Source organism: Eubalaena glacialis, chromosome 1 (genome assembly GCF_028564815.1).
Source record: "Eubalaena glacialis isolate mEubGla1 chromosome 1, mEubGla1.1.hap2.+ XY, whole genome shotgun sequence".
NCBI lineage: Eukaryota > Metazoa > Chordata > Mammalia > Artiodactyla > Balaenidae > Eubalaena > Eubalaena glacialis.
This window is the reverse complement of record NC_083716.1, coordinates 89,668,924-89,785,919: the sequence shown is the minus strand read 5'-3', so window position 1 is coordinate 89,785,919 and position 116,996 is coordinate 89,668,924. Positions and strand designations below refer to the sequence as shown.

Here is a 116,996-nt window from a genome sequence, read left to right as displayed (position 1 = left end):
TTGTTCCCCTTTTATGGTGGTAGGTGGGAGTGGGCGGGAGAGATGCTGGCAGGGGCGGGGCGGGACAGGTCGCTGTGCTAATTCAGGATGCAGTCTCCGTCCAAATAATAGCTTGCTTTTAACAGTGATCCTCTCTGCGAACCCTTAACATCGCCCCAGGACTCCCCTAGCAGCGAGAGGCGAGCCCTCATTCGCCGAGCGGGCCCCTCCTCGCTCCGCCTTCCCTCCGCCCCACCACTACTCTCGGCCCTGGAAATTACAACTCCTCGGCGCGCGGCGCCGGGAGGAGGCGGCGGCGGCGGCGGCACGGGGACCGGAGGGCATTCCCGAGCCAGCCGGGCGCTCGCCCTCCGCCCGCGGGCTGCCGCGTCGCGCGGCCAAGGTCAGAGGCGCCGCAGGAACAGCAGCGGCGAATCGGAGCAGCGGGGCCGTCCTGGCCGCGGAAAGAAGGCCCCAGGGCGCGTTCGGCCCGCGTCGGCAGCAGCCGGAGAGGGAGGCGAGAGAAGGTCTCCGGGCCGGCGGGGCCCCCCGAGGTAGTCGCGGGCGCAGAGGCCTGGCAGGTGAAGGCCCCCGGGTCCCCGAGAGCGGAGCTCGGGCTTCCGCTTCGGCTGCCAGGCGCTGTCCGCCGCCTCGTGGTGCTGAACCCAGCCCCACGGCCAAGAGGCCTGCTCGCCCGCCTTCTCACCTACAGATCGCCCGGACTGCGGGTGGCCACCGGCCAGGGCAAAAGGGGCCCCTGGGCAGCTGCCCACTGCAACCGAGGGGCTGAAAGAGGAGAGCCATCGAACCTCAGCCCGGCAGCCGGTCCTGATGTGGAGAGGAGACGCGCGCAGCAGCCGGCGGCGGCGCTGGTGCTGATTCATCCCCTAAAGCATCTCGCAGGCCACCGCGAGGGCAGCCGACCGGCTCCGGACTCTGGCCGCCGGTTGAAGCCGCTGGTGCAGGAGCCTCGCGGGCAGGAGGTGAGGACCCGCCCTCCTTCCTCTTGCCCCCAGTCGTCTGTGGGCGGTGGCCCCGGGACAGAGAGAGGGGCGTGCCCCCGGCTTGGGAAGCAGTCATGCCCGTGTGATGCGCCCGCCTCCCCTCTCACTGGCGCTAAGCACGCTTGTTCGCCTCTGCCCGTCTCCGGGGCTTGGGCCGTTCCACCCTCCGCCCCGAGCCGCTCTCTCCGCCGGCGCAGCGATGGAGGAGGAGCTGAAGTGCCCCGTGTGCGGCTCGCTGTTTCGGGAGCCCATCATCTTGCCGTGCTCCCACAACGTCTGCCTGCCTTGCGCACGTACCATCGCGGTGCAGACCCCGGACGGTGAGCAGCACCTGCCCCCGCCGCTCCTGCACTCCCGGGGCTCAGCGCTGCCCGCAGGCGCCGCCGCCGCCGCGCCCCCTCCGGACCACGAGGCGCCGGCTGGCCCGGCCTGCGGCGGCGGCGGGAGCGCAGCCGGCGGCGACCACGCGGACAAGCTGAGCTTGTACAGTGAGACAGACAGCGGTTACGGCTCGTACACCCCGAGCCTCAAGTCCCCCAACGGGGTTCGCGTGCTGCCCATGGTGCCCGCGCCGCCCGGCTCCTCGGCCGCCGCCGCCCGGGGCGCCGCCTGCTCCTCGCTGTCCTCGGCCTCCTCAAGCTCCATCACGTGCCCGCAGTGCCACCGCAGCGCCTCCCTGGACCACCGCGGCCTGCGCGGCTTCCGGCGCAACCGACTGCTCGAGGCCATCGTGCAGCGGTATCAGCAGGGCCGCGGGGCCGTGCAGGGGGCGTCCGCAGCCGCTGCCGTGGCCGTCTGCCAGTTGTGCGACCGCACCCCGCCCGAGCCGGCCGTCACGCTCTGCGAGCAGTGCGACGTGCTCTACTGCGCTGCCTGCCAGCTCAAGTGCCATCCATCCCGGGGACCCTTCGCCAAGCACCGCCTGGTGCCGCCGCCGCCGCCGCAGCCGCCGCGCGCGCCCGCCGAGGCCGCCTCTGCGTCTCCAGGCGCCGCCCAGGGCGCCCCCAGCGCAGGCGGAAGCTGCAAGAGCCCGGGTGCGACCGGCGCCGGAGCGGCGGGGGGCGGCGCGGCCCGCAAGTACCCTACGTGCCCTGACCACGAAATGGAGAACTACAGCATGTACTGCGTGAGCTGCCGAGCCCCGGTGTGCTATCTGTGCCTGGAGGAGGGCCGGCACGGCAAGCACGAGGTGAAGCCGCTGGGGGCCATGTGGAAACAGCACAAGGTGAGCGCCCGCTGGGCAGGCGTGGGGCGCGGACGCAAAGAAAAGGGCGCTCCCCTTCGTTAAATAAGCTCCAAGTACTATGAGCTGAGCGTTGGAGGTGGGAAGGGCATGGAAGGATGACACCCTAGGTCCCCTCCCGCCCGAGGCTTTATGATTCCACGCAAAAGTCGTCTAGAATGCAGAAGCAGGACTCCTTCACTCCCAAAATTGACTAAGAAATTACCTTGAGGGCCCCTCTGGATTTATGACACTTAGGGCCCCCTTCCTCCCTCTAAAAAGTTCATTTTTTTTTTCTTTTCTTTTTTCTTTTTTTTTAAGTACAAGTGTTACCACCTGCTTGCAGGAAAATGTCTGATGCCACATGTGCTTGGTTAATCTTCTCTGAAGGCAGGAAGGAGTCTATCCCAACCCTCAGTGAAGGGATACACTATCTCCCTTAGAGCAGAATTCCCATCAGCTTCTAGAGCAGAAAGTTTCCTACTCTCTCAGCTAGTCTCCGGCACTTTCTAACCCCAGAATGCCTCTCAGCTTAAAGGGAAGATGTAATTCTTCATGCGCCTTATTTGAGACTTCAGGCGTGTGCCCTGTTAAGAAGGGAACATCATTCCCCCTGAGAGACCTTCCCTTACTGGGACTCGGGGTGGCAGGAGTGTGGAGTAAGCACTTAGTAAGGCAGCCAGGCGCACTCATCTGCAGGCTGCTGCGGGCCATCTTTCCAGGGACTTGCCTGGAGGTGCCACCTCCCAAGTGGGAAGGAACAGCCGCTACAGGCGACTTGCACACACTCGTGGTTGCCAGTGTATCCTCATAGCTGACCCAGAAGGAGAGAAGCCTTCAAAATCAGGTCAGGCCCTCGATCAGACCCCAAGACAAGAGTGGGGTCAGCTTTTCTAACATTCACCTTGATTTCCTAATCAAAGGCCAGGCCGTGCAACTGGACTCACTGCCGAGGTCAGTGATCCGGGTCCCTTGTTCAAGGACTCCAGCTGCAAATTTGGACGCTTATCATTCAGTATCCTCTTTCCAGTAAACTCTTACCCCACAAAGAGGCAGGAGATCTCCAAAGAACCCAACAGGAAGTATGTATTCTGACTGAGGAGGAGAGACACCGGAAAATAAGGCAACTTGCCTTGGTCCTCTCATATCATCCAACTGGAAATGGACAAAAAGGGGAGCATAGATGGGAGGAGAAGAAGGGACCAACCATTCATACTATAGATTTATTACATACAGTTACTATATAATTTCTGCTACAACATGCCTGTTGTTACTGTAACTCAACATTTTCAAACAAAAAAATTAGGAAAGAACAAATGAGGAACACTTCAGAAATCCACCGTGCAGAGGGAAATTTGCATAGTAGTTCAGAAAAGGGCGATCTGGAGTCAAATCCCTAATTCTAGAGCAGTGGTTCTCATTTGGGAACAATTTCACTCCCCCTCCAGGACATTGCCAATGTCTGGAGACAACTTTGGTTATCCCACTTAGGAGTTGCTACTGGCATCTAGGGGTAGAGGCCAAGGAGGCTGCTAAACAGCCTACAGGGCACAGAAAACCTCCTGCAAAACAATAACCCAGAAAAATATCAACAGTGCCTCTGAGAGAAACCCTATTGTAAGTTACACAGACCTGGATCCAAATCTCAGCATTTGTAATTTACTTGCTGTAAGCATTGAGGCACAATTTTAAGCCCACTGAATAATATCTAACTCAGATAATTGTTGTAGGGAGTAAGTATAATGCTGTATGTTTAGCCTCTAGCACAGTACCCAACTCACAGTAACCAATATATATTATTTATCATTATTATTATTATAGTCCTAATACTTAACACCACCAAACTTGCAGAAAGCTATAGGGCAGCAGCAAAGAGTACTTATTTGACCTCAGGGACTTGGTAACCTGGAGAACACAGGAGCTGGTAGTGTTTATGTTGAGTCCTAAAATAGCTTGGAGCTAAATGAGAATGTCTGCTGAGTGAGTTAACATTCATATGACATTTTGTTGCATATTGCTTTAGGGTAATTGTAGCTGCCTTGCTTATTTCATCATTCAAGTGAAGAGAGTCATTTTACAAATAAAGAACTCTTTTGCAAAGAGGCTGTGATCAATTACCAAGACAAGGTTCACGTTCAGATTTTCGGAGCTGGTAAATTTTCACAGCCTAGAAGGCTAGAACTAATTCTGGGTGTTGCCACCCAAACTTTTAGACTTAGTGAAGAGTGGAAACCAAAACGAGTTGAGATGAGTTAGCAGTCTTAAAAGAGATTAAGCCTCTTACCTGGAAAAGTGAGTTGGATAATGACCAAATGGTTTCAGGAACCAAGATCATGCAGGGAAAACATTGGTCATCCTTGATTTGGTGTCCACAGCAGTTTTATAACATTTCTATCTGAGGAAATATGGAAAGAATATGTGATATTTGCTCAGTAGAGTGGGACAGTTATCTGTGGGAATCACAGCTATGCAGAATCTAAATGTCTCAATTTAATGCCACGTCTTCAGGGAACTAAGACATCCTCCTAGGTCCAGAAGGAATTCTCTGAGATACTTTTGTGAAAAGCTGTTTTCAAGAATGAGAAGAAGTTCTGCTGTTCTCTTTCAGCAGGTGCTGTTTTTCTACAGAAAGGGAAATCATTCAGTGCTTCTTATGAGCATCTCAACTAGGGGCTGGAGATCAAAAGATAACAGAGGGAGCCTTGATAGATCCTTTGGTCTTGCTTTGTGGGCAGGCGTCTAGACCACCATTGTGAGCTGTGAAGGTGACTACTTTTGAAAGATAAACTAGAGCACTCAATTTCACACTCCCACCAGGGCAGTTTAAGTTCTTTAGTAAAACTTAAAAGTCTCTGGATTTTATTGTTGTTGTCATCGTCGTCGTCTAAAACTCCCAGGAGCCGTGACAAAGGTTGGTACACTACCAGAACGAGAATCAGGACAGAAATATTTCCCTAACATCCCTGTGACTGGAGAAGCCTTAAACAAAGCTTTAATTCCTCTCTAGAGTGACTGGAGCTTGCCATCTAATTAGGGATTCTTAGGGAGAGAGACATGTAAGTGACACTGAAATCTACTTTGAAACAAGATTGATTATCACTTTTCAAAAGAAGTGTAAAGGCACTGCTATATTTAAAATGGGTACCCAACAAGGACCTACTGTACAGCACAGGGAAGTCTGTTTAATGTTATGTGGCAGCCTGGATGGGAGGGGAGTTTGGGGGAGAATGGATACATGTATATGTATGGCTGAGTTCCTTTGCTGTGCACCTGAAACTATCACAACATTATTAATTAGCTATACTCCAATATAAAATAAAAAGTTAAAAAAAAAAAACAGTGTAAACACTTTAGGTCTTGGCCAAACACATTTTTAGATGATTCTCCTGGAAGAGGATTAATAGTTTCAAAGAACTTCTGATGTGAAGAAACTATACGTTGTGAAAGATAGGACAGGGAAGGGAAGCTTTCCATGAGTGCTTTTGTCTTTTTGCCTATTGATTGTGACATTCCAATTTTCCTGAAACCAGAAGGAGAGGGTCACTGTGGGATGTACCTCTTCCTAGTGTGACATGTCACAGAATGTCAGCAACCACTGTAATTCCTGCTGGGTGCAGGACTCTGAATTTAAAATGGTTAAAAGTTGATTCTTGAACTGAGGAAGGGACCGCTGAATAAGCCCTTTTTCAGAAGTCTTTTGAGAACCATGGACAATAGAATAGAATCAAAACAAAAATCTCATTGTACCCCAGGATTACTGTTCCCAGTGAGTCAGCACTTCACAAGAGCAAAGGAGATAGTGAGGTCTGGAAATCACAGGAAAGCCAGGACTTCAGGTTACTCCCATGCCCCAAGGATCTGCCAAAGGACACTTGGCTTCTCAGCAGCCTGGTCCTACCTTATTTTATCAAAGAGATAAAGAAAGGCTTTTAGCCTTTAAAGCCTCAGAGGAAAGGCTTCCTGCATTAAAAGAGATAACACATAAATGCCCAAAGCAGAGCATGTAATCATAACTGTATACGATCGTAAGTATATTTATTTGAATATTTGTAGTACATTATAACACAGGGAATAGATGCTCTTTGTGAAGAATTAGAATTACAGAGGTAAAGATGTAGAAATTAAATATCATCCCCAAATTCCAGTTTGCAGAGAAAAAACATTTCTAACATTTCGGAGTTTTTTCTTCTAGAATTCTATTGTATATTTATTTTGTAACTGTCTTTCTTTTTTTCCTTTAATAATACAGGACAAATATCTTTCCTGTCAATTAATGAACATCATTTTGGATGGCTGCATGCCATGCCATTGTAAGGATGTATTATTTTACTTGATCCACACCCTGATGCTGGACTTCATCTAGGTGTTTTCAGTCTTTTGCTGTTAGGAACATTTTTCAAGTTAAATCCATGCCTTTATTCTTCATAATCTCCTCAGGTTAAGTTTCTAAATATGGAGTTGCTATATCAAAGGAGAACTGTCTTTCTGACAGTCTGATTAACGTTGCCAAATTGCCTCCCAAAACGTTTATGCCTATTTTTTCTCCCAAGAGCAAAATTATATAAAAAATTAAAAATTCATGTAAACAGGGACCATTGGGGAAAACAATAAGGTAGGTTGCCTTGTTTCTAGTAATAACTGTTTACTACTTTCATTACATTATTGTTAGAACTATTTTTAAAAAGAGGATCACAAGTATCTAGATTTTTAACTACCAGTTAGTGATCTGTCTTCCCTCAAAAATTGGTTTAATAGGCGTAACTAGTGCCTAAATAGCCCCTTTTGGATTTTAAGGTCCCTGAAAAGACCAAGCTTTCAGGGCCCATCTAAGGCACTTTTTAAAAAATTTTTTTATGTCTTTATTTTTATTTTTGGCTGCGTTGGATCTTCATTGCTGCACACAGGCTGTCTCTAGTTGCGTCGAGCAGGGGTGCGTGGGCTTCTCATTGCGGTGGCTTCTCTTGTTGCGGAGCACGGGCTCTAGGAGCACAGGCTCAGTAGTTGTGGCACGCGGGCTTAGTTGCTCCTCGGCATGTGGGATCTTCCCAGACCAGGGCTTGAACCCGTGTCCCCTGCATTGGCGGGCGGATTCGTCATCACTGCGCCACCAGGAAAGGCCCTAAGGCACTTTTGAGTGGGGTTTGAACAGGGAAAAAGAGGGTTAGGTAGAGAGAAATGTTTGGCAAAAATCTTCTGGAAGGTCTGAAGTCTCCATCTCTGTGGCTAATCGCTGCAAGCCGAGAGTTGCTAAACAAATCCATCAGGCCCCTCAGAGCATGCGGCATGGAAATATGCACAATCTGAGTGGAAGCCTGGATTTTTTTGAGATGTTGAATCCTTCACCAACTCTGAAGCTCTGGGAAATGAAGTGCATAGGCTGACTTCTGTTCCGTCTGCCCCAGACTGACTGAGAACCAATTGCAAATCTGCTTAGACCCCTAGAAACATGAGCTGACTCCAATAAGTAGAGGCTGCCGCGTCTTCTGAAACCACCCTCTGTGTTAACATCACCACTGTCTTTAAAGCCACCGGGGCTGTAGCCTGCCTTGTGCTTGGATTTAATTCCAAGGAGCTCAGTAATTCAGGAACAACTATTAGAAAGAACCCCTATGTTACGAGCTTTGAAGTACATGCTTTCCTTATCATCCCACACATCTGGAAAACAAAAAGTGGGTTTGACAGAAGGCAAGAACTCATAACTGGAATTGCTTTTCTCTTCTCTTTGAAGATTATTTAGGGAGTATCAGGGTTCAGAATTGAGGAGGACCTTAGAGAATGTGAAAGGACAACCCCATGTTACTACTGAAGAATGTGTTTCCTAGTGTACGCTCTGGTGGTCACTCCACGGCTAAGGTGTTCTATTTTTAGCCTGCAGTGGGAGGTCCTTTATCTGGGTCGAGATTCTTGGTGGATGGGACCTTACTTGTGGATGTCAATGAAATGGACTGTTCTAGAGGAGAGGGATCTCTCAATCTCTGAGACTACTTAGAGGAGTCAACAAGCTGGCACACCGCCTGTTTCTGTAAATAAAGTTTTACTGGAACACAGCCGTCCTCCTTTGTTTACATTTTGCCCATGGCTGCTTTTGGCCATGGTTGCTTTCAGTAGAGTTGAGTAGTTGTGACCAGAGATCGGCAGCCTGCAAAGCCGAAAATATTTACTCTCTGGTTCTTTACAGGGAAAAAAATAAAAATAAAAGTGCCGACTTCTAGACTAGGACCTCGTGACTCAAAGTGTGGTCTGAAGAACAACAGTGGCAGTGCCGGAAGCTCGCCGCAAATGCGGACCCTTGAGACCCGCCACAGTCCTACCGACTCACGATTTGAATTTAGCAAGATCCCTAGTTGATTCAGATGGACGTTAAAGTTTGAGAAACCTTGATGGGAATGATTTGGGGGCTCCAGGGCGCTGGGCCCAACAGTGTAACTGTGCAAGTCATCTACAGCAGTGTGAAGTGGACTCTAGGGGGTCCCGGAGGTTTGAACCAGAGTCTTAATTACTCCGGGAATCTTCGGGTTCACCAAATTCTGGGTGCTGGGAGGCAATATGGTGCTCAAAGACCGCCTGACCCAGAGATGGGCAGGAACCTCTGAGGGGTGGTGGTGCTGTCTGAGCCCTCCTGGGCCAGAGCGTAGGTGACTCATGAGAAGGGAATTCTGGACAGGTGCTCTTTGCTGCTTCCCGGGGTTTGAACAGAAACGTATATACTGCTGTTTGTATCTCTGGGTTTCCTCTGGGTTTGTGTCTTCGTCGTTCTATAAAGAAGCAAAGCGGGTGCTCTGTCCACTCTTTAGGCAGTTTTAAAGGTCCTGGCCCGAGGGTGGAGGAGATTGCAACTCTCAGAGCCATGAGACCTAAAGGAGCAGGAGAGAATCCAGGCAGATTTTGCGGGGCTCTCATGAATTCACCCCTCCCTGCTTGGCACTTCCCCTTCCTAGAGTAGCCTGTTTCCTAACAGAGATCATAAATCCCAGCATCCTCCTTTTGCAGGTGAGGAACGTGAGGCCGAGGGGCTTGCTACAGTTGCACCGCAATTTGTGAAATGATTCCGTAAAAACGTGATCGATTCTTCCCTTGTACATTTTGATTAACTATAAAAATAACAGAATGCTCTGTGTATCTGAACAAAAACAGGTGCCTACAGCATTCCCTAAAGAGTAATTAGGAATGAAAAAAATATAGGGTTAGCGTACACCTAGTCTAGAAAGTGGGGACAGAGAGTGGGGCCACAACCCCTCCCTTATTCAACTGAGATGGGCAGCAGAAAAGGAAGATAAAAGGGTGGGGAGGACACAATTCATCTTGTTTGGAGCAAATAGGATAAAAGAACTTGAGTGCTGGAGGGAATCTAAAAGATCAAATAGCTCTGTCTCTTCATTTTTCATGTGGCTGCAGAGGGAAGAAGTGGTTTGCAGGGAAGAGTAGGCAAGGATCCACAAGGGACAGAAACATGTGAGGGAATTGGAAGGGGTCTAAATGACAGATGTAACAGACTGGAATCTGGACCCCTCCAGCAGGAGGGTCTGGGCCTTGGTCACATGTCGTCTGAAAAGTCTATCCAGACTGCGCATAGTTTTAAAAAAATAGGTCAAGGTTGTGTTAGGAAATTTTGGCAAATATTTGTACTTATCCAATCTCCCAGTTCTTCTTTATCGTTTGATTCTGGGTGATATCTATAAAACCAAGAAACCAATAAAATATGAATAATCATAAATGACAGTCCTCTTTAAAGCAGAAAATTGTGGCTTACATCAGTCCATAAATAATGTGTTACCAAAATGTCTGGCTACCTATCAGCTGAGCTGTGTACCCACATGACTAAAAGTCAGCTCTAGCACTCACTGAGGATAACTTAAAAACTGATGATGCCTCTTGACCTGTAAGTCGTTTCCCTGAGCTTGTGCCGCTAATGAGTATTTATTTTTCAATCGACCTAATTCCTTATTCAGTCAACACTTAAATTTTCAATGCCGGTATCCTACCAGGCACCATTGTAAGCACCAAGGCCATGGAAGGGCCTTTTCCCTCAAAGAACAGAGATCTAGTCACAGGAGAGAGAAAATCAACACATGCATAAACAAGTAAATAAATTGGAGAATTTCTGATAGTAATAAGTACTACGATGGAAGTAAAATAATGTGATAAAAAGCATTTGGGCAGACTTCTTCAGGGGGAAGGTTGGAAAAGCAAGACTTGAAGATTGGCTGAGAAGTAACCAGCCCAGCACAGTTCTGAAGGCAGCTCGCTTCACAGGGAGAGCAAGAACCGAGAACGAGAGTTGGGGGACACCCACTGTGTTTGAAGGACAGAAACGTGCCTTTGGAGGACAATGAAAAAGGTGGATAAGGTACAGGAGCAGAGACACAGGCAGGGTCCAGAGGACGCAGGGCCTGGCAGGCCACAGGGAACAGATGGGATTTTATGGTAAATGCAAAGAGAGGTGACTAGAGGACTTTAAGCTGGGGAGCGATGTTTATTTTCTTAAATATATATATTTTTAAAATTTATTTATTTGGTTGCACTGGGTCTTAGTTGTGGCACGTGGGCTCCTTAGTTGTGGCACGCAAACTCTTCGTTGCAGCACGCATGTGGGATCTAGTTCCCTGACCAGGGATCGAACCTGGGCCCCCAGCATTGGGAGCGCGGAGTCTTAACCACTGTGCCACCAGGGAAGTCCCCTATTTTTTAAAAGATCTTTTTGACTGCAGTAGGAAAATGTGTGGTAGGAGGACAAGAGTAGGGGAAGGAAGACCACTTCCTAGGCTATGAGAGTCACTTGGGCTATAAATATGGGGACTTGAACTAGGAGGGAAGCAGCAGAAATGGAGAGAAGTGTATGCATTCACATGCTGCTTGGGGTTCTCTGAGCTTCTTGGACTCGTGGTCTGATGTCTTTTATTATTTTTGGAAATTTTTCGTCTATTATCTCTTCCGATGATTCTTTTGCTCGGCCCTCTCTCTCTCATACTTCTGGGATTCCAATTACACGTATGTTACATTGTTTGATATTGTTCCACAGTTCTTGGATGCTCTGTTCTTTTTCCTGTAGTCATTCTTTTTGCCTCTGTTACAGTTTCATTCATTTCTATTGACCTCTCTTTAAGTTCACTGATTCTTTCCTAGGCTGTGTCAAGTCAACAGATTAGTCCCCTTCCATCTTCTCAGTTGTCCTGCCCCTTCCCCAGCAATAGGAAGCCTTGAATGGTCTGGACCCATGAGTGTTTCCTGCATCTTCTCCAGGAAGATTGGGTTTTTTCTTTTCCCTATCTCCAGCCACGTGGGGTCTTCACTTTGCTCGGGGTGATGGGGGGGAGGGACAGGATTTGCTGCTTGCCCCCAGTGGCTTAAGGTTTTTGTTCTGGAGGGGATAAGGGTCCTGGTAGGGCTTTGTACTTTCCTGTGGTGACTGTCACATCTCTCCTTCAAGCCAGCTCTGGGGTGCAAATGTTTCCCTTTTTTAATCTAATAGACACTTTAGATTGTGCCAATGGTCAGGTTTCACTTTTCTCTTTGGCCGCTAAAATGCTTAGAGCCAAATATTTTGTGTGTACACAATGGATGTAATTATGTTACAAATTTTGAGCCTCATTTCTGACTCCATTTTATGCTCCCACCCTTGTTTTTCTTTCTTTTAATTTATGCAATCTTGAATTCTATAGACCCTTGCAAGCTGCCTTAAATCCCTTTTGAACTAACTAGGTTAATAAATAAATGAGTCGCCTGCTTGAATAAAACCACAGGGAACAAGAAACTTCTGGAAAACCTCATTAAAATAGTCCCCTACTGGGACTTCCATGTTGGTCCAGTGGGTAAGACTCTGCACTCCCAATGCAGGGGGCCAATCCCTGGTTGAGGAACTACATCCCACATGCATGCCGCAACTAAGAGTCCGCATGCTTCAACGAAAATCCTGAGTGCCGCAACTAAGACCCGGCGCAGCCAAAATAAATAAACAAATATTAAAAAAAAAAAAAAAAAAGATAGTCCCCTACTTCTGAGCAGTGCCCAGTCACTGTTACAAAAGCTAAATACTGTTTGAAATGTTCAGATCAAGAAACAGGGACTTTCCTAGTCACTGGGACACATGACTGCTCCCTTCTCCCTTTTAGTCCCTTATAATAAAGAAACTCCAAAATGACTGTGCCTGGTCTTGACAGCAGGATCATGTGTCCTGGTTCACATCTTTCATGTGAATATCACCACATAACTCAGTTTGTTTTGAGGGTATGATTATCACTTCTCAAACCAGCTTCCTGTACACGTATTTGCCGCTTATCACTGATGAATATTTGTCCTCCACACAGCCCGGCAGGGTTCCACCCCTGTAGCTTGTTGGGAATATGAAGATGTTCAGAAGGGAAGTCAGGGCACATTAAGGCCAGAAGACCCTGCTGAGGGGTGTCAGGAACCACAAGAGCTTTGAGATTTTTGCCTGTGTGCAAGCTAACACATGCTCTTGCCACAGTTCATGGATGTGGGCAGGAGACGTGAGACTCCTGGGTCAGAGTTGGAGGGAAGTTTTATCACTCACAGCAGCAGCAGCAGTCAGAGAATCAGCACGTCTGTGCCATTTCCCCGAGCCCAGTTCCCCCAGGGTGATGGGAAGAGAGCCAGATGACACCCACACACACAGTAGGTTGCATTACGGAAGAGGAACCTGAGCTCAGGGGAGCTGAATCTTTTGTAAAATGCAGTAAGCACCGAGCTCTTTGCTCCAGAGGGAGACAGCAAGTCCAGTTTCCAAGGTCGTTTATGCAGACATCCTTGGAAAGATAGCCAGAACAGAGAGCAATCAGTGCCTCACTGACAACACTTGTAAAAACCCAAGAGAGCAAAGTTATCTCCCAACAGGAAGATTAAATCAAAATGCAGGTAGTTCCTCAAGTGATTTCTGCTTGTATACATTATGGGTAACTTCTCCAAGCTCCTCTGCTTCTCCGAACTCCTTGCTTCGGTTGGGGTACACAGACCTCGGGGTTTTTCTGGATGGCGTGATGGTGATGGTGGTGAGGAAGGTGGTGGAATGTCTGTGGTGTGGGCCACAGGAAGTATGAGGACAGCTAAGGTGGCTTTCATTCCTGAGTCCATTTGTGTCTCCTCTAGCACGTGGAAGACAAACAGCATCTCATGACTCTGTATGATGCAACTGAAACATTCCACTGGACAAGCATGCCTTGGGCACCTACTGTAACCCACAGGCTGTGCCAAGGGCTGTGGATACACTTGAAACAGGCTGCAGGGAGCTCACAGACGACTGGAGGAGAGGATGATTTTACTCCAACCTAATGTTTGTACAGACAATATAAAAAAGTGGAGTAAGTGCCATATTTGTCATGTGAATAAACTGATGAGGGACGAGAGAGGAGAAGGCAGTTAATTCCGCCTGGAGATTTGGAAGGGGAAGGGGAAAGGGTAGTGAGCGGGCGATTAAGGAGAAGATAGTGTTTGAGCTGGGGTCGTGAATGATGGGTAGGAGTTTTATTAGTTGGGAAAGAAAGGAGAGACTTAAAGGTACAGCATTGTGTGAGATGTTAAAAAAGATATTGAAAATCGAGTTCCTACTTTCAAACAGCTTATTATCTGCTGGTCGAGCACCAGGGATGAACGTATATTCACACGAAGCAGAGGGACCTTGAGAACTGTGACACCACTTCTGATAAAAGTGAGGGAACTTGAATTACCCATCCTTTAGCATCTGAGACTCACAGAAAACATTCGGGATCTGGAGAGAGTGGTGAGAGAACGGTGGGAGAAATGGATTCCAGAAACCACCTTTAAAGGGACAGCTAGCTTGAGAGCCTAAGAAAGATTAAACGTTGGCTTCATTTAAATTTCAGTGAAGAACAGGGATAGCCTGGCTATAATCCTTTTGGAGGTTCTTGTAAATTTGCATTCTTTTCCCAGGTTGTTATATTTATCCTGTTTGCCAGTAAAACCTGGCAGCAAAACCCTTTTGAACATCTCGATTTGCTTTGCTAAGTTAAGAGGAGAAGGGGGTCAAAAAAGAAGTGAGGAAACTGTATGGGAAAAGAAGGAGCAAGGCAGCGGCGGAAGGAACTTGGGAAAAGGTTGATAAAGAAGGCGATTTTGCACTGGTCATTAGCTCTAGCCTTTTAGATGGGCAGGAGGACCTGTCTCTCCATTTCCTCACAAGAAATAAAGAACAGTACCAGAGAGCAGATAACTGGGGCTAAACCCTAAGTGTAAATGGGCGCAGAGCAGAGCCAGATCGATGGCAGACTGCAGGGAAGGCTGCACAGAGGGCATTGGAGCTGAGTTGGGTTTCAAAGTGCTGGTAGGATTTGGAGAGGTGAAAGGAAGGAGGTATCCAAACAAAAAGGAGAGTGTCCTTTTTTGTAATTTGACCATGGATAGAAAACTCTGAGACAAGTCCTCATCAGACATGATTGTCACAAAAACCATCCTATTATGGTTGCCAGTGACTGGGGTTGGCCTGATCCCAATGAAGAGGCAGTTTGGGTTACGGGTGATAAAAAACATCACGTGGCTTTGCCCCGTGAATGGCCTTTGTACAAGGACAAAGTCAGGATTCCGGTCCGGGGGCTTTGTGCGCCTACCATCCTATCCCAGGCTGGTTTGCTACCACTGGAACATGATCTGAATGACTCTTTTTTTTTTTTTTTTTTTTTTTTTTTTGGCAAATACCTCTTTGAGATCCTGCTTTCAGTTTATTTATTTATTTTTTTTTTAATAAACTTATTTTATTTATTTATTTTTGGCCTCATTGGGTCTTCGTTGCTGCGCGCAGGCTTTTCTCTAGTTGCGGTGAGCGGGGGCTACTCTTCATTGCAGTGCGCAGGCTTCTCATTGCAGTGACTTCTCTTGTTGCAGAGCATGGACTCTAGGCGTGCAGGCTTCAGTAGTTGTGGCTCACAGGCTTAGTTGCTCCGTGACATGTGGGATCCTCCCGGACCAGGGCTCCAAGCCATGTCCCCTCAATTGGCAGGCGGATTCTTAACCACTGCGCCACGAAGGAAGCCTTTGTACTCCCAGTACCCAGCGGAGCAGCTGGCACCCAGTAAGCCACAAGAAGCATCCATTTAATAAGTGAATGGTGACAACACCAAAATGTATTCTAATATCAACACCGTAAATGACTATTCCAGTGGGGTCCCTTTTAGCTTCATGGAACAGAGTGATTCATGCAGGAGGGGGCACTCCAGGGAACAGTGTGGAAAATGAGGGCAGGAGGAATTATGCATTTTTCTGGGCCCCTTATTGAAGAGAGCCATTCACACTCATTAGCATGGTGCACCCCTCCCCCATTAGATGAGCTAATGGTTTTGGAAACAATCGGCTGATCTCGTGGGAAGACAGAAGCCAGCTGGAAATATTGGTGGGATTTTTCCCAGATGTTAGCTGTTACATCTTGTCCAGAGAATAGATTGAGTCTCAGTTTACTAGACTGCCATTCCCGAACTCTTTAGTGCTCCAGAGGTAGCAGAATGCACCAAATAAGAAAGTTCGCTTCAGAGACAACTCTCCTAAAACTCTACCACTTGCCAGGGAATGAGATCATACATTTTAAGAACTCATGACAGGGGACTTCCCTGGTGGCACAGTGGTTAAGACTCCGTGCTCCCAACGCAGGGGGCCCGGGTTCGATCCCTGGTCAGGGAACTAGATTCCACATGTATGCCGCAGCTAAGAGTTTGCGCGACTAAGGAGCCCGCGAGCTGCAGCTAAGGAGCCCACCTGCCACAACTAAGACCCAGCGCAACCAAATAAATAAACAAAAAGAACTCATGGCAGCGCACACCACATAGTAAGTGCTCGGTGAAAGAAAGCCAGAATCATAATCAGCCCCACCATCGTGATTATTGTTAGTGTCAAGGCCAAGCACGGTGGGGAAGAAGAGGCGACTGTCTCAGGGTCTGAGGTTGTTCCCAGGAGCCCTCTTGTGGGAGGGCTGAGACGCAGCCATCACCCTAATGACGCAGTTGTCCCCTTGGTGGGGCCTCTTCACCACACCACGTGAACAGGTGCTAGAGAGATCTATCCTAGGACTGCCCGCTCCAACCTTCTGGTCATCACTGACTGATATCACGGGAAGGATTTGGATTGAAATCAAAAGCTCTGGGTTCAGTTTGGAGCTATGTCTTGAGATAGGTCTCTTAATGTCTCTCAGCCTCAGTTTCCACACTTGAAATGTATGAGGACGAAGCGAGATGAAGTAAAGGTACGCATGGTAGCTGCAGGGCACTCAGTTTATTGTAACCCCCAACTTCTTTCCTGAAGGTACAAGCAGCTTGGCCGTGTCCCCTCTTCTCTAAAGAACCCAAAGCCCATTTTATGGTGTAGAGAAAGACTATGTGTAATATGATTCCATTTAGTGAATATATATGAAAGAACACGTGTTAGAATAGCAATAAAAACTGTGCATAGTGTACTAGTTTCCTGGGGCTGCTGTAACAAATTATCACAAACTGGGTGGCTTAAAACAACCAAAATTTATTGTCTCACAGCTCTGGAGGCTGGAAGTTAGAGATCAAGGTGTCACAGGGCCGTGCTCCCTCTGAAGGCTCTGGGAAGCCATTGATCCAGGCCTCTCTCCTGGCTTCAGGCGGTGCCTTGGCTTGTGGCTACATACCTCCAGTCTTCCCCCTGTGTGTGTGTCTGTGTCCAAATTTCCCTTTTTCTAAAAACATCAGTCATACTGGATGAGGGACCACTCTACCCCACTATGACCTCATCTTAGCTAACGACACCTGCAGTGACCCTATAAGTCACATTCGGAGGCACTGAGGATCAGGACAGTGAAAGACAATTGCAAGTTACCAACCAGGCAGAGGAAGCCGGTTTGTCTCCTTGTACCCTGTGAAAATGTTTGGCTGGATTGAATTTGAATTGTTTTCGAGCAGAGACTAGGCACACTAAGGTGAGTGGGAGTTCAGATTCCGGTCGTGGGTCGGGGAGAATGAAGGTTTTGAGGTGGGAGAGGGGCTGTAGTGTTGAGTGGGCAGCGAGGGCCCTGGAGACTCTGGGTGGAGAGCAGGAGAGGGGTTGGATGAGAGAGGAGGCTCTCAAAGGGAGCCTTGTCATCCTTGCGACTTTTCCCTGAGCCCTCATGAAGATGACCACAATCAATTATGTTGAAAATATTAGCCATCCAGGGTTGTAATAAGAAACGATATTTTTGCATCAAGACATTGTTCTGAAGTTCAAATGTCCTGAATCAGAGGGCATTTGGGGAAAGAGCATGTGACTGTTTTCAGTTGTAAAATTGCTTAGCTGCCCAGGGTAGAAATTTCAAATGAGATCTTAGTAACGTATGAATTTTTTTAATGAAAGTAACTTTATTGTTTTTTCTAATTATAAAAGAATAATATGCATTATTTTTAAACATTCAGACAATACAGAGGAGATGCAAAGAAAAATGTGAAAAATCACCTATACTCTTACAATTCTTACATGTGTGATACACACACACATTTATTTAATTACCTTAATAACGATCATATATATGCCACATATATATATTATATAAGTTTTTAATAAATGAGCTCTTCTTACATGTGCTTTTGGTATAATGTTTTTCTTTGCATTGAACAATCTATTATGGAGATTGTTCTACATCAATATAGAAACACGTTGCCATTTTAATGGATGCTGGGTATTCATTTATGTGGATAAAGCATCACTGATTTAATCATTATTCCTGAACATTTAAGATCATATACAAATTTTTACTATCTTTAATAATGCGATGACCGCTCTTGTACATACATCTTTGGATGCTTATCCTATTATTCCCTTTAGGATAAAGTCCTATACAAATATTAAAACATTTTAGGGATTTATTTCTTACCTCTCCCTGAAATATGAAGCCAGGGTCTTGTCTTTAAGAAGCAATTCTTGGGACTTCCCTGGTGGTCCAGTGGCTAGGACTCCACGCTCCCAATGCAGGGGCCTGGGTTCGATCCCTGGTCAGGGAACTAGATCCCACATGCTGCAACTAAGAGTTTGCAAGTCGCAACTAAGAGTTCACATGCCGCAACTGAAGATCCCAAGTGCTGCAACTAAAGACCCAGCACAGCCAAATAAATAAATAAATAAATAAGAAGCAATTCTCAACTGCTCCATGTCTCCCCGGGTGCCATGTTCCTCTCCTGCCCCTCTCGCAAACACTCTCCTGCCAAACCTATCGCACTGGCGTCAGCAGCAGGATGGAGAGAGAAGGCAATGGTAGAAGGAGGGGTTGGGTGACCCAGGGGAAGGAAGAAAAAAGTCACATGTTTTAATGTGTTATTTGATTTGAATTGTCACAACTAAGTAGGTAGTATAATCCCCAGCATGTAGATTCTAATAAGAGAGTAAGAACTCGCCCAAGAGCACATGGCTAGTAAAGGAAAGCCAAAGTGTGCCTGACTCCAGAGACCGTTTTGCTAGATTTAATTATTTGTTCAAAATATTTTCTGCTCTCCTTGTGGGAGAGCTGTACTTCTTTCTCCATTGATATAAGGCTGGGCTGTGTAACTTGCTCAGGCAAATGAATGATAGAGGAAGTGATGTGTGCTACCTCCCAGGAGAAGCTTTAACAGCCAAGGTGTGTTTCTGCCATAGCTCCTTTTCCTCTGCTATGAGGCTAGGATGTCTCAAATATGGGATATGCTCCTTTAGCTTGGATCCTGAAACAAAGAGGGCATGTGACCTGCAATGGGCATCCAGTGTGAGCAAGAAGTAAACCTTTGTTGTTGGAAGCTTCTGAGTTGGTGGGGGATGTTTGTTACTGCAGCTTACCAAGCTGAGGCTGTCTAATACAACCACACTCTTTCCATTTCACTGTCTTGTGTCTCTTGCCTGAGCCATGCCCTGGTTATTGGTCAAAATATTTCTATCTTTTCCTTTGGTTGCAGAAGAATGAGGAAACAGTTGTTTTTTTTTTTAATTTATTTATCTTTGGCTGCTTTAGGTCTTCGTTGCTGCACGCGGGCTTTTGCTAGTTGCAGCAAGAGGGGGCTACTCTTTGTTGTGGTGCATGGGCTTCTCATTGTGGTGGCTTCTCTTGTTGCGGAGCCACGAGAGAAGGAGAGGAGGCTGCAAAGGCTTCTGGGGATGCCAACATAGGGAGATTTCTGCAGACAGAGACAAGCAGAGGGAGCTGTGGGTCCCATGGAGCAGCCTTCTCCTTGTAAATATCCAGGAGAAAGCAACACCTAGAGAACAGCGATTTATAAGAAATAAAAGACCAGTGTGTCTTCTCTTTTTACAACCAGACCAACACTGCTGGCCTTGCTTTATACAACTTCCAGGAACCAAATCAATAGCTTTTGCATTTTTGGCCTCTTCCTGGAGATTAAGGCAGATTGTCCCAGCCCTGATAGAAGATGGAGGCCAGGGCTGTGAGCTGAAGGAAGTAGCCCATCTGGAGGCAGGGAGAGGAGTGTCTTCCTGGGGACTGGGTAGGGGACGGGCATGGGGTGCGGTGCTTGTGGGCTGTGTTGTGGAGCCAAAGAATACTGGTTGGGAAGGACACCAAGTTCCTTTAGAGGATGCTGAAGGTCTCTGGGTCTTTTGGTCCATGGAGCAGACTTTTGGGAGGAATGTCTCAGAAGGCTCCTGGAGCAGCCGTGCCTGACAGACAGAGGAGGACTAGCCCTCACCATAAGCACACGGGCTTCAGTAGTTGCAGCATGTGGGCTCAGTAGTTGTGGCTCACTGGCTTGGTTTCTCTGCGGCATGTGGGATCTTCCCAGACCAGGGATCGAACCCGTGTCCCCTGCATTGGCAGGCGATTCTTAACCACTGCGCCACCAGGGAAGTCCTGAAACACTTTTTTAAATTTAGCAGTGTTCTCTACTAGATCCATACCTAGATTTCTTTCATACCTGATTTTTTTTTTTTTTAATTTGGGCTTTTTCCATGATCCCTCAACCATAGAGAGACAGGCGTTCCCTGTCACACATACAGCTCCTGGAATCGGGCATGCTGTCTGGAGGTGACTAAAGGATGCCTTTTTGATTACTTGGGTCTTCTCTGAACTTCTTGTCTTTACTCTGAACCTTTTTCTGGATAGTTTCATTTTGCTTAAAATCCATGTGTTCTCTTTTGAGAGAAACATAAATCTACCACTTCCTGAGCAAGTTTGAAAGTGACAGTGTGAGACACGTAGTGTACCTCGCAAGCTTGTTTTCCTCCTAATATCTCTACGTGGTTAGTGACAAATGAGGGCTATATAATCCTTTTTGATAGTAAGTTACCCCCAAAGTGTAAGAAGTGAAATTCCATGACCAGTCTAACGTTACATTGCATGTCAGATGCAAAGCAGAAATGGAACTCTGGTCCTTGCTTCTGTTCCTTGGTTCATTTTATAAACTTCTCCGCCATATTGTCCAATAAAAAAATAACTAATTAATGCATCTGTTCAGCAAATACTTATTGACTATACACCGATAGCTCATACAGAGATGAAGCAGACCAGGGTACCCATCCTGTAAGACCACACAACTGAGCAGAAGAAAGGGTAAATGCATGATGACAGTACGCTATAATGAGGTGTGGGGTGGCACGGGGACCCAGAAAAGGAGCATCTCCACCAGCCTTGAGGGGGTGGCAGGGAGGGGAAGCAGCATGAGGGAGGGATGTCTGAGCTGAGTTTCGAATGATGACTTGTGGGTGCTGGCAAAGCAAGGGGGAGACCACATCAGGCAGGTGAACAGAGATGCAAGGGTGTCGCGGGATGGAGCTGCCTGGCAGGTCGTGCTGAGGTGGCTTGTGTCTTGAAGGTGGTACAGGCTGCTGCCCTTGCCTGTTCATTCCAACAGGAACTGACAAGCCCACGCCCTGGGGGGGGACATGGAATTTCCAATTATTCTGGGTCTGGTTCCCGCACATGTGAGCTCTTGAGGGTCATTTGTAAATTTATTTATTTATTTATTTATTTATTTATTTATTTATTTATTTATTTTTGGCTGCGTTAGGTCTTCATTGCTGCGCGCGGGCTTCTCGTTGACGGGCTCTAGGAGCGCAGGCTCAGTAGTTGTGGCACAAGGGCTTAGTTGCTCCGCGGTATGTGGGGTCTTCCCAGACCAGGGCTCGAACCCGTGTCCCCTGCATTGGTAGGCAGATTCTTAACCATTGTGCCACCAGGGAAGTCCCTCTTGAGGGTCATTTGGCACTAACTGACCCTCTTATCAGAATGGGATGCAACCGTGTGCCCACGGGTACATGCAGTGATGTAGCCAGTTCCCCTCATGCCTGCCTCATTTTTGACCTCAGCGTTAAGTCCTAACCAAGGAAGTTTGGTTGGTGGCTCTGAAAGATCAATACTGGCAGCTTAAAGGTCCTTGTTGACAAGCTGAACTGTTCCCCCTGCACACCTGGGGCAGGAGCTCACCGAGAACTCCTAAGTTGTCAGCATTTTGGGGAATCGGAGTCTGAAGCTGAGCTGTGGCCAGGGAGGAGGAGAGGCCTCTTGCCATCAACCGTCTCCAGAGGGACTGAGCTTATGCAGCTGCAGCATGAATCACTAATTACAGCATAGATATCTTTGTGTTTGCTTAGCCTCCTAGCCAGTTAGAGCAAAAGAAACCAACTCTGGTTCACTTGAATTGAAGAAAATTTACTGGAAAAATAAAATGCTTGTTTCTAAGCATTTACAGAATACGAGGGAGCTTTGAGAGCCATGTTCAAAATTACACCAGGGATCACATACAGCCCTGCATGTTTGCTAGCCTCTGTTCTTAGCACCTCACATGTAGCAACTCACTTAATCCCACGATAACACCACAAGGTACCTCCTGCAGGAAGAGATTAAACAATTCACCCAAGGACACAGAGGATGTGAGTCGGGATCCAAACCTGGCATTCTGGTTCCAAAGGCTTTCTCGAGCCCTAAGAAGCAGGAGCTACAAGAATGGTCTACTCCCAGGAGTCTGGTCAGGGACCTATAGAACAAATGCCTGTATTTCTGCGTTTCTTTGCCCCTTTCTCAGTTTTGAGTTCCAAGGAGCTGGCATACTCCCAGCTAGAGCAGGGCATGTGCCTGCCCCTTGTTGGGTGACGACAGTGGTATTGGGGCCATGACCCCAGTCCTACCAGATGGTACCTAGAGGGAAAGAGGCAATTTCTCAAAGCCAAACAAAAGTACCATTAGGAAAGTTAATGGATGGCCAACAGCAGGGAAGCAGCGGTGGCTGCGATGGTCTGGAGAAGCCCCCTCTGGGATCTCATTATGCTCAGAACCCCCGTCACTAGAGTGCCAGCTCCTGAACCCAGGGCTCTCCACGCAGGCTCTCTCTTAAACCTTGCAATAGCCCTTGGGGTGCATAGCACTGCCCCCATTTCACAGCGAGGACACAAAGGCTCACAAAGAAACTTGGTCACATAGAATCAGGGTTTGAGTTCAGCCCTTGACTCTACAATCCAGTCCGCACACGGCAAGGCTTCCAGGCACGTGGCTAGCAGGTCCAGGAGCTTAGTCCACTCTCCGGCCTGCTTAGTGCGAGGCTGAACTGAGCTTCTGGGGAGCTTTGCCCCCGTCACCGCCTCCCGTCCGCCAAAGCCTGAGTGGCTGGCTCGGGGGTGGGAACGGGGGATGTCAAACCAGCCACCGTGTAGTCGCACCTCATCCACTCCTGGCCCTCTTCCCCCATTGTCAGGATTCACAACTCTGTGATCTCAAACCTTCATCCCCTGGACTACCCTGCATCCCTGGACCACCCTGCATCCCACCCACCACTTTGGAGGGACCGAGGGAGGAAAGTCAGAGGGTATCCAGCTCTATTTTTACTCAAGTGAAGTGGGGAAGGAGTGGTGCTCAGGAGATCCCACCAGGGCGGGGCCCCCAGGGAGAAGCCCCGGGAAGAGGCCCCGGGCCCAGCAGGATGGGCCGGACGGGCCAGGCGGTGAGGCGGGGTCGCCACAGGCGCCAGGCGTCGGAGCCCCCAGAAGTCAAGCTAGACGCCTCCAGCTGCACCCCGGGACCCCGCCCGAGGGAGCCAAGACTCACCGCTGCTTCTCTGCTGCCCCAGAGCACACGGCACTAAACTCAGTCAATTCACAAGCCACGCGAGCGAGCCAGCGAGCGCCTGTTGTGTGCAGGCCCCGCGCTGGGCACACAGATGAATTCACGTGTCACTGGAGGAGCCTCGCTCCAGTGAGGGCCAGTGGACAAGTAACTAGATACCAGACAGACGGTGACAAGGACTAAAATTGGGGGTAAGCAAGAGGCCAAGGGGGAGCAGAGGAGAGGAGGATCCCACAGTCCCATGGAGTCCAGGAAGACTTCACGGAAGAGGAGACGTGCACCTGGCCTTGGGCAGGCTGATCCAGGGCTCCAGGTGGGCATTGTGAGGGCAAGTGATGGCTGGGACAAGGCTCACAATGCAGGGGAGGAAGCGAGGGGAGCGGATCTGCCAGAAGGCGGGGTCTGGGTTCAAAAGCCCCAGGGAGGGCGGAGGTGCTGACCCCCCCGGCACACCACTGGGCCTCCTCAGCTGTAGGTGGCCAACAGGTGTCTGTTGACGAATCACCCAGTGACTGGGTGAAGGTCTTGACGGCCAGGCTGAAGGGTTCCCACCTTGTTTAGCAAGAGCCACAGGAGAGGAGACCTTGAGCCCCAAGGGCCAGGAGGAGAGAGATTCCAGCAAAGACAGAATTTCTTACTGAAGGAGGAGTGCATTTCCAGGCAGGACAGAACAGATCAGGGTCTATCCTGGTTTATGATTTAAGCAGGACAGCTGGGAACCTCCCACTTTAAACCTTTTTGTATTAGTGTGTGATATGAGTGTATCAAGGCACAGTTGCCCCGCTGTATCCGAGGATTCAACCAACTGTGGATCAAAATTAGTGAGGAAAAAAATTCCAGAAAGTTCCAAAAAGCAAAATTTGAATTAGCCACATGTTGGCAACTCTTTTCATAGCATTTACATGGTATTAGGTATTTTAAGTAATCTAGAGATGATTTAAAGTATGTGAAAGGATGTGTGTGGGTTACATGCAAATACTACACCGTTTTACGAGGGACAGTTCTGGAGGCCAAGTCTGAGATCAAGGTGTCACAGGGCCCTGAAGTCTCTAGGGAAGGATCTATTCCAGGCCTCTCTCCCAGCCTCTGGCAGTTCCTTGGTTTGTGGTAGCATAACTCCAATCTCCACGTGGCGTTTTCCCTCTGTGTACATCTGTCTCTGTGTCCACATATCCCCTTTTTATAAGCACACCAGCCACATTGGATTAGGACCCACCCTAATGACCAAATTTTAACTTGCATACCTCTGTAAAGACACTGTCTCCAAATAAGGTCACATTCTGAGGTCCTAAGAGTTGGGACTCTGACACGTCTTTTGAGGCGGCCATAATTCAACCCATGACACGTCCCCTTGAGGCTGCCCAGGGTGCAGCCTTGAGTTGGGAAGGGCTGGATGATGGAGAGGTAGCGCTCTGGCCGCTTTGCTTCTCTCCTCCTGCCAGAGGCCTGTACCTACACACGCCCATGACGTCCACATCTGCGGAATCAGCAAGGCCAGTTGGGCTGCTCATCTTAACGGGCATATGAGTCTTAAACAGAAGATAAACCTAAGAGAGGAAAGCTCAGAAGCTCCCCGGGCAAGTGACAAGGCCAGGAGGTCACCACTGTGTTAGCTGTTGGTGTCCCAGGGGCTGGGTCCTTGGGACCCCTTGGCAGGAGGGAGCATTTGAGAAGATGCAGGGAGAATATCTGCCTCCATCGATTCAGACTTCCCCAGTGGGGAGGGGGACTGATCATGGGAGGGCGCGGTGGCCGCCTGCTTGGGTGGAAAGTGAGTGGTCGCAGTGCTCAGGCCTCTCAGGAGGGTTCTTCAAAGGTAGTTTCTCTGCTTATCCAGGAGCCCCTGACTTTTGATTTTCTTAAACGAGTTCTCCACATCACTCTTTTATTCCTGCTGTTCTGTCAAAGGATTAGGACATTTTCGGGATTATCATCAGCCACGAATTTAAAAAACCAACACCTATTAGTGAGTGGAGGAGGAAAAGGGGAGAGGAAATGCCCCGTGGCCCCATTTCACAGCCTCCTCCTCTGTGCTGAGTGAGTGTGCCAGACACTCGGTGAAAATTCGGCTGTCCTTCACCGTGTGCCCCAGAAGCGCGGGAGCAGGGCGGCTAGCTCTCCTGGCAGGCTGATGCACAGAGGCTCCTAATTGCTCCCCCTGGAGCCCTGGGAAGGCAGTTAGGCTGAGGGACAGGGAACCTAGCTTTAGGGACAGCAGAGTGAATCGCTGGGCGTACCCTCTGCAGATAAAAGCAAACCCTCCTTTTATTCTCCCCCAGAGTGTAGCTGCTTACATGTTCCCCCGACCTCTCCATTCTTGCATTACACAGCCTCCCAGTGTAATAGTGTCATACTGTGATTTATAATAAAATATATATTTGGTCTTCATCTCGGTTCCTGGCACAGAGCTCCTAAACCTCTAGGAATTTCCTAAGTGATGAGAGGGATAAAATATCTTTTATAATGAGGTGATTGTTGGAAAGCCTCAGGTAACCTAAGGATGGACTCGTTGCCAGGGGAACGGCCGTGTGAGTAGGGGGCTGGAGCTTTCAGTCCCCCACTCACCCCTCCTCCCAACCTCTGGGGAGGAGAGACGGGCTGGCAGCTCAATCAATCACTGATGACCAACGACTTAATCAATCATGCCTATGGAACGAAGCCTCCATAAAGCCCCGAGAGGATGGGGTCCTGAGAGGCTCCGGGCTGGGAACACGCGGAGGTGTGGGGAGAGGGCAGGGAAGCTCTGTGCCCTTCCCCAGACCTTGCCCCCTGCATCTCCCCCACCTGGTTGCTCCTAGTTACATCCTTTTATAATAAACTGGTGATCTAGTAAGTAAAGTGTTTCTGAGTTCTGGCAAAGTCATCAAACCCAAGGAGGAGGTGTGGGAACATCCTACCTCTGGGCACTCGGCAAGAAGCACAGGTGACAACCTGGAGTTGCGATTGGCTGAAGGGGAGACAGACCTGTGGGCTGAGCCCTTAACCTGCGGGATCTGACGCTCTTTCCAGGTAGAAAGTGTCCGAACTGAGTTGAATTGTAGGACAGCCAGCTGGCCCTGGAGAATTGCCTAGTGCGGGGGAAAAGAACCCACACGTTGAAACTGGCGTCAGACTCACAAAGAGAAACGTCTTTTTGAGCTCTGTGTCCTGTGACTGTTCACATAAACCCCTCCCACCCCTCGACTGCATCAGGACTCGCCCTCTGGGTCCTGCCTGCCCCAGCTGGCTGCCTCCGCGCAGGGCTGCAGTGGGAGTGCTGACGGCACCTCCTCTTTGCGGGCAGGGGCGGGAGGCTACCCCTCACTGCGGTACCACCACCTCACCCAGGCTGAACAGGGCCTTGCTTTGACACTTCAGAAGTTGCTCTGGTTCCCTAGGCAGCTGCACATTTGAAACTTTAATGGAGGGGAGATGGAGAAAGTCACTCGACAGACAGGCAGCCCCACCTGAATGGGAAGAATGTGAGGGACAGTAAAGATGCCGCCAGGAGAGGACGGGCTGTCCCTCCCCATCAGCCCGCCTACGGAGGGTTTGGCTGGAAATCAGGGTTTCTCCTTCCTCTGTCTTGGTTGAGTATCTGAAAGGCAGCCCAGTGCTAGGAGCAATGGCTTTGGGTTCAGAGAAACCTTGGTCGGAGCCTTGGCTCCATCCACCAGCTTCTAGCTGTGTGACCTTGAGCCTCGGTGCCCTCTTCTGTAAAATGACGAAAATGCTAGCACCCCCCTGACAGGTTGTGAGAAACCAACAAAATTAGACACGTAGTTTAGTGTCAGCATTTAGTGAATGCCATCTGCCATCATCACCGTAGCTATTGACCGGGGTCATCAGCGTCAGAGAGCTGTACCAGGGCAAGAGAGGGGAGGCCACCATGCCAGGTTGCAGCCGGGTCCAGGCAGCCTGCGTTTTACCCTGTGGCACAAGAAGCACCCTGTTTTGGCCTTAGGGGAGGGTCTTTGTGGGGTAGGTGTTAGTTCTATGGGTGGGTCCTATCCTGACACCTGTCCCACATCCTCAGTAAGGAGTTGAGGATGCAGGTGGAGACAGACCTTCAATGGGGCATGGTTTCTGGTCCCTACCGTGTGCCTGGCACCTGGCCCGAGCTGGGAACACGGCACTGCGTACGCCCAATACGACTTCATCCAGCGCACAGGCCTCTGAAGTAGCAGACATTGAACAGTTCATCCGTCACCTGTGAAATGAGACAAGAAAAGATCAATTCAGTTGCCAGGTATGGCAGGCTGAATAAAGGCTCCCAAGGATGTGCATGTCCCAACCTCCAGAATTTGTGACCATGTCACCTTACGTGGCAAAATGGACTTTGCAGGTGTGATTATATTAAGGATCTTGAGGTGAGGAGCTTATCCTTAATTGCTCAGCTGGTTTAAGGGCATCACAAGGGCCCTTGTGCGAGGGAGGCAGGAAGGCCATAGTCGTAGGAGATACGAGGACAGAAGTGAGAGGCTGAGTGATGCAAGGAAGGGGCCACGAGCCAAGGGATGTAGGTAACCTCTAGAAGATGGAAAAGACAAGAAAAGGGGTCTCTCGGGGCTTCCCTGGTGGTCCTGTGTGTAAGACTCCACACTTCCAATGCAGGGGGCCTGGGTTCAATCCCTGGTCGGGGAACTAGGATCCCGCATGCAAGCCACAACTGGGAAGCCCACCTGCGGCAACAAAGATCCCACGTGCCGCAACTAAGACCAAGTGGAGCCAAAATAAATAAATATTTTTAAAATAAATAAATAAATAAAGCCAAGGGCATGTTTTTTTTAAAGAAAAGGGGTCCCTCTTTAGAGCCTCCAGAAGGAAGCAGGCCTGCTGACAGCTTGATTTTGGCCTGTAAGACTCACTTTGGATTTCTGGCCTCCAGGACTATAAAAGAATAAACCAGTGTTGCTTTAGGCCACTAAGTTTATGGTAATTCTTGATAGCAGCAACAAGAAGCTAATATACCATGAGAACCCGCAATGCGGAGGGCTGAATGAGTGTGGGGAGTCAAGGGAAGGTAGCCCCTCTCGGAGTATCAGTCCCGTGGGGGGAGTCTCAGGGGCCGTGGAGTCTTCATAGACAACACGTCTCAGTGCTGGCAGTCATGGTAGCGGCCTCCATATGGAGGTTCTGGGGGTTGGAGGTGGCTTCAGTGCACAGAACAGAGCACTGCCTTAGCATCTGGAGACCCCCATTCAAACCCCACCTCTCCTTACTGGCTCAGTGGCCAGAGACACAGGGGGCCAGTGGGACAGGAGCTGTTTTGCCTCAGGGCACTCCCCCCAAATCCGGGTCACAGCCACTGAAGAGAGAGGCTGCTTGCATCACCCCTGGATCCTCGTTCTCCTGCCAGAAACCCTTTCTGCTTCTGGGGGGCCCTCAGCCTGGGACCCACAGTCTACCATGGAAGGGGCCTGCCACCCAGCAAATACTCATCTGATCGCTCTCTAGGTAGACTTCTACCCGAGGCCCACCCTGCTCCGCTGGAGCCCTAGCATCAGTGCTTCACACCCTGTGTGACACATCCTTTACAACCTGGACCCTTGGATGGGGGCAGACTGGGAAGGGGGATCCTGTAGGGCTGGGGTCTCATGCACCCTGTATGGGTCCTCCCCTCACCCCCTCCATGTGCCCGTCTCACCCACCTTCTCCTGTCCCCAGGTGTGGTCCCTGTGGGTGGGATAGTACTCTCTCATGCAGTCTCCAGCTTTGTCACTGCATCTGCTTCCGTAGTAAGGGCACCCAAGGCCCCCTGCCGTGTCGCTGAACCTCACTTTAGGCTGACCACCAGGGCAGTCATATGTATCTTGGTGGCTAGCCTCTTGGCGAAGGGCTTTTCCAGCGCTTCAGCGGGGCTTTTGCAGCCGTTGGCAAGTGGATCAGGAAAGGGGAAGCAGGCCTAGGTGGAGGAACCCTCTGGTCTTCCAGCAGAGGCAGGGGGAGGGAGGGCGTCGGAGGTTCTGTCGAGTAGGACTAAACCGGGGCAGGATCCGTGCCAGCGGTTAACTAGAAACAGTTAATACCCAGAAGTCGTGAAAAGAGTTTTGATCCGCAGGGTAGGGTTGGACTGCCAGTGCCCAGGACCAGATGGGGCTTCATGCCCTAGAAATGGCGGGTCCAGAGTGGCCACATGGCCGTTTTAATTAAGCCCAGCGTGTAAGAGGATTGAGACATGACTAGCTCGGGGCAGCTAGTCAGACAAAATCTAGAACAGAATCCATCCACTGACTGGATCTCTGCGGAGCACATTCTAGGTGTGAGGCCCGTGCTGCCTGCACGGAAGTGCACAGGACAGGCTTGCAGGGCGACCGACAGGACAGGGGAGCGGACGCATTTCCCCTGGGCTGCCCGTCTCAAGGAGAGTGAGACACACCCTGGAAGGAGTGCCAAGGGCACGTTCCATTTGGGGAGGCGAGCAAAGCATCAAGAGGAGGTGGCATTTGGCAGCCATGTCTAGATCCTTGGTGCCTAACTTCTGCACTTCTACTGGGTAATCCTGATGTCAGAGAACAAAGACCAAGTTTAAAAGGAGGCAACTTGGGACTTCCCTGGTGGCGCAGTGGTTAAGAATCTGCCTGCCAACGCAGGGGACACGGGTTCGAGCCCTGGTCCGGGAAGATCCCACATGCCGCGGAGCAACTAAGCCTGTGCGCCACAACTACTGAGCCTGCGCTCTAGAGCCCACGAGCCACAACTACTGAGCCCACGTGACACAACTACTGAAGCCCACATGCCTAGAGCCCGTGCTCCACAACAAGAGAAGCCACCGCAGTGAAGAGTCCACTCACCAAAACGAAGAGTAGCCCCCGCTTGCCGCAACTAGAGAAAGCCTGCACACAGCAACGAAGACCCAACGCAGCCACAAATTAATTAATTAATTAATTTTTAAAGATAAATAAAAGGAGACAACTTAGGGGCTTCTCCACAGAGTCTGTGGCAAACATGAGAATTATCTCTGAAAGTTCCTAGTTGGGTAATTTAGATAATTCATGTCTTAGTCTGTTTGGGCTGCTATAAGCAAATCCCATAAAACAACAGAGATTTATTTCTCACAGTTCTGAAAGCTGGACATCCCAGATCCAGCTGCCGGCCAACTTAGTTCCTGGTGAGGCTCTCTTCGGGCCTTGCGGACAGCCACCTTCTCACTGTGTCCTCATGGGGCCTTTCCTCAGTGCAGTGGGAGGAGAGAGGGAAAGAGCTCTCCCATGTCTTTTCTTTAAGGGCACTGATCCCATCATGGGGGCTCCACCTACGTGACCTAATTGCCTCCCAAAGGTCCCATCTCCTAATACCATCATACTGCAGGTTAAGGCTTCAACATACGGATTTTGGGAGGACACATTCAGTCCGTAACAACCCATATATGATAGACCCAGACTGAACAATTAAGAGGATTTCGGGAAAGCTTGGGCTATATTTCTAAGCATAATAGTAAGAACTCGTATGAGGTAGGGGTTGTTATTCCCACCTTACAGGGGAGGACCCTATAGAACAAAGAGATGAAGAATCTTCCCAAGATGCACAGCTAATGAATGACAGGGCCAAGATTTGACTGTACCGGCCCAGAGCTCTCTTGCTTAATGCAGTATGAGGCCCTATAACACCATCCAGAATGGGAGGGAAAAGGCAGAAAGCTACCCCATGTACCTAGAAGCTGCTCTTTTGGGATGCAGGCAAAGATGTGATGCTAGGCCAGGAAGCAGGTGGTTTGGCCCACTTGGAAATACATTTTTAAGCTGTCTGTCTAAACTTAGAGACTCTGCAGCAATGTAGTTCTAACCTTAGAGGAATAAAAAGGCATAAAATACAATGTTTGATTCAAGTTAAAATCCATTCAATCATTTAAAAAAATTTATCTTCTGTCTGGATATTTCCTTTCTTTCCAAGAGGATAGTATAACCAACATCCACAGAGACAGAACAATCCATTCTCATTTCTCAGATGGCAGGCTCTTCTCTCAGACCAGAAAGACACAATTTTCAGTGTCCCCTGCTGGCCCCTAGGTAGTCCCTGTGGAAAAGAGCATATTTCAAAAAACTGAAGCCAAATACAATATGCTGTGAACCCATAACACGTTGCCAATAAGTGAACCACTTGTCCCTTGAGAAATGGTTTCCACCTTCGCCGCTCAAACCCTGACTCCTTTGCCACTAGAATAACCAGGTCCAGTTTCCACAGTGCTGTCACCTGGGCAAGGAGAGGTGTCTCGTGGCCACATCACACAGGAAGGAACTGGGGTCAAGAAAGGTTCAAGTGTGTGCTTGTCGGGACATCCCTCGACGGCGACCGGACCTCACATGGGTGTCCGGGCTCTTCCCGGCGACCAGCAGACCGGGCACAGGTCTTTGTGCAGGCGAGCACCCTGCTGGGTCGGGGCCGGACGGCGTCAAGAGAAAGCAGAGGGCAAGATCAAGGGCAAGTCTGGTGGGCCCGGAGCCGTGTCTACTGAGCTGTGAGATCATTCCCCTTTCAGCTGGGCGTTTGCCTAAGGTCCCTGGAGGCCTTCAAAGATCACTGTGTTCTGGGCTCCTTGCCAAGGTCCTGGGTCTACTTGCCAAGCAGGAAGCAGGTCCACAGGCCCTGGGGTGGGACGGGCCGCGGGGAGGCCGGGGCTGGCGGGGACAGAGCCCCGCTGGCTCCAGTTCCCCGGGTGGAGGGAAGGGGACTCTCACTAATGCAGCCTCTTGCCAGAAAAGGTGGTCGCCGTGGTGATGGATCTACAGGGACCCGTCTTAGCTTAGCATCCGCTTCTAGTGGAGCAATTGCTTTGCTTTATATTCAGCCAGTGAGCAGTTTTTGAGCCCCTGCTTTGTGCCAGTGCCTGGCTAGAAAGGCAAAGACAAAAAAACAAAGTCCCCGCCATGAAGGATTGTATAGGTTCCTGGGAATCGGTCCCTCGTTGGGGAGGGAAGGGGTGCAGCCTCAGTGGGCCCTCTGCTCTGGGTGACTGTCGTGGGGAGGGAGGTGCCACTCTTTTCTGGGCGCTGATGACGGGCCCGAGTGATGCTGACCTCTCCGGCTCCTCCTGAGCATGGTTATCAGGGACAGGCTGAGCTTCCCAAGGACCTGGACCCCTCTAAGGATGGGTGCAAAGATCTGTGCTACCCAGGGACTTCCCTGGTGGTCCAGTGGTTAAGAATCTGCCTCCCGGTGCAGGGGACGGGGGTTCGATCCCTGGTCGGGGAACTAAGATCCCACGTGCCGCGGGGCAACTGAGCCCACGCACCGCAACTAAGACCCAACGCGGCCAAATAAATAAATAAATATTAAAAATTAAAATTAAAAAAAGATCTGTGCTGCCCAGAACAGCAGCCGCTGGCCAAACGTGGTGGCTGAAAATTTTAAATAAAATTTAAATCCAGTCCCTCAGTTACATTAGCCACCTTTCAAGTGCTCAGAGCCACCCATGCTGGTGGCAGCTGTATTAGAGCAGACACAGAATACTCTGCTGTTCCTGTAAGGTCTACTGGATATTCTTCCTGCGTGGATAATTGCAACAGAAAGTGGTCCACGCCGGGTGCCTGTGGAGGGAGGGGCCTATACCAGCTGAGCTGGGGGGCATGGGGAAGCCAGTGGAAGAAGGAAGAGCTTCTCCGGAAGCCACCTCTCTGCTGAGCCACACCTGAGGCTCCCAGCCGTCTCCCAGCAGGACAGAGCCCAGACCTCACCTTGACCTCACCTTGAACATTGGTGACCCTGGTCTGAGGCCCCTCCCTTCTCCCTGTGTCTCCTCCTCCACTCCGTGGCTATGTTTGTACCATCCAGTGGATTGCAAACTGCATCGGAACCCCCTGGAGAGCTTGTTAAAAGACAGATTCCTGGGCTTCACCCCCAGTTTCTGATCAGTAAGACTGGGGTGAGGCCAGAGAATTTGTGTTTCTAACAAATTCCTGGACGATGCTGATGCTGTCAGTCTAAGAACCACACTTTGAAAACCATGGATATGGTCCAAAGAATCACATTCATTGATGCATTCATTCAACAAATATTTCTTTCATGCTGCCATGGGCATGGTGCCCTTTCTGCATGTGAGCAACCAGGCAAGGTCCCTGTTCTGGGGAGCCTGCATTTTCGGGAGGAGAGATAGACAGGAAACAAACCTGTGTTGGGTGGTGGTGAACGTTATGAAGAAGAATAAAGCAGGGCAAAGGAAGATGCCTCACTGACAGATCATATCTGAGCAGAGACCTAATGGAATATTACTCAGCCATAAAAAGGAATGAAATGGGGTCATTTGTAGAGATGTCGATGGACCTAGAGTCTGTCATAGAGTGAGGTAAGTCAGAAAGAGAAAAACAAATATTGTAAATTAACGCATATATGTGGAATCTAGAAAAAACGGTACAGATGAACCTATTTGCAGGGCAGGAATAGAGATGCAGACGTAGCGAACAGATGTGTGGACACAGCAGGGGAAGGGGAGGGTGGGACGAATTGGGAGATTAGGTTTGACATAAATACACTACCATGTGTAAAATAGCTAGCTAGTGGGAAGCTGCTGTATAGCACGGGAAGCTCAGATAGGTGCTCTGTGATGACCTAGATGGGTGGGATGTGGGGTGCGAGGGAGGGAGGTCCCTGAGCGGGGGGATATATGTACACATATAGCTGATTCACTTCATTGTACGGCAGAAACAACATTGTAAAGCTATTATACTCCAATTAAAAAAAAAAAAAAAAGAAAGTGGAGAGCAGGTATGACCCAGCCTTTCTGGCCCCGTTTTTGCTCTGCCCTCAGCTTTTTACTTTGAAACACGAGAGTCATGTTAAAACTCAAGGGCACCAGTCTATTCAATAGCAAGATTTTGAAGACAAATTCGACGGTGTGTGTATGTGTTTCATTCAAAAGAAGCCTGAGGCTAAAAGCCATAGATTTGATCCCAGCCTGCAGCTCTGCCTTTGGGTCCCAGCAACTGGGCAGGGTGAGGAATCCCTAGTGCCAAGGAGGAGGCCACCATCATCTCCTTCCACATGATGCCTTGGGACCCCCGGTCCATATGGCTCAGGCTCACTTCCAGGTCCCTTTCCCGCCCATCCCGCTCAGGCCAAAAGGCGCCTGTGCAGGGGTGGGGTGGGCAGAGCGTGGCCTGGCACCTGGGATTCCCTCGCACAAGTGTCTGAGTGTCCTACTGATGGAGGGGTACAACTGCTACAGCGGGGAGGGGGCCAGACCCGGCCAAGGCTCTACTTGCCTTCTTGTCCTGGGTCCTGTCAGCCTGAACCAGTTAGCTGAATGCTCCTTACTTCTACCCAGCTTTGGGGTCCAGACGGAAGAGTGTTGGTCAACCAACACTTTATCAACCATTGCTGGAAAAATAAGCACATGCAATAGAGTCTGGGAGTCAACAGCGGTCCCTTCATAAGTGAGGACGGTTCCTGGGTTCCACCCTCTTATAAACACAAGCCTTTATGATGAAGTGCAGACCAAGTGCCTTTAACACCTAATTTTCCTTTTCAACCTTGATATCTTTTAGGCCCAACTGTCTCAGGCCTTAAATGGAGTTTCCGATAAGGCAAAAGAAGCCAAGGAGTTTCTAGTTCAGCTGAAGACCATTCTACAGCAGATCCAGGTGAGCATAGCTCCCGCTGGGAGGGGAGTCCCTGCGGGAGGTACACGAAGCTTAGCAGAGGAAAGGAAAGGCCCCGTGGCAGGCACTTTTCAGTGCTGAACATGAGAAGGCCTAATTGTCCCACTGCACTGCCTCAGGTGTTGCGGACACCACCCACTCAATCCACTGACAACCCTGTGACATCTGATAGGAAAGGGATTTTGCATGAACTCAGAGAGAATCCTAGAAAGAGAGCTGGGTGGAAATAATGCAGCACTCTGCGTGGCCACGTAGCCCTAGGCGGTATCTGTATACGGTGCTTTTGTACCAACACATCAAAATATAAAATCATCATTTACTAAACAAATGTATTTACTGAGCACCCATGCTGTGTCACATACAAGCCCGACGCAGATCAATAAGGCACAGCCTCTGTCCCCAGGAGCTCTGTCTGTCGGGGAGAGAGCGTATAAATACATGCACGCGTGGAGGAACTTTCACACAGATCACGAACCGTAGAGCATTCCGGTGTCTGGATGTGAAAGAGGACTGAGGGCACTGAATTCTTAACCAGCCAATAAAAACCATCCTTCCTAATAAGTGAAAGCACAGAATTCAGCCGCCAGGCATTTCCTGTCCTGGTTCTGATGTTTTCAGGGACACCGGAGGTATCCGTTTGATGGGGCTGCTGTAACAAGGTACCATCGACTGAGTGGCTTCCACAACAGTAACTTATTTTCTCATAGTTCTGGAGGCTGGAAGTCCAAGATCAAGGTGTTGGCAGAGGTGGTTTCTCCTGAGGTCTCTCTCCTTGGCCTACAGATGGCCATCTTCTCCCTGTGTCCTCACACCGTCCTCCCTCTGTGTGTGTCCGTGTCCTGATCTCCTCTCGTAAGGACACCAGTCAGACTGGATCAGGGCCCAGCCTGATGACCTCATTTAACTGACTTCTTTCAAGGCCCTGTCTCCAAACACAGTCCCATTCTGAGGTCATGGGGGTAGGACTTCAAATAGGAACTTGGGGCAGGGGTGGGAGGGCTGAACACCATCGGCCCATGACACGAGGTCTGAATCCAGGCTGACCTGAGTGACGTTGAAAGATTTTTTTTTTTTAGAACTGAGAGAGACAGATCCTACAGCAAGAACCGTGGGTTTTGTTTGTTTTACTGTTTTCTGATTAGAGAAAGCAAAAGTATGTTACAGAAATTTTGAAAAGTAAAGAATAACAGAAAGAAGTAAGAAAAGTTCACCAATATCTCAGCCCCTGAGGTGACCCCCTCACCCCTTTGACATGTTGTTCCACTACTTTACACACACATGCACATACAGTGTGCGATTACGCTGCACACACTTGCAGCTGCTCTTCTTCTTCTCAGGTCTCTCTCATGAGCTTTTCCCATGACATTGAAAACCCTCACAAACCCACATGGTTTGGATGACTCTGAATATTCACTCCGTCCTATAGATGTGCTGAGACTCACATGTGCACTGTTTCCAGTCTAATAACGGGACAGCTCACGCCGGGGGGGGCTTGCTGGTGGGCCCCTGTGTGTCTGGTGCTGGCCGTGTTTCCGAGCGTCTTCTCGCTAAAGCTCTCTGCGTCCCGCAGGAGAACGGCCTGGACTACGAGGCCTGCCTGGTGGCCCAGTGCGACGCGCTGGTGGACGCGCTAACCCGGCAGAAGGCCAAGCTGCTCACCAAGGTTACCAAAGAGAGGGAACACAAGCTGAAGGTGCGTCCCCGGCGGCCGACGGCCTCGGTCCCATCGCAGCCTCCGAGCCGAGCCTGGGGGAGCACGCAGCGTGGGCCCTGGGTCGGTGTTAGTTGAGTGAGTGAACGAACGAATGAACGAACGAACGAATGAATGAACGAATGAATGAACGAACGAACGAATGAACGAATGAATGAACAAACGAATGAATGAATGAATGAACGAACGAACGAACGAATGAACGAACGAATGAATGAACGAACGAATGAATGAATGAACGAACGAACGAATGAACGAACGAATGAATGAACGAACGAACAAATGAACGAACGAATGAATGAACAAATGAATGAACGAACGAACGAATGAACGAATGAATGAATGAGAGAACGAATGAACGAACAAATGAATGAACGAATGAACAAACGAATGAATGAACAAATGAATGAACGAATGAACGAATGAATGAACGAACGAACGAATGAATGAACAAATGAATGAATGAACGAACAAATGAACGAACGAATGAACGAACGAACGAATGAATGAACGAACGAAAAAATGAACGAACGAACGAACGAATGAATGAACGAACGAACGAATGAATGAATGGGGAGAAGAAGGGCTGAGCAAGTTGGCCCGGGACCTACTTACACTCGTGTTACTTTCCCTGAAGCAATCAGCACCCCTGCTCCCCCTCCAAAGCTGGAGGGAGATGCCTGAATCCTGCTGTTTTCAGTCAGAAGGCCACCCTCTCCCATCTTCTCCCGGCCCCTGTTTTCTGTCGAAGGGACACTGCCTGTTCTCATCTTGCAGAGCAGAGGTGGCCACGGCGGGTGGCAAGGCTCCGGCTCTCCCCCTTCTTCAGGCTTTCTGATGTCTGGTGCTCGCAGTGGTCAGCAGGAACACCGCGACCAGTGGCCACCGCGGGAGGGGGAGGCTTCCCCTCACTCGGCACTGGGTCCCCGGGCCAGGCAGGTGCCCCGTAAACACCCTGCCTTGACAGAAACTACTCACCTCATTGTCTGGGCTCGATCTATTGTACAGACATTTCCCAGCTGAATCAGAAAATGTTACTTTCAAGGAAAGAAGGAGTGAGTGTTGGGGATGATCCATGGTTTACACGCCAAGCCCCTTGAGTTTCCACCCAACGAGTGAGACTGGGGCACGGACCGGTCACTAGGAGGGTTTCAGAGGGTGCACGTTCTCTGCTTTTCTATCCAGAGTTCAGGAAGTTTGCCCTGTTGGGTGTGGCGATCCTGCTTGTTGGGAAGTGGGTCCATTTACCGCCCCCGTAACGAGGGCGCGTGTAGCTCAGGAACAGACCAGCAGCAGGGGAGGGTGCAAGGCAGCCGGGACCAATGCCGCTTGCCGCTGCAACCGGCTGCTCTTCCTCGATGAGACGGTTACTAGGGATACTTCTCGTGGCAGATGGTTTGGGACCAGATCAACCACTGCACGCTGAAGCTGCGCCAGTCCACTGGGCTGATGGAGTACTGCCTGGAGGTGATCAAGGAGAACGACCCCTCCGGGTTTCTGCAGGTGAGCGGGCTGGGCATCGTTCCTCCCAATCCACTGCCATGCCCCAGACTAGCTGAGGTTCTAGGAAGGTCCCTCCCAGCGGCTTGGAGTTGAGCAGAATCTCCTGTGCTCAGCAATTCCAGAAGACCTAGGTTCTCATCTTGGCTCTGCGTCTCACTAGCTGTGACCCTGGCTCTGTGTCATCCTTAAATGAGGAGATCAAACATCATAATCTCTAGGGCTGAAATGCCGTGCTTTCGTGCCTCGACTTGAAACCCCAATTCAACATATTCCCCACAGATGAGAAAAGACAGTCTTTGCCAATCAAGCTGGAAAGATGGCACAGGGAGAAGTGAGTCAGCAGAATCCACATGACCCGTTCCCTCAGGGTGCAGAGTCCTGCAGGTCTGGACACATGACCGCTGCCTGCCAAGCCAGTGCAGCCTTGCTGGGCATCCTTCCAGCAGCCAGTCTGACTTGGGGTCACGAGCACCTCTTGGGATCATGTCTGTGATTCGGACGGAAGCTCTGTCCTCCGTCTCTGGGGAACATGATGAATCTCCTGGATCGGTCTCCAGGAAGGGTGCATGGGGTCATGGCTCTACCGGGACACGTGCCAATGTCTGAATGAGCAGGGCTTTCCAGCAGAGGAGAACAGAGCTGTGGGTTTGATGCAGTGAGAGTTTGGAGCAGAAACTGCAGGACACCGTGGAGGAAACACAGTGGGAGGGAGGGAGCTTCACGCTCCTGCGGATGAAGGAGATGCTTTCAGACCCTGGGACAAGCCACCAGTATGTTTCACTTTGCAAAGTGCTAGATCTAGCAAAAGAGGTAGAATGAAGACTGTTTTTGTATATTTTAAAAGTACTGGACTTCCCTAGTGGTCCAGTGGTTAGGACTCTGCGCTTCCACTGCAGGGGGCGTGATTTTGATCCCTGGTCGGGGAAGATCCCGCATGACGCGCAGTGCGGCCAAAATAAATAAATAAAATTTAAAAAAATTTTTTAAAAAGTATCATTTGCTTCACAAAAGGGTTTAGCCTAAAACAGCAAGTGCTTCTTTACCTTTAACATGACTAAGCTGTTAAAAGATGATCTCGATGAATGGATAAAGAAGATGTGGCACATATATACAATGGAATATTACTCAGCCATAAAAAGAAACAAAATGGAGTTATTTGTAGTGAGGTGGATGGAGTTAGAGTCTGTCATACAGAGTGAAGTAAGTCAGAAAGAGAAAAACAAATACAGTATGCTAACACATATATATGGAATCTAAGGGGGAAAAAAAAGGTCATGAAGAACCTAGTGGCAAGACGGGAATAAAGACACAGACCTACTAGAGAATGGACTTGAGGATATGGGGAAGGGGAAGGGTAAGATGTGACAAAGTGAGAGAGTGGCATGGACATATATACACTACCAAACGTAAAATAGATAGCTAGTGGGAAGCAGCCGCATAGCACAGGGAGATCAGCTCGGTGGTTTGTGACCACCTAGAGGGGTGGGATAGGGAGGGTGGGAGGGAGGGAGACACAAGAGGGAAGAGATATGGGAACATATGTATATGTATAACTGATTCACTTTGTTATAAAGCAAAAACTAACACACCATTGTAAAGCAATTATACTCCAATAAATATGTTAAAAAAAAAAAAAAAGATGATCTCTGCCAGGGCTTGAGTGGGTGTGCTTAGCCACCGCAGCCCCCTGAGCCCACAAAGTCCCTGCCCCTTCCTTACCCCCTGCTACGTTATTTTCCCTTTGCACGTGGAAACCCTAAACTCTGTGCTTCCTTTAAGATCTCAGATGCCCTGATCAAGCGTGTCCAGGTGTCTCAAGAGCAGTGGGTCAAAGGTGCCCTGGAGCCCAAGGTGTCTGCAGAGTTTGAACTGACCTTGGACAGCGAGCCCCTGCTGCAGGCCATCCACCAGCTGGACTTCATCCAGATGAAATGTAGGGGTGAGCCGTGGTTAGCCCAGTTCAGTTGATGCTTCTTCTGGAAGAGGCATCCACTCTGCGGCGCAGCTTAGTGCCATCAGAAGACTTGTGACACTGGTGTGACACAGAGTGGGAGGGAGGGACTCCTGAGTCACAGACCTGGGTTCAGTTCCCAGCTCAGCCACCCTCGAGCTGGGTGACCTCTGTGGGTAGCACCCAGCCTGAGCCAGACTTTTCCCATTTGTGAAAGAGGATCATTTGTTCATTCAGAGACACCTATCGAGTGTCTACCACGTGCCGGGCACCATCCTAGGTGCTCAGGACACAGCCCTGAGCAAGTCTACAGACTCCCTCACTAGACTGAGCTGATATTTAGAGAAGGAAATAGATAACACATCGATAATACAATACAACAGAGAGTATAATGTAAACTGATAGTGGCAGGTGGGACAAACAAGGTGCCTTTTGAGAAGGGGGCATTAGTAGACATGGGTGGTGGGAGAGGTATTTTGAGGTGAGGAGGAAAGAGATGTAATGTAAAGGAAGAACATTCCAGAAGGCCGAGGGGTGGTGAGTGCAAAGGCCCCGAGGCAGGTATAAGTGTTCTGTGTTCCAAGAAGAGCGAGAAGGTCAGAGGTGAGAGCAGATGGGAGAAGGTGGTGGATCGTAGCGGTGAGTTCAGAGACCCACGGGGGACACGAGCTAAGGGTTAAGTAAAGTTTGCATAACTTTCCCCAGGTTACAAAATTAGCAAGTGACGTCACCCTGCCTCTCCAGAGACATTAAGGGTACGTTCAGGAGAGGGAATGAAGCTCTTTGGTTTTTTTAGACCAATATATCCAAGGGCTGAGTGCCACACCTACAGAATCTGTGAACTCAGGAAAATCCTTACTTGCAAAATACGTGACCATTTTTAAACCAGAGACACCCAGTCTCTTGTGCATCTCTGTGCTTTCTCCCATACTCAGTTTTCACCTCCCAATCTCACCTTAATGGAACTTATGATACACTTGACTCAAATCCCTAATTGCACGGACTGACTGCCCGATACTGTAAGATCGCCTCTCCTTCCGGGATCTAGTTCCCTGGGCCTTTAAAATGCTTCCAGACAAAGGTTTCAGTGGGTCTTTGCATTTTGCCCTTCCCCGCCCCGAGAGCACCTTCCGGGCCCCGGGTGCGAGCTGCTTGCTGCCCTGTGCAGAGGGTCCGCAGAGGCCGGGCTGCAAGTCCTCCCCAGCTGTTCATGGGGCCGAGTCAAAACCAGTGATTCTCAGTGGGCAGGTGGGCAGGGGGCAGCTCTTCCTCAGGGCTCCGGACCCAGAGGGGTGGAGGCCCCTGCCAGGCCTCTCCCCGCCCCAGATCCCAGGACCCCCGTCCAGGGCTGAGAAGCACACCGAGCTGTGCACGCGAGCAGCCCGGAGTGACGCAGGGTGGCCACCTTTCCCCCTGGGGTGCGGCCGGGTCCACGCGGCCACCCTGTGCCCTGCAGGAGTCTGTGCACTAAAGCTGACCTGCCCCCGCCACAGTGCCACCCGTGCCCCTGCTGCAGCTGGAGAAGTGCTGCACCCGGAACAACAGCGTCACGCTGGCCTGGAGGACGCCGCCCTTCACCCACAGCACCGTGGACGGCTACATCCTGGAGCTGGACGACGGAGACGGGGGCCAGTTCCGGGTGAGGCCCCGCTGCTTGCCAGGGGGGAACTCGCGCTGTCCCAGACTCTGCTCCAGCCCGGGGGGCTGCCCTTAGCTCTGATGCCACCAGCGAGGGCATCGGCCCCCAGGACACAGAGCCAGTGGGCCTGGGCTCACGGGACGTGGGGCTTCTCTACCGAGGGCTGGGTCTGGGCAGGCAGAGGCGGCGGCCACAGAAAGTTCTGGATGGTTTTTCTGTGAAGACTGACACAGGTCAGAGGCTGAGGTAGAGCTCCATAAAGGTGTCCCCCGCAGTACCCACTTCCCAGTCAGCCCAGCAGCGCAGTGGTATCTGGTCAGCACCCTCCCACCCAGCACCCCGAAGCCACTCCCCACCCCCTCGAGGTTCCTTCACACCTGCCTTGCCCGGTTCAGTGATTAGTTCACCTGGCAAGGTGCCCCTCGTGGGAAGACACCTGAGAAATATTTGTTGGGTTGGGGTGACTGTCTACATTCGTGTCCCCAGTGATGTAGTCTGTGCGGACAGTAAATATCCTTAGTGAGTCACAAGTGCATCTTCTAGTCTGGGCCTGTGGTAGCAAACCTGGGCGGCTCCCCACCCCAAGCCAGCCCCCTAACACACCTCTACCGTGAGGCGTCACACAGTGAAGTTCAGGCTCCCGTCCAGCTGTTGTGTTGACAGGAACACCAGGGAGCACAAACTGTGGGTCTGCTGAGAGCGCCACCTTTCTGTCCCCGAGAGACCAAATAAAGACTCGTTCTAACAAACACCGCAGTCATAACAACTCTCATACTTCTTCTCCTGGGAAGTGGCACCCATTCAACGTCTCTTGCCAACGGTCAATATTCTCTTTCTTTCCCTCAACTGGATTGGTACCTATGTCTTTTCTTTGTTTCAAGAATTTCGGAGTTGGGGAAATCACTGCAGTACTCCCTTGGGAATAATTGAGTCCCTGGGGATATGGGCTCTTTAGTGAGAAGCTGAGGTCGCTTTGGCCAGGAATAGCGGGTCATACACCGGGTCCAGAACCTCAGCCGTTCTGGTCGTGCAAATGAGCTAGGAACTGACAGAGCTCCCTGACTAACCAGAAACCAGGAGGAGAGCTTATGGTTTTGAAATGGGAAGAAAGAGGCGACTTTGAGATATTAAAAGAAGCAGCCAGTACTTCCCTGGTGGCGCAGTGGTTAAGAATCCGCCTGCCAATGCAGGGGACACGGGTTCGAGCCCTGATCCTGGAAGATCCCACATGCTGTGGAGCAACTAAGCCCTCTAGAGCCCACGAGCCACAGCTACTGAAGCCCGCACGCCTAGAGCCCGTGCTCCGCAACAAGAGAAGCCACCGCAATGAGAAGCCCGCGCACCGCAACGAAGAGTAGCCCCCGCGCGCAGCAGCGAAGACCCAACGCAGCCAAAAATAAATATAAAATAAATAAATCTTTAAAAAATAAAAATAAAAGAAGCAGCCACAGGGCTCAACTGAAGATGGCTTCTCCCCTTTGAAGCATGACCACTAACAAAAGCTCCACCCAAGGGCTGGAATTTATGAGAAACCATGTGTTCTAGTGGGAAAAGTGTGGACGCTGAATGCAGACAGACCTGGATTTGAACGCTGGCTTCTAAATGGATTAACTGTGATCTTGGGCAAGTTGCCTACCTTCTCTGAGTATCCTTGTGAATAAAATAACGAAAATAATAGCAATGTCCCAGGGTTGTATGAGGATTAAGATGTCTTATACAGGGACTTTCCTGGCGGTCCAGTGGGTAAGACTCCGTGCTCCCAGTGCAGGGGTCCCGGGTTCAATCCCTAGATCCTGCACGCATGCCGCAACTAAGAAGTCCGCAGGTCGCAACGAAGATCCTGCATGCCGCAACTAAGACCCTGGTGCAGCCAAAATAATAATAACATAAATAAATAAACATTTTTTTTTAAAGATGCCTTATACAATGCCTGGCACACAGCTATTATTATCAAGAACTTGGAAAAACAGATGAAGAGAAACACCCCTGATTAATCAAGCAGGAAAGATGTTTTAGACAAACTAAGCTGAATGTAATGACATAGGTGAGGTGTAAGGCTATGCATTTGGGGGAAGCTAATAGGACAGAGTAAGTTTGAAGTAAACAGGAAACAAAGTAAATGTTCTAGAAAAGGATCTTTGGGGTCCGATGCAGAAATGTCCCACCCTCTGGGGAGGGCAGGAAAAAAGCAGCTCCAGGAGTCCCAAGGAGTAGGAAGATGCCAGCCTCAGCGGCGGGAGAAGCGGGGAAGGAGGTGGAACGCCCATCTTACTCCAGAAATGGCCAAATCAACTTGAACCACCTGCGCCTGGCCACGCCCTTCCTCCATCTGCTTTTTCCCATCATGTGTGATGACCCTTCCCTTTCAAATATCTTTTGTTTTGTTTATTTAGATGCTTAGCCCATGTTTTTTCTAACTTAATTTCCCACTGGAAACCAATAATCTCCTCTTGCTCCAACAGAGAAGGAAGTGGGGTTTTCTGCAGCCCCACTCCTGGGCTCCGGAGTCCTGTCCGTCCGGCCTCTCCTCTGCGGAGGCAGGACGGTCTCGGGCAGCATCCTGGCTACTGCACCTCATACCTTCACAGGAGAGGGCCCATCAGCCAATAGGAACGGTTTGTGTCCAACTTGGACATGGCCTGAGACTCGGCCACCACGTGTCCAAAATCTCCTTATTAATAACTCCGTTGGGATGCTAGCACTCTTGACGTCACCGTGTGGCTAAGAGAAATTTTCCACATAACAGAGGCGCCTGACCAGCCATCTGGGTCTCTTCCAGGAGGTATACGTCGGCAAGGAGACCCTGTGCACCATCGACGGCCTTCACTTCAACAGCACCTACAATGCCAGGGTCAAGGCTTTCAACTCCTCTGGCGTCGGGCCCTACAGTAAGACCGTCGTCCTGCAGACGTCCGACGGTGAGCCCTGGGGTGTCTCGGGGGAAACAGATTCAGGCCCAACCCACATTTCATCCCACAGACGGGCAGACAGACAAGGGAAATCTGTGAGCTGCTCCTGAGGGAGCGTGAGGGAGTGGAGGAAAGAGGTGAGTCTGTGTCTTCCAGCCCCGCCCCTGCTCCGCTTACCTGGCTCCATGCCTCACCTCCCTGCCCCCCCAGCCACGAAGGAAAGAGACACTCCTTCACCCCATTTGCTGGAGCTGGGAAGGGAGGCTAGGAGTTGAGAGGCACAGGGAGGCTAAACTCCCACTTCTGAGGGGCCGAGAGCGGGTAGGACGGTCCCAGAGAAGAGAAGGCACGTGGCTGCCAGGGAGGAACCTACCCTTCAAATACCCAGCGCGAGGGCTCAGATCTGAGGCGTGCCCACCGCGTCATCCTTTCAGGTTTCAGGCCACAAGAGCATGTCGACATTCCGCGGGATTTTGATCATCTGAGTCCTTAGCGTCAAGGGATGATGTAGGGGTCCCAGGACGGTGCCAGCCCTGTGTTCAGTGTCACTGTTTATCCCAGCACATCCTCTGACTGCCCTGAGGAACACGTGACAGCCTGGGCTGTCCCCCAGGGACGGGAGCAGATGATGCTTTTCACCCCGGGATGGGCTCACCAGCTGGGTGCCCACAGGGGCCCTCGCCTGCCAGGGGGCTGTGAAGCGGAGCCTGGAGCTCTGGGCCTTTGGTGAGCTCACTTCACCTCTCTGCGTCGCAAATCCCCCTCCCACGAGGTGGGGTCTGGATATCTACTCCCCCTCACTCTTAACAGTGCCCGAAGCGTGCAGAAGGGGCTTAGAAACCAAGATTCCACGAAAGCATGTAGACTGGGGGCCTGAATGTCTGTGTTCCTTGGCGAGGTTGGGTTCATGGGATTGGGATCTTGGATGAACACAGAGGAGGGAACGTGAGTGTGAGTGTGTGTGTGTGTGTGTGTGTGAATCGCACAGGGAAGGACATTCGACACCGGGTGCCCGCTTCCTGAGAGATGCCGGTGAGTCTGTGTCTCCGAGCCCAGGTCACAGGCTGCCACTCACCCTGCCCCTCTTGCCCCTTCCTTTCCAGTGGCCTGGTTCACGTTTGACCCCAACTCTGGGCACCGGGACATCATTTTATCCAACGACAACCAGACGGCCACCTGCAGCAGCTACGATGACCGGGTGGTGCTGGGCACGGCGGCCTTCTCCAAGGGCGTGCACTACTGGGAACTGCACGTGGACCGCTACGACAACCACCCGGACCCCGCCTTCGGGGTGGCCCGGGCCAGCGTGGTAAAGGACACGATGCTGGGCAAGGACGACAAGGCCTGGGCCATGTACGTGGACAGCAAGCGCAGCTGGTTCATGCACTGCAGCTCCCACACCAACAGGTGCGCGAGCCCCCGGCCTCCCTGTCGCGGGGCTTAGGGCTGAGGGAGGATCTCCCACACCAACAGGTGCGCGAGCCCCCGGCCTCCCCGTCGCGGCGCTTAGGGCTGAGGGAGGAGCTCCCACACCAACAGGTGCGCGAGCCCCCAGCCTCCCCGACGCGGGGCTGAGGGAGGAGCTCCCACACCAACAGGTGCACGAGCCCCCGCCTCCCCGACGCGGGGCTTAGGGCTGAGGGTCCTCCTGCTGTTCCCACGTGCCGGGGTCGGGGATGGCGGGCAGTGTCTTCGGCCACTTTGGCGTCCAGCTTCCAGGGAGAAGCGAGCGCTGACCCGCAGCGCAGAGGCGGGGAATTGGACAGAGTCTAGAGCAAAGCAGAGCCAGCAGGTGTGCAGGCCGCCCCTCGGCTCTGGTTCTCCTCCGGCCTCGGCTCCTCTTTCCTCCACACCCGTCAGCCCAGCAGGGCTGTGAATCAGCCTGGCGGGAGGTGCGGCACCCTTGGGGCACTCCTTGCTGGTGGCTCTGTCCCGGGCACCCCCAGCACTGCCTCACCCTGAGCCCGGCCCTGGCAGTGGCGTCCCCAGGCTGGACACGGGAAACTCCCATGCTGGGGGGACGGGCCCTCTGGGGCTGCCCCGGCCAAGGAACCCACAAGTGGAAGGTTGTGAGCCTCGGAGCTGCCTCCTTGCTGTGGGGTTTCCTTCCCAGTCTGCTGAGGGCCTTCTCCCCAGCGGGGAGAGGCGAAGGGCCCCGAGAGGCCGACCTCCCTGCACGCCAGCGCTGGGCAAGGTCAGCTCTGGGGGCTCTGGGGGCTCTTGGTGCTCTGGGCCCACCTGCAGCTCCTGCAAAGGCCCCAGGGGTCCTGGTCTGCGGCAGGGACTTGCCTGAGGATCCTCGGCGGGGGGGGGGGGGGCGGGGGGGGGATGGAGGCCGATCGGACCCCTCCCATCTGCCTTTTCACTGGCAGTGACCGTCTCTCCAGAGGCAGCTCTGCGCGGGCGCTGCGGGCTGCCTGCTCACAGACCGCGCAGGGGCCGAGGCCAGGCCCACCAGCTCCGTCTCTACTTGCTTAGGCCACGCAGGCGCCCAGATACACTGGGACGGGCGTAACAAGAGGGGGCAGGTGCGGAGCTTTCTTCGTGCCCCATGCTGTGGGAAGCCCCTGGCTCCTACGATTCCATCTGGGCCCCGGGAAAGTGCGACTGTGATCGCCATTTTGCAGATTATGAGATTGGGGCTTAAGGTTGATGCCCAAGTCACAGGGCTCATTAGAGGCGGTGTCAGGGTTTAACTCAGGATGCCGGCTCCCGTTCCGGGGGGCAGGGGCGGGGCGGAGCGGGCGGGGGGGGTGGGCCGGGGGACCCCGGGGGAGGCTGCCGCTTGGGCGGGACTCACGCCGGCGCCTCAGGCGGGTCATTACCGCCACCTGGTGGTCAGCATCTGAACAGCACCAACAGGCCCGCTGCCAGTTCCCTTCCCCACCGACGGGCTCCTGCCCTGGGCCCCGGCTCACCCTCCGGGAAACCTGCCCTCTGAAAACACCCAGCGGGCGCTCCTCGCCGTTTCCCGTGCTCCCAGCCCACCATCAGCCGCCAGCTGGCCAGCTCATTCCCGGTCAGGAAAGGACAAGGATGGTTTGGTGATCCGAGCAGAGCAGCCAGTGTCAAGGCCGGCCGACCTCAGCCCCAGCCACGGGAGGGGACGGTCCGACGGCCGCCTGGTGCTGCCCGCTTAAGGACCGGCCCCGCCCGGTGGAGGCGAATCCCAGCCACCACGAAACGGAGCCTCGCAGCAGGTGCCAGGAGCGTCACGACGCACGCCCTGTGCCCCGCCGCGGGTCACCGTGGGGTGGCCAGCGCCCTGCCCCGCCGCGGGCGCTGTGTTTTTAGGCGGGGGTATCCCCAGCACCCTTTCAGCGATCCTCCCGTCCTCACCTACGTGCCGGGCTCCTCTTCCCAGGACGGAAGGCGGCGTGTGCAAGGGGGCCACCGTGGGCGTGCTGCTGGACCTGAACGAGCACACCCTGACCTTCTTCATCAACGGGCAGCAGCAGGGCCCTACGGCCTTCAGCCACGTGGACGGGGTCTTCATGCCGGCCCTCAGCCTCAACCGCAACGTGCAGGTACCGCGCACCCTCCAGGCCGGGGCCCGTCTGCCGCCCCCGGCCCCGGCCCCGCTGCCCGTGGGCCTCCAAAGTGCGCCGGGCAAAGGGGGCTCTAAAGAAGCCGCCCGCGGTGCCGCCCAGGCAGGGAGCTTACCTACCGGCCCACCTGGGCATCCCCTGGAGACGCCCCTCTCTGGCATGATGTTTTCTTGCTTGTCCGCTTGAAACGAGCAGAGGCTCTAGGTGGGGGTTTCGGGGCGGGGTGTGAAGGGGGCGGGTGACAAGCAGGGTGGAGAGGGCCAGGGAGGGAGGAGGAGGAAGGCAAGTCCTCCTTCCATGTTCTGGGAGAGAGGAAGGTCGGTGCCCCTGCCTGGCATGGCCCCGATGGCCCGGGGTGTGCTGGGCTTCCACGTGGCTTTCCCCCGAGAGGAGAGACCGAACTGAGGCGAGACCTCTCCTAAGGGTTCCCTCTCACCCTCCCTGCCCCTCTGGCTCCTGCGTGAAGCAGGCAGCCCCTCAGGGCCGGGACCAGTCCTGGGGGCTGGGGGGGAGTACCGCCGGCCCAGGAGGCCCGACACACACAGAGGCAAAATGGGAGCCCGGTGAGGGTGTGAGGGAAGCTTGGAGGGCAGCGTGGGGCAGGGTGCCAGCCTTTGCTTCTGGCACGCTGCTCCTCCCCCCGGGAGGTATGTGGGGTGGGGGGCAGAGGCCTGCTTCATGGTGCCCACTGACCCTGAATACTGTCACTTATTGATTGATTTGTACGTCCAGTCCTTGCAAAAGGGCTTTGAGGCAGCCTGAAATATGGGCTGCTCTTCCACAGGGTTAATAGAACAGATGTAGGAAAGGAAAGAGGGCCATGGAAAGAAAGCAGAAACGAGTATAAGCCCGGAGCCCCAGTCCCCCGACTGTAAAAGAGCGTCAGCCTCGCCGGGGCTCCTGGCAGCTGGGGCGGTGTGAGGAAAGAGGCAAAGACCAGCCCCTCGGGGCAGACTCCTGGGCCGGATGTTAGTGAGGCCGAGCACGATAAACAGCAGACTCCACAGCACGGAGAAGGCGGGCTGCTGCCCGTGGGCATCCCGGAGCAGAGGGCGGCGCAGCTGCTGAGCTCTCGGCGCTCAGGGTTCACGGGCGGCAGCTCCTGCCCTCGCTCACCGCACCTTCTTTTCCAGGTCACCCTGCACACGGGATTGGAAGTGCCAACCAACCTGGGGCGGCCAAAGCTGTCGGGCAACTAGCCTCCCATGCCCTGCTCTGCACGGCTGTCCCTCACTGCACTCACATAACCCCGAGGGCAGCTCAGCCACAACTTGGGTGCAACCCAGCAGCCACTGAGCATCTTAGAGACCCACTTTCTTTGGGGGACGGAGAATGATCTGCAGGCTGTGCTCACTGCGGCCCCTGTCGGTGGTGAACACGGGTGTGTGTTTCCCCTCATTCCACCCGCCGTCGCAAATACGAAGAGGGACCTTTCTCAAGGGAGCAAGGAAGCGTTCGGGGTTTCATTTTGTTTCCTGCCTTCCGATGTCAAAGCTTGTCTTTAGGGAGGCAAGAGGAGAGCAGGCTCTGAGACGTGAATCCTGAGAGCAGGCGGCAAGGGGACGCTCGGGAATCTCGTGGCCTCAGTGTCAAGTCTTTGCTGGACCCCGCTCCTTCAGAGAACCAAGGGTGCAGGTTCCCATCTTTGCCAGGAAACGTTGTTATCCTTTAGCTTTTCGGTTCTGGAGCCTTCAGTACGTTATGCCACTTGCAGACCTAATCCAGGATGGATAGAGAGGGATGTTAATCATTCATCATGATCTTTGCCGCTCTCGTTGAACTGTTGAGAACTTTTTAAAATAGTTTCCTTAGGTCCTTCATTAATCCACCAACCTCTCTCTCTCTGTCTCTGTCTCTCTCTTACACACACACACACACACACACACACACCAGTCTGCTACAATTCATTCACTCAGTTCTTAAACACAAAAGAAAACACTGGAATCTGAATCACTATGTGATGAGTCTCCACGTGGTGATGGCTTTTTTCGGGAGCTGACTCCCCATGAAGTCAGCTGCAAACCTGAGTTACTCTTCCGAGCTCGGAGGCTCTCAGACTCACGAGCGTATGAGATGGGAGACCCTGGGGAAGTCTCTTATACTCAGTCCACCTTCACTTTGAGACCATCTACTGTCAACGTGAAAGCATCATGAGAGCAAGAAGTGGCCCCGATGGCAGGGGAGGCTCTGCCCTGACGGGGCAGGCAGGACTCTGCAGAAGGCAGGAATCAGATGACAACATCATGTTCCTGGTCTCCCTGCTTGCCCGCTAGCCTGGGTGTGCAGAGCCCACGTGGCCAGGGCGGGGCTCTGGGGTGAGCCCTCCCCTGCCTGCTGGGAACACTAACCTTCTGCCTTGAGTCCGCTTCTCAGAAAGAGCCCGCCGCAGGGTCTGAGCCCGGAGCGGCCGCCATCCTGGCCCCGGAGCCCCTCCCCCTCCTCCCCTGTCTCTTCTTCCTTGTCCTCCACCGCCTCCATCTCCAACTGGTAGTACGCCTTTCTCTCTCCTTTTTAAAAGAATATATTTTATCAAGCATTATTTTTGAGGTCGAGGGGTAACTTGTCTATTTGCTGGATTGGATTTTTGTAAAACTTAGCCCGGAAACCGGCACCAACTGTGTTTACTCAGTTCTACCTGCTTGTTTAGACACTGCACTTGCTTTCCGAGTCAGCCCGGCCAGTGCTGTGCAAATCCTACCCTCTATTCAGCAGATCCGACAATCCTACCTCAAGCCCCCGCTCCCAGACGGAAGGCTGCCTGTCCGGCCGTGCCCGCAGGGGTAGCCTGCGAGGCCAGCCGCCCCGCGTCTGCAGGAGCCGCCTGGTGCTGTGTTCAAGCCCCGGCCGCCCAGGTCCTGGCAACCACCTGCTCGGTGCAGTCGAGGTCTTGCCCCGTCCTCCTCGTCCGGCGGGTGGTTCCCAGGGCACCCCGAGGTGCTCCGCATCCCGACCCGAAGCCCCGGCCAGAGCCCAGCAGGTGATGCGCACGGCCCGGCACCCCGGCTGCCAGGTCCCCATCCGCCCAGCCGCCTGTCCCGTCTCCGCTGCCACTGCCCTTCCGTCTCACTCCTGGGCCACGGCCCCGGTGGCCTCGGCTTGGAGGGTGCGGAAGGTTCCTGAAGGTTGGAGGAACCAGAGGAGGCACAGTCTTCCCGGCGCTGAGGGAGCCGTGGCCGGCAGGGCCAGATGCGTCGGCTTCGGGAAATGTCTTTTGGGAAAGATGAGCTCGTGGGTCCCGAGGCAGGACCAGCCAGCCGAAGTGGCTCTTTTCGGTGGAGTCTGGGTGAAAGGCTGGGGAGCTCCCAGAATCATGGAAGCCAGGTGACCATGCGGCCCTGGCCCTGCATCCTTGGGGAGGAGCTCCTGGGCATCAGCCTGGACTTGGTACCAGCCTTCGGAGAGCCAGCACCTGGGTCAGAGGGAGATGGGAAAGGGAGAAGGGAGGCCTCTTTAGGGAGAACATGACCTGCGGCTCAGAGAGAAGCCACCAGGACTCTCTCCCCACGGCCGCGGCGGCCCAGAGGGGCTGTGAGTGCGGAGCCGGTGAACACGTGCCTTTCCCAGCTCCTCCAGGGGCCCAGAAGCAATACGGCTGATACTGGGGACCACGTCAGGCTGTCCTACAGCCACCTCTCCTGTCCTCAGCACAAAACACCTTCTAGGGACCAGAACGGACCTCAGGGAGAAGGCAGGTCCGTGCTGCACACTCGTGTTCTCGAGGAACCAGCAGACTGAAGAAGGGACTCGTCAACAACTCGTGGCCTTGTGTCACCCTCTCGAGAAGCCTGGGATTCAGAGTAGAAGCGACAGGTCACGGGCTTCTCATCTGCCATCGAATTCCCTGTTCCTTTACAATGCGGTGACATGTTTGTACATAAAAATGATATCAAGATGATGCTTTGGTCGGGCTGGCTGACGGATAACTTGGTATTCGTCTATCAAGCGGTCTCGGTGAGAAAGGAATTCAAAGTACTTTAAAGTGTCAAGTTCCATTACATTGTAAATAACGCACCCACCCCCCCCCCCACCCCCGGCAACGTAGTTCTGCAGTTTGTTCTTTGCTAGTGAGCCAGTTTGGTCCAAGTGTATGCCTTTCCTTTTAGAATTAATCTCTTTAAAAATTATCCAATAGCATTTCACTGCATAGCATCCTAGCTGCTAATTCAAAGCAAGGTAAGACATTACACACAGCCCGGCTTCCCCCTCCGTCTTGTTTGGGAAAACAACGATTCCAATTAAAGCGGGCATCAGTCATCCTGACCCACAAAGTGACTCACCTAAAAACTATAAAACTGTAGATAGTTATAGGCTGAGCCTTCAGCCCTATACGTACGTATCTGTAGTTTTGACAGCAACCTCAGGCGCCCTGTGGCCCACCGACACTGGGCAGGGTCATGCTTACGGCGCGAGCCTGGGCAGAACAGGGGTTCAGAGAGCGATGGGGACACGCCCATCCTCCTTGCTCTTAGCACCCAGGACTGCCCCACATCTCTGGTGCCCCTGCCCTCTGCCTACCAGAGCACTCAGGAAAGGACCAGGACGCAGGATCTATGTGTGCTTCTTCCAGGGATATTTGCTTTTAAGCCTTAATTCTAGTTGCAACTGAAAGGCTTGGTCCCCTGAGAAGGCGGGTTTCGGAGCAGGCGGGTTTCAGAGCAGGCGAGCAGGCCGCTCGTACAGGAAGCTGCCGCTGGTCCCAGGGCGCCTGCTGGCTGTGAGGTCGGGAGCGTGGATACAGCCCCAGGGGACTCAGCCTGTGAATGCTGAAAAACACCATCCCAAGACCGTGGGCGATGCCAGGAGTTCTCAGCCTCAGCACTACTGACGTTTGGCACGGTGGGCGAGGGTGGGAGGGATATTTCTCTGTTGTGGGATCCTGCCCTGTGCACTACAGGATGTTGAGAAGCGTCCCTGACTCACTGGATGCCAGTAGCGCCCCAAATTAGTTGTGACGGGTAGAAGCGTCTGCAGACTCCCTGGCTAAGAACCACCGGGTTATGCTGGCAGTCTGTCACGTGTCCATACGTAGAGTGACGCGTGAGGCGTCCAAGCTGGGGTCCCCGGAAAGCCTGTACCGCGAGGCTGGGGGCTTCATCTCGACACCCACGAGCAGGCTTTCCCAGGTCTGCAGTGTCCTGCCAGATGGGGCAGGTCGGTAAAATGAGGGGAGCCTCTCACAGAAGCCAATCCGTCAGGTCTCACTCTGTATTCCCAACATGTCCCCAACCCACCCCCATTCCAAGAAAGCAAAACTCCTTACCCGTGTTTTTGCCTGCCCGCTTTTTGCCTTCCACTTTTGACTGGAAGGAACTTCGGAGGGGTGTGGCCTTCAGCTGGTCACAAAAAATCTAATCAGGTATCATCAAAAAGCTATTCAAGGCGTATAACTGATTCACTTTGTTATAAAGCAGAAACTAACACACCACTGTAAAGCAATTATACTCCAATAAAGATGTTAAAAAAAAAAAAAGCTATTCAAGGCCTATGCGGATCCTGGGAAATCTCGGCTTTTCTTCTGCAAGTGAGCCAGGAGCTATTCATTGGTCACATTCCTTGATCCACAGCTTTGACTTTAAACGGACTGTAAGACAGTGAAGAGTCGGGCTGGGGCGGGAGACCAGGCTCAGCCCTCAGAAACGCCTCTCCCTTAACCTGGTACCGGTGCGGCCAAATCTCTTCAGTGTTTCTGTGCCTCAGTCTCCCCGCCTGAATGGGGGAGCGGCCACACTAACCTACCTCGTCTGGTGTGCTGTGAGGAACACAGGATAACACTCCTTATAGAAGAAAGTGGCACATTTCATCTATGGAGTCCAGGCTAAGAGTTCACATTCAGAGGACGTGCGGTGACCTTCCCGAGCATTCTCTGACCAGTGTCTTCAACCCAAGCCTCTTGCGACCAGGAGCACGTGTTGATTACACAGCTGCCTGGCCGCGAGGGGGTAAAACCGGCTGCACGTGAGCACAGGCAGCAACACAGCAGCCGTTCCCACTGTCAGAGCAGAGGAGCTGTCAGCAGGCTACGCGGCAGTGTCCCCAAAGGCGTCTGCAGGCAGAAACCCCCCTGAAGCGCGGCAGGAGAGTGACCGCCTTCCTGCCTCCTTGGTTACCTTAGTTCTAGTATCTAAGGGGTCCCCCAGCCGATGATGTGTCTCCTCTGTTTCCAAAGATCTCAGCAGAGGGAGTGGCTTTGAAAGCCAGCGTCTAAGCGTGGAAGGCCGGTTAGGTGGCGGGGCTGCTCTCATCACAGGCTGGGACTCACTTGCGCTACCTGGTAAGGGGGCTCCTGGCTTTCGCGATGAACCATGACGACTTGAGTCAGGAGGTGGGAGCTGAGAGTCCAGGCAAATCTCTAAGCCGCGGGAGGCATCGCCTTCTCTCAAAGGGCGCGGCTCCCACAGGGCGAGGGCTGCCTGGCCGGGTCCTGGGAGACCCAGGGGACTCTCGGGCCAGCAAGGTGGGCACTGGTCCCCAGGCCAGGCCCTCAGGAAGCCTCCGAGGAGAGTCCAAGACAGGCTTCAGGTGCGGAAAAGTGACTGCTTGCGGCTGTGGACGCAGGAGCGTGGCGGACGCTTCCTGGGGGAGGCTGCGGCCTGGGGAGGGCCTTTCCGACTCCTCACCTGGTGGCCGCACGGCCCAGACCCCGGGGTTGCTCAGCACCAAGAGGAAGTGCAGAGCAAGCAAAGCAGAAAACGTGAAATGCATGATGTAGAATTGCTGCTTTCGCACTGAACTGTTGTATCAAGCATGAGAGATGTGTGTTTAACGTTGGCAAAGGAATTTTAAGAGTTAACAAAAAGCTTTGTGTCCTTGTTTCGGCTGTCGACAGAACCTCCATCTTCCTGTCTTTCTTTACCCCGCCCTCTCCCTCCCCCCATCCCTCCCCCACCGCATCCACTTTCTGTTGCGAGCTGTTGGCATTTGGTGGCAGCTCTTGGTCCCGTCGGTGTTCACGTTCAACTGGAAACACGGAGGAGGGAAGTGGGGGGAAGGTATGCAACTTTTTTCTAATTTTTGTATTGGTATCCCAAGCGTTTGTATTTTTTGAATTGCAGACACTGTGTTTTCTGGTCCTTGGGGGTTGGTTGAACTTCGTGTATTGCCTTTTGGAAAACCTGAGTTTTACCAGAGTCTTAAGCAGATTTGAAATAAATTCTTTTGACACTGCCAGCGGCTGAAAGACAAGGTATGGTCTGTGGTTACTGCTCAGCGGCAAGGTCTGCCTCTCTCCAAAGCGGCGTAAGTGCCAGCTGGATGGGGCAGAGACTGTGGGGCGGGCTGGAGGGACCCCAAGGTCAATGTGCTTCTGCGGCGTGCGCCCAGGAAATCGTGAAGTGATTGCATTTGACTCTCTTTTATAAGGTACCATCTCAAGCAGTCCATGGAATTCATTTTTGCAAGAGGTAATGAGGCTGGAAATTGGTAACAGTTAACATATGGTTAAAGATAAATTCACATATGAAAAATCGATCATGGGTTACAGTGGAAGCTAAGATTTGGGGGAAATGTCCTAAGTGATCTGGGAGCATGAAGGAGACTGACCGGCCCCTTCACCCACAGACCGAGCCTGGTGTCTGACTGAAAACTCTGTCCCTTCTTAACTTTCCTCAAATTATGCTCCCCAAGAGCAGCCATCTCCCGTGCCCGCCCCCCACCCCCAGCCCAGGACCTGGCCTCAGCCATCAGTCGCCTGCCAGACCACCGAGTGGTTCAGCAGGGTCAGGGGCAGTTGCAGACTCTGAGAGCAGAGGGCAGGACGTCCCTTGGAGAGAGCTCTTGGCATCAACACAAAGAGAAGGAAGCAGAATCAGGCCAAGGGAGACTCAGCGAGGGCCTCACACCTCAACTGGAGTCGTCCAGAGTTGGGATGACAAGCCTGGGCTTGAACACCCTCACATCAGGACTTCCCTGGTGGTCCAGTGGCTAGGACTCCACGCTCCCAATGCAGGGGAGCCCGGTTCAATCCCTGGTCAGGGAACTAGATCCCGCATGCGTGCCACAACTAAGAGTCTGCATGCCGCAACTAAGACCCCGTGCAGCCAAATAAATAAAAAATAAATAAATATTTAAAAATAAGAAAAATAATACCCTCAGGTCAATCATCGCTGCCCGTAGCCACCACGGGAAGGGGGCGGGCAGTCCCTGAAGAGCGCTGGCCGCCTAAGGCTGTGTGCTCAGCACTCAGGGCAGCAGAGGGACCAAGTCCTTACTCCCGACGGGGGGTCTGCGGGGGACATCGCAGGGTCCACCGGCCCACCCCCCCGTGCCACCCATCTGCGCCTCCCTGAAGTCTGGGGAGAAGCTCCTCCAGAGCCCCAGCGAGGGGAGCTGCGCCGAGGAAGGCTCGCCGGGCCTGGCGCTGCCCAGACACTCACCGTCAGCGTCCTCTCCTCCTTATCCTAGACCCCCTCCGCCCTCGCCCAGCACCTGCTTCAGACCCTCATCTCCTGCGGGCGGGCGGGGAGGACCTGAGCCTCAGCTCTCCGGGCCCTTCGCAGTCCAGGGTTCCGGCACTTGTCTGTTCACCACCGACACTGGGGACAGGGAGTACTAGAGACGCCTGGGTGACCACCTGGGCGCAGACTGACTCCCCCCTGGCCCCTGGGTGCCGGCAGCCCCACCTGCTCTCGCTGGTCAGGCCCAATCACCCCCGCGAGGTGGTGTCTCTTCTCGCGCAGGCAACAGCCTCGGTTCAGTGGGACACAGCTGTGCTCTCTGCTTCCCTCTTTGCAAAGTAGGGGCTCTAGGTCCACAAGGCCAAGGGTTTTGGGGACGGGAACCTCGAGTTCCCTAAGCGGGTCACCGGGAGCAAGGGCAGGCGGGAGTGTCGCGTGGCACCAGGACCGATCCACGCAATGTGTCCACGACCGGGGAGACGCTCTGCGAAGGGGGGAGGGCGGTGAGTATGGAAGAAGCTCTTACCCAGCGCACCCAGGCCAGGGCTCCTCCCTCTGTGGCCGCTGCCAGATGACCCTCGTCTTCCACGAAGAAATGTTTTCCGTTGTCACTTCTCTCTGCTGCTAACCTTGCTGGAAGGAGCCTCATCAAGAGGGAGATAAAAGCACAGTCTTATGCGTGATCATCAGGTTTGCTTGTAGCCCCTAGACCTCTGAGTGGTTCCAGAGCACCCAGTGGTCACAAAACTGCTCTGTAAATATTTAAAAGGTGAAACAAAAACAAGGTAAGCAATTTATACTAGGAATTTGCATGCTTTTCCAGACGTGACTAGCCTGGGGCTCTGGTCCAGAGTCGGGCCAAGTGCTCAGTTATCTGAGCCACTGAAGCTCATGGGAGGTGGGGTGAGGTGGAGCCGCTAGGTTTCCCGGCTTCTTGCAGATAAAGAAAGGGCGTTAAACGGGTCTGGTGTCCACTCCAGTAGGTTATTTCCAGCTCCTGAGATTTTTCCTAGGGCTTTTGCCACATTTGGGATCTTCTACACCTTCTTAAAAAGTCCCTCTTAAAAACTGCCAAAATATACACCCTAACGAATACTGCCTTTCAAAATGAACCTGAAAAGTAAAACAATTACAGTGTTTTAATTTAATAAAACATTTCCAATTTTGCTTCAATTCAAAGCATATTTTGAACAATGGCAATGCCTTCAGAGTCAATGTATGAGTCACTTAAGAAAGTCAGCCAGCAGTGAGAAGTACCCCTCTGTTTTCACCAAAACTTTATTATTTGTTAGGCTTGGATCTGAATTTTTTGGCAATGAAAAACAAAACAAAACAAAATTGAAGACCTTTTTTTTTTTAAAGTTCCACAAGCTTTGAGAAGTTCCAGACACTTTCAACATGGGCAATATTATTTAAAAATATATGTATGATTACCCCAGGTAATGACTTAGAAGGAGATAACATTTGCTTAACTCATCTGTTGTGTTATTTAATAGTCATGGTCATTTTTACCACAAAAGTTGTATTTTATTTATACAAGTTCTTACAAAGTAGATTTTATACACTTTGGCTGAAAATCGAAAATGCTTTTCCCACAAAACTGACAAATGATCACATTCTTAGTTCTTTCATGATATAGTAACATTAAATCATTTTTAGAAAATTAAAAAGCAATTTTAAGCTAATTATTAGCATCTACAAATCCATAAAATTATGAAATATCTACAGGCAAATGCACAGAACACCAGTGAAAGTGAAACTCGAGTGAACCTTGATGGAGAATATTAAAACATCCTCCTCAATGGTTTTGAAACAGGAGGGAAGGGGGCAGGGCACAACCTCTGAAAGAATGACACAGCCCGAGGACACGACATAAATGGATTAGAACCAAATGGGTCCAAGATGGCGGACGAGTCGACTTCCACTAGACCTTGAGCCTCAGTATACACTCACAGTAACACATCAGCAAGCTAAATGACACACCCACAGGTGCCAGGACAGCTCCAAGAGCGACCACAAGGGTCAAAAAGAGGGCGGCGGCCCAATTCCTGGAAATCCCCGCCCCTTCCCCAAAACAGCTGGAATATCCCTCCCACTCCTTAGCCTGTGAAATTACCCACCCCTATAAGAACGGACAACCCCAAACCCTGGTGCCACTCTCGCCTTCCGAGATGGCCCACACTCTGTCTGTGGAGTGTATTTCTCTCTAAATAAATCCACTTCTTACCTATCACTTTGTCTCTCACTGAATTCTTTCTGTGATGAGACATCCAGAACCTGAGCTTCATTAAGTCCTAAGACAAGGTATGTGATCTCAGTTAAAAGACCATGTGTTCAAGTCCCAATCTGAGTGAGTTACACGGTTTCAGTTTTACTTCAGATTCACATCGCAGTTGGCCCAACATGGTTATCACCAAAAAAAAAAAAAAAAATCAGACACTTCAGCAGATAGAAATTTTATTATTTCAATTTGATTTTGTTCCCTAAAATAAAAGAGCAGTCTATGAAATATGAAATAAATAATAATAATCTGGAAGTCTTGTAGGGGTCCAGTTTCAGTACACTGGCACTTTCCCACTTCTCTCTTTATTTTATAAAGTACTTCATTTAGCCACTCTGGAAGAATTTATTTTTTTGATATCAACTTGGCTCAGAATCAGTGTCCCATTTTTGAATTTTCCAACCTGTCCAATCCGTCTACTTGACAAAATACTGGGAGCCGATTTCTTCTTTTTGGATTTCCTACATTTAAAGTGAGAGGAAGGTACTATAATTAAGCTTATACAAAAGGATTTCAGCACCACCAACCAGGCCACCGAGGTCTGGCCCTGCAACCTCCCGGCCCCTCCCATGCAAGGCCCCCCCGCCCCACTGCAGCACCACTAGCTTCCTGCATCCCTGAACATGCCAACTGCCTCCTGCCCCAGGGCCTTTGCACTGGTTTCTTCCACGTTGAATATTCTGCTACCAGATCTTTCCGGATCTTCCCCACTCAGTTCTCGACTCAGATGTGGCCTCCTTAGAACGACACACCAGCCCACCCTCAGTGACGTTCTCTCACGATGCACTGTTTCAACCTCCTCACGAAACCTGCCAGGACCTGACATGCCCTTACTTATCTGTTTAGATGTTTTGGTGTGTTTCCCTCCCTAAAATGTAAGCTCCTCCAGGGCGGGGCCCCTCAGTGTGATCATGGCTGTACGCCCAACACCTAGACACCTATGTGCCCGGCGCACAGCGGGCCCTTGACAGACCACACAACCAGAACAGATGACCGCCTTCCAGCGTGTGCAAGCTCACTAGGGCGCCAAGAAAAAGCTCAAGACAAAAGTAGATTCTGAAACAGTAATTTGAGGAGAGAGAAAAAGGTACTTGAACAAAAGCTAAGAAACAAGCAGAAAGGCACAAAATCAATGCTCCATTACTCAAACCACGGTGCTCTCCCTCATGTGCTCATGGAAGTGCAGGCAGCACAGGCTCTCTTAGGAGGGGACAGAGGTCTTGCTGGAAACGTCAATCTCAGCTTTTCCACCAGTCACTGCGCATGTCTGGTCTTTGAAAATGGGAGACTGGAGAAGGTTCCTAGTTCAATTCTGAGGGAGCTGTCTGATCTTGGACAATTTACTGAATCCTGTCTCCCCCCTCAAGGGCTTGATTTAGGATCAGGAGAGACAGTGCAGCACTGTGACAGGCTAGAAACACCACATCAATTCAAGGTATTATGTTCAGAACTAACCAATAGGTTTATCCAAATCATTCCACCCGAGTACCTGATGGTATTACTCACCTGTCTTCCTGTCCTTTCCTCTTCTTTTTCTTGAAAATATCTGTGTCCTGGGCCTGATTTCACAATTAAAGAAAACATATGTATCAGTAATGGATAATGGAGATTCAAAAAAAGGCAAGAGGTTTGTGATGAAAAGCCACAGTGATATCATTTATTTTTAATATTTTTTTCAAGTAGGCATGTTAATTATACAAAGTTTCATCCTAAAACCGAAAGGCCATTCAGCAAAAACGGACAGTAGAAATGTCAAATCTTCCATTTTAGGCGAAAGGGAGGGAGTGTAATATCTATTCCCCTTGTGGTTTCTCAGAAGCCCGTGTGTTCTTGTGTTCTATACAATGTACAAGGCAAAAAAAAAAAATGACTGCATATAGGGAAAAGTTCAAAGTAGCTCACAGTACCTGAACAGGAGTTTGCTATTTCAAAGCAAACCTTTCAGGTAAATAAGTCAGATTACGTGGCTGGTATCACAAAATGTAGCTGACTTGAAGAGAGGGGAAGAACAGTCATCTAACTCTAGATTTGTTGCTGTCTAGACTGCTTTCCAAGCAGCGGGGTCCAGCAAATTGCAACCACCTTTCTGTTCTAGTTTAAGAAAAGGCTATCACACCTACCGTTCTCTTTTCTTTTTCCTTTGCTGACTTTTTTTCTTTGATTTGCTCCTGCAAAACCTTGTAATTCACATAACTATTTTTGGGAGGCTGAAATGAGAAAGAACACTCAGCACCATTTTTGACTTTGCCTTTGCCCCCGCCCTGCCTTGCCCGGGGCGCCCCCCTTTGCTGTACCCCGTCTGGGGGTGGGAGGCAGAAGCAGCCCTCACCTTAGCGCCCAACATAATGGCGCGTCCCTGCTCCAGGACTCTCTCCTTTCCTTTTCCATAACCTGTGATCCCAAACCGGTGCACTTCCAAACGAGCCTGCAGACACAAAGCACAGTCAGGCCCAAGTGCCTTCCAGAAACTCCACAGAGGAAACACAGCCCTAGGAGTGCTGCCTGCCAGACACGATGGGCTACATACCCAGCACTTTTATGGAGGACCTGCAGGGGCTACAGCTCGCAAGAGTGCTGTCACGGTGTGGTTTAAGCAGCTTTGTGGAGTCTCTCACAAAGGTCCATAACCTCCCCACACCATTCTCCCACATTGAATGCGGGCAGTCGAAGCAAAGACTTATCTCCACACAAATGAGTGACAAAACGAGGGTGACCCGCAGAGCTCTGCCATACTTTAGGATGTGCCCTAAAACAAGCTACTATCCATAAAGGCAACAACTAAAAGTACCTTCCCAAACACATCTACTCACACGTGGAAACCCTTTATCACAGCAGCTTCAAACTCAGGTCCATGTTCTTTCTTTAAAAACATATTGTAGAAGAGAAAAAGTCACCAATACCCACTCTTGGCAGCTGAATTACTTCCTGTCTTTTTTCTCACACATTATTTTTAAATTTTTTTTAAAAATTATTTATTTATTTATGTATTGTTTTGGCTGCGCCAGGTCTTAGTTGTGGCATTTGGGATCTTCATTGCAGCATGCGGACTCTTATTTGCGACATGCACGTGGTTCCCCGACCAGGGATCAAACCCTGGCCCCCTGCATTGGGAGGGTGGAGTCTTAACCACTGCACCACCAGGGAAGCCTCTCTCGCACATTTTTAAAACCTAGTTACAACCACAGGACACACACATCCCTGCTTCTCCTACTTACCATTGTACCGCTGACACTGTAGTCACAAAACCGACATGTTTTAAACGACTGCACAATGTTCAATCAAGTAAATGTAGTGTGATCTGCTTCACCATTTCCCCAACCATTGGACAACATGTAAACATATTTATTTTTGGTATTAAAAAGCTGAAAAAATTAATAATTTCAAAGCACATACCTTTTCTAAGTTAAACTCTTGTATATCCACATCTTTCTCGAGGATGCTAGTTTTGGTCTGAAAAGGAAAAGAAAACATTCTTATTAAGGTCATCTGTCCAAACTTTGTCCAATTAGAGAAGAGTTGGGTAAATAAACACTCTTTTTAATTATGCCAGCAGTTCTGGGAATATTGAGAAATTTTTTTACATCTTCTTGAGCGTAAATTATTTCAATTAGATTACTTTCTTCTTAATACCTATCTGACACTGGATGTACTAAAGAGTAGGGGACATGGTACAGCGAAAGGCTGATGGACCTCAGGGCAGCTCTGGGATACTGCAGAGATTATGAGGGCAGTAAGAACCTGGGGCAGGGACTTCCCTGACAGTCCAGCGGTTAACACTCCGTGCTTCCAATGCAGAGGGCACAGGCTGGATCCCTGGTTGGGGAACTAAGATCCCATGTGCCATGGGGCGTGGCCAAAAATAAATAAATATTAAAAAATAAAATAAACATTAAAAAAAAAAAAAAGAACCTGGGGCAATAACTTGACAGAATGTCTTTATGTCTAGTGAAGCTTCTGGTGCGGTACACTTGTGTTCCTCAAGAGACAAACAGCCTAACTAACCTACATTCCCTCTCGCTTGTGTAGTAGTTGGGCACACAGTTTTTAAGCCAGAAAGCCTGGGGTCTGAACCTGAGCTCTAGCACTTATTTCACATCCACAATCCTTTATCTGGAATCCTGAGACAATTCAGATGGTAATGCTGTGAATATACTGAATACTGTCCAAGACAGCAACCCGTAATTAAGCACATTCATGTTTCTGCAGCAATGCCTATGAATATTCACTCCCAATGGAACCAACAGAAATAACTCTTAAGCCTCACTTCAGTTCAGGTTGGGTTTTACTGCCAAATAAATTTGCGTCAAACTTAAAAAAACAACCTAACTTGTGGTTTCCAAAGCTCTAGGGTTTTGGAACTGCAGATATGGGATGGTGAGGTACCTGCTTAAATGCAGGCAAATAGTTCAACCTCTCTAGGCATCAACCTCTTCTGCGAAATGAAGACAGGTCACACTGTGAAGACCTAATGAGATACTGAACTAGTTAATGAATGTAAATAATCACGGTTAGTACACAGTAAGCACTCAGGAAATACTGGTAAATCTTTACTCAGCAATTCCTTACATGTTCAGAAGCCGTGTATGTGTACCTCAGTCCAGGCCACAGGATCCAGGCGTCGCTTCTGACCTACAGTACACTGTTCTATTATTTCTACTATATCTTTCTTGTCTCTTTTCTGTGGTGGCCGTAAGGTTCATGAGATGGACCAGTGTTAGGGGTGGAAAAATTACATTGATCAGACACACCTCTGAAGGCCAGACAATACTTGGATCATTTTAAGCTACACTTGACCCTTTCATTTCTTAAGAGCACAGGAATTTTCTTCCTTATAGGCAGCCTTGCACTCATTAAAGAGTGAGTTCATCCACTCAATCCTCAAATCACAAGTCCAGGCCACCCCGTTTTGAACCTGGACCCCTGCAGGAAACTCCTCACTCGGTCCCCTCATGCCTCTGGCTACTGCTCACCTATAATCCATTTACCATGCAGGGGCCAGAGCCATCTTTTTAAAATATAAATCAGATCACTTCATGCCCTTGCTTAAATTCTTTGGTGGCTTTCCATGTGCTTTAAACTAACTCCAAAGGCCCTACGTCTCCGCGGCCCGGTGCGGGCTGGCCTCAGCCTGTCTCTCCAACAGCCCACACCTTCCCCCCTCCGTCCCCCTTCCCCTCATCTTCTGGTGGCTCCTGGAACCCAGCAGGCCTCTCTACAGCTCAGGGCATTTACAAGGCAGCTTCCCTCCACCTGCATTACTCTGCTCCCTCCTTTCCCAGCACCCTGCAACAGAGCATCAGCCTAAAGTCACCTCCTCGGACACCTCTGACCACTGGCTCTAAAGGAAGTTCTGCCTGTTACTCTCAGGACCCTGTATCTTTCCTTCAGAGGGTTTATAGCTCTTTTTAAGTATATTATTGATACTAATTTATCCAGGGTTTGCCTAACCCACCAGTAAACCATATACTCCATGAGAGCAGAGGACTGTACCTTGTTTACTGTGGGATCTCCTGGGCCTGGCAAAGAATAGGCACCCAATTATTTGTGGAATAAATGAATGAATAAGATTTCTGGGCAGACTACATCTATAGAGCTTTACAAATGGGACATGATCAGGAAGTTCATTTATGGGTCAGCTATCTGGAATGGGTAAAATATTAAACAAATGGTGACCAAGTTCCCAGATAAGTCCATTAAAAGGGGTTCTGGTCACCAACTCCAATGCAGGGGGGAGGGTTTCCCACACATGGGAGCAACGGTCCCACACAGCCAGGTGTTCTACAGTTCAGTGCTATTCTGACACTATCTACCAGAGACAGCACAGGTTCCGCAGGTGACGGGGCTCAGTCCTACAATACCGTCCCCACTTCAGAGACCAAATACAAGCCCAGGTTGTTACCTGTAGTACTTCTGACAGACCGCCTACAGACTGGAAGTTCTCATGACCCCCTCCTTGGGTTCAACTAATTTGCTAGAGTGGATCATAGAACTCAAGAAACCCATTTACTTCCTAGATCACCAGCTTATTCTAAAAGGACGTAACTCAGGGACAGCCAGATGGAGGAGATGCAGAAGGCAAGGCTCATGGGAAGGGGTGAGAAACTTCCACACCCTCTCCAGGCTCCACTCTCCCAACCTGGAAGCTCTCCAAACCAAACCCCGTCCTTCTGGAGTTTCAGAGGTTTCATCACTCAGGCATAATTGAGTAAATCATTGGCCACTGGCAAGTGATTTAACCTCTAGCCCCTTTGCCCTCCCCAGAAGTCAGGGCATAGGTTCTCTAATCATAAGGTTGGTTCTCCTGGCAACCAGTCCCCATTCAAGGACGCCTTCCAAGTCATTTCACTAACACAACAAAAGACACCTTTACTGCTCTCATCTCTTAAGAAATTCCAAGGGTTTTAGGAGCTCTGTGCTAGAAACAGGGACAAATATTTAATATTTCTTATTATAAATCGTCATTACTCACATCCATGAAAACCTGTTTCAATACACTATGTAGTTTAATCATTATTTATTGCACAAGCCTAAATTCTGGGAAAAGGTCATTTACTTGCCAGTACCTCTTGTGTTCTCGAGAATACTTCAGACAACAGAGGGCAACAGGAACTCATGTGGAGACTCGACTAGTGGGGGGAGCCACATAAATGGAGAAATAAAAGGAAAACAGACATAAAAAGAAAACTTCAAAGATGGCCAGCTGATTGCACGACTGTCAATGGAGGCTATCATTATCCGATCATGTATTTTTGCGGACCCCATGTCTGTCTGCACTGTCCTGCAGTGACTTGTAAGTCTTCAGAGAGCAGGGGCCACATGTACATGTTCCCATGTTGCACAAACTCTTAGCATAGCACTATGTGCCTTAATTACTCCAATGGTCTATCCTTTGCCTGGCATGCCCTATACCCAGGATATGCCATAATAATTAGCTCTATATTAATTTGCAGTTATTTATATGTTGCAATGTCAACATTCTAAAGTCTTTTTATGGGCGTATGTGTTTTTACTGTGTTCACATATACGGTCTCCTTAGCCAGACACATTCACATTTTCAGAAGATAAACTTTAAAAAGGAGAAAAGGGTCAAGATGGCGTACTAGGAGGACGCGGAGTTTGCGTCTCCGCACAACTAGGGCACCTACCAGGCACCGGTGGGGGACCACGGACACCTAAGGGGACGGGAGGAACCCCCAGCGAGTGGGTAGGACGTGGGGCACGCGGGGAAGTGAAGGGGGAGGAGAAGTGGAGGCGGGACGGGACTAGTGCCCCGGAGGGGCGGCTGGGGGAGGGGAAGGGATCCCAGGCCCAGAGGGGGAAAGGGGAGGGACCGCTGGGAGGGCAGAGGATCAGAAGGGCATGTGGCCAGCGTTTCCCCTGCCCACTTGGGCCCCAGGGAGCCTGCTGAGATCCCGGGCCTGATCCGCTGCTCACTGAGGCCCCCTCCAGCTGCGTGGGTCCTGAGGGAGTGGGAGGGAGGGAAGGGGGAGCAACAGTAAAGGCCGGATCTCCCGGACCGGCACCCCTGAGGGGCGGCTGGGGGAGGGGACGGGTTCCTACACCCAGCGGGACCCACCCACGCTTAGGGGTCCGGAGGCTACAGGGGAGGCCATGGGGGACATGGTGGGGGAGGGGGCGCAAAGGAACGGAGGGGAATGGGGCCAGCGCTTTCCCTGTCTACTTAGGCACCAGGGAACGTGTTGGGCTCCTGGTCCTAATTCTCTGCCCTCGGAGCCTCCCTCCTGCCGCACAGACCCCCAGCCCCGCCCCTACACCCCCACCCAGGGCCCCACCTCTACACTCACTCCAAGACCCCCTCCAGCTACGCTGGGCCTAAGCACCACCCACACACCCTCACTGAGGGCCCGACCAAACCCCGGAACTGCACACTCCAGAGGCCCCCTCGGGCCACGCTGCCTCTCCCCCAGCAGAGCGCAGGTGCGAAGCCGAGGCCCCGCCCTACCCTAAACCCCTCCCCCACCTAAGGTCCACCTCCCCCCCACCCCTCCCCCACCTAAGCTCTGCACCCCCACAGCCAAGGCCCTTCCCGGCCTTTCTTTTTTTCCTCTTTGTTTTTTCTTTTTTCTCTTGCCGTTCTGTTTCATCTTGTTGTAGCTATTTCAATTCTATTTTATTTTTCCTAATGTATTTTTTATCTTTCTAATTTTATTTTATTTTTTATTCTTTGTTATTGTACCACTCCTTTTTTTTTCTTTTCTTTTGCCATGCCACACAGTTTTCGGGATCTTGGTTCCCAGGCTGGGGGTCAGGCCTGAGTTCCTGTGGTGGGAGGGCCGAGCCCAAACCGCTGGACTAACAGAGAATTTCAGACCCCAGGGAATATTAATTGGAGTGAAGCCCCCCGGAGACGGGAGGTCCTCGTCTCGGCACCAAGACCCGGCTCTACCCAACTACCTGCAAACTCCAGTCCTGGATGCCTCAGGCCAAACAACCAGTAAGACGGGAACACAGCCCCACCCATCAATAAAAATGAGACAACAAAAAATATGTTACAGATGAAGGTGCAAGGTAAAAACCTACAAGACCAAATAAATGAAGAAGAAATACGCAACCTACCTGAAAAAGAATACAGAGTAATGATAGTGAAGATGATCCAAAATCTCGGAAACAGAATGGAGAAAATACAAGAAACGTTTAACAAGGACCCAGAAGAACTAAAGAGTAAACAAACAGTGATGAACAGCAAAATAACTGAAATTTAAAATATTCTAGAAGGAATCAATAGCAGAGTAAATGAGGCAGAAGAACAGTTAAGTGAGCTAGAAGATAAAATGGTGGAAATAACTGCCATGGAGCAGAACAAAGAAAAAAGAATGAAAAGAATTGAGGACAGTCTCGGAGACCTCTGGGACAACATTAAACGCACCAACATTCGAATTATAGGGGTCCCAGAAGAAGAAGAGAAAGAGAAAGGGTCTGAGAAAATATTTGAAGAGCTTATAGTCAAAAACTTCCCTAACATGGGAAACGATATAGTCACCCAAGTCCAGGAAGCGCAGAGAGTTGCATACAGGATAAACCCTAGGAGAAACACACCAAGACACATATTAAGCAAACGAACAAAAATTAAATTCAAAGAAAAAATATTAAAGCAGCAAGGAAAAGCAGCAAATAACATACAAGGGAATCCCCATAAGGTTATCAGCTGACTTCACAGCAGAAACTCTGCAGGCCAGAAGGGAGTGGCAGGATATATTTACAGCGATGAAAGGGAAAAACCTACAACCAAGACTACTCTACCCAGCAAGGATCTCATTCAGATTCCACGGAGAACTCAAAAGCTTTACAAACGAGCAAAAGCTATGAGAATTCAACACCAAACCGGCTTTACAACAAATGCTAAAGGGACTTCTCTAAGCAGGAAACACAAGAGAAGAAAAAGACCCACAAAAACAAACCCAAATCAATTAAGAAAATGGTAATAGGAACATACATATCGATAATCACCTCGAATGTAAATGGATTAAATGCTCCAACCAAAAGACACAGACTGGCTGAATGGATACAAAAACAAGACCCACATATATGCTGTCTACAAGAAACCCACTTCAGACTTAGGGACACATACAGACTGAAAGTGAGGGGATGGAAAAAGATATTCCATGCAAATGGAAATCACAAGAAAGCTGGAGTAGCAATACTCATATCAGATAAAATAGACTTTAAAATAAAGACTGTTACAAGAGATAAGGAAGGACACTACATGATGATCAAGGGATCAATACAAGAAGAATACATAACAATTATATATATTTATGCACCGAACATAGGAGCACCTCAATACATAAGGCAAATGCTAACAGCCATAATAGGGGAAATCAACAGTAACAAAGTAATAGTGGGGGGACTTTAACACCCCACTTACACCAATAGACAGATCATGCAGACAGAAAATAAATAAGGAAACACAAGCTTTAAATGACACAATAGACCAGATAGACTTAATTGATACTTATAGGATATTCCACCCAAAAGCGGAAGAATACACTTTCTTCTCAAGTGCACACCGAACGTTCTCCAGAATAGATCACACCTTGGGTCACAAATCAAGCCTTGGAAAATTTAAGAAAATTGAAATCGTATCAACCATCTTTTCCGACGAACTCTATGAGATTAGATATCAGTTACAGGAAAAAAACTGTAAAAAACACAAACACATGGAAGCTAAACAGTGCGCTGCTAAATAACCAAGAGATCACAGAAGAAATCAAAGGAGAAATTTAAAAATACCTAGAAACAAATGACAACGAACACACGACGATCCAAAACCTATGGGAGGCAGCAAAAGCAGTTCTAAGAGGGAAGCTTATAGCAATTCAAGCTCACCTCAAGAAACAAGAAAAATTTCAAATAAACAATCTAACCTTACATCTAAAGCAACTAGAAAAAGAAGAACAAAGAAAACCCAAAGTCAGTAGAAGGAAAAGAAATCATAAAGATCAGAGCAGAAATAAATGAAATAGAAACGAAGAAAACAATAGCAAAGATCAGTAAAACTAAAAGTTGATTCTTTGAGAAGATAAACAAAATTGATAAACCTTTAGCCAGACTCATCAAGAAAAAAAAGGGAGAGGACTCAAATCAATAAAATTAGAAATGAAAAAGGAGAGATTACAACTGACACCGCAGAAATACAAAGGATCATAAGAGACTACTACAAGCAACTCTATGCCAATAAAATGGACAACCTGGAAGAAATGGACAAATTCTTGGAAGGTACAACTTTCCAAGACTGAACCAGGAATAATTAGAAAATATAAACAGAGCAATGAACAGGTAATGAAATTGAAACTGTAATTAAAAATCTTCCAACAAACAAAAGTCAGGACCAGATGGTTTCACAGGTGAATTCTATCAAACATTTAGAGAAGAGTTAACACCTATCCTTCTCGATCTCTTCCAAAAAATTGCAGAGGGAGGAACATTCCCGAACTCGTTCTACAAGGCCACCATCACCCTGATACCAAAACCAGGCAAAGATACCACAAAAAAGAAAATTACAGACCAATATCACTGATGAACATAGATGCAAAAATCCTCAACAAAGTATTAGCAAACAGAATCCAACAACTCATTAAAAGGATCATACACCATGATCAAGTGGGATTTATCCCAGGGACGCAAGGATTCTTCAATATACACAAATCAATCAATGTGATACACCGTATTAACAAACTGAAGAATAAAAACCATATGATCATCTCCATAGATGCAAAAAAAGCTTTTGAAAAAATTCAACACCCATTTATGATAAAAACTCTCCAGAAAATGGGCACAGAGGGAACCTACCTCAACATAATAAAGGCCATATACAGCAAACCCACAGCAAACATCATTCTCAATCGTGAAAAACTGAAAGCATTTCCTCTAAGATCAGGAACAAGACAAGGATGTCCACTCTCGCCACTCTTATTCAAGATGGTATTGGAAGTCCTAGCCATGGCAATCAGAGAAGAAAAAGAAATAAAAGGAATACAAATTGGAAAAGAAGAAGTAAAACTGTCACTGTTTGCAGATGACATGATACTATACAGAGAATCCTAAAGATGCCACCAAAAAACTACTAGAACTAATCAATGAATCTCGTAAGGTTGCAGGATACAAAATTAATGTACAGAAATCTCTTGCATTCCTATACACTAACAACGAAATATGAGAAAGAGAAATTAAGGAAACAATCCCATTTATCATCACAACAAAAAGAATGAAATACCTAGGAATAAACTTACCTAAGGAGGCAAAAGACCTGTACTCAGAAAACTATAAAACAATGATGAAAGAAATCAAAGATGACACAAATAGATGGAAAGATATACCATGCCCCTGGATTGGAAGAATTGAGACTGTGAAAATGACTATACTACCCAAAGCAGTCTACAGGTTCAATGCAATCCCTATCAAATTACCAATGGCATTTTTCACAGAATTAGAACAAAAAGTTATACAATTTGTGTGGCAACACAAAAGACCCCAAACAGCCAAAGCAATCTTGAGAAAGAAAAACAGAGCTGGAGGAATCAAGCTCCCCAAATTCAGACTATACTACAAAGCTACAGTAATCAAGACAGTATGGTACTGGCACAAAAACAGAAATATAGATCAATGGTATAGGACAGAAGGCCCAGAGATAAACCCACGCACCTATGGTCACCTAATCTATGACAAAGGAATATACAGTGGAGACCAGACAGCCTCTTCAATAAATGGTGCTGGGAAAACTGGACAACTACATGTAAAAGAATGAAATTAGAATACTCCCTAACATCATACACAAAAATAAACTCAAAATGGATTAAAGACCTAAATGTAAGACTGGACACTGTAAAACTCTTAGAGGAAAATATAGGAAAAACACTCTTTGACATAAATCACAGCAAGATCTTTTATGACCCACCTCCTAGAGTACTGAAAATAGAAACAAAAATAAGCAAATGAGACCTAATTAAACTTAAAAGCTTTTGCACAGCAAAGGAAACCATAAACAAGATGAAAAGACAACCCACGGAATGGGAGAAAATATTTGCAAATGAAGCAACTGACAAAGGATTAATCTCCAAAATATACAAACAGCTCATGCAGCTCAATATCCAAAAAACAAAGAACCCAATCAAAAAATGGGCGGGGGCTTCCCTGGTGGCGCAGTGGTTGAGAGTCTGCCTGCCAATGCAGGGGACACGGGTTCGAGCCCTGGTCTGGGAGGATCCCATGTGTCGCGGAGCAGCTGGGCCCATGAGCCACAATTACTGAGCCTGCGCGTCTGGAGCCTGTGCTCCACAACAAGAGAGGCCGCGATAGTGAGAGGCCCGTGCACCGCGATGAAGAGTGGCCCCCGCTTGCCACAACTAGAGAAAGCCCTCGCACAGAAACGAAGACCCAACACAGCCATAAATAAATAAATAAACAAAGGCTAACATTAAAAAATAAATAAATAAATAAATTTTTTAAAAATTTAAAAATTAAAAAATAAATGGGTGGAAGATCTAAATAGACATTTCAGCAAAGAAGACATACAGATGGTCAAGAGGCACATGAAAAGATGCTCAACATCCCTAATTATTAGAGAAATGCAAATCAAAACTACAATGAGGTATCACCTCACACTGGTCAGAATGACCATCATCAAAAAATCTACAAGCAACAAATGCTGGAGAGGGTGTGGAGAAAAGGAAACCCTCTTGCACTGTTGGGAATGTAAATTGATACAGCCACTGTGGAGAACAGTATGGAGGTTCCTTAAGAAACTAATAATAGAACTAGCATATGACCTAGCAATCCCATTACTGAGAAAACCATAATTCAAAAAGACACATGTACCCCCATGTTCACTGCAGCACTATTTACAATAACCAGGACATGGAAACAACCTAAATGTCCATTGATGAATGGATAAAGAAGATGTGGTACATGTATACAATGGAATATTACTCAGCCATAAAAAGAAATGAAATTGGGGCATTTGTAGAGATGTGGATGGACCTAGTGTCTGTCATACAGAGTGAAGTAAGCCAGAAAGAGAAAAACAAATATCATATATTAATGCATATACGTGGAATCTAGAAAAATGGTACAGATGAACCTATTTGCAGGGCAGGAATAGAAAGGGAGACATAGAGAATGGACGTGTGGACATATGGGGGGAAGGAGAGGGTGGGACAAATTGGGAGATTAGGTTTGACATAAATACACTATCATGTGTAAAATAGCTAGCTAGTGGGAACCTGCTGTAATGCACTGGGAGTTCAGACCGGTGCTCTGTGATGGCCTAGTGGGGTGGGATGGCAGGGGGGAGGAGGTCCAAGAGGCAGGGGATGTGTGTATGCATATGGCTGATTCACTTGGCTGTGCAGCAGAAACTAACACAACATTGTAAAGCAATTATACTCCAATTAAAAAAAAAGAAAGAAAGAAAGAAAAGGGGAGAACCACCAAGGAAGCTAAAAATTTCATCAAGTTGAGGAAGTCCAAAATGTAAAACGAGCTGAGGTTCCTGAGAAAAGCCAACTACAATGAAAAGGGATTCTTTGGAGCAGAAAGAAGAAGAATAACAGCCTGCTACACATGTTCCATTATTAAGACATAGGGAGATGCAGACTCATTCAATGCCAACTTTTTTGTCCTTTCTATTAGAAAGAAAACTCTCTATTCCAGAAAGATGAACACGAGAGAGCGTAAGAAGAAACTGAAGGCTGAGACCTTTGAGGAAACAAGGGAGGGTGCCTAGATGCTTTATGTCAGTTAAATTCTCCAAACACGTAATTGTATCGCACAACAGTGCTTTCCAACCTTCTTCACATTGTGGCACACAGAGAAAATACTAATATACGTCTGGCTCACTGCAGTACCCTGTGGTAATACCAGTCTTTTTGGAAGCTCCCTGGCCGGCCGGCTTGGGGGCTCTGGCTGCAAGGGCCAAAGGAATCCATTTCTTGGTCTGCCTGTAACAGTTCCCGTTGCCCCAGTATTTGGGTACTATAAGAATTGGAAAGCTCACCTAGAATCCTAAAATAAAGGTAGATATGGTTACAGAATGCATTAATAATCTTTGAGGAAGAGATGCTGGTGAGCTTGACATAAAGTACTACCTAATTTCTAGAAAAGATGTGGTAAACACCAGTCACTAGCACGTGTTCACATCTTCATCAAGAACACGCAAGCCTAACTGTCTTTGTAGTGGGTTGAATCGTGGTCTCCAAAAAGAAATGTCCATGCACTAATCCCCGGGATTCTGCGAATGTGACCTTATTTGGAAAAAGCATCTTTGGAGTGTAATTAAGTTAAGGATCTCACGATAAGATCCATCCTAGATTTAGGGTGGCCCTAAATCCAATGACGGGTGTCCTTCTAAGAGAAAGGCAGGAGATTTGAGACTCAGACACTAGGAAGAAGTCCATGTGAAGACAGAGGAAGAGCCCAGAGCTCTGCAGCTGCCAGAAGCTGGAAGCAGCAAGGAAGGACCCTCCCCCTGCAGAGGGAGCGTGGCCCAGCTAACAACATGATTTGGACTTCTGGCCTCCAGAAATGTGAAAGAATACATTTCTGTACATCAGCCCCAGGAAACTAAGACAATCCTCTTTCTTTTTATGACAGACAAAAGTGTACAGGACATGGGGAAAGCAACAGAAATGTAATGTCTGGATTTTTGCAATGAATTGGACAAAAACTTGTGAAAAAAGTTTGGATAAGCACCCATGCCTCTCTCATAGACTGAATTCTGAGTCAGCCTGAGATTGCTGTTCAGCAAAGTCACACTGCTTTCCATCAGAATGTAAGTTCCTTGAGAGAAAGCAGTTTTTGCCTTTTGTTCGATGCCTTTTGAACAAAAAGCAGTTTTTGCCTTTTGTTCCCAGGGCCTAGAACAGTGGCAGGACAACATCAGGGTTTTCACCACATAAGCCAGTTCATTACCTTTGTGTTCTCATCTTGATCGGGCTTCTGTTTTCTTTTTCTACTTCTGCTGTGAAATTCCACCACTTCTACGGGTTCCCTGTCGCTCCTCAGGGGAGAGGGGGCTACTGCAGCACTAGAGACTACAGGTCCTGAAGGGAAACCACCAGGGGTCATGGCGGGAAAACCCTGCAGCTCCTCCTGGAGTTCCTGGAAGAAGCTGGAAGCACTCTTCCTCTGGCCTCTGACAAGAGATCCAGGTTGGAGAGCTGGCTCTGCTACCAAGGCCGCTGGGGTCCCCATATCTCTTTTCTTCTCTCTTTTCTTTCTGATCCTTTTCTGCTCTGCTTCATCTTCCGTCTCTCCTGTTTGTTCAAACACAAAAGGAAAAATCAATATTTTGTGTTTTAGCTATCACCAATACCAAATCATGCGAATGCACATGTACACGTGTCACAGCTATAAACACGCAGAAGTACACACAAAGACAAAAACTATTTTTCTTCCAAGAGGGTCGTATTTGCACAATTTATAGACTCCAAAGTGCACAGTCATCTTTCCCCAGGTAACTATATTTATGTCTTTGACTCTTACTAGCACAATTACTTTAGTCCTCACCTTGGTCCTGACTATAAGCGTCATCATCGCAATACCCCAGAAACTGGCAATCCCCGTTGGCTCACACTTTGTAGTAAAAATGTTAGTACATCTGCCACTGCAGCCAGTGTTTCTTTTTAACACTTTCTAGGGTTACAGGTGGGGACCGCAGTCTTCCTATTTCCTTTCATGGTTATGAATTAAGATGAACCTATGACAACTGGCTTAATTTGAATGCCTGTATTTTCAACTAAATGTCCATATCTCCCCTTTGTTTCAGCTGTTCAAACTCTGACCAGTCACCTGAAGGTTCTGATGAGAACTCTAGGCCTAACGACTCATCGACAGTATGAATATCACAGAGCTCTCCAAACATCAGCTATTTATGTTTGCTTCTATTTTCTCAGTCTTTTATTCAGTAAATATGTATTAAGAGTCGACTAACCTTTGGCATTAGGCATATACAAATGAGTAGATACAGCCCATGCCTTCAGAGCTCCAAGCATAATTTCCAGGCTGTGTTAACACGAACTATATTTAGGATTTTGCAGAATAGTCCTTTCCTCTAGGACTTCTCAAGGTCAGAGGCTAAGTCTTCTCTGTCTTCCGACATTCCCAAGGGCACAGAGATGCTCTGCCCACAGTTCAAGTCGATAACAAGTGCAGGGGTTGGAGCCAGAGAGTGTAGGGCTTGGAACCCAAGCTCTGCAAATTACTAACTGGGTGAACTTCAAGTTTTTTAACCTTTAGTGCTTGTTTCTACAATAATGGGATTTGTCTTGTAATAATGGTATTAATGACAACATCTATTTCATAGGATTGTTGTGAAAATTAAACAAGTATATACCTGTAAAGCATGGAGTGTATGGTAAATTCTCAATACGATTTTAGCTATTATTTTTACTGTGTAATGAGCTTAGAATTTTGAGCAATGGCTCCAAAATAAAATAGCAACATCACGCTACAAATTTAAGAAATACGTTTGGCCTTTAAAGGCACTAATGCCTAACGATTATCTTTGGTGCATGAACAAAGGATGTCACCTTCCCTGGGGCAAGTTCTTCAGAGTGCGTGGAATGGTCTCCCTACTGAAGTGCCAGGAATTGCCAATCTTTAACGATAAGCTCTTTTATCTTCCTCTTCCCCAGTCAAGATAAAGGAAGCATAAGTCAGCCAACTTAGGGATAACAGGTCATGAAAAGCTGCCTGTGAAACCGCCCTCCGAAGTCCTTGGCAGGGGACACACTGAAGAATGAGGTCCCCACGTGACAAGGTGGCACCAATGCCCGAGGGTCAGGCGGGTCTGGGGGGTGCGTGGGGAAAGGGGGCTTCCCGGCGGAAAGCGATTCGGGGAAAAGGGGTGCTATTTCGAGAGCCCGAGGTCCCGCGAACACCTCCCCGGTAAGTCTGAAAGCCTTGGTGCTTCCGACACGCAAGCCGGTCCCCACCGAGGGACGAGCTGGGAGGTTTAATTCATAAAAAACGCTCAACAGACTCCGGTCGCGGGGGAGGGTGATCTCCGACGGAAGCGAGTGGGGGACCCACTGTCAGAACCGGGTCGGACGAGCCGAGAGGTGCTCGACGTTCAAGAACCTTTAGCCTGAAAGCGGAGGCCGGCCCAGTTCCGGGCTGCTCACGTCCGCTCTCCACGTGGGCTCCGAAGGCCCGTACTCACCAAAGTCGTAGAGCTTCTGGAGCACAACGTCCAGAAGGGCCTGAGAACCGGGAGGCGCAGAGGCGGCTAGCCCGGGCTCCTGCGCCATCGTGGGGCCCGGCCGGGCGTGGCGGGACAGCGCGGAGCGCGCGAGACTCCGGCCGCGCGGCGCCCGCTTCCGGGTTCCGATGTGCTGCGCACGCGCGCGCTGCAGGTCCCCGCGCGGCTTCCGTCCTGGTTAAGATGGCGGCGCCCGGGGTCCTGCGGAGGGGCCGTGGAGGGTGCTGCCGCCCTAGGCGAGGTCGGGCCGCCCCGCGCGGAAGAACCGCCCCCAGCAGCACCCCAACCACCGCTTAGCTAAGAATCCCAGGCCACGCCCGGGACAGCGGCCGCAGCATGGATTCTTCCAGATCGTCCAGCTCTTGCTTCTCCGTCGGCTCCACCAGTCCCGGCGCTGTCGTGCTCCTCTACTCGGTATGCGCCCGGGGGAGCGAGGCCGGGGCGGGGCCGCGGGAGAGGACCCCCTTCTCCTGGTCCCGGGTTCCTCCGGGCTGCGACCCAGGGCCCAGAAGAGTGGGTCCGAGCCTCCCCCCACCCCGCCCCCAGGAGAGATTAGGTGGTTGATTTGGTTTCTAGGGCAACGGTGTATCGCTGCGTGTGGGCATGTCCGTGTGCTTTTAGAAGTTTCTCCTGGTGATGGTTCCGCTGGTTCCTTCCCGCTCGTTCCTTCCCTTCCCGTCCACCAGGCGTTGGGCCTTCAGAACGCCCCTGACACGGGAACGAGGCGGGGAGAATTGGAGTCTCTCCATCTCTTGCGAGGCGTGTCGGGCTACCTTTCGGTCGAACCCGAGGAACCTGCGGGTCTGACTCAGCCTGAGGTAGCCCGTGGCTCCCCACCCACCCCGCTCTTTCGCCGCTGTGATATTCCCGGGAGAAAAAGTATTTGGCTTGTCTGTGGGCATTGAGTTTCTAAGACTTTACGTTTCTCATCTAAGAAGATTTGGAGTTTCTGGAAATTTGTATTGTGTTTCTGTCTTCTGCCCATCATTGTACTTTTTCCACAAGTCATTTTGGAAGAGAACTAATGCCCCCCGGCCTCTCTCCAGTTGGCCCTTTCACCCCACAACCCCCTCTTCTGATTTTAACCGGTCTTTTTTGCCGACGGAATGTTGGTCACTCAGAATTGTCATGAAGAAATTACCAGGTGGAAGTATTTCACAACCCTGGGGCAACAGACTTTTTTTTTTTTTTTTAACCAAATTAATTTTTATCTACCTTAGGAGGAAATAAAAGAATGCATTTTAAAGTCATGTTACCAATGTTCTGGCTTAAATATAATGTTAATTTATGTAGGAAGGTCATAACAGGGAAAACACGAAAGAGCAAGATAAAAAACTCAGTTTCAGAAAAGAATGTATATACCTATGGCTACCTTCAAATTGGGAGACCAGTGGAACATGGGGAAACTTCTGTTCCCTTGCTGTCAAGAGCTCTGGGCTTATGATTGCTGCTAAATTGTCCACTTTCCCAAGGTCTATCACTTGGACCTCTCTCTTCGTTGACCTCACCGCACAGCACAGTGGTGAAATAGTTCAACCTCGAAATGTAGGGAAAGAGGGTTGCTGTGTAGCTCTGGCTTCCCATGGGTAGTTTTTTTCAGCCCTAAACTGGTTTGTGAATTACAGCAATTTTCCACATGTGTACTGAAGGAAAGAGTTGGTTTTTTATTTCCCCATTCACCAATGATAAGACTTTGGTCACCTTTTTCACGTGAAAAACTAAAGCAGTTAATTGCATGTAAACCGTTACTGCTTCTGAAGCTGGACAGCCGCCCTCACTCCTCTTGTGACGGCAGTCTTAACTTTCATGTTAACCTGAACTTTTTCTTACTGTTTCAGACTGTCCTTATTTCTTTCCTGGGCCACACTCTTATTGTGCAATACTCTAGTCTTAGAGATAGTTAAGATACTACTGATTGCAGCAGACATTGCAGCTGTAGGTACTTAACAGTGTCCTAGTCAGTATTCTCAATGTGCAAGATATGGAAGTTAAAGATCCAGCCCTTGCCTTTAAGGACTTCAAAGGATGTCCTGAGAATAAAGGAGTAATCGCAGTTAAGTGAGAGAAGCCCAATGATTGAAGCGTGCACAGTATATTGTGGGAGGGCTGAGAAGGAGCACCTGACCTGTCTGGGGACTTGGAGAACGCTTCTAAGAGGATGTGACACCTGAGCTGAGATTTTGAGGTATGAACGGGAGGTGAGGGAGAGGAAGACTGTCGTAGGCATCAGTGTAAGAAGACCACTCCTTGGCATGTTTGGGGGAACCAAGATAGGTAAGGGTAGAATAAAGGGGACGTGAGAAACGAAACTAAGGAAGTAGGCAGAGGATATTTCCTAAAGGAATTTTATATGTTTAAACGCCCTTCAGGATAAAATCTTCATTCTGTGGGACACCATTTAAGGATGATCGGATTTGTATTTTTGGAAGTCTAAGAAGGCTACTAGGTTTCTGGCATGATTATGTGGGTAACCTCTTTTATCGATACTTAAGCAGAGGCTGTAGAAAGAGAATTCGTTGCAGAAGGAATCTGATACCGGAAGCGTGGAGGTCAGTTAGGACGCTGTCGCAGTAATCCAGGGAGGTGACGAAAGCCTGCAGTGAGGCAGTGGCTGTGAGTCTGGCGAGGAGGGAGGCGGGTGAGTTTGTGTGGTATTCAGGACAGTTGAATGTGGTAGCTAGGGAAGAGGCCGCAGTCTGAAGTTGACTCCCCGTTTCTGCCATCTGGCAACTGGGCAGACGACGATGCCTTTCACTGATGAGAAAGAGGAAGAGGAGCAGATTTAGTCGGGGTAATAGAACAGTCATTTCAACTTGGGATGTGTTGAGTTTGAGGTGGAAGAGGCAAAATTAATGATTTTTAACTTGTGGATTATTCTGTTACGGACCAGATACCTCACGAAGTGTTGGGGAGACCTCCAAAGAGCGTTAGAAATGCAGTACCAGAGTAGAAGAGGAGGGTCTGGCCTAAATATAGAGATATGGCAGCCTCCACCAGTAAGTGGTGTCCGAAGCCATACGTCTGCTTGAAATCTTCCAATGAGACCACAGATGAAAAGCAGACCGGGATTGCGTAATCACCGGTGTACCCATAACCCAAATGATGGCTTCCTGTTGGAGTCTGAATGAGAAGTCTAGACTCTTTACAGTGTCCTACAAGACTCTACGTAATTAGGTAATTGCTCCGTCTCTGGTTTGACCGATCCTGCTCGCTGGTCCAGCCGCACTGGCCTTCTGTTTCTCAGAAGTAAGCATGCTTCCTCCTCGGAGTGCTCGTAGCCCTCTCTGTGTGGTATGCTCTGTTCTCCCAGAACCTTGCATTGCTGGCTTTTTTTTTTTATTATTGAGGTCCCAGCTCAAAGAGGCCTTTCCCCACCACTCAATCGAAAGTAGCTCTCCAATCACTCTTCCTCATTAGTTCCTCTGTTTTGTTTATATTCTCTTGTCAGTGTTGTGCTACGGCAGTCTTATACTGGCTCTCAAAGCTGACTGTTAAATTCGTATGAAGCTTGCGAGCCTATTGTTAAAACACTGCCATTATTAAAAATTAAAGGTTGTTATATACATTTAGAATTAAACAAATTCCGTTAAAAATAATTAATACTCAGAGCTCAGCACTTCCTAATTATTTTACTAAATTTTCCTGTTATCCACGCTCTTGAAGTTATTTCCATCTGTCACACTGTAAGGTGGAAATCCTGGAGAACGGTGGCTCCTTGCATCTCCTCTCAACTCCACATTCAGTGAGGTCGTATTGGTAGCTTGAAATCTGCCACGCTGGGAGCGTGTGTACCCCAGAAACTGGCAGGTGCTATAAATCAGGGCTCTCCCGTAGTTGCACATTTACCAGCATGCTACTGGTGGCATCCCTGAGTGAACTTACCTTGTTTATTTGTTGTCCGTCTTTCCTTCAGCTCCCTCAGGGCACGCTCCTTGCCCACCGTGTTCATGCCGTGTTCTTAGCCTGTAGAACGGTGCCTGGTACGTTTGGGGCTGTCAGTAACTGTTGAATGGATGGATCCACCAGAGCAGTTGAAAGGGAGGTACAAGGAGACACCTGTTTAACTAGCAATAAGGAGAGGCCCACTCTGCAAAGTAAGATAGGGAAGACAAACAATGGGGGAAAAATCCTTCACCTCATTCTTCTCACTTGGCCTCCTTATTGTATCGTGCTCCTGGGTGAGTATTTATTTTATGATGGTAAATACTTCTCCAGCATGGCGTAGGGAAGGCCAGTTAATGAGCAGTAACACTCAACCCTGGCTGCATGTAGGAATCACTTAGAGTACTTTCAAAAATACTTTTGATAACCCAGGTACCACTCACAGACCAAATTAATTAAGAATCTTTAGGGGGGGCCTGGGCATCAATATTTTAAGTTCCCCGAGTTATTTTAATGTGCAGCCTCGGTTAAAAACCACTGGATTAGACATTGAGTTAGACCAGATTGGGAGAAGTGTGAGCTTTAGACTGTGAATATTGGAGAGCTGTCATCAACAGGGCTCAAGAAGTAGCTTCATTTAGTAATTTATTTCTTCATTCCACACACAATGATTGAAGGACTGGGAATACAAAAATGTATAGACCCATGACAGGAAGTTCACAATCTTGTAGAGGAGACGCCAAAGACAAGTTTATTGAAGTATTCTAGATGAAAATGTAATGAGGATTCCCTAAAGACTCAACGGAGAAGATGACCATTTTGGTCCTGCGTTAAAGGGAGAATCTGGAAATGGTACACAGAGGAGGTGTACAGAAGCTGTGGCTGATGGCTGAGTGTTTTCCAGGTGAACGGTGGCGAACGGCCATTTGTAAGTGCCCTGTCTCAACAACTGGTACCACCATGCACAGGGTTACTGACAAAAGAGGCTGTGTCCGTCTTGGTTAGACAACGCATATCCCCAACACATACCGCAATAGCACGCATATAACAGATGCTCAGGTGTTTGATAGGAATGCCATTCTTAGAGGTGACTTGTACAAAGCTGCGGGAGCCATGAGATGTCATAGCTTGTTTAGGCAACTAGGTCTTTGTATAGCTGGCTCGTATGTTGAGAAGTGTGAGCTTGATCCTGCAGTTAACAGAACCGTGGAAGGATTGCAGATGATCACAGCTGGCAAGGTTTTCGAAGGATACATACGTGCTGCTCTGCCTTGCAGGTTCTTGTTCTGAGGACGCCCTCCCTCCCCTCTCCCCGTTTCCTCTCTCCTCCCCTTCCGCTCTCTCTTTCTCTCCCCCCCACCCCCCGCCACCTCCTCCACCCCACACACACCTCCCCAACTGATTGTGATCCTTTTCTGTTCCCGCACCCAGGACCGCTAAGTGGGAAGTCTCTAAGATCTTTTTTGTCCCTAAAATTATATCATTTATAATGGTAATTTGTGGCGTTCTACCAAGTCTGAGCCTGTATAACTTATGCTGTTACTTCATTAATGAGAACTGTGAAATGTGAGGTTCTTCGGCCTTGTAAGCAGGAGTATGTGATCTGTCACAGCGCCTGCAGTCTTACACCAGAGTTCCAAGCTCGAATATTTTCCCCTCATATATTCTCTGTACTTACATATGTAGGCATAACAATGTTCGTGTTTGCATATTTCACATGTTTTACATGCTACCCTTTTATACTTAAACTCCTTACAAATGCTCTTTGCTTCTATTTGTATTCTCGTTGTGCCTAATGGTGGTCTCAGTTTTTCTGTTTGTTTTTTCTTATTACCTTAACATGTAGTCGGTCAGTTATTGATCAATTGTGCTGTATTCCAAACACAGCTAGATGATGGAAATACAAAGAGGACACAAACTGTCCTGCCCTCAGGGTAATTGCATTTTAGTAGGGAGACAGACATGCAAACGATTACATGTTATGGGATACATACCACGATAGACGTTATGTAGAAGGTAAAGAAGTCCTAATGAGGAAGGCAGAGTAATTCCATCAGGGGAACTCAAGGAGAGTTGTCACAGAAGAGTGATGCCAAAGCAAGGATGACAGGAACAGAAGGGCATTCCAGGCAGAGATGGCCACATGCAAAGGCCCCGAGGCATGTCAGCGATGGACTTGTTGGGGAAATCAAATCACTCACTGTTGAGTGGGCCATGAGTGTGGTGAGAAGGAAAAGCCAGGTCCTAGAGGTTCTCATATGAGGCCAGCAGTGGCTTAGGTCTTATTCTGAAGGAGGTGAGGGGTGTCATGTAAATATTTTAAGCCAGAATTGTGTTTTGAAAAGGGCACATGGTGGCATGGAAGACTGATTCCAAGGGACAAAACATAGGCAAGGAGACCGGTGAGGAAGCTGCTGTGATAAAGAGCACAGGCTGGACACGTGAATGAGGAGTAGACGTGATGGATCCTTAAAGGCCATGTTAGCAGGATGGAACGGATTGGATGTGAAGGGTGAGGGAGGAAAGGTCTAGAGGGATGTAGACAGAGGGATGTAGATGGTGTGGGGTTATTGATTGAGATTTCAGGAAAATAATCAGCTTGTAGGATTGTGCAGAGGAGAAATGAGTTCAGCTTTGGAAAAGCCAGATGGGAGAAGAGGACAGGGCAAGGGATTCAGAAGCATAAATATTTGAAACCAGTTGAGTAGGTGAGAGTACTCAGCACCGTGTGGCGTGAAGAAAAGAGGGATGGAGATGTTAACATACATTAAAGGAAGTGGGAGGAAAGAAGGCATATTTGTAATTGGGGGAGGAAAATTTCCCCCAGGTTGAGAATCTCTGGATTAGAGAAATGAGGTGGGTTTTCTGCTGTGACAGAGTCATGAATTAAAGACCACAGTAGGAACATTTCAGAATAGTTGTAGGTAATAAAAGGAGGGAGTGCTTGAGAATGGTGTCCCACGGTGGGGAGATCTAGGAGGACGAAGACTTGCAAGAGGCCAGGGTCTAATGATTAGATTTGAAAGAAATATTAATGTCTGTTATGCTTTTTATAGTAGCAATGAATGAAAAAAAGAGTCCAAACATCCAACATTAAAAGTAATATTGTGGGAAAAACTTAAATGACATGGAGGAGCGTTTATAACATTAAGTAAAAAAAAAATCAGGAGACAAATCAAAATGTACGTGTGGTGAGGGAGGGACTTTTCACAGGCACAGAAAAAAGCATTCACTGAAATGGTCTCTGGCTCATTGGGAGACAGTTGATTTTAATTTTCTTCTTTGTGCTTTTCTGTATCTCCTCAATTTTTATAATGAGCATGTATCACTTTGGTAATTAAAAAATTATATTAAGAAATTAGGGAATATAAAGGTGACGGTGCAGCCACTAAAATATTTTAAAACAATATTTAATATAAGGAAGTATTCAGAATACAGTTGATAAGGCAAGATAAACTATATTTGGTAGGGTCCATGTTTTAAATTTAAAAATATGTGTTTTTATATCTATGAATGAAAAAAATAAGGGAACTAGTAAGTGTTGAGTAGTTATTCCCAGAGTGTAACATTGTGGGCAGTTTATCTTTGCTTGTATGTCTCCACGTTTCCAAATCTTCCATAATTAGCATGCTGGGTAGTATAGGGTAGTGGTTAGGAACAGGGTCTGTGAAGCGATAAGGCTTCAGCTTGAATCATGTCTCTGTCCTCTGAGAGCTGTGGGACCTTGGCTGAGTTATTTCACTTCTCTGTGCCTTGGTCTCCCCATCGTGAAATGGGGTAGTGATGACAGCTACCTCATAGGTTTGTTGTGAGGATTGCCCCTTCATATAGGTAAAGTTCTCAGGATAGCGCCTGACACTTAGGAAGCAACGACGCATGTTAGCTGTACTTATTATTACTACTATTACTTTTATCATCAGGAAAACAAACTTTTAAGAATTTACAATTCAGAAGTCGTTGGTAGCCTAAAAACGAGCAGTTTCAGGGGCTGGTTGAATAGAAGCTGAATTGCAGTGGGTTGAAAGGAGAAAAGAAGGTAACACAGCAAAATACAGACTGCTCCATAGTAGCTTGTATGGGAGCACTTTTGTCTTGGGTTTGCACCCATGTAGTTTTATTTGATTTGACATAATCTTGACTCTCTGATGTACGCTTTAATTTTTAAAACTAAATGAGAGAGGCAGACAAAACAAGTTTATTGGTGTGATTGACGAAATCTGTAAAGTTGATCAGATTACCCTAGAGCCTAATGTCCCACCTTTGCTATGTTTGTTAACTTTCATAAAGGGGCACTGGCTTTATAAAGATAGCAATCAGAAATATGATAATAAAATATTATAATTCAATATCAATTCATTGATCCTAATAATAGCTACATTTCTTTTTCTTTTTGGTAATTTTATTCTTTTTTTTATTTTTATTTTGGGCTGCGTTGGGTCTTCGTTGCTGTGCAGGGGCTTTCTCTAGTTGCGGCGAGCGGCGGGCTACTCTTCGTGGTGGTGCGCGGGCTTCTCATTGCAGTGGCTTCTCTTGTTGCGGAGCACGGGCTCTAGAGCGCAGACTCAGTAGTTGTGGCGCACGGGCTTAGTTGCTCCGCGGCATGTGGGATCTTCCCAGACCAGGGCTCGAACCCGTGTCCCCTGCATTGGCAGGCAGATTCTCAACCACCGGGGAAGTCCGATAGCTACATTTCTGTTTCTTACTGTATGAAAACCTAACATCAGAACACTCTGCTCTTACTCTATGTCATAGAATAAAAACTTTGGCTAAGATGAAACCTTACCAACGTAGTTTTACAGCATGTGCATCACTTTCTTTCATTTGCCCACAGAAGGAGCTCAGAAAGTGGGATGAGTTTGAAGATGTTTTGGAGGAGAGGAGGCATGTCAGCGACCTGAAATTTGCCATGAAATGCTACACACCTCTTGTCTACAAGGGAATTACTCCTTGCAAGCCAAGTGAGATTAAGTGTAGCGTTCTCAACTCTGAAGAGATTCATTATGTCATTAAACAGGTAAGTGATTCCCTCTTCAGCCATAGCCAGATTTGTTCATTGTCAGCGAGTTCTATCTCTTCTTGATTCTATGAATTTATTTTGCTATTTTTAATGTATCTTTTTAGATTTTGCTATATTCAGCACATTCATCAAATGTTTACTGTACCCATAATGCGTCTTAGCCTCTTTGCTAGACATTGTGTCTAATAGCTAGTTGAGCAGCGTTCTTGACCTCTTAAGTGTATAGTCTAATAGGGAATGATGACAGCTGTGCAGTCAATTACAGTGAAATATGATACAAGACATGCTAATGGGAGGCCAGTGTACAGGGGCATTAATTAGTTATAAGAGCAACTAATTTTGTGTAGGGAGTTAGAGAAGTGATTTTATAAATGAGGCCTGAAAGATGTTTGGGGGTTTTCCAGGTGAAGTGCGTGAAGAAGAGTGTTCCTAGCAGACCAAACAACTTTTTCCCTGTGGTTTTCAAACCTCATGGCACATTAAAGTTATTCAGGGAGGGGCTTCCCTGGTGGCACAGTGGTTAAGAATCCGCCTGCCAATGCAGGGGACACGGGTTTGAGCCCCGGTCCGGGAAGATCCCACATGCCGCGGAGCAGCTAAGCCTTTGTGCCACAGCTAATGAGCCTGCTCTCTAGAACCTGTGAGCCACAACTACTGAGCCCACATGCCACAACTACTGAAGCCCACACGCCTAGAGCCTGTGCTCCACAACAAGAGAAGCCACCGCAATGAGAAGCCCGCGCACCGCAGCGAAGAGTAGCCCCCACTCGCCGCAACTAGAGAAAGCCCGCGCACAGCAACGAAGGCCCAACACAGCCAAAAATAAAAAAATAAAATAAGTAAATTTTTTTAAAAAAAGAATGTTAAAAAAAAATATTATTCAGGGAGCTTTTAAAAATCCTTGTGCCTACGTCTCACCCTCACACCAGTTAAATCAGAATGTCAGGAGTGAGGAACCAGGCGTCCGAAGTTTTTTAAAAGCCCAGTCAATTCCCAAGTATAGTGAAGCTTGGGAACCACCAGCTTATTTTAAGGAGAAGAGTGCGTGTATATTCATGGTGTTGAGAGGTGTTCGATGGAACCAGACTGAAGAGAGCAAAGGAGGGGCAATGACAAGAGTTGGACTGGAGGGGAAAGCCGGGGCCGCATCGTGAAGGGCTTTGTGAACCGTCCAAAGGAATTAGATTTATCCTACATACAGTGCGAAGCCGTGGAAGGGTTTCCGGTTCCAATGCGGCACGATCAGTTTGCGTTTTAGAGGCACCGTTCTGCTGAAAAAGGAGACAGGAGGGCTGTGTGTGCCGCTCCTGCAGTAATCCCTTGGTAGGAGCGTAGCTGCCTGGGCTGGCAAGTGGTTATAGAAACAGAGAAATGGACAGACTTAAGAAATGACCAGTCGGGTGAATGAAGAGAAGGAAAGGAAGAATCAAGGCTGATAGAGCCATTCACTGAGATAGGGACTTAGAAGAGGGCTTGGGAGAGAAGCTGTGCTCTGTTTTGCACCAGGGTTGGAACCCGGGCCCAGACCGTGACAGCGCTGAGCCCTAGCCACTGGACCAGGGATGGAACCCGGGTCCCGGACACTGACAGCACGGTGTCCTAGCCACTGGACCGCTGGGGAGCTCCCAGGAAAATTATTTATTATCTTTATTATTTGCTGTCTCTTTTATTCTGATTCGGACATATGACCTATGCTCTTAATCGTATTGTTGTGATCTATCTTGGGGAATCTATTAATCTTGTCTGACTGAACTTATTTCATAAGTGAAGTCAAGTTTGTCTCTCTCTCTCTCTCTCTTTTAAATTGCTGTATTCCTGGTGCCTAGCACATAGTACACATTCAATAAATACTTCTTGAGTTAATGAATGGAAAAAAAATACTTTGGTCCTATCCACAGAGATTCTGGTTTAATTGGTCTAGGTTAGGACCCAGGCATTTCTCTTTTCTTCTTCTTCTTCTTTTTTTTTTTTTAAGTTTCCCCATGTAATTCTAATGCACAGCCAGGTTAAGTGTGACTGATTTAAGCCAGTGTTTTTCAGACTTGAATGTACTGCTGAGAAAAATCATATAATCGAGGTAGATTGGAATTATTATAAATTCTTGGTTATGCAGCACACTTGGGCCCTCTGTGTTACCCAGTCATTGATTGTCTCCCTAGTAAACTCTCTCCCTTTCTCCAAAATGGCAGTTTCAGTTGCCCCATTCTCCTTGAACCTCCAACCCTACCTTCTCTGCTTACTCTGGACAGATGACTTCTCTTCCTACTTCACAAAGAAAATGTAAGCCATTATATAAGTGAGGGCTGTTTCAGCTCCCTGAGGTCAGGCTCCTAACTTACCTGCATCTAACACCCATCATTTTCTTCCTCCCTCCTACTAGAATGGAACAGGGGTCCCCTTCTGTTCGAGTTTAATCCCCACCCTGCTCCTTTGCTCCGAATTCCACCTCCCCCCTCCTCCTCGGGGACTCTGCTCTGTCGTCTGTCCCCTCAGTTGTCTCAGCTTCTTCCTTGTTACCGGCTCTTTACCATCAGCATTTAACATGCTCACTTCTCTTCCAACTGAATTAGACTTCCTTTGACCACATTCCTTCTCTACTTACTACCCATCTCTTCCTTTCCCACTTCTGCTCTGCCCTTTGAAGAAGTTGGCTATGTTTTCTATGCTCGTTGCCCTACTTTCTCACCCTTCATGTACCACTCAACTCACTGGAATCTGATTTCCAGCGCCCTGTAGGAGCTCTTCCCAAGATGGTGAATGACCTCCTTCCTCGTGGCTAAATTCAACCTCATTCAAATCCTGGATAGCTTTTGGTACACGCTCTCTCCTTTCCCTGACACCATACTCTCCCGCTTGCCCACCACATATTTTTGATTATTTCCCAGTTGTCTTTATGGGCTTCTCTTCCTTTGCCTGTCTCTTTAAATGCTGCTGTCCCTCAAGATTTTGTTCTAGCCCCTTCTTATCTACCCACTCGCTGGGCAGTTTTATTTATTGCCAGAATTTTAAGTACCTTCCTTATGCTAATGTCTCCGTATTATAATATTACTGTACAAAAATAATATATTATTGTAACTAATATAGATAATTAGTATCTGTTGCTTCAGCCCAGATCTCTTTTGAGTTTCATACATATATTTTTATAGTTTATTGGGTATCCACTTGGAAATTCCAAAAGCACTCCAAAAGCATTCAAGATGTCTAAATCAAAGTCTTGGATCCACCCCACCCCTGTACTGTGTATATTCCCCCCTCCCACCCAGATTGTCCTGTCTCTAAGAATGCCCCCCCCCCTTATGCTAGTTGCTCGAACCAAAAATCTGGATGCCATCTTCAGCTTCTTACTCTCCTCTCACAAGCTCTCAGGCACTAAGAGCTGCTGATGTGCTCTGCTAAAAGTGATGTACCCTCCTAAAAATAGCACTTGTCTACCTCTTTCCATCCCTGCTGCCGCTTCTCCAGCTCAGGCTGCCTTTATCTTGCACAGTGCAGTAGCAGCCATTGCAGGGGCTTTAGCCAAGGAAGGATGTGATGACTTCTGCATTGAAGAGACTGCTCAGGTTTGTGACATGGAAAAGAGACTGAAGAGGGACATCACTGGGGACAAGGAGTTGTAAGACCGTTGCTTCTCTCAGGTTTCCAGGGAGAGGGATCTGTAGGGACAGCAGATCAGTTGGGCAAATGAGAAGCCCAGGTGCACAGGATAAGAGGCCAGGTCATTCTCTTCTTCTCTGCTTTCCTCCAGTGCCTTCCGAACAAACCGGCCTTTTCACCTGTGTTCTTCACCTATCCAGGTCCTTCCTGTCCCCAGGGGTCTTGTCTTTCCTACTCCCCAGCCTTCTCAACTGGCTCAGACGGGCATGAGCATTTTCTGTCTCGAGGAAGGCCCTCTCCTGGCAATGTATTCTTTCTTTTTAATGCTCCAGTTCTCTCTTTCCTTCTGATCCTGATTCCTCAGATGTGTAGGCTGCGGGACTTCCCTGGTGGCGCAGTGGTGAAGAATCTGCCTGCCAATGCAGGGGACACGGGTTTGATCCCTGCTCAGGGAAGATCCCACATGCCGCGGAGCAACTAAGCCCGTGCGCCACAACTACTGAGCCTGCGCTGTAGAGCCCACGGCCACAACTGCTGAGCCCGCGTGCCTAGAGCCCGTGCTCCGCAACAAGAGAAGCCACCGCAGTGAGTAGCCCGCGCACCGCAAGAAAGAGCAGCCCCCGCTCGCCGCAACTAGAGAAAGCCTGTGCGCAGCAACGAAGACCCAACACAGCCAAAAATAAATCAATAAAATAAATTTTTAAAAAAATCAGCTGCAACAATCTACTGAAAGTAACTACTAAGTGTATGCTCTCGGACACTAGATCTTGAGCAACAACTTATTTTAGAGAATTTGGATGTAAGCTTAAATTATATCAATTTAAATTAAGAAGAAAACATACCATTTTGAGTTATAGAATAACATTGGTCCATTTGGAACTGGTCCTACTGATTTGAGCAAAAAGAATTTTGACTTCTTTTTTTTTCTCCAGAAATTTATCCCTGCTTTCCCTTTTCTTGTAGCTTTCCAGGGAATCCCTTCAATCTCCCGAGGTCCTGCGAGAGGAAGCCTGTGAGATCCTGGATGAAATGAACCACAAACTGCGTCTGGGAGCCATTCGGTTCTGTGCCTTTGCCCTGAGCAAAGTATTTAAACAAATTTTCTCGAAAGTGTGTGTAAATGAAGAAGGTATTCAGAAAGTGAGTATTGCTTGTAAAAAAGCAATCTCTTCTTCAATCCCTCACAATTTATTCAACTCAAAGGCATCCCGCTTTGCACTAGATGAGCAGGCCCTGGTTAGCAGGTGGCATCCAGCCTGAGCAGAAAAGACTCCGCCTCTCTGCAGGGTGTTTTCTCCTCGTACCTTCGGATCTACAGGCTTCAGACAAACTAACTTAGTCACTTAGTTACAGACTTTACAGACTAACCTAATGTCAAATGTTCACAGAGTTACAGAAGTAGTACAAAGAAGTTCTGTATATTCTTCACCAAGATTCCCCTACAACATGTTCTTTTTCCTTTCCTCACACACGTTTCTGGTGTGTTTTCCCTATAAACAAGGACATTCTCTTATGGTGTAATTATCAAAATAAGCAAATTAACATTGACACAGTGCTGGTAGTACAGATCTTATTCATGTTTCACCGCCTGTCCCAGCTGTGTCCTGTCTAGGCAAAAGAAAGTCCTGCATCGTGTGTTACAGTCAGCTTCCGTATCTCTTTAGACTCTTTTAATCTAGAACAATTACTTAGTCTTTGTTTGTGTTTCATGATACTACTTTTGAAGACATCAGGCCAGTTATATTCTAGTGTCCCTAGATTTGGGTTTGGGATGTCTTCTCGATTAGGCTCAGGCCATGTCCTTCTTAGTGTATCAGCCCAGAAGCACGTGGCCTCTGTCTGCCTGTTCCTGGTGATGTTCATGCTGGTCAGTTGGCTGCAGTGCTCTTTGTAGAGTTACTCTTTGTCCCCCTATAATTAATAAGTATCTTGGGACAAGAGACTTTAAGGATGCCTCGGTGTCCTGTTTTTCATCATACTTTCCTCCACTCGTTTTTACAGCCACTGATGTTTTTTGCTTGAATCAGTTATTACTCTTATGATTGCCAAATGGTGATTTTTCTAATTCTATCACTCCTGTCATTTAATTGTTTACTTTTTTCTGAAAGTCAGAGCTTTCCCTATGAAGATTATTTCTATTCATTTGTTTTTAATACCTTTTTTCTCTTACTAGGAAGCGCTTACCTTCACCGCCCTTCCTCCTCATGCCTTTTAATGCTTTGTTTTTATTCAGTCATTTACTTTGCTTCCAAGTATTTCTTCCTGCCGTGACTGATTTCTAGATTGCTGACTTACCGTCTGCATCTCTGTCGGAGAACGTTTGATACAGTGTTGGGAGCGGGGGATATTGCTGGCTACGTCTTAACTGATCACAGACTACCTTGCCTCAGTGGGTTATGTATTTAGATTTCAGGGAAACAGACACACATTGACACAGTGGGTATTTTTGGGATTGACAGCCCGAGGAATGGATCGGGGAGCTCGGATGCATCCCTCCCTGCTACGAGGCACCCACCCTCCCTGGCAGTGAACCCAGTGCATAAATAGAGAAATACCATTCCTTTCCTTGGTCCTAACAATTTGTAATTTTTTTTAATCTCCCTGAGGGGAGTTTTGTTTTCTCTTCCTACAAACTACCAGTCAGTCTAGCGCAGTGGCTGACAGTTGACTTTTTAATTCAGACTGACAGATCCAGTCCTAGCTCCACCATGTATTAGAGGCATGACCATGTCACAGATGAGGAAGCTAAGGCTTAGGCCTTATGTACAAACACGTGGTATTAAACAATGCATGTAAAATGCTTAACTGCTTCTCAACTAATACGTGTTAGTGATCGTCACCATTATTATTATGAGCCGTAAAATTTATCTTTTTGCTGTTCTTGCGTTATGGGAGATTATTTAACTAGAACTCTGAAATAAGTCCTGCGTACGTGGCAGGGAGACAGAAAAACATTACTCGTATTCCCTCTGTACATACGCACATTCTTCCATTTTCTGATTGAAGATACGATTTTAATAATATGAAAGCTGAAGTTATTCAAAGTGTAACATTTGTTTTAAAGCTACAGCGAGCCATCCAGGAGCATCCTGTTGTTCTGTTGCCCAGTCATCGAAGTTACATTGACTTTCTGATGCTGTCTTTTCTTTTATACAACTACGACTTACCTGTGCCGGTCATAGCAGCAGGAATGGGTATGCATTGGTTTTCTCCCTTTTTTTAATTATAAAAATTAAGGCATTCACGGGAATGATTTTAACAGTGCCGAGGTTATTTGAAGAAAATGATGAAAATAGCCTCTCCCTTCTTTCTTTCTTTCTTTTTTTTTTTTAATTTATTTATTTATTTTTGGCTGTGTTGGGTCTTCATTGCTGTGCATGGGCTTTCTCTGGTTGCGGCGACCGGGGGCTACTCTTTGTCGCGGTGCGCGGGCTTCTCATGGCGGTGGCTTCTCTTGTTGCGGAGCATGGGCTCTAGGCAGGCGGGCTTCAGTAGTTGTGGCTCACGGGCTCTAGAACTCAGGCTCAGTAGTTGTGGCGCACGGGCTTAGTTGCTCCGCGGCACATGGGATCTTCCCGGACCAGGGCTCCAACCCGTGTCCCCTGCATTGGCAGGCAGATTCTTAACCACCGCGCCACCAGGGAAGCCCTCTTCCTTCTTTCTACCAGTCCCAGTGTTTAATAGTTTGGATTCTGTCCTCTGCACTGTGCTTTACTGTGCCTACCCAGACATCAGCAAGCATATATGCACATAGGGTTTTTGGTTCAGGTTGAAAAATGAGATTATACGACCTGGATGTATTACCTGCTGTTGTTATTTTTATTTGATAATATATCAGTGGCTATCTCTGTAGGTCAATAAATAGATCTAAATTCTTTTACCGTGTTTTTCAATTGTGGTAAAATGCACAAAACATAAAATTTACCATCTTCAGGGGCTTTCCTGGTGGCGCAGTGGTTGAGAATCTGCCTGCCAATGCAGGGGACACGGGTTCGAGCCCTAGTCTGGGAAGATCCCACATGCCGTGGAGCAGCTGGGCCCGTGAGCCACAATTACTGAGCCTGCGCGTCTGGAGCCTGTGCTCCGCAACGGGAGAGGCCGCGGCAGTGAGAGGCCCGCGCACCGCGATGAAGAGCGGCCCCCGCTCGCCGCAACTAGAGAAAGCCCTTGCACAGAAACGAAGACCCAACACAGCCAAAAATAAATAAATAATTAATTTTAAAAAAATAATTTACCATCTTCAGCATTTTTAATGCACGTTCAGTAGCATTAAGTTCACATTGTTGTACTGTCATCCATCCACAGACGTCTTTTCACCGTGCACAACTGAAATTCTGTCCCCATGAAACACTTAACCCCCCATTCTGTTCTCCCTCCAGCCCCTGGCACCCAGCATTCTCCTTTCTGTTTCTATGAATCTGACGGCTCCAGGTACCTCCTGTAAATGGAGTCAAACAGGATTTGTCCTTCTGTTGCTGTCCTATTTCACTCAGCATAACGTCCTCAGGGTTCACCCATATTGTAGTGTCTGTCAGAATTCTCCTTTTTTAAGGCTGCATAATATTCCACTCTATGTATATACCATATTTTGTTTATGCATTGATCCGTCCCTGGACACTTGGGTTGCTTCCACTTTTTGGCTCTTGTGGTTTGTGCTGCAGTGAGCATAGGTGAACAAATACCTGTTTGAGTCTCTGCTTTCAGTTCTTCCAGGTGTACACCCAGAAGTAGAATTGCTGGGTTAGATGGTGATTTTATTTTTAATTTTTTGAGGAACTGCCATACTGTTTTCCACAGTCACTGCGCCATGTTACAACCACACCAACAGTGCACAAGGGTTCAGTTTCTCCACATCCTCACTAACACTTGTTATTTTCTGTTTTTTTAGGTTTTTTGGTTTTTTTTGTTTTTAATAATAGCCATCCTAATGGGTGTGAAGTGGTATCTCATCATGAGTTTGATTTGCATGTCCCTGGTGATTAGTGATGTCGAGCATCTTTTCATATTCTTGTTGGCCAATTCTATGTCTTCTTCAGAGGAGTATTCAAGTCCTTTTGGTTGTTTGTTTTCTTTGTTGTTTAATTGAAGGAGTTCTTCATATGTTCTGGATATTAACCCCTTATCAGATATGTGATTTGTAAATATTTTCTCCCATTTCACTCTGTTGATTGTATCGTTTGATGAGCAGAAGTTTTTAATTTTGGTGTACAGTCGGCCTTCTGTAGCCACGGGTTCCGCATCCATGGATTCAACCAACCATTGATCAAAAATATACAGGAAAAAAACCTCCAGAAAGTTCCAAAAAGCAATACCTGAATTTGCCATTCACAGGAAACTATTTACATAGCAGTTACATGGTATTTACAACTGTTTACATAGCAATTGTATTAGGAATTATAAGTAATCTGGAGATAATTTAAAGTGTCTGAGGACGTGCTAGGTGATATACAAATACTCTGCCCTTTTATATAAAGGACTTGAACATCCTCTTGTTTTGGTATCCGTGGAGAGTCCTGGAATTAATGCCCCACAGACTCCCCCCAACCCCAGGGACAGCTATAGTCCAGTTTATCTGTTGTTTATCTTCTGTGCTTTTGGTGTCATATCCAAGAAATCATTGCCAAATCCAATGTCATGAAGCTTTTCCCCTATATTTTCTTCTAAGAGTTTTATCGTCTTGGGTATTATATTTAGGTCCTTGATCCATTTTGAGTTAATCTTTGTATGTGGTGTGATTTTTTTTTGGGTAAGGTTCCAACTTCATGTCTAACATTTTCGTTGCTATATAATATTCAACAGTGTATATGTATCATAATGTGGTAGTTTTGCTGTTACAAACAAGTTTTCAATATATTTTCATATTAGTGCTTTTATTTCTGTAGGATGGATTCCAAAAAGTAGGATTGCTAAGGCAAATAAATTGTTTATCACCTCCCTTATAAGCCAGCCAGGAAAGCTGGGGTTCAAGCCTACACCTTTGCTAATAAACACGGTAAACAGTAAAGTAAAAACTGCCAGGACCTTAAGCACTTTGAAAGCATTTCCATCTATATAGACACGTGAGGAAGTTATTTGAAAATTAGGGAAAAATGAAAAGAACTGTTTTAAAACTGATGGTAGAACTCTTTCTCTCATTCTGGACTTGCTTTTCTTTTTTAATCTGTGCCACTAAAAGAAGATTGATAATTTTCACCTGACGGTTAAAAAGGAAAGGTGAGAGCTAGTTTGGCCTGACTGTCCAGAGCATGGAGGATATATGTTGATCTGTCACTGAGGTCAGCAGCAGTGCTGACTAAGGAAATTGGCATGGTGGCGTAGTTAAGGCTGTCCCATTGCCTGCTGTTCCCCCACCTCTAGCTGGTCTGGTTGTAAATGCAGAGGTGCATGGGGAGTGGGGTGCACAAGGTAACCTCCCAGCCAGCACCTGCTGACAGAGTCCCTTCTTTCCTTAATTCCATTAGATGTTTCTTCTTAAGATTAGGGGTGTCTTACGTACGTGAAATCTATCTTAATAGCATCTGAGTTGAGATATTTATAGAAAGCTTCAAGGTCTGCAAATAAACATTAACCATTGTTTCTTTCGTAGACTTCCTAGGAATGAAGATGGTTGGTGAGCTGCTGCGAATGTCGGGGGCATTTTTCATGCGGCGGACCTTTGGTGGCAATAAACTCTACTGGGCGGTGTTCTCCCAATATGTGAAAACTATGTTACGGGTAGGTGCAAATAATTACCGAGTACTTTCAAGCTGTATTTTCTTTTCACTGAAGTTTGCTCTAAGGTCTTACTTAAATTCGTGACTTCTTCTTCTTTTTTTTTGTTTTTTTTGTTTTAATAGACTTTTTTTATATAAATTTATTTAGTTAGTTATTTATTTTTGGCTGCATTGGGTCTTCGTTGCTGCGCACGGGCTTTCCTTTTAGTTGCAGCGAGTGGAGGCTACTCTTCGTTGTGGTGCGGTGGCTTCTCTCATCGCGGAACACGGGGCTCTAGGCGCGCGGGCTTCAGTAGTTGTGGCTCACGGGCTGTAGAGCGCAGGCTCAGTAGTTACGGCACACGGGCTTAGTTGCTGCGCGGCATGTGGGATCTTCTCGGACCAGGGCTCGAACCTGTGTCCCCTGCATTGGCAGGCAGATTCTTATCCACTGCGCCACCAGGGAAGCCCTAAATTCGTAACTTCTGAATGGGCTGCTTAGCTGGTTTTTCCCCCTCGAGGAATGTGCATTACCTGTGCAATCTGTTTACTCTGTGTGACTCTCTGGTTTAAGTTTCACTGTGAGCAGTGTTTGCTCAGAGGGCTGGGGAGGGAACTCGGGAAAAGGAATCAGAAGAAGCATCTGTCACTTTGAGAGTAGGCAATGGGTTTTGTGTTTTGTTTTGTTTGTTTGTGTTTTCTCTTTAAAGAACGGTTATGCTCCTGTTGAATTTTTCCTCGAAGGGACCAGAAGCCGCTCCGCCAAGACACTGACTCCAAAATTTGGTAGGTTCCTTACAGGCTGAAGGGAAAACACAAACCCAGAGGCTTCAGGTGTGGTGTCACCGTAGCTGCTAAATAGAACTTGACACTCTTTTTGCAAGATGTTCTTTACTTCATAAGTATAACTGTTTCTTTAAGTTCAACTGTTTATATTTATGGGCTTGGTATATAGTGTATACTTTTAGTATCTTCCTGCGGCCTTGTTTGCTTTCCTTTTCAATATGTTTGAACAATCATTTCTCCCTACGCTTACAGGTCTTCTGAATATTGTGATGGAACCGTTTTTTAAAAGAGAAGTTTTTGATACCTACCTTGTTCCAATCAGCATCAGTTACGATAGGATATTGGAAGAAACTCTGTATGCTTATGAGCTCCTAGGGGTTCCTAAGCCGAAAGAATCTACAACTGTACGTAAAGGGTAGCCAAGCTTGACTATACTGGCATTTAAAGAAATTAAATTTCTTTAAATTTATATTTATTTATGATGTACTTTATACACCAACTGATTTCTGAATGTATTCCTGTTTTCTTTTCCCCTGTTGTGATACTCTCAGGGATTGTTGAAAGCCAGGAGGATTCTCTCTGAAAAGTTTGGAAACATTCATGTGTACTTCGGAGACCCCGTGTCGCTTCGATCTCTGGCAGCTGGGAGGATGCGTCAGAGCGCATATAACTTGGTTCCAAGGTGCAAGGCCTGTGTTTTCATAACTGACATAGAAACAAGGATGAAAATCTGAAAGTGTAAACTGTGATTCTTGAGTTGACCACTTCTAGCACTGAAACTTGGCTATCTGAGATCACACCCCGGAGAAGCAGAAAGCTTCAGTTAATATGTTCGCCAGACACTTAACTGCAGGATATATACATTAAGCATGCAAAGCCAGACAAAACAAAACACAAAACCCATTGCCTACTCTCAAAGTAATAGATGCTTCTTTTGATTCCTTCTCCCCAAGCTCCCTCCCTAGTACCCTACTGACTTAAAAGTGTGAAGAAATAAGCTGTTGTTAACAAGTGCATGTATGGGAATTGTCGAGCCCAATTCCTATCGGTAGGCTAGCCAAAGTATGTACTAACTATTGTTTTTGATCCTAGAAAGGATTGTTTAATAATAATGAATGGGAGTGCGTCCCTGTTCTCAAGAAGGTTATAGTTTTGTGGGCAAGGAAATGTGTTAGCTTCTTTCAGGATGCAGGTACAGATACACATTTGGGTTTTCTTAATGTAGAGAAATACACCCGCAGGAGTAAAGGAGACAAACCGCCTGCCCAGCCAGGCTTCCATGACTGCAGCATCATTCATAATTTATCTGTAGCGCCAGTGGTCCCACAGCAGCTGGCAGCCGCGCTCGCAGCTTCATCAGCTCTCAGAAGCAGATGTTAGCTTTCTGCAGCCACAAGCTTTCACTTTGTCCATCTCAAATTGGCCAGTTGTGTCCATTACCGGGGAGTCCTCATTGGCTACAGCTTTCACATTAAGCCACCTTATCATGTGGCTGCTGTTAGGTCCTATGCATATATCCTCGCTCCAGCCAGCTCTGGGTAGGTTCTGGATATCATCTGACTCAACGCTGGGTGATCCACGCATGAGGAATCTGTCAGGCAAGGACCGAGGCAGTGCTTAGCAGGTGCCCTGAAGCTGCTCAGAAGGGCGGTATAGCAGTAGTCAGGCCAGCGGTACAGCCTGTCAGTACAGGCATGAGCAGTTGCCATACCTATCATGTCATCACCTGTTAGGTGTGTTCTGCAAGAGACGTGTTCAAAGTACTGTGGATTCTCAGGAGACAGAGCAGTTGAGTCCACGGGAGGGGGCATCGGTTTTCACAGAAGAAGTGATACAGCCACTTACAAAGCAGCAGCAAGTGTTTTTTGTCTGTTTATCTGTCTGTTTGTTTTGGCCTGGAACCAGGGATAATAGAACCAACCCTCTTACCTTGAGTATTCTTAATCACCTCTCAAGAGCATAGTCCAGAGACGAATGGACAGATCCCACTCTAGTAAAGTGAAAGTATATTTTTGCAGCGTGACCTGAGAGAATTCAGTCGGCAGAAAGTATGAGAAGCCTTCTAAAGGGTCTGTCTTCTCCCATTCCCTTCTCCACTCACATTGTCTAAGTAGCAGAACTGTAATTGGTTGTTCTGTATTCTTCCTCTTAGATATATTCCTCAGAAACAGTCAGAGGACATGCATGCCTTTGTCACTGAAGTTGCCTACAGAATGCAGCTCCTGCAAATTCAAAACCTGGTTCTGAGCCCGTGGCCACTCATAGTTGCTGTTCTGCTTCAGAACCGGCCATCCATGGACTTTGATGCCCTATTGGAAAAGACTTTATGGCTGAAAGGCTTAGCCCAGGCCTTCGGGGGGTTTCTCACTTGGCCTGGTATGTATGTGGGACACATGTGGTGAGAATGCTTGTTTTTTTTATCTCTTAATTTGGAAACGTTGTAGCCTAGACGTGAAAAAAACCCATATAGGACTTTAAGCAAAGCATTGCTCAGAGAAAGAAAGCCTAATCTGTTTTTATCACTCTAGGACATTGAACGTAGCATATCAATTATTTGAGAATAATGGTTTACATGTCATTTCTCCCTATGAGACTCTGAGTAGATAGAGGGCCAGAATACCCTCCCTTGCTACCTGGCAGAGTGGAGAATAAACAGTGACTCTGTACTCCACACATTCTTCCCTCTACACCCACCTCTTTCTTTTTTCTCTTTTAAACTTTTTTTTTTAATTTTATTTATTTATTTTTTTATTTTTGGCTGCATTGGGTCTCCGTGGCTGCGTGCGGGCTTTCTCTAGTTGCGGCGAGCGGGGACTACGCTTCATTGCGGTGCGTGGGCTTCTCATTGCGGTGGCCTCTCTTGTCGCGGAGCACAGGCTCCAGACGCGCAGGCTCAGTAGTTGTGTCTCACGGGCTTAGTTGCTCCGCAGCATGTGGGATCTTCCCGGACCAGGGCTCAAACCCGTGTCCCCTGCATTGGCAGGTGGATTCTTAACCACTGCGCCACCAGGGAAACCCCTACACCCACCTCTTTCTACCACATTATATTTGCAACCCATTTGCCTCACTGGATCATAAGGATTAAAGGGCTGGTCTTGGAGAACTGTATACAATTCTCTGATAATAACAACTTTGTAAAAACCTCACTGGAGTTACAAAGACTATGCTGGGAGTTTGGGATGTAGATGACAATAGTTAGCTTAAGTTGTTTTCGATCTCTTTGACTACAATTGGAAATGCAGTCTTTTTAAGACCGGATAATTATTTATAGTCAAGTATTTACTGTCCACTCATTAAACCTATACTGAGTACCTAGTGGGTGCTGGGAACTACCAGGGGTACAAAGATGAACTAGATGCAACCCCTGTTCTGGAGGTTCTGCTGGTGTGTAGAAGACAGGGTGGGTAGTAATGTGTAAACTAGTAGAGAGGGCTCGGTGACATAAAGACAAGGAGCTATGGACAGATTGCTGGGGCTTACTGAGACTACTGTGTAGGAAAGGGCCCACACGCAGGGAAGATTTCATAGAAGTTACTGAGCCCATCTTGGTGGGACGGTAGGAGCTCTTCAGGAAGACAGATGGAGAGGAGCGTTGTTAACGTAGGGATCAGGAAACATGCGATGGCGGGTGTGACAGCACCGGGCATCCTTTGACCTGCTGGCGGTTGGTAACATTAGAACATTGGCTCTGGGAAGGGAGTGATGGAGACGGAGATGTGGACAGAGGCTGGATCATAGAGGCCCGCTGCCTGGGTATCTGGACTGGAGTCTGTAGGTCACAGGACGCAGACGTGGGTTTTAGGCAGGGAAGTGTGACGGATTGGCCTTTAGCAAGCAGCCTGGTGTCAGGTTTTTGTTTCTTTTTAAAGGGAGGTATGTTTTTGTTCTTTTATTTTGGCTGCACTGAGTCTTAGTTGGGGCATGCAGGCTCTTAGTTGCGGCTCCCGTGCTCGGTAGTTGTGGCGTGCGGGCTTAGTTGCCCCGTAGCATGTGGGATCTGGTTCCCCGACCGGGGATCAGACCCAGGGCCCCTGCATTGGGAGCGCGGAGTCTTACCCACTGGACCACCAGGGAAGTCCCCTGATGTCAGTTTTAAAGATGGACCACAGTGGGGAGAAACTGGAGGCAGGGAGGCAAGCGAGAAGGTTGCTGTGCATAGATAAGAACTCAGGAAGCCGAGCCAGGCAGCGGCAGAGGGCGGTGTGGCTGAGAGAGGCCGGGAAGAATTGCCAACAGGAGTGCCGGCCAGTTGAGTGTTGGTCACCGGGAGGGAAGTAAAGATGAATCCGAATCCCAGTATTGTTAACAGTCTGATGGGGAAGCAAAGGACATGTCGACTGTAATACAAGGCAGAAAGTCGTGAAAGAGGAATGTTTGGCCCAGAAACGTGTGAAAGCAGAGGCACCTGTCTTTCTGAGGTGTTGGTTTTTCAAGAGGGGATAAATATGTGGCCAGTCCACAGCGAAAAGTACCTGTGCAGCTGCCACGACAGCTCCAGTTGTTACAAAGTGAGAGCCGCTTGGTATCCAAGTACCAGAAATCATGTAGTTATCAAACACTATTCCTAATTTAGAACATGTTATGTATATTCGGTTCCTTTTTGCTTTTTTACCCAGATTACCCCATATATTCTTAAGCATTCTATCTAGGCCTTTTTATGATATACATAGCATTATACTGTATGCGTAAGATAAATCATCTTGTATTATATATACGATATCATGTGCTGCACCCTTACCTTGCGCAGGCTGAGACAAGGCAGATTAGTCCAGAGCGAATGTGATCGAGTCCGAAAGGAAAACCACACCTCCCACTTGTCCCTTGCGTGACGCAGTAGCAGAGCCTGTCGCCCAGCTCGAGCAGCGTGCCTGCCTAACACACCCGTCAGCCAGCTCTTTGGCTCAGGGGAACAATGAAAGTATTTCCCTTATCAAGAATGTTGTTAAATATCACCATCTCTTCATTATACTTATAATTCTAACTCCTTGGCTATCTCTAGGCCAGTGTAGTGTCAGGTGATGGCTTACCAGGAACTGTTATGAGCCTGCCTCTTTAGTTATCTTTGATGTAGGAAAACCAGAAAAATCTCCTCGGCATCCCTCTGTGCTCAGACCAGAAGCTAGGAGAGTGCCTCTCTGGGCTGCCCTTGGGTTTACCTGCAAAGTTGTAAAGCGATATTCTTGCTATCTCGGAATTGGTCTAAGCGAGGTGTGTGTATGTGTGTATGAAGCATGTCTTCTTGTGTTAGTATTCTTACATTCCCATATATGTGATTTTCTTGTCATGTAACTTGCAATTACAAAACCTTGGTTCCTGAGGAAGCGTTGGTTTTCAGAGTGGGAATTGATGTGCGTTTCAGAATGGGTGACAGATTTGGGGTAGATAAGAAAGCACGTTACATGTCCTCAGAGAGAGTTGATTTATGAAATAGTGCTTTTACAATATCCTTCACATATGGTATCATTACCTCAATTGGTGGAGCCTAAAACCCGTACCTGGCACTTGAGAATAAACGTGTCGGGTCACTAGCGTTGATTCATACTGGGCCTGAGACTCCCAGCAGTGACCATCCCATTTCTTCGCCATTTGCCTGAATGAATTGTCTGTGTGCATGTAGACAGTGAACTTGCTGAAGAAGTGGTCCAGTCCAGCCTTCTGCTGCACTCCAACGTCGTCAGCCTCGCCAAAGACCGGGTGACTCTGAAAGTGGACTCTGGAGACCCAGAGGTGGTCGACGGGCTTGTTTTCCAGCACGTCACTCTCCTCGTGTGCTCGGCTTACAGGAACCAGCTGCTCAACATTTTTGTCCGTCCTTCCTTAGTAGCTGTGGCATTGCAGATGACGCCTGGGTTCAGGAAAGGTAACTTGCGGGAAGGTGGTCTTGAATTTTGGAAGAGACCTGGCCGTTGAGTTCCATACAGAGAGCAACGTTTGAAGCCTTGTATTATAATGCTCTGCCACATGCCTGCAGCCCACACACCAGCAAGGGATGGGACCTCTACTCAGAGCTCATTAGGTTTTTTTCCCCTACATACCTGGCCATAGAATTTGGGAATTGCAAGGGACCTAAGAAATCATCTCATCTCAACCTCTCCTTTTATAAATAAGGAAAATGAGGCCCAGAGATTCCTGGTCCCTTAAGGATCTGGGACTAGAGCACAGCTCCCCGTTTGCTGGTCTGATGCTCTTTTTCTGACGTCACTTCCCTCATCTGACAGAAGCAGGCAGGGCGGGTAAACAGTCCAGCGGTGTGTGAGTGCTCAGCACACGGTAGCATTCTGGTCGCACCGAGGAGTATAATAATGAGTAAAACTGGTTTTTTTCACAGAAACCTGTAGTCAAGGCCAGGGGTTTTCTACCCGGGCTGCACCTTAGAATTTTTGGAGGCTGAGTCCCATCCCCAAAGGTTTCTGATGCAACTGGTCTGGGGTGTGGGCCAGAAATCGATGTTTTTGTTTTTTGCTTTTCAAAGCTCTGTAGATAATTATAAGGAAAAGCCAGAGTTGAGAAACACTGGGCTCAGCCACAGACCTTTAGCCTTGGAAGGAACCTCAGAGGTCCAGCGTTCATGCCCTCATTTTGTGAATGAGGAAACTGGGTCCCAGAGAGGTCAGACAACTTAGTTCAGGACACAGAAAGCTCAAAGCTTGATCTTAGTTCTGTCTGAGGCTTCTTACGTTGGGATTTGTCCACAACCGAGGGGCACATACGTGGTCTTCTAGAGTGTTTCAGTGTGAACACCCTGAAATTGGAGGCAACCGTTTGTGTCCATATGGATGTATATTTTTCTAATGAGAAAATTCACGTCAGAAAGATGGTCTATAGCCGACGGGCAGGGCAGACCTACACGCCCGAGGGATAAGACAGTAGTCTCTATGATTGTGTGCCAGTGTGTCCTAGCGCTAAAGGTACAGTAGAGACATCAGCAGATATGATTGTGGAAGGGAATGAAGGAAGCCATTCCTTTCCTTCTCCGCTAGGGAACCACGTACAGGGGAAATGAAGTACCCTGGCTTCTGTGGAATGTGGCCTCTTGCTCGTTACCAGACTGACTGGTTAGAGACCTGGTTGTAATTCAGTCTCAACCATTGAAACTATGCTAGCCTGTAGTTTCTCTGTAGGTAAAATTTGGGTTAGTTATAGCTTCCTTTGGGGGCCTTAATTCTTGTCCCTGGTATATGAATAATATGCCTTTAAAATACTGCATTTTGGAGTATCATGGACTTCTTGGTACTCCCTGAATGTTTAAAAAGCAGAGTTGTAATTTTATGTAATGAATTTATTTCCAGAGGATGTCTACAGTTGCTTTCGCTTCCTATGCAATGTTTTTTCAGATGAGTTCATCTTTCTTCCAGGAAATGCACTAAAGGTAAATCCTTACTGCCAAAGAGCAAGTGTGTTTGCGATGTGAGTTCTGGAAATGTTAGGCTTGGATTCACGGGTGTGTCTTCCCTTCCTTCAAGGCTACGTGCAGCAGAACAAAAGAGAAACATGGACACTCACAGTTCAACAAACTCTGTTTTAATTCTTGGTCAGGTTTAATCAATAATTTAGGGATTATTTAGTGAGAGGAACCAAATCTTTGAACCATTAGTGCAGCCACTGTAAATAAACCAACTCTATTTTGTTAGAAAATTTAGCAACCAGCACACATTTTCCAGCACCACTTGTTAGAATGAGTAGGGCCTTTTGCTTTGCGATTAGACAACAGTGGTCCTACCTGGTGGTGTAGACAGCAGGTGAAGGATCGGGCTCCCAGAGCTGCACTTCTGGCTTGCTGGGCTGGGGGCAGTGCCAGCATTGACAGGTGGGTTAAGTGTCTCTCCGTTATGCTGAGGGCCACAGGTTTTATTCAGTAGGAGATGAGGGCAGCCGTTCTCAGCATAACGTGATTCTCAGTATTTTTTGGACTTGCTGCATGCACTTCTATTCAAGTGCAAGGAGTATGGCTCGTCAGTGCAAAGCGAAGGACAATCTGTGGCCCAGGTGATGATTTCTGAGGCTCATCAGTTTTTTGGTGTTTGCTGTATTTGAGGTCCAGCATTGTGAGTGCTGGAACAGTGCTGCTCTGGCTCCTGTCTGACAGCCACAACAGTCCGGGAAGGCTTGCAGAATTAGCTGGTGTCTCCCTTGTTCGGAGGGCACAGGGCTACACATGCTGAGCCCAGCAGTGGATCGTTGACCTAAGTTACAAATTAGAGGATGCATTCTGTCTTCTCCCCTCCCCTTGCAGGACTTTGAAGAAGGCTGTTACCTGCTTTGTAAAAGTGAGGCCACGCAAGTAACGACAAGGGACATCCTAGTTACAGAAAAAGGAAATACTGTGTTAGAGTTTTTAATAGGACTCTTTAAACCTTTTGTGGAATCTTACCAGGTGTGTAAATCTTTCGCAAGTTCTCCTTCATCCTCCCATAGCAAATATAACTAAGACTTTCCTACCCTGTGCTTGTTTCTGGTCTGAAGAGCAAGTGTCTTCCCCAGGTGAAAGGTAGAACTTTTTTTGGCGGGGTTTGGGGGGGAGGTCTTTATTCTGCTCTAATATAATGTATCATTCTGTTAAGAGGGGCAGTGTAAAATTATTTACTCTTCTCCTGTATTTGGCTGCTCTTTTTCACTTTCTGTTCCTCTCATCCTCCCTGTTAAAACTCAGATAATTTGCAAATACCTCTTGAACGAAGAAGAAGACTACTTCACTGAGAAACAGTACTTGGTGAAAGTTAGAAAATTCACAGGTCAGCTTCTCGATCAAGGTGAGTCACACCTCTGTGGGTGGTAACTTCTGTTAGTTGAGCACAGAAAGTAAGCCACTAACTCTCCCTTTCCCTCTCTCTTAGGTGCCTCACAGTGTTACGATGTATTATCCTCCGATGTACAAAAAAATGCCTTAGCAGCTTTTGTGAGGCTCGGTGTGGTGGAGAAGAAGAAGGTGTAAGTAACTGTACACGACGCCCAGGGTGAGCTCAGGGGGCAGCGACAGCTCAGAACAGTTGAGCACCAAGTCGAGAGAGAGATGTGGAAATGCAGGATCTGGGAAACATTACATCATGCTTCACTTATCTATGTCCTGATTAGCTAAGTCACTCTGAGTTACCATGCGAATTTTATTGTGGGTGTGAATAAAAACCATACTGAAGCAGAGAAAGAAAGTGCTTTAGGCCAGCATTTTAGCTTTGACCTAATATGGAAATTTATAGGTTAATTATAAGAAAAATTGGGGGGCGGGGCATGTAGTGTGTGTGTGTGTGTGTGTGTGTGTATGTATGTATAATCTTACATATATATACACACAACTTTCAACTATTTAAAACTAGCCCTGAGGAAGACTGTTTAAAAGTAGTCTTACTATATAAATAATGAATGTTGTCTTTTCCTCCTAGTTTATTCAATAAGAAAGCTTGTTACTTTTTCTCCTAGAAATAATGATTATATATTTACTGTGAATGAACCTGCCACAACAAAGTTAGAAGAAATGCTTGGTAAGTGCTGTTTAATAAAAATATGATGGGTTTGCACATTGCATTTATCAACATATAGTAAAACAAGAAAGTATGGCACTAAATACTTGATCAGAATGAACAGCAGTAGAGTTTTAGTATATGCAAAGAACTATTTCTATCATCTGGAATTTTCTCAAGGAAACTAAGGAGAAGACTAACAGAGAAGACACAACAGGCATAAAATAGGCGGTCTTATACAGCATAAAAATGATCAGCTCCTAACATAACTAATCAGGGTCCAAGATCTAGACCCTTTACATCTAGTCCTGGTGAACATCAAGAAAATTCCTCTCGTTTTGGTCCTTGGATTCATTTGCTCCCTCTCCACCCTCAGATCTCTTCTTTCCCGTCTGAGGGGTCGGGGTCAATGTCCACATCATATGTAGACTCTGAACTTGAAATTGGGGGCTGATAGCACATCCTTGGGAGAATAATCCAATCCAGACTCTTCTGCAGATCCTATCAGCTTATAAAGAAATAGTCCAGCCCCAAAAGGGGAGGCCATTTGTTTATGGTATACAGTAAGAGTCAAGACTTTTGATATGAACAGATTTGAAAGGTCAGAGGAGGTAGAGAGCACTTCTCATAGGAATGATGGGGTGACTTTAGAAGGGGAGGGTGTTAGCTTTTGAAAAAAATAATTGTCTGCTGATTGTATTGAAAAAGCACTAGCTCACTGAGTGGATATTCTTACAAGTAGTATTTTTGTACCTAATCGTAACTCAGTACACTTGTCAAACCTGTATAGAAGAGCTCTAGATAGATGTCTGTTGGGATTAGGGGAAAACCAGGGCAGGCATATGGTTAAAGGAGAGTCATTGAAGAAAAAAGTATAGAGGGCAAAGGTATAGTTGACAGAGATAGGGAAGGTGAAAATACTAATTTCTTGTTGAAGAAAATACGTAGGTTGAAATCCCAGTCTTTTTTCTTTTTTTTGGCCGCTCCGCGACTTGCAAGATCTTAGCTCCTTGACCAGGGAATGAACCTGGGCCCTCAGCAGTGAAAGCGCGGAGTCCTAACCACTGGACCGCCAGGGGATTTCCCCCCAGTCTTCTATTTATAGTATGTCTGAACTTTCAGAATACGTAACCTTGAAACTCGATTTTGAATTTGGTGAGAGGGGCGTAAAGCTAAAACAAACCCCGAAGCCCTCGTCGTGAGGACGACGGGATTGAGTTCTTCCTCTCGGAAGGCAGATATGTGAGTGTGAATGTACTAGACCACGCTAGACGTGAAGTTCAGGAAACATGGCTGTGGGGCTGGCCATGCCCATTGCCTCTGAGACACAGCTGCTTCTCCTGCGAAGGGCGCTGCTGTCTCCATTGGTGCTTTGTCAGTCTGTAAAACTCTGCACAAGTGTCATGTGTTTCTCTTTTGCCAGTGCCTAAACAGTTGTACAAGGAAGGGCAAACTCAATATCATTTCATGAGCCGTCTCTGTCTTTCTCCCTTAGGTGGTAAGACACCGGTAGGAAAACCGGCAACTGCAAAGCTTTAGTGATCGCCAAATGGTTACGGAAAAATTGGTCGTATAATTACTGTCATCCAAGGACTCGTATTACAACAAAGAGGGAAGCAAAGGAAGAGACCCATCTTCTCGTCCTTCATAAGGCATCAAGAACGGCAGGCTCAGTAGAGAGGAAGAGTGACCAATTTAAGCAATCCGTGAAATCTCCTCCACGATGGTTAAAAAGGCATTTGTGTCCAACTCCGTGTGTGTTTTAAAATAAAACAGGCTTTCAGAAACATGTTTGGAAAAACAAAACCCAGCTCCTATTTCACTAACACTTTTTAACTTATTACATGTATTAAACTGTTATGTTGACTTCTGAATTAAAGTGCAGCATCGAGTCTAAAGGCTCTGGCTATCAAAAGAAAACTACTAGAAAGGGCATATCTTAGACTTCTCCTGGCTTTCTTTAATTAAAGTTGCCTCAAACAAGTGCACGTTTGACAGAGATCTGTAATATGGTAGCTAGCTTACAGTAAATTTTGCCACCCAAGGGCCTTAATCAATAAAACTGAATTAGAGAAAGTACATGGAACAAAGAGAAGTTAGGAGAAGTATCATAAATAGGCTTAACAATGCAAGGGAAGAAAAGTTTGAAATAAGGTGGGTGAACAGCAAAAACCTTGACAGCTAGCCACTACTGGAAGTGACATTTAAGCTGAGAATTAGGGTGAGAGGAGCCAGTCCTCGAAGTGTGGGGTTGAGGTGACAGGAGGTTCGGGGGGTGGGTGTGCAGAAAGAATAGTGATCGAAATGTCCTGGGATTGGTTCCAAAGGACCTGAAATGTGGCTGAAACAAGAGTCATGGGAAGTGAAATTAAAAAGAAAGGCAGGTGTATTCATCTGCTTGGGCTGCCATATGAAATACTACAGAGTGAGCAGCTTAAACAGCAGAAATTTGTTTTCTCACAGTTCTGGAGGCCGGAAGTCCAAGACCAAGGTGCCAGCAAGGTAGGTTTCATTACGAAACCTCTGTTCTGGGTTTGTAGGAGGCCACCGTCTTACTGTGTGTTCACATTACCTCTTTGTGCACCCGGAGACAGAACAGTCTTCTCTGCTGTCTATTCTTAGAAGGGCACTAACCCCGTCAGATGAGGGCCCCACCCCCATTGACCCCATCTAGCCCTAATTACTTCCCAAAGGCTCATCTCCAGATACTGTCACACTGGGGATTAAGGCTTCAATATCTGAATTTGGGGGCCACCATTGAGTCCATAGCAGCAGGGCTCAACATCTGTAGTGGCTTAGAGACTCTTGTAAAACATTTGAACAGGAATATAAGTGCCATGGGAAATGCTGAAAAGTTTCTCGACATGTGGTTGTAGGACTATCTGTATGCAAATTCCTGGAATGTGCGTTTGTTCCCCAGAGGCCAAACTGTTTCTGCTGCACATTCGGATTGGAGAGCCATTGCTCTAGTCCGTGTGTGGGGGGCAGAGGGGCCCTCCGTGTGGCTTTGCTTGTTTGGGAAGCCAGAGAAAACTGGCGTGTGTTGAGGCTGCCTAAGAGCTGAGGAGTCAATTGGGCTGTTCCTGGCTGAGGGCTGTATGGCATGCCAGCCAAACGGCACTGAGCTGCTGCCCTCCAGGGAGACCAGAGCAGTGGGGAGGCGGGGTCCTGGCCAATTCTAGCTGCGTAGGCATGCCTTACAAAGAATCCCTGTACACCCAGTTTGGTTACTTGTTTTCTTCTCATGCCATGAATATACGTGTTGAAGACTAAGGTGACTTTTATCTACTTTGAGACCTGTTTGTAATGCGTTTCAGGTTTGGGGACAAAGGCCTTGGAGTTTTGGGTGCACGTGGCTATAGACTTGTCTCCTGGCCAGCTCTGGCATCAGAAACACACAAGTAAGCAGACAGAGGAGAGGCAGGAAAACGGGGTGCAGCCTAAACCAAATGAGGCCTTGCAGCAGAGGGAGACAGCTGTGGGAGGTGGCAGGGGGCGCTTTTCCCCTCTCAGTCTCCTCAAACCCTCCCAAGTCACCCAAGTCAACCTAAAGTCTTAGTCAAAGAACAGCACGCTTCGTATGCCGACAGAGCTTCAAAGCGTGTATCCTGTACCCTGCCGCACACGAGCTCCTGCACACGCCGCAGTTACAAGCCACACTGCTGTCCCTAAGGCCTTCCCCTCCACACCCCCGCCCAATCTATAAATTCTGGAGCTGTCCCTGCTTTGAAGTCAGTAAAAAGAAAGACCCTTAGCATCTGGTTTTCCAGGACAGTCTCCCATCCAAACAGTATAATGTAGCAGCTAAGAATGCAGGGTCCAAAGCCCAACTGGCTATGAAATCCAACTCTGCCGTACAGTAGCCCTGTGTTCACGTGTGATTTGCTTAAACTCTCAGAGCCTCAGTTTCCTTATCCATAAAATGGGGATGATGCTAATACCTCTTGAGTTGTGAGAAACGTGTCAGTAAAATGTTTGAAACAGTCCTTGGGAGTAAGTGTAACCTGTTATTACTGCTACTCCTGACGGGGACAAACCCTCCTTGGCTTCTCAGAGTAAATGAGATTGGGTGCTTCTGGAGTGGTCAGTATGGCCATAGGCACTCACATCCCTGTCTTAGAGCAGGTCTCAGCCCAGCTGTTCAGCCCAACAGCATTATGGGGTGGTGCGTTGCTCCGTCTCTACCTCCTTCTCTCTCTCTCTCTCTCTCTGTCTCCCCCTCTCTCTCTCTCTCTCTCTTGCAGACACCTGCCACCTGCCATCTTCCAAGGTCAGCTGGGCCTTGGTGGAAATCACAGCTTTTCCCGACATCCCTTCTTCCTCCCACCAATAGAATGGAATCCTTCAACGTGGAGTAGAAAACAGATTTTGATGCCTTCTTTGACTTGTTCGTATCTTTACTTTTTTTTTTCCAGATTAAAATTATCAATTCTGACAGAAGTGTGAATCCCCCTCAGTAGGTTCACACACATCATTTTTCTAGAGCCCACCCTGGCTGGGCTGGTTGCTTTCGAGGCCTGCTGTATAGCTGTCAACCTGGGGTTTCCCGTCACTGTTACCTTAACAGTTCCCTTCACTTTTCTGCATGGGATTCCCCTCCCTCTTGGATCCCATGTCTTTCTTTTTGTTTATTAATGTTAGTGAAGCCCATGTTCCAGGGTTATGAGGGATTAATATTTTAGACTTCACCTGTTTAAAAATATCTTTTTTTCCACTCTCATCGTTGTCTGATGGCTTAGCTGGTTATAGAATTCTAGGTTAGAAGACTTCCCTGGTGGTGCAGTGGTTAAGAATCCGCCTGCCAATGCAGGGGACACGCGTTTGAGCCCTGGTCCGGGAAGATCCCACATGCTGCAGAGCAACTAAGCCTGTGCACCACAACTACTGAGCCTGCGCTCTAGAGCCTGCGAGCCACAACTACTGAAGTCCGCGCGCCTAGAGCCTGTGCTCTGCAACAAGAGAAGCCACCGCAATGAGAAGCCCACGCACCGCAAAGAAGAGTAGCCCCTGCTCGCCGCAACTAGAGAAAGCCCGCGCGCAGCAACAAAGACCCAATGCAGCCAAAAAATAGATAAAATTTTTTAAAAAAAGAAAGAAAACAGCATAGAATTCTAGATTAGGAATAATTTTCCTTCAGAATTTTGAAAAGCATTTCTCCATTGTCTTCTGGTTTCTAAAGTTGACTAGAACATTCTGATTCCTGAATGTAAACTATTTGCTTTCTCAAAAAGTCTTTAGAATCTCAGTTCTGAAATTGCAGGTGATGTGCTTTGTTCTCAGGGAGTTTTTGTGGCTTAAACAAATGTATTACTGTACTGTTTAGGAGGTCAGAAGTCTGGAAGGAATCTCAACGGGCTGAAATCCAGGGGTCAGCAGGGCCGCGCTCCTTCTGGGGGCTCTAGTGGGAATCTGTTCCCTCGCCTTCCCGGCTTCCAGAGGCGGCCCACATTCACTGGCTCCTGCTCCCTCAAAGCTGTGGTGTCGTCAGTCCTCACACCGCGTCCTCCTGGTCCTCTCTTCTGTCTCCCTCTTCTCCACGTTTTTAAAAACTGGAGATATAATTGACATAACATTATATTAGTCTCAGGTGTAAATATAATAATTTGGTATTTGTATACATTGCAAAATGATTGCCACAATAAGTCCAGTTATTACTCATCACCAAATATAGTTACAGAATTCTTTTTTTCCTGTGATGGGAACTTTTAAGACCTACTGTCTTAACAACTGTCAAATATGCAATACAGTATTATTAAGTAGCGTCACCAGCCTATACATGACACCCCCAGGACTTGCTCGGTTTATAACTGGAAGTTTGTGCCTTTTGACCCCAGACCCATGTCATCCACCTCCAAACCCCTGCCTCAGGCAGCCGTCAGTCTGTTCTCTATATCCATGACCTCCGTTTTTTCTTTTTTTTCTTTAGAGTAAGTGAGATCTTATGGTATTTATCTTTTCTCATCTTACTTATTTCACTTAGCATAATGCCCTCAAGGGCCAACCATGCTGTCACAAATAGCAAGATTTCCTTCCTTTTCATGGCTGAGTAGTATTCCACTGTATATGTATACCACAATTTCTCTATCCATTCATTTATCAATGGACACGTAGGTTGCTTTTATGTCTCGGCTCTTAAGACCTGCTCTCTAGGGTCTACGGCACAAACTGGCTTCATCTCCTGCAGGTTAAGGCTCAGATCTCCTACTCAGTTACCACCAAACTGTTGGCTTTCAGTTTACAAGCATTCAACCTGCCGTCTTTCAGCCAGATTTCTCTTAGCTGCCTACTTTGGAAAAAAAAATATGTTTGTGCGTACATATTGAAAGCATACGTATTACCTCTTTGTGAAAGAATGGCCCTTCTGAATTTTTTGTCATTTTAATTGTGACTTTTATTAGGTAATCTTCTGTAAAACCAGTTTGCCCTGTGGGGCAAAAGTTTCCATCACAGGCTGCACCAGAAGTATTGGAGCCAGTCCAGAAGGGCCGTGGGCCACCAAGTACCTATTTATATTGATCTGCAAAGAGCTAGTGAACAGGTGTATCGCTGAGACCAAACCTTGCTGGCTTGGGAGGTTCACGAAGCTTGAAGTAGCATCTTCTGCTGCTTTGTGTGGACCAAACCAGATAGAGAGCTGCTCCCAGTAATCAGGAAACAAGAAACCTATTAGAAGTTACTGACTATGAAATAAGAGGGAGCTGAGAGGAAAGATTACAATTACCTCAGGAAACAATATGGATTTGGGGTCCAGTAAAGTCTTAGCTGCTTCTATGTAGACTCAGGGCTTGAAACCTATGTTTTCTTTGGGAATTGAGCCCTTAAATACTGAGAACAAAAAGGAAACAATTCCACAAATAGCTAACATAAAAATGAACTTTTCTTAGAAAGTGTGATCCTGCCTCAGCTGCGTTAACTGGACATGAAAAATGAGATTTTCTGGCTGCTTCAGTTTGACAAAGCAGAGACAAAGCGACTTGTCCAGCTTCCTCTTCCCATGGGAAACTCTCTTAGGTAGAACGATTTATCAGTTTCTTCAGGCAAGCTTGGGGGTTAAAGCAGACCACATCCGTATGGTCGTAATTAGCAGTATTTATGTGTTAGTTGCCTAAGAATCACCTGGAGAGCTGGCTTAACATACAGATTCTCAGGCCGCCCCACCAGGGTGGGTTTGGCATTCCAACCACAGCACCTACATCTGACGGCTCTAAGGAGGCACGCATCTCGGGGACACGGGGGAAGCCAGTCGAGGTTCCCCAGCTGGCCAGTTCTCAGATCATGATGAGCTTCCCCATGCAAGGAGGGGCAGGGCCAGGACTCACGATGCCTTAGCCAAACCAGGAAGGTAGCACCCTGCCAGCAAGCAGGGACAGCAACGGACGCGGATTTCCTATAAATAAAAATGATACTCTGGGGCTGCCCTGGTGGCACAGCGGGTAAGAATCTGCCTGCCAATGCAGGGGACACGGGTTCGACCCCTGGTCCGGGAAGATCCCACATGCTGCAGAGCAGCTAAGCCCGTGCGCCACAACTACTGAGGCTGCGCTCTAGAGCCCGTGAGCCACAACTACTGAGCCCACGTGCCACAACTGCTGAAGCCCGCACGCCTATACCCCGAGCTCTGCAACAAAGAGAAGTCACCACAATGAGAAGCCCGTGCACCGCAACGAAGAGTAGCCCCCGCTCGCCGCAACTAGAGAAAACCCACGCGCAGCAACGAAGACCCAACACAGCCATAAATAAATAAATTAAATAAATAAATAAATAAAAATGATACTCTGAAACAGGAGCACTTATTAATTTAATTTCACTGGGCAAAGCAGTATCAACGTCTACATTTTTTCAGTGACATTGTTTTTCTTATCTGTTCACGATGCTTCTTTTGTGAGTTGGGACTAGACTCCTTCGGAAGTGCATTAACGAGTGTGAAATTAGAAAACCTCAGTCCCGTTTCAGGGCAGGAGAGCTGTACCATGTACGTTCCTCTGCAGGTTTCCAGCCGCCTGCACCAGTGCTGCACCCAGAGAAACCCTGGTGTGTGCTCTGCCGACTCGGTGGGGACAGGACCCATCCACGCTGGACCGGTCAGTGCCCGGTCTCCCCTTGCCTCCCATCGGGGGTGTTCTGGGCACCCATTCAGGCTGCCACCACCTGCCCCTTAAAGACCAACGGTGATCGTAGCACCTAACGTATATTAAGCCCCTGCTGTGTGCCAGGCACCGTCCTAAATCCCTTACGTGTGTTGTCTCCTTTACTCCTGCAGACGGTATGCTGCTATCACTCCACTGCATGGCTGACCAAACAGACTGAGGTTAAATCACTCACCCCAGTTCACACAGTGAGAAGCTCAAGGAACTAGATGTCAATCAGGCGTTGTACCGTGGAGCTGTCCCTGAGAGCCGGCTGTGGACGAAAGCAGTGATGACTGCGAGGGGTCGGGGGAGAGAGGCTCCACGTGCAAGGAGAAAGCAGGGGAAAGAGCTCCCTCCTGGGGGCAAAGGACCGCGTGGGCACCTGGAAGGAGACGATGAAGGGCAGGCAGGGCTGGAGCTGGGCTAAGGGCCCACGGAGTCCTCCGGCCTCTTCCCCCAGGACTGGGAGAGGGTGGGGAGGGGCAGCGGGGACAGCGGGGGCAGCAGGGCCACAGCCCGCCCCCGGCCCCTGCTTCTTGGGGCCCAGAAGGCTGCGGGACAGAGCGCGCTCCAGGCGGCCCTGCCGGCTGCGCTCCTCCTGTCCGCGTGCCCGTGGGGCAGCCCTGCGGCCCGTTCCCAGCTGGACCGGGCGCCACCCCAGGCCCAAGTGTGCTGCTCGGGAGCCCTGCCACCCTGTAGCTATCCCCCGATGCCTCAGCTTCCTCCTGTGTTCCATGAGGGTGACAGGGTACCCATTTCACTCGGGGCGCATTAACCCACAGGGAGCCTCCAGTAAAGGTCAGATACCTGACCCCAGCAGGTCGTTGCTGGCCCTCGTCTGTGCTCACACGTGGGTGCTGCCCAGGCCGGGAGCCCCCCTCGTCCCCAGCTTGTCCTGTGGGCAGTGGCCCTCGCGGCCAGCAGAGCGCTTCCCAGGGATGCGGGTTACCCGGGATCCCTGTTGGTGGGACGCTCGTGGGATCTCCACTGGCTCATGCTGCCCTTGGCCTCAGAGGAGGAGATTACGCTCGTTCAGTGTCAAGTTCATGAATTGAAACCGAAGGTAACGTTCTGCTCAGAAAACTGAAGCTTGCTTTAATCCATTGTGCTGTTTGTCAGGTGCAGCGACCTCTGAACCGAAGGGCTTGAGCTCGGGACGTGGGCGAGGCCTCGTTGGGCTGCTGTGTCCCTGCCAGGCCCCTCGGGGGTACAACCCGGGCCTGACTGCTTCTGCTTGGCCAGCGCTTACAGGGGGCCAGCTCCGCGCCGGGCACTGTCACGAGAGCCTGATGAATGTTAGCTCGTTTGATCCTCGGGACGACCATGTGGTCGTGCCCGTTAGGATCATCCTCTCTTTATCCACGAGGAAAGCGAGCTGCACGGACCTGCCATGATGTGATTATTTAAATTGTTTCCATTTGCTGTTTCCATTTCCCAAATGCTTTTCGTGAAATGACTAGGGGCTAACAGGATGATAACGTCCAATCTCAGGCCAGAGGCCAAAGGGATGGAGTTGCAGGAGCCCAGGCAACGGCCCAGAGCTGCTCAGGGCAGGACCTGGGGCAGCAAAACTGCTGGTCCAAGGGGTAGGGGTGGGTCACTTAAGATGCCCTGGGACCCAGCTAAGGACCGAATCGCCCTGGAGTGGAGACAGGTTCCCACGGGGAGGCTGCTAGGGCTTCCCGCTGGGACGGCAGCTTTACTATCGTTACCAAGACCCATGACCTCCTTCCTCCCTCTCTCTCTCTCTCTCTCTCTCTCTCTCGTTCTTTATTTAAAATCACCATCCTGGTGAGACCCAGTATATATATGTGCTATATACACCTGTGAATGAATATTTCTTGATGTTTTAGTTTTTCTCTGTATGTTTTTTTCTTTTCCTTTTTCACCACTCAAATCATCAAGCTTCATCCTCCTTGTCTTGGGGGAAGTCAGCAGCGGGGTGGAAGGGAAAAACATCACCTGCAAAATGTTTCCCTCTTAGGCTTTTTGGCTTTTGTTTTCACTGATTTAAACCCAAGGCAGAAAATAGGATTTTCAGGAAGAAGCAGGGCCCCAAGAAAGGAGCGGGAGGGAGAGATGCCTGCTTCCTGGCCACTGCCTCTCGCCTCCTGCATCTGGCCCTGAAGTTCTTCAGAAAAGAAAGAAGGTCTTGGGGTCGGGGGAGTGGGGAGGTTTGTCCTGCGGGCCTCCATCTACTGTTGAGTCCAGAAATCGACGCTGGGTGGGGGCGAGGGTGGCAGGCGGGGCAGGGTGGGGAGCGCCAGCATGGAGAACCCAGACCCTGGGGTGTGCCCGAGGGCCACCTTCATAGTGACAAGGAAACCACATATTCTTAATAGCCTCCACGCGATAAAAGATACACTATAAAGGGGACAGTCAGACAAAAAGAGAGCTCAGGGAAAATAAATATGAAAACAGATAGGAAATGAAAAACTCAGTAGAAGGTTGGAAGATGAAGACATTTCTCACAAATTAGGGCAAAAAGAGAAAATAAAGACAAAAATTGGAAAATAATATTCTTTTCCTCTGAGGTTCTAATTATCCGCATTCCACATGTCACTGAGGCCCCTTCTAAAAGTTTCTTTGTGTTTTAGTCTGAGTATCTTTTTCTAACCTGCCTTCCAGGTCACTAATGCTGAATCTAATTTACCCTTCCTTTTTAATTTTTTTTTTCTGAAGTGGTCCATTTTAAAAGTCTTTATTGAATTTGTTACTATACTGCTTCTATTTTATGTTTTGGTTTTTTTGGCGGCGAGACATGTGGGCTCTTAGCTCCCCGTCCAGGGACCAAACCCACGCCCTCTGCATTGGAAGGTGAAGTCTTAATCGCTGGACTGCCAGGGAAGTCCCTGATTTACTCTTAAATCAATCTATTGAGTTCTCAATTTCAGTTGTTGAATTTTACAGCTCTGGGCTCTCCATTTTATTATTTTGTTTGTTGGCTTTTACTTTCCGGTTCTCTGAGAAACTCTCGATTTTGTTATTTATTCCTGAGAACATATTAAAGTCTGTGCCTGACA

The 116,996-nt window shown here is 48.4% G+C and overlaps 3 protein-coding genes across 7 annotated transcripts; 2 read left to right on the top strand and 1 right to left on the bottom strand.

Annotated features, from left to right (window-relative positions):
* Positions 1-1,182: 1,182 nt before the first annotated feature.
* Positions 1,183-49,227, top strand: TRIM67 (tripartite motif containing 67). 3 transcript variants are annotated; one of them, XM_061198729.1, is made up of 12 exons: positions 1,183-1,304; positions 1,404-1,908; positions 1,981-2,208; positions 34,654-34,749; positions 36,338-36,460; positions 37,871-37,981; positions 39,761-39,920; positions 41,426-41,571; positions 44,351-44,489; positions 45,584-45,887; positions 47,845-48,007; positions 49,162-49,227. In XM_061198729.1, the coding sequence occupies exons 1-12, from the start codon at positions 1,183-1,185 to the stop codon at positions 49,225-49,227; spliced, it is 2,163 nt and encodes a 720-aa protein (XP_061054712.1). The 3 variants fall into 3 exon arrangements, with proteins under 3 accessions (XP_061054712.1, XP_061054705.1, XP_061054696.1); XM_061198722.1 differs by having other exon boundaries at positions 1,183-2,208; positions 39,761-39,914; XM_061198713.1 differs by having other exon boundaries at positions 1,183-2,208.
* Positions 49,228-51,383: 2,156 nt separating this feature from the next.
* On the bottom strand, positions 51,384-76,539 carry C1H1orf131 (chromosome 1 C1orf131 homolog). 3 transcript variants are annotated; one of them, XM_061198682.1, is made up of 8 exons: positions 76,380-76,539; positions 74,129-74,472; positions 62,096-62,152; positions 61,032-61,127; positions 60,823-60,909; positions 60,209-60,261; positions 56,948-57,065; positions 51,384-51,437 (listed from the first exon to the last, which is right to left on the bottom strand). In XM_061198682.1, exons 1-8 carry the CDS (start codon positions 76,465-76,467, stop codon positions 51,399-51,401), a joined length of 882 nt encoding a protein of 293 aa, XP_061054665.1. In that variant the 5' UTR covers positions 76,468-76,539; the 3' UTR covers positions 51,384-51,398. The 3 variants fall into 3 exon arrangements, with proteins under 3 accessions (XP_061054665.1, XP_061054675.1, XP_061054684.1); XM_061198692.1 differs by lacking the exon at positions 51,384-51,437 and adding an exon at positions 55,288-55,437; XM_061198701.1 differs by lacking the exons at positions 51,384-51,437; positions 56,948-57,065 and adding an exon at positions 58,866-59,163.
* Positions 76,540-76,590: 51 nt separating this feature from the next.
* Positions 76,591-107,650, top strand: GNPAT (glyceronephosphate O-acyltransferase). The gene is made up of 16 exons (XM_061182646.1): positions 76,591-76,832; positions 85,132-85,314; positions 89,875-90,051; positions 91,976-92,105; positions 95,498-95,625; positions 96,314-96,389; positions 96,642-96,793; positions 96,941-97,071; positions 98,542-98,765; positions 102,007-102,249; positions 103,679-103,758; positions 104,623-104,763; positions 105,040-105,139; positions 105,224-105,317; positions 105,804-105,865; positions 107,340-107,650. The coding sequence occupies exons 1-16, from the start codon at positions 76,755-76,757 to the stop codon at positions 107,381-107,383; spliced, it is 2,043 nt and encodes a 680-aa protein (XP_061038629.1). The 5' UTR covers positions 76,591-76,754; the 3' UTR covers positions 107,384-107,650.
* The last annotated feature ends 9,346 nt before the right edge of the window (positions 107,651-116,996 follow it).

Coding starts and splice junctions, on each gene's coding strand:
- TRIM67 (XM_061198713.1), top strand. CDS start 1,183: ATGGAGGAGGAGCTGAAGTGCCCCGTGTGCGGCTCGCTGTTTCGGGAG. Junction 2,209..34,653: donor CCATGTGGAAACAGCACAAG/GTGAGCGCCCGC, acceptor GATATCTTTTAG/GCCCAACTGTCTCAGGCCTT. Junction 39,921..41,425: donor CATCCAGATGAAATGTAGGG/GTGAGCCGTGGT, acceptor CCCCCGCCACAG/TGCCACCCGTGCCCCTGCTG.
- C1H1orf131 (XM_061198682.1), bottom strand. CDS start 76,467: ATGGCGCAGGAGCCCGGGCTAGCCGCCTCTGCGCCTCCCGGTTCTCAG. Junction 74,473..76,379: donor CCAGAAGCTCTACGACTTTG/GTGAGTACGGGC, acceptor TTGAACAAACAG/GAGAGACGGAAGATGAAGCA. Junction 51,438..56,947: donor CCCTGGCCTGGGTGCGCTGG/GTAAGAGCTTCT, acceptor CCTCTGACCCAG/GTGCTGGCTCTCCGAAGGCT.
- GNPAT (XM_061182646.1), top strand. CDS start 76,755: ATGGATTCTTCCAGATCGTCCAGCTCTTGCTTCTCCGTCGGCTCCACC. Junction 95,626..96,313: donor ATGTGAAAACTATGTTACGG/GTAGGTGCAAAT, acceptor TTCTCTTTAAAG/AACGGTTATGCTCCTGTTGA. Junction 96,390..96,641: donor GACACTGACTCCAAAATTTG/GTAGGTTCCTTA, acceptor CTACGCTTACAG/GTCTTCTGAATATTGTGATG.